This window comes from Rhineura floridana, chromosome 11, assembly GCF_030035675.1.
Source record: "Rhineura floridana isolate rRhiFlo1 chromosome 11, rRhiFlo1.hap2, whole genome shotgun sequence".
NCBI lineage: Eukaryota > Metazoa > Chordata > Lepidosauria > Squamata > Rhineuridae > Rhineura > Rhineura floridana.
In genome coordinates this window covers 21035714-21163152 of record NC_084490.1, presented here as the reverse complement: position 1 = coordinate 21163152, position 127439 = coordinate 21035714, and the positions used below count along the sequence as shown (strand labels likewise).

Sequence of the window (127439 nt, the reverse complement as noted above, 5' to 3'; positions counted from 1 at the left end):
TTGGCTGCTGTTGAGTAGCAGAGTTGTAAAATCTTGTGCAGGCAGACATTCTTAAAAAGGAGAGAAATACTCTGTGCTCAGAGACACTGACCCTCAATTTTCTACAAACTTTTCAGAATAAAATACAAGCATAGGAACAGGTTCTTGGACTTTCATGAATAAGCTTATGGATGTTTAAAGGGAAATGTTGGGCATTTCCACGCATTAAAATGTCCCACCTTGATTAATACACAACAAATCATGTTATAAAGGCAAGCATACATGTGATCACAATTGAGTTTTTTAATCCACATTTTGCAATCTGAACCACAGACAGGCTTGGGGAAATTGTGTATTTCCTTTAAAGCACGGGTGCGAACCTTTGGCCCTCCACATGTTGCTGAACTACAACTCCCATCAGCCCCAGCAAGTATGGCCAAGTGTGGCTAGGGATGATGGAAGCTTTAGTTCAGTAACACTTGGGAGGGCCAAAGGGTCCCCGCCCCTGCTTTAAAATCAGTTTACCTGAAAGGCCATCTGTAGCTACATATGAGCCTGTCAGGTCCTTAAAATTACCCACAGAGGTGTGCTCAGAGGCCCATCAGTAAGGGCAATTAAGCTGGCATGTAGAAGAGATGGGGTCTTTTTGGGGATGGCCCCGTATCCATGGAACTCCCTCCAAAGGGAAGTTCATGTGGCTCCTTCCCTCTTTGTTTTCAAGTGGGCTTTAATGGCTGGAAGGACAAATACCCACCCACGATCTCATTGTCCTTTCAACATTTGAATGCATGGCTTATAATTGTCAATCTTGTTTAGATACCTATTTGGACATATGGACTGCACTTATTAATCTATAAGTTTAATATAAGATTGATAGAATGTTCTTAAGGTCAGCTGGCAATGTTTTTTTCTTTCTCTTCTGTTATATTTACTTTTTTTAAAACTGGGCTTTAAAGACATTTCTTCATCTGCCTTTGGTGAAAAGGTGATGGGCTGGCTTATTGGATCTCTCTCTCTCTCTCTCTGTTTTAAAGTGTACTGTTTGTTTTTATTATTATTATTATTATTATACTGGTCTGATTTTTGAAATTGTTTCATGCAGCTGTTCTTTAGTTTTTAAGAATTGTAGGTATTTATTGAATTTTAAATGTTCTATATAGGACTGTAAACTGCTGTGGGAAGACTCTTTGCTTCAGAAAGATCATCTTAAATAAATAAATAAACCCTGATGGTATGTGAAGGGACGGATTTCAACAGGAGAAAAGGTTTAGAATATAACAGATAAGTGAAAGTTGTGTTTAAATGGAAGCATGCCACCGTGGTTTTTTTCTTCAAGAAAAGAAGTATACTTTGAAGTTGTTGGGGAGCAGTGACTATAAAATACAGGGGGAAATTCTTGGTAATAGATTAAGTTCTAAAGGAAGGAGAGTCTATGCTTACCTTGCAGATATTACCCAGGATAGGTCCTGTTTTGCGAAAAGCGTATTTTTTCTAAAAGGAGCAGCATATTATTCTACCACTGGATGGCAGCATTTACCACCAATACTAGACATCAATAGCTTGGTGTCCTCTGAATAAAGCTACCATGCTTCATATATAAAACATTTAAAGTTTGCCTTTATGTCATTTTGTTTTTCGCTAAGCAGGGGACTGGTGCAGTGCTGGCACCTTGTTGTTATGTGCCTTCAAGTCAATTATGACTTACGGCGACCCTATGAATCAGCAACCTCCAATAGCATCTGTGTTGGCACCTTGAATGCTCCTTAATTCTACACTGCAGTTGAAGGCAAAGTTACAGGAGCCAATACAAGAAGCTGGCAACCCCGGCTCACCTTATTAGAGTTAAACAGGATGCCCATTTTCCACTATAGCAAGCAAACTGTTTCTTCATTCTTAGCATGTGCCTGTGCACCTGAGCCATGATTTTGTACTTGGCTCTGGTTGGTAGATCTCGGAGTTCTAGTAAAAAAACCAACCATCACACGGTAGATCCCACAAGCCTGAAATCTGCCTACTCTGGATGTAAGCCATGAAATATGGGCCACAGTGTGCATTTGAGGTACCATCATACCACTTTCATGACCTCCTCCAAAGAATCCTGGGAACTGAAGGGTGCTGAGAGTTATTAGGAGATCCCTCCTATTTCCCTCACATTCTACAATTCCGTGAGTTCCTTGGGAAGGGGGATTGACTATTAAACCACTCTGAGAATTGTAGCTCTGTCAGGGGAATAGGGGTCTCCTAAGAGCTCTCAGCACTTCACAAACTACAGTTCCCAGGATTCTTTGGGGGAGAAGCCATGGTTATTTAAAGTGGTATCATGGTACTTTAAATGTAGACTGCAGATGGGGCCATGATTAGCTTAACTGTGTAGGAGCAGGCAGACTTCAGGCTTGTGGGATCTACTTTGTCTTTACTCAAGCTCCAAGATCTACTGTTGGCAACCAGGTGCAAAAGACACAGAATTAAAGAATAGGTTGCCTCTGAGCATGTTCGCAGCCTAGGAATTTATGTACTGAACTGCACTCACAGTCCTTTCAAATAAAAATCTGCTCCTTGTTACCTTTCTTTTGTTTCAGCAGCCTAATAGTAATGCTTCCCATTGCTGCAATTGTTAAACATTTGGGAGTTCCCAAGCCCTTGGCGATCTCCTGCCAATTGCCCAGACATCTACCAGGAGAGCCTGATGTGCTCCTCTGCTTAAGGCAGCCTTTCCCAAACTGGTGCCCTCAAGATGTTTTGGACTTCATCAGCACCAACAACCCAGCCAATGGTCAGGGGTAACATCTGGAGAGCACCAGGTTGGGGAAGATTGGCTTAAAGGGTTTGGTGCTACAGTTTGGTGTCCTTGCTGTTGGAGCAAGAGCCATTTGTTATAAGAAAGGGCTCGGTGTAGCCCATGCTGCAATACAAAATTGACCTGTTGTTGTGATGGGACCATTGTCCAACATAACCTTGCAATTTGCTTCTGATCGGGGAAAAACTATTTGTTTGATAGGGATCCGTCAGGAATTTGGCCGCTGTGAGCCTGATGGCGCCAGTAAACAGGTGGTGTTACCCATGTTATGACCTATAGGCTGCACTTTTAAAGTCCCAGAGAGCCCTGGGGGCTGAATAGTCGTGTGAGGGGCCCCTTTTATCTTAAACTTTTCTTCTTGTCGATACTGATGAGGCCTGGGGCATTTGCCCACATTCCCCACATTAAAAGGGTCTGCCTATAGGCCAAAAGATAATAGCTACGCATTATACAACCCAGGAAGCAAATGGCTGTGTAAGCTTAAAAGTTGGCTTGTGATGTTGTGAGGTGCACATGTGTGTATCTGCATTCACTTCAAATACCTTGTGGCACTTTAAAGACCAACTTTTTTTTTTTACAGGAACACAGGGAGCTGCCTTTTACCAAGTCACACCATTGGTCCATCTAGCTCAGCACTGTCTACACTGACCGGCAGCAGCTCTCTAGGGTTCCAGACCGAGGATATTCTCCTCTCCACTTGGAGATGCCAGGGATTGACCCTGGGACCTTCTGCGAGCAAAGCAGATTTTTTTCCACTGAGCCACAACCCTTCATCAGATGCACTGGATGCTGTGTAGACTGAAATCCATGAAAGCTTATGCGGCACAATCAGTGTGTTAGTCTTTAAGGTGCCTCCAGACTTCGTTTTTGTTACAAGGGACTAACACGGCTGCCCTGCTGGAAACTTGAGTTTACTTCATCTTTCTATTTTCCCCCCACCCCAAAGGTAGTAAGTTTTATATGTAATGTCTGATGCTTCTGTTTATGCCTGCTTGCTCCTCCGCTCCGTAAGCAGAGAACTAGTGTTGTCTTGGCACCTTGAAGGGAAGCCGACTTTTCCCTCCTCCTTTCACTTCTGATTTTCTGACACCTGTAAAGTTTCCAACTGACCAGACAGAAACCCTGCTTTGCTCCTGTGTCTCGGACAGCAATTGGGGCGTTTCACTGTGATGAGATAAACATTCGTGTTTGCACTGGGGTGAAGGTCTGTCAATCACGCTGCAGTTGGAGGCAAAGTTACAGGAGTCAATACAAGAAACTGGCAAGCAAGCCTTACTAACCTTAGTGGAGCAAAACCAGACACCCATTTCCCCCTACAACAAGCAAATTGAGATGAGCGTAAAGACTGCTTGCTCTCTTTATGCAAATATTCAGAATCCGGGCTTTTGAACACCAAGCCCCGATTCCCACTTCTAATCAAAACCAAAACTCCTTTCCTGGAGCAGCTATTGTGAAGGGTCTCTCTCCCCACCTAGATGAATCAATTCAGGGATGCCTCTTTCAGCTCTCTTGTACTCAACTGAAGGTCACCAAATCCAAACAAAAGTTGGGGGAACTCAAGTATGCGGCCCCACTGGTTCTACCCATCTTTGGTTCTAGATGTTTAGATTCCACACAATCAGAAAATGTTTACTTAAAGTTATGAATGACAGTATGCATCTGATGAAGGGGACTGTAGTCCACAAAAACTTTTCCCATAACAAATCAGGAAGGACTGTGGCTCAATGGTGGAGCATCTGCTTTGCATGTGAAGATCCTAGGTTGAATCCCTGGCATCTCCACGTGGGGCTGAGAGAGAACCCTCTCTGAAGCCCTGGAGAGCTGCTGCCAGTCACTGTAGACAGTACTGCACTAAATGGACCAGTCGTCTGACTCAGATAAGGTAGCTTCGTATGTTCCCAATTTGTTCATCCTGAAGGTGCCACAACACTCTTGCGTTGTCTTTCCTGCAAAAGACAACACAGTTGACCCTCTGGAAAAAAATGACACAAATATTTTCAGTCTTTGAATACCTTTAACGAAAAGCAGGTGGCTCTTACATCTTAGGAATAGCACAGGTTATAACAACACAATTGATTTTGATTCCTGAATTTTGACTTGGATTCCTGCATTGAGCAGGGGGTTGGACTTGATGGCCTTATAGGCCCCTTCCAACTCTACTATTCTATGATAAATGCAGCGGTCCTAGTATTGCATTTCCGTTACCTTTTTGTTTGTTTTTTTTGGCAATGAACAAAATTATTTCAGGAAATGGGTTGCAGTATCTTACAGGCAGGCACAGATTTTAAGTACTGGAAGCAATTGCTTTAAAAGATCTATATTAGTTCCCCTTTAGACAGCTTTTCCTGCAACTCATTAAAGGCTTCCCCTGCCCCCTTTCAAGAATATTTGCAGTGAAGTCCCATGCATGCTTCCTTAGGGATGAGCCCCACTGCAGTCAGTGCATGAGGCTGCAGCCTAGCTCCATCACTGTGCATAAAGGCAGCAGACCTTGCAAGAGACACATTACCATTGCTATCACCATTACTTTAATTTCAAGAAAACAGGTTTATTTCTAAAAGAACTTAGTTACCCTCTTGCGACTCTGGAAAAAGGGGAGGGAAGGCTCTGTCACCATCGGTGGCTGTTTCAGGTCTTCATGGCTGGATACCAAGCTTGCTGCAAGAGATCCCTTGCCAAAATGCAGGGCTTTTAAGCTTTCATTATAGGGGGCTGGAGTCTGGGTTTGCTTACCTTCCACCCTTGTAGCTCATTGGTTCCTTACCAAATGAGCTGTCTTCAACTGCAGTTTCCTCTGAGATCCAGAAGATGGCGCCAGTCAGAAGCGAGAATTTACAGAGATCCACGCTGAATACCGCACACTGTCTTAGTGATCCTCTACCTCAGGAACCTCTGGCCCTCCATCTCTTGCTGGACTCTTGACTCCCAGCATCCCCGAGACCATTGGCCATGCTGGCAGGGACTGATGAGAGCTGAAGTCCAAAATCATCTGGAGGGCCACAGGTTACCTATCCCTGTCCTACCTCATGGATTTACTATGGTCCTCTCATTTTGAGCAGTGATAAATTCTCAGACACAGCTCCACAGGGGCTTTACTTCCTTAAGGGTAGGGAAGAGAGTACTGGAAGTGCAAGGTGTTTGTGTAATACTACCTTTATTGCTTTGTTTAAATAGCTAGTGTGGTGTGGAGGTTAGAGTGGAGGACTAGGCCCTGGGAGACTAGGGTTCAAATCTCCAGTTGGCCATGAAGCTTGGCCCAGTCGTTGACTCTCTGCCTTTGTTGTTATGTGCCTTCAAGTCGATTATGACTTACGGTGACCTTATGAATCAGCCACCTCCAGTGGCATCTATTGTTAACCACCCTGTTCAGATCTTGCAAGTTTAGGTCTGTGGCTTCCTTTATGGAATCAATCGCATCTATTGTTTGGCCTTCCTCTTTTTCTACTCCCTTCTGTTTTTCCCAGCATGATTGTCTTTTCTAGTGAATCATGTCTTCTCATGTGTCCAAAGTAGGAAAACCTCAGTTTCATAATTGTAGCTTCTAGTGATAGTTCTGGTTTAATTTGCTCTAACACCCAATTATTTGTTTTTTCTGCGGTCCATGGTATCCGCAAAGCTCTCCTCCAACACCACATTTCAAATGAGTTGATTTTACTCTTATACGCTTTTTTCACTGTCCAACTTTCACATCCATACAGAGAGATTGGGAATACCATGGTCTGAATGATCCTGACTTTAGTGTTCAGTGATACACCTTTGCATTTGAGGCCCTTTTCTAATTCTCTCATAGCTGCCCTCCCCAGTCCTAGCCTTCTCCTGATTTCTTGACTGTTGGCTCCATTTTGGTTAATGTAGGTATTGATAATCCTTGACAAATTCAGTGTCCTTGTTGCCAGCTTTAAAGTTACATAAAATCTTCTGTTGTCATTACTTTAGTCCTCTTGATGTTCAACTGTAGTCCTGCTTTTGTGCTCTCTTTAAGTTTCATCACTATTCTTTTCAAATCAGTACTGGTTTCTGCTAGTAGTATGGTATCGTCTGCATATCTTAAATTATTGATATTTCTCCCTCCAATTTTCACACCTCCGTCATCTTGGTCCAATCCTGTTTTCCGTATGATATGTTCTGCAGATAGATTAAACAAATAGGGTGATAAAATACACCCCTATCTCACACCCTTTCCAATTGGGAATCAATTGGTTTCTCCATATTCTATCCTTATAGAAGCCTCTTGTCCAGAGTATAAGTAGTGCATCAGATGCTGTGGCACCCCCATTTCTTTTAATATATTCCATAGTTTTTCATGATCTACACAGTCAAAGGCTTTGCTGTAATCTATAAAGCACAGGGTGATTTCCTTCTGAAATTCCTTGGTCTGTTCCATTATCGAACTTATGCCTGCAATATGATCTCTGGTACCTCTTCCCTTTCTTAATCCAGCTTGGACATCTGGCACTTCTTGCAGAGCTTGGAAAAGTTACTTTTTTAAAACTACAACTCCCATCAGCCCCAGCCAGCATGGTCATTGGATTGGGCTGATGGGAGTTGTAGTTCAAAAATGTAACTTTTCCAAGCTCTGCTTGTTCCGTATATGTTAAAAGCATTTGTTGTAGAATCTTAAGCATTACTTTACTTGCATGGGATATTAAGGCAACAGTTAGATAATTACTGCATTCCCTGGGATCCCCTTTCTTTGAAATTGGGATGTATTTTGAATGCTGTCAGCCTAGCCTACCTCAAAGGGTTGTTGTGAGGATAATATGGAGAGGAGAGCCAGGTATGCCACCTTGAGCTCCTTGGAACATGAATGCAAGCATAAATAACAAATACGTGGAGGCAAGTAGCCTGCATACTCCTAGCAAGCTGCAGATCTGCTTCTTCCCATCAGAACTCTAGAAAGAGGCAGCCAGAACCCAAAGATGACTCCAGTCTTTGACTCTCCTGTCCATCTCTCATAATCCTGAGACTCTCCCTCTCTGTGACTGTATACACACATTAAAATGGGGTAAAACAAATAGTTGCATTTCTTCTTTCACATCTGCCTCCTCCTTTTGGTTAGAAGGGGAGGGACAGGTCACCTCCCCCAAACTCTGATGACTTTTTCATTCCAAAAATTCCAGAGCAATCTGTTTATGATGAAATCATCTTCTGCCAGTGAGCTGCCTTAAAGGGGCAGGCAAGTGCCATCCTGGGTCATTAAGAACCATTTAACATTCTTTTCTCAAATCCCCAGACTTTGCTCAGGCATGGCTTTAGGGCAAAACCACAGCGACAGGCCCACAGCAAACAGGCAACAAACAGAGCGCTGTTCCTGCATTGATAACTGGCCACACTGTCAGTCTTGATGCTCTGTGGAATGAATTTTGCTTGGCTTTTAGTGATACATTTATTATTGTTGTTGTTGTTATTATGAAATGTACAGGATATTTAAAGAAACCCTGGTTTGAACGTATTGGAAGCAGCTAAATTTGTCAGAGAGAAAAGCAATCGTCTGCAAAACAGCAGGGTTTTGAGTGCTATTCAAAGAACATTTAACAGACAAAAGGGAATCTTTTGGTATGTTGTTAATGAAATGGATCATTAGGTGGGGCTGCAAGAAAGAAGAGAAGAATGGCAATGAGATTGGTAGGCCTGCAATCTTATATCCACTTACCTATGATGGGGGAGAAACTTGATTCAGTTCACATTTGAAGCCAAATTATCCAATGTGTGCTTTCCCAAACAATATAAGAACAGAAACACAGCCATCCTTCCAAAATGTGCACTTCTCCAAATGTTGCAGTGCAGTTCTTCAACCAAACGACATTTACAAAAATGCATATATTGGGGAGAAATGTCCATACAAATGAATATGTGAGTGAAAATAACATACAAAAGTGCATTGTATTGGGAGACATCCCTTGCACAAATGTGTTTATTGGGAGAAATTTGCACTAAAAAGCTGAGGAATTTTCACGAGGATTAAAAAATAATAATTCACAAATAGTTGCAAAAAGGCAGGGAAGTGAATTTAAGATTGGAAAAATGAGAAACGGAGAGAACCAAAAATGGAGAGCACCTTCCATCCCTGCTTATGAAAAACTCAGGACTTACCTCTGAGTAGACTTTTAGTTATTTAAAAAGCATTTCTGAATGGCTTAAAATCTCCATAGATATCTCCATAGACATGTACAGGATTGCACTGTAAATACATTCTAGATGGATGATACACTGTCAAGGGAGGGGCAATATTTCATTATTTCACACTGAGGTCTATATTGCCTTTATGTTCCATTACTCAACTATTCCTCCCCGGCCTCTCAAAAAAAATGAAGAATCCCCACATTTTCTTTCTACCCAGTCTTGGTTTCCAAAACTGAAAGCCCTCTTCTTTCCAGAAAAGTGCAAGTCTTTTGTCACTTGATGACTTTCCTTTCCCTTAAACAACACTGACTAATGTGCACCAATTTCTCCAGGGCAAGGGTGGCTAGCCTTTGGCCCTCTGGATGTCGCTGGACTCCAGGTGCCATCATCCTTGACCATTGGCCATGCTAGCTAGGGCTGATGGGAGTTGCAGTCTAACAACAACCAGAGGGCCTCAGGTTTCCTGTCTGTGCCTTATGGCCCTGGCATCCAACACGGTCACCACCTGTGGCAATTTTGTGTTTTTCTTCTGCCACCTATTTTTTAAAAATAAAATTGTAAATAAAATATTTCATTCATGTATCAGTTCAAAAAAACATCCACCTTCCGCCCTTAACAAACACAGATTCGTTCTTGGGTTCTATATGCTGCAAAATGAATTTTGCTGACGGTGGTGTCCACCCTTGGCCATTGTTCCTGAACGTTGCATTATAGTCCAGCTATTTTTATGCTTGATTTTCTTGTACCACTTCATGAAAAGATATGTCAGATTTCTCACAAATTCTAGCAGTAAATAATTCAAAACGTTGTGTATTTTCCTACTCTCAAAAACACAGTTAATTTTTCTTTGTCATGTGTTAAAAATGTGCATACATTTGCCACAATTTTGGCAAGTATGAAAATAACTGGTGGACATAGGGTTGCCAGGCTCAGGGCCTGAGAATGATTCTGTATCTTTAAGAGAAGAGAAAATTCAGCCAAGTGCAGGTGTTCTTGCAACACTATCATGGGAAAACCACAAGGTGAAATTCTCCCTACCCTCTGCACAACTTTTAAAGATACAGAACCAAGAGGTCTTCCGCATGCAAAGGTGACGCTCTGCCACTGAGCTATGGCCCTTCGTGTGACGTCCCAGTGAGATATAGCTATTTTAGCAGGATGTAGTTAATTCCAGGACTGTTAATATAGTAGCACCTGATGTCACAGTACTCTTACATTCTGCAACCTTGTATCTGGTTACTGTAGGTCTTGTAAAGCTGTTTTGCATACAAGGAAGTTTTTGTATTTGGAAGTAAGCCCAGTTGCCTTCCATGTTTTAAGGCCACTCACCTGTACACATTTATTTAAAATATTTTTAGGCTATGTGTTGGGTCCAAGGCTTTAGAAGGAGGCTTCTATCAATCTAGATTTGCAATAGTTTAAAAACTTGCAATAAAGGTACAGCAGTATTGGACTACACTGAAGGGTGTACCTCTGTACCACTGTTGGCCTCAGTCCGGTCTGCAATATTAACATTGTACTACACTACTGGGCTGTTGTAAGCTATTCTGTCAGCCAGGTTGCTCAACATATAATATGGGGATAATATACTCATTTGGTATTGGAATCTGCATAAGCAGGGCTGCATGGCAAATGGTAAGCCATGTCTGAAAGTTTCCTAATTTACACTCCTGTACTTTCCAGTCATAGATTTCATTTTACTTAGTTTCTAACTCCATCTGCCACTTTTAGTCAACTGTTTTCTTTATGTAAGAATCAGACACATGTTTTTTTAAGGGGAATTTTTAAGACTAGGGTAAGGAAAAATTATTTTTTACTAACCAGGTATTTATTCAGACACAGAATATAAAATGAAGTTAGTACATAATCACATAGCATTATATTGATTGTATTTTAATAGCAAGGCTTATCATAATTATGATTTATAGAAATAATTATCATATATAAAATGATAATGGCTTACCAGATCCACTATCACAAAAGCTGAGGGCTTTCTATTAATAAAACATATCATATAAATGCAATAAATAATATCAGCAATTTGCCCCTTTTAAGCAGTTCTATTACATGTTCTAGCCTGATTACAATTAATGCAATAATTTTGATTAAGCTTGTACTCTCTTTAAAGCAAACTGTAATATTGGTAACTAATAATGAGGAGAGATCAAACAATTTTAAAAAAGCATAACTGGTTCAGAATCACAGTTATGTTATCAAAACCCGGTCTGTTAATTAATATATACTTGCTGGTGTGTATCTTTGAAATAAAATGAGGTGTTACATTTATCTTTGCTTTAACAAACCTTGAGTTAAATAAGCTCACTTATCTAAAAGCTCAAGCTTTGCATGTCGCTTTAACAATTTCTCTTTCCCAAGATCAGGAGAAGAAAGAGCTTGAAACTTATTCTTTTATATATATATATAAACTTAATTTTCTTACAGGTATCAATTCTCCAAGTAACTGCAAGATTTCTTATACATGTCCTGAAACTTATTGTTCGTGCAGAAATGAAAACTGTATCTGGTGTGGGTGGGGGATTCAGATATCTGAATTGATCCCACACCTGCTTTGAGACATTCCTTGTGCCAATTGCGAGAAAAAACCACCTGTCAATTAATTTTGTTGACTTTTGTTTAAAATTGCTTGATGCGTTTATATTTCTGTATACCGCCATTGGGATGCCCCACGAAAGGTAGCAATGTGCCTTTGTAGCCCAATCGCAAAGCGGTTTCATAAAATGAAAATTGTTTAGAAACTAAAGAAATCTAAGACCTGAGTTAGAAAGAGCAGGACTCCAATCACGTGTGTTAAAGTCCTGGATTTCCACATTAATTTTCACAGGTAGCTTCCACTTCTACTTCGAAGAATAAAAAACCTTATCGAAATCAGAAGCTGCTTCTATATACTTCACCTCATCTTTAGAGCGTTTCACTTTATGGGTAGGCGGGACTTTATAGACCAGAGCAAATCATCCTGGGAGGGAGATGGCTGATTGACAGCTAAATGAACCAGTAATATTTGCCTCTTCAGGGGAGGAAATGGTAAATTAGGTGGACCAATCGAAAGTGGCAGCATTTTGGCGGGAATTTTCAAATGTTTGGATAATTACAACATAATGACCCAATAATAAATGTCAATAGCAGCCCCCATTCCAGCGGCTATTAAATCGGAATAAAACATTGACTGACGGTATACCTTGCCAATGGGTAGCAAGAGATTGGCGGAGATCCAATTGGAACGGCTGAACGCATTGAATAGTCCAATAGATACTGGAGATGTGCTTTAAGCATTGATAAGCAACTTATTTGGCCAATGAGGTGGGTCTTTTTTAGAAATGACGGCCACTGTTGTTTGACATCCTATTATCCAATGGGAAAAGCGGAATGTTTTTGAGATTCGAATGGGCGTTGAGTTGGGAGGGGCGGAGATTCTCCCAAAAGGGCGCGACTGAAGGAGAAACATACGAAAATTTGACAGGCACCAAATTCTCCTAATAGGAGACCGAGAAGCCAGGCTGCGTCCTCATTCGACTTTTGAAGGCGGGAGTAATGTTAACAGACATCAGCTTTACCGAATAGGCTGAGGCCATTCTTCTACTCCTGCGAGGGGGGGAAAGATGATTAACAATAAGCGGTAGTCCATCCAATAGCAGACCGGAGGAAATTTTGAGAGGCATTTCCCTCTGAGCCAATCATTGAATATGCGGGTGAGAAAACGGGGAGGCAGCCTTCGCTTTGGAGGCACAATGGAGGCACAAGGGGAGAAGGGCGGGGGCTGCTTTTGATTGATGGCTGAGGCTGCCCAACGGCGCGTCGTGGGAGCGGGTCCGGGGAGTGACAGGCTTTCAAAGGGGCAAATGGCGCGTGGCGTGAGGCGGGCGCGCATGGCGTGAGGCGGGCGCAGCAGCAACAGTAACGGAGAAGAGTAAGAAACAGAACGCTCGAGTGGGTAGGAATGTTGGTGAGTGGAAGAAAGAGAGAAAGAGAGCGAACCTACGAAACGCCGGGGGGAGAGGAAAGTTCGTTGGGGAGGGAGACTTGGCGCGCGCGCGCGAATTCCGTTGGAATGGGAGGGATGCGCTTGGGGTTCAGTGAGGTGAGAGGAGGGGAGTGGGGAGTGTTTCTCTCTCTGTCCTCCCCCCCGCATTTGTTTACCTCATTGGGGAGTTTATGTGTAGGAGAAGGAGCTGTGTATGAAGGGAGAAGCGGGGTGGACGGGTGGGAAGCGAGTGCTTTAGTCTCCCTGTAGGGCGGTCTCGCCTCAGCTTCCCATTCACTTAGCTCCTTCCCAAAACTGAAGAGACCCCCCCCCTTCATCAGAAAACTCACCCGCACAAAAATCCCAGTTCCCCCTTTAAAAAGTCTTCTTCCACAAACAGCAGAAAGCCCCCTCTCCTCCTTATATCCCCAGCTCTTTCATTCCAAAGAAGATTCTTTCTCCAAATACTAGATGCCACCCTATGCCTTTTTCTCTTTCTTCAGTCTCGCTGCCCCTGAGACACCAAAAGGACCACCCTTCGCCGCCCATTCCCCTCTTTCATCCTAAATCTGGGTCCTCCCAATTAAGGAGGCCCCTGTTTTTTTCCTTTCATCCAAATCGGTTTCCTGCCATCCCTCTCTTCTTTTTTCTCTCAACCACATGGTGAAAGGACGGCTAGAAATATAAACAAAACTCATTTCCCAAATTTTGACACCAATGAGTTCACCCCCCCTTTGCACAATTTTTTCTTGCCATAAGATGCAGAAGCCCCTAAATTCAGTCACTAATGTCTCCAGCTGAAACTATTTCATCATAGGAATAGCCGCAGCCTGAGACTCTGGAGATCTGCTGTCAGTCAGCGTAAATGCTGGATTAGATTGACAAGAGTTGTATTCAACTAAGTCCTACTCAGAGTAGACCCACTGACCTGGATGAACCTACGTTAGTCATGCCCATTAACTTCAATGGGCCTGCTCTGAGTGGGACTAGCATGGAGTACCACCACAATCTGGCTTGGTATAAAGGCGCTTCCTGTTATCAGCCCTTTGGTCTAGAAGGCCAGAACACATGATGCCAGCACAGATGGAACGTTTGCCCGCGTAAGCGTTCCACACAATGTGCCACTGTGTATAAAGTTACCACATGTTGCAACCCACAGGATTTTGGAGTTAGCATGCCTGCAGTGAGTGGCCTGAGCAGGTGAGGTGCTGCTGTGCAAACTCCACAGATGAATGGGCCAATTGGTGCAGTAAATACATTTGTATGGTTAGCCACATAGAGAATACTTACATGAGCAAGTGGCTGCTGTCATGTTTGTTTTGGTCTTGTTGCTCCTGAAAGATTAAGGAAAGTTAGGAAAAATGTGGGCAAAGGGGAGGGAGCCCTCTTTGGTGTATGGGGCAAGGATTTTGTTATTAATTATTATATTTATTAGTCACTTGTTCTCGAAAAGAGCCAGTGTGGTGTAGTGGTTAAGGTGTTGGACTACGACCTGGGAGACCAGGGTTCAAATCCTGACGTAGCCATGAAGCTCACTGGGTGATGACCTTGGGCCAGTCGCTGCCTCTCAGCCTCAAAGGGAGGCAATGGTAAACCACCTCTGAATACCTCTTCCCATGAAAACCCTATTTGTAGGGTCACCATAAGTCGGAATTGACTTGAAGGCAGTCCATTTCCATTTTTGTTATCTAAAAGGTTTCCAACCGACTTACGTGACTTTATCATGGCCAAGTCGAACACAACCCTTAACAAAGCAAGGTTACCTCATGTATTAAAGCCTTCTTTTATTATTATTTATCAGCATTATTTCTGGAGCCCTTTGACATGCACACGGTGCTTATTATGCTTGTCTCTCACCCTTCCTCCAAGGAGTACAGGGTGGTGCATGTGGAATCATACAATTTTTCTGTTTCAACATCCTATGAGGCAGGCTAAGCGTGACAACCTGCCTCATCTCACCCAGTGAACTTGATGATAAGGCAGGGATTTGAACCCAAGTCTTCAAGACTTTAGTTTGACAGTGTTCCTTGCTTGTTTCATAAACAACATAGTTGATTGGAACTTACGGGTAGACATCTCAAGAGTGTTTATCAGTACCCATTTGCAATAGACCAACAAAACTGTCTGTTGGGAGGGAGCAAGCAAAGGAGAGGGATCAGTGATTTTTTTATTGTTGCTTACATTTGGAAGCCTTGGCAAAATACAAGAGAAAAGTTGCCTATAAGCTGAAAGCAGTGGTTATTGATTCAGGAGCGGTACACAGAATCCTAAGTGTCAATATTAACCTGAATTATCTGAACTCATTTGGCAGTCAGTTCTATGAGAGTATAGACTGCTCGCAAGATTAGAAACTAGAGCTATATCTGAAGCTCATCTTTGCTCAAATTCTATAATTGGAACCCATACATCTGAAACAAGGTATTCTCTTGCATGGGGCAGGGCATGAGTTTTCCTTGATCCTTTCTATTTATAGACTGCATTTGGATGTCAGAACATGAACAAATGTAGCTCCCTCCTGTACTCACGTGCCTCCTTCTTCCCACTCTCTTTGCCAATGCAAGGAGGTTTCTGTAAAATTTTGCTTCCACTTTTGATTAACCACAGTTTACTGTGTTCTCTGGAACCAGAACTGTTGTTAATCTTAACTATAATTAGTTTAAACAAGCCAGTTCTAGAACACACAAAGTTGATTTGTTTGGAATTATGCATAGATAATATTGATCAAAGATTTTTAGTCTTGATGACACAACAAACTGTGGTTAATCAGAAGCAAAAGCTTTTGAACTCCAAGACACATGGGAAGAGGAAGAGGGAGTATGTGAGCGTGGGAGTGCTTGAAGACAATAGAATCTCAGGATCCTCAGAATGTGTCAGACTAGGGGTCTGTCTAGCTTAGCCTTGTGCATTCTGCACATTTTGTGTTGAGGTTACTGAGCTGGAAAATATCTCCAGGTTCATTTTCCAGCTTAGATTGTTTCTTAGTTAAATCTCTCTGCAATCCAAGCTGGGCATTGTACTTCTTTTCTAGGGCTGCCAGATTAACCTTCCACAAACAAAGGATGCTGTGGAGCTTTGGGGTCTCCACATATTATGTATGTTCTGTTGAAGCACCAGCATAGGAGCAAGATGCTCTGGAATAAGGTTACCCTTTGAAATTAGGGACATCCAGTACTTGCATCCTTTCCTGCTTCAGAATGATGGAATCAGTTTGAATAACAAGTCTTTGAAAATGCCAGTCTGAAGCATTTTGCTATGGTAGTGTTAGGAATTGGGACAGAAGAAAGTGGGAAACAGACTGAGGACCAGTGTAAACAGCTTTGCTGATCTGGGTACCTGGTGCAGCACCAGCCCCGACTTACCAGGAAACCTTACTCACCAGGACACCTCTCTGTTTAGGGGCTGCCCTTGAGGGGCTGTACTCAGTGTTGGGCCAGAGAGGCAGACTGGGGTTCTACTGGTTTGCCAGCCATCTTGTTGACATCCAGTCTGATAGAGCTGGCAGAGACATTCTCTGGCATGATTGGAGAACCCTAGGACTGTTAGGAGATTTCAGCATCCATGCTGAGGCTGATGTCACTGATCTGGGTCAAGACTTCATGGCAACCATGGGGCTGTCTCAAATGGTCATTGGCCTGACAGATAGTGCGGGACATAACCTTGATTTGTTTTTTGCCCCTGGTGGTGAGATAAGTAGATAAGTGAGATAAGTAGATAAGTGAGATAAGTAGTCTGGAAAGGTACCGCCAGGGCCAAGAAGATGCCAGCATGGTTAACAAGCAAAGTCAAGGAAGCTCTTAGAGGCAAAAAGTCTTCCTTCAGAAAATGGAAGTCTTGTCCGAATGAAGAAAATAAAAAAGAACACAAACTCTGGCAAAAGAAATGCAAGAAGACAATAAGGGATGCTAAAAAAGAATTTGAGAAGCACATTGCTAAGAACATAAAAACCAACAACAAAAAATTCTATAAATACATTCAAAGCAGGAGACCATCTAGGGAGACAATTGGACCCTTGGATGAGAAGGGAGTCAAAGGTGTACTAAAGAACGATAAGGAGATTGCAGAGAAGCTAAATGAATTCTTTGCATCTGTCTTCACAGTGGAAGATATAGGGCAGATCCCTGAACCTGAACTAACATTTGCAGGAAGGGATTCTGAGGAACTAAGACAAATAGTGGTAACGAGAGAGGAAGTTCTAAGCTTAATGGACAATATAAAAACTGACAAATCACCGGGCCCAGATGGCATCCACCCGAGAGTTCTGAAAGAACTCAAATGTGAAATTGCTGATCTGCTAACTAAAATATGTAACTTGTCCCTCGGGTCCTCCTCCGTGCCTGAGGACTGGAAAGTGGCAAATGTAACACCAATCTTCAAAAAAGGATCCAGAGGGTATCCCGGAAATTACAGGCCAGTTAGCTTAACTTCTGTCCCTGGAAAACTGGTAGAAAGTATTATTAAAGCTAGATTAACCAAGCACATAGAAGAACAAGCCTTGCTGAAGCAGAGCCAGCATGGCTTCTGCAAGGGAAAGTCCTGTCTCAGTAACCTATTAGAATTCTTTGAGAGTGTCAACAAGCATATAGATAGAGGTGATCCAGTGGACATAGTGTACTTAGACTTTCAAAAAGCGTTTGACAAGGTACCTCACCAAAGGCTTCTGAGGAAGCTTAGCAGTCATGGAATAAGAGGAGAGGTCCTCTTGTGGATAAGGAATTGGTTAAGAAGCAGAAAGCAGAGAGTAGGAATAAACGGACAGTTCTCCCAATGGAGGGCTGTAGAAAGTGGAGTCCCTCAAGGATCGGTATTGGGACCTGTACTTTTCAACTTGTTCATTAATGACCTAGAATTAGGAGTCAGCAGTGAAGTGGCCAAGTTTGCTGACGACACTAAATTGTTCAGGGTTGTTAAAACAAAAAGGGATTGCGAAGAGCTCCAAAAAGACCTCTCCAAACTGAGTGAATAGGTGGAAAAATGGCAAATGCAATTCAATATAAACAAGTGTAAAATTATGCATATTGGAGCAAAAAATCTTAATTTCACATATACGCTCATGGGGTCTGAACTGGCGGTGACCGACCAGGAGAGAGACCTCGGGGTTGTAGTGGACAGCACGATGAAAATGTCGACCCAGTGTGCGGCAGCTGTGAAAAAGGCAAATTCCATGCTAGCGATAATTAGGAAAGGTATTGAAAATAAAACAGCCGATATAATGCCGTTGTATAAATCTATGGTGTGGCCGCATTTGGAATACTGTGTACAGTTCTGGTCGCCTCATCTCAAAAAGGATATTATAGAGTTGGAAAAGGTTCAGAAGAGGGCAACCAGAATGATCAAGGGGATGGAGCGACTCCCTTACGAGGAAAGGTTGCAGCATTTGGGGCTTTTTAGTTTAGAGAAAAGGCGGGTCAGAGGAGACACGATAGAAGTGTATAAAATTATGCATGGCATTGAGAAAGTGGATAGAGAAAAGTTCTTCTCCCTCTCTCATAATACTAGAACTCGTGGACATTCAAAGAAGCTGAATGTTGGAAGATTCAGGACAGACAAAAGGAAGTACTTCTTTACTCAGCGCATAGTTAAACTATGGAATTTGCTCCCACAAGATGCAGTAATGGCCACCAGCTTGGATGGCTTTAAAAGAAGATTAGACAAATTCATGGAGGACAGGGCTATCAATGGCTACTAGCCATGATGGCTGTGCTCTGCCACCCTAGTCAGAGGCAGCATGCTTCTGAAAACCAGTTGTTGGAAGCCTCAGGAGGGGAGAGTGTTCTTGCACTCGGGTCCTGCTTGCAGGCTTCCCCCAGGCACCTGGTTGGCCACTGTGAGAACAGGATGCTGGACTAGATGGGCCACTGGCCTGATCCAGCAGGCTCTTCTTATGTTCTTATGTTCTTAAATGGGGGGGGGCAGGTCTGCAACCCCTTTGTCATGGTCACTAAACTTCACCAGGAAGCTGTGTTAACTGTACCAATTCCCCCTTGCTCATTAGGATGGTCCATTCCCAGAGACTCATGGACAGCATGAAAATCCCTGAATGCTCTGGAGGATTTTCCTATGGATAGAGCTGGCGATCCTGCTAAGGCCCTCATGTGGAACAGTGTGAAGCTGAGGGCCATTAGCTACAATCGATCCTAAGTGCCCTGTCTGGTGCTGCGGAGCACATTTGACTCCCTAGTATACTGGAGAGCTACATGCAATGAAACGGGCCAGAATATGGCTAGAGCCTAAGTGGTAAAAGTTCCACTGTGAAGATGACTGAATACATGTTAGAGCACATAACCGTGCTTACTGCATGGTGGTGAAAGCAAAGAGGGCCTGCTTCATTGCTTCCATTGTGTCCTTGAGTAATTGCCCAGTGGAGCTCTTCAGGGTCCATAGGTTGTTGTCACTTATATTGGTGAACGGAGTCTGGGACATCTCAGAGACCTTCTGTGGGTTGCTTGCTGAGCTCTTTGAGGACAAAGTTGTTTGTTTCTGTAGTGAGGTAGATGCCACAATTGTTGCAGCTCCCAGTGAGGTTTCCGTTGCTCCATCAAGCCATGTTTTGTGGAATCAGTTTGAGTTTTTTCAGCTTCATGACATTGACAGGATGCTTGTGCATATGTGCCCAGCAACATGTCCTCTCAACCCTTGCCCTTCATGGCTGATTAAAGGTAGTTGGAGGGCATGACTGTGTGGGTTCAGATTGTGGTGAACTTGTCTATGTGTGAGGATGTAGGTGTATGTTGTATTAAAGAAGGCAGTAGTGTGGCCACTCCTGAAAAAAGCCGCCCTGGACCCGATGGTATTTAACAACTATATCCTGGTCGTACATACCCCCTTTTTGAGCAAGGTACTTGAGAGGCTTGTGGTGGTGCAGCTTCAGGCATTCCTGGAGGAAACTGATTATCTAGATTCATTCCAGTCTGAGTTCAAACCCAGGTTTGGGACTCAAGCTGCCTTGATACAATCAGGATGGGAGAGTGTGACCCTGTACTCTCCTAGATCTCTCATTGGCTTTTGATACCATCAACCATGATAGCTTTGATCATATACAGCAGATGGGTATTGGAGGTACTGTTCTGCAATGGTTCTGTTCTTATTTCAGGGATGGTTCCAGAAGATGGCTCTTGAGTTATAGGGTGCTTCAGAGCATGATATTGTCTCCTGTACTATTTAACATCTGCATGAAGCCATTGGAAGCAGTCATTAGAAGATTTGGTATGCTGATGATACCCAACCGTATTTCTCTGTAGCATCTAAATTGGAAATACCTGAGAAAGGCCTGGACCAATGTCTGGATGCAGTGGTGGGCTGGATGAATCCTGGCAAGGTGGATTATGTGGGTGACTGGCATACCCAGTAAGTTGCCTGCTCTAGATGGGGTCGCACTCTCCCTGAAGGAGCAGGGGCATCAGGTGTCCTCAGTGGCTAGAAGTATCTTTTATCAGCTTTTTTGGTAAGAGAACTATGGCTGTTCTTAGGGATAGGTTGACCACAGTTGTCTATGCATTGGTAACCTCACGGCTGGATGACTGCAATGTGCTCTGTGTGGCTGCCTTTGAGGTTGATCAGGAGGTTGCAGTTAGTACAGAACGGTGCACCCAGGTTGCTTGTTGGGCAGACTATCACCAACATATAACACCTTGCTTGTGGAATATGCATTGGCTCCCAATCTGCTACCCTGACAAGTACAAGATTTTGGTACTAACATGATTCTCCCATAATCATTTTGAGATTAGGTTACTTGAGAGACTGGGTAATCCCTTATATAACCATTAGGTCTCTGTGTATACCTATTAGGTCTCTGTGGGGTGCAGGAGAGCTTCCCCTTCAAGTTCCAAAGGTATCAGAAGCCTGCTCTACAGTAACTCAGAGCAGAGTAGCTGCCCTTTTTCTGTGGAGTAGCATTTTGCTTGAGATATGACAGGCATCCATTATCTGTATTTTCCAGAAACAGCTGAAGTGATTTCTTCCAGAGTGGATTAATTAAAATCATTGAATTAAATCATGAAGAGAAACCCTTGATTGTTACTTATAGTTCTTCACATGTTTCTTAAACAATGATTACTAGAACATATGAATTTACAGGTCAGTATATCATTTCACAAGGAGGGTACACTTTGTGTAATTGTTTAGTTAACTTGATTTTTATTAATTTAGGAAATAGTGCATAATATTACCTGTGTCAAGCTGCTGATGCTTGTATTTTTTTTTTAATTTTTTTTGAGGAACAGCTATAGAATGGAGTTCCCCAGGGAAACTGAGTTATGCTGAAGTAAAAGAGGGAACAGACTTATGGAATTACCATTATGGTCTGTCATGATGTTCTACAATAAGGGGCATGTTACAGTTAAGAGTTGCCACTGGGTGTCATCTTCTTGTTTTGTATCTTCTTGTACCGTAAACTTGGGTTATAGATTCTAAACCTAGTTAACTGATTAAACAAGCCATAAGAAGCTAAACTTTTTTCCTATTAACATCCAACACAGCAAACAGCTTGTTGAATGATGCAAATTCTGAAAGGCATAAAGCGTCTTGATGAATGATGCATTCCCATAATGCATTACAAAGTGAATTAATATACTAACCAATTGATCCACATTGTTCTTTAGACATATCCACATTGTCATCCACATCATTTTCTCCCAATAAGCAGGTTTCATTATGATGTTTCATCATTCTTTCAGCTGGGCCCTGCATCTCCTTCTTGCATTGTTTACACTTTGCATGTTTTCCTCTTTTTTTGCCCAGGAAAGGATTTTTTTCAGAATATTATCAGATAGGGTCTTGTTTATGCCCGAAGCCATGACAGTTCTCCTGTGGCAAAAGTGTGGGGGAATATAAGACCTGGAAGTTGTGTCTGTACTAATGTCTTCCCTTTTTCCTTTCCAGTCCTTTCCACTGTTTGTTTCTACTTTGTCTCCAACTGTCCTTTTCTATATTGTCTCTGGCCTAATTCTTTTGCCTTGTGTGGTCCCACACCACCTAAGCTCAGAACAACTACAGTCTCATTCCCATCCAGCCTGTGTCATTGTACATGTAACGTTAGTCAGAGAAACAGAAGCTGAAAGTCCAGAACTTCCAAGATGCAAGAGTTTGTAGTTAGGCTGGGCAGAGCCATTTTCATGAGATGAAAAACAAATTAATGCCCATGTTTGATAGGTAGGTAACTCAATGTGTATGATGAAGCCATTAATTCATTTTAATGAGACTGTAAGTATAGGTTTAGCATGTTTGTAATAAGGTAGAATTGAATGAGAAAGAGATTTATTGTTTTAATGATTTTTTTTTAAAAACCCACTTATTTTATCCACCCTGATTTCGTCTAATCAGTGTAAGGTGGAGGGGGAGAATTTACCTTCCTGTTGTTATGAGTGGTTGAGCAGACCAGTAACTGCTTGATTTCAAAAGAATTACTTGAAAATAAGCCCTCTCACCTCTGATTTCATGGAGCAAGCTTTTTTGGGAGTTGTTGCAGAGAGTTGGCATGCGTGAGGTTAAATTTAGCAATTTTAGATAATATGTGAACCTATATCTGACCTTTTGTTGTACCCAGTTCCCCAGTCTCTCTTTCTAGCTTACCACCTCAGGGAGCTGAGCTGGCTAATTCACAACCAAATTACTAGGTTTCATATTTTTAGGATCTTGCCTGAAAGACTGATTCACTGGTGTGATCTGCTTCAGGATATTGGGCACGGTACAAAGTACATCAATCAAGATGTGTTTTTGTTCCTCAAGAAGTGAGCCAGAGGATAGATTGGGTGGTCTAGGTGCAACAAAAGCTCAAATGGTCTCACAAATTATCTAAAATTGCTAAATTTAACCCCATGCATCTCCATTCTCTGTAACGCTGCCCTCTGCCTCCAAATGCTGCCTGAAATGGGAAGCAGGGGACTTACTTGCAAGGAGATTTTCTCAAGGTCTCTTATTTTTATTTATGTATAATAGTTCTTATATCCCACCCCATAAAATATGAGGGTGATGTACAGAAATATAAAAACATTAAAAATTAAAAGCAGTACAGAATAATAATTAAAATGACTGATGATTTAAGAAAATGTTAAATTCCTGCATAGGCTTATTAAGCATAAAGTCTTGAAGAGATGCCTGAAAGTCAAAATGAGTGTGTCTGCTGAATCTCTGCTAGAAGAGTGTTCCACAGAATGGGACTAATGACACTAAATGCCAGACTTTGGTTGAACCCAGTTGGGTCTCTAAAATACAGGGGACAACGGATGGTGCTCCTCTGGATTATCTCAGTGATAGGGCTGCGATATAAAGGTTCAGGCAGTCCTTAAGGTATCCTGGACCCAAATTGATTAGGGCTGTCTGTATTAAGACAACAGCCTTGAACTTGGCCTGGCAGCATATGGGCAGCCAGTGTACATATTTAAAGAGGTGACAAATGCTGTTGGCCATCTGCCCTTATCAGCAGTATAGCCACTGCATTCTGCATTAGCTGGAAGTTCTGGGCCAGGTCCAAGGGCAGCTCCGCATAGCACACATTACAGTATCCAGTCTCAATATTACCAATACATGGGCCACAGTTGCCAAGTTATCCTGACCCAGATAAGGCTGTAGTTGGCTTACCAAGCGAAGATGGTGAAAGGCACTCCTGGCCATCGAGGTGACTTGGCCTCTAATGACAAAGATGTATCCAGGAGTACCCTCATGCTGTGTACCTGCTCCTTTGGAGGGAGTGCAGCCCCATTCCGAACAAGTAACTAGCGTGTCTTAAGAAACTGAGAAGATCCTGCTAGATGATGCTGATGGACTATCTAATTCAACATCCTGGTTTTACAGTGGCCAACCAGATGCCTATGGGAAGCCTGCAAGCGGGACCTGAGTGCAAGAGCACTCTCCCCTCCTGTGGTTTCAGAAGCACACTGCCTCTGACCATTGACGCAGAACACAGCTGTCATACTTAGTAGCCATTCCTAGCTTTATCCTTCATGTATTTGTGTAATTATTTTTTAAAGCCATCCAAGTTGGTGACCATCATTGCCTCCTGTGAGAGTGAATTCCATAGTTCAACTATGTGCTATGTGAACATGTTTTTTGTTTATCCTAAATCCTCCAATATTCAGTTTCATTGGATGTCCATGAATTCTAGTGTTATATGAGGAGAAAAACTTTATCCACTCTCTCCATGCCATGCATAATTTTATGCACTTCTATCATTTTGCCTCTTATTCAACTTTTCTCTAAATGAAAAAGCTGCAAATGCTGCAAATTTTCCTCACAGGGGAGTTGCTTCATTCCCTCGATCATTTTGGTTGCCTTTTTCTTCCAGATAGTTATAGGCAGATACTTATCTCTTAATTTGTATCCTCGTCTGAAGCACTAAGAGACAATACCTGAGCTGAGATTCAAGAGTCTGTTTCTTAAATTCTAGCAGTTTTGGGTGTGGAACAGAATGTTCTAGCTGTTCCTGGAATATAACAATCATTGTATGTGCACTTAAAAATGAGGAGAGTGAATAATCTGGTAGACCTAGAGTTAGGACCAAGAGAGCCCCAGTTTCCTTGCCTTGAAATCAGTGATGTGGGGTGGAAAAATTTCCAGTGTTTTATTTTTCAGCAGAAAATGTTCCATTAGTATGGTTCATTAGTAATAATGAATGGGCGCCAATTGCAAACACAATATTAGGTAAGCTTGTCAGTTTCAAAGTTTTTAGCTTTGTTTAGTAAATACTAGTAAAATAAACAGGGAAGGACGTATTGGTGGCGGAGTCGCTCTATACGTGACAGAAGGCATTGAATCCAGCAAGCTCGAAACCCCAAAAGAGGCAGACTCCTCCACAGAATCGTTGTGGGTGGTGATACCATGCCCCAGGAGGGACTTAATATTGGGAACGATCTATCGTCCCCCTGATCAAAATGCTCAGGGAGACCTTGAGATGAGATATGAAATTGAGGAAGCATCCAAACTAGGAAATGTGGTAGTAATGGGTGACTTCAACTACCCGGACATAGACTGGCCGCATATGTGTTCCAGTCATGACAAAGAAGCAAAGTTTCTAGATATTCTAAATGACTATTCCCTAGACCAGTTGGTCATGGAACCGACCAGAGGGATGGCAACCCTGGACTTAATCCTCAGTGGGGACCCGGACCTGGTGCGAGATGTAAGTGTTGTTGAACCGATTGGGAGCAGTGACCACAGTGCTATTAAATTAAACATACATGTAACTGGCCAATTGCCAAGAAAATCCAACACGGTCACATTTGACTTCAAAAGAGGAAACTTCACAAAAATGAGGGGATTGGTAAAAAGAAAGCTGAAAAACAAAGTCCAGAGGGTCACATCACTCGAAAATGCTTGGAAGTTGTTTAAAAACACTATATTAGAAGCTCAACTGGAGTGCATACTGCAGATCAGAAAAGGTACCGCCAGGGCCAAGAAGATGCCAGCATGGTTAACGAGCAAAGTCAAGGAAGCTCTTAGAGGCAAAAAGTCTTCCTTCAGAAAATGGAAGTCTTGTCCGAATGAAGAAAATAAAAAAGAACACAAACTCTGGCAAAAGAAATGCAAGAAGACAATAAGGGATGCTAAAAAAGAATTTGAGAAGCACATTGCTAAGAACATAAAAACCAACAACAAAAAATTCTATAAATACATTCAAAGCAGGAGACCATCTAGGGAGGCGATTGGACCCTTGGATGATAAGGGAGTCAAAGGTGTACTAAAGAACGATAAGGAGATTGCAGAGAAGCTAAATGAATTCACAGTGGAAGATATAGGGCAGATCCCTGAACCTGAACTAACATTTGCAGGAAGGGATTCTGAGGAACTGAGACAAATAGTGGTAATGAGAGCGGAAGTTCTAGGCTTAATGGACAATATAAAAACTGACAAATCACCGGGCCCGGATGGCATCCACCCGAGGGTTCTGAAAGAACTCAAATGTGAAATTGCTGATCTGCTAACTAAAATATGTAACTTGTCCCTCGGGTCCTCCTCCGTGCCTGAGGACTGGAAAGTGGCAAATGTAATGCCAATCTTCAAAAAGGGATCCAGAGGGGATCCCGGAAATTACAGGGCAGTTAGCTTAACTTCTGTCCCTGGAAAACTGGTAGAATGTATTGATTAACTAAGCACATAGAAGAACAAGCCTTGCTGAAGCAGAGCCAGCATGGCTTCTGCAAGGGAAAGTCCTGTCTTAGTAACCTATTAGAATTCTTTGAGAGTGTCAACAAGCATATAGATAGAGGTGATCCAGTGGACATAGTGTACTTAGACTTTCAAAAAGCATTTGACAAGGTACCTCACCAAAGACTTCTGAGGAAGCTTAGCAGTCATGGAATAAGAGGAGAGGTCCTCTTGTGGATAAGGAATTGGTTAAGAAGCAGAAAGCAGAGAGTAGGAATAAACGGACAGTTCTCCCAATGGAGGGCTGTAGAAAGTGGAGTCCCTCAAGGATCGGTATTGGGACCTGTACTTTTCAACTTGTTCATTAATGACCTAGAATTAGGAGTGAGCAGTGAAGTGGCCAAGTTTGCTGATGATACTAAATTGTTCAGGGTTGTTAAAACAAAAAGGGATTGCGAAGAGCTCCAAAAAGACCTCTCCAAACTGAGTGAATAGGTGGAAAAATGGCAAATGCAATTCAATATCAACAAGTGTAAAATTATGCATATTGGAGCAAAAAATCTTAATTTCACATATACGCTCATGGGGTCTGAACTGGCGGTGACTGACCAGGAGAGAGACCTCGGGGTTGTAGTGGACAGCACGATGAAAACGTCGACCCAGTGTGCGGCAGCTGTGAAAAAGGCAAATTCCATGCTAGGGATAATTAGGAAAGGTATTGAAAATAAAACAGCCGATATAATGCCATTGTATAAATCTATGGTGCGGCCGCATTTGGAATACTGTGTACAGTTCTGGTCACCTCATGTCAAAAAGGATCTTATAGAGTTGGAAAAGGTTCAGAAGAGGGCAACCAGAATGATCAAGGGGATGGAGCGACTCCCTTACGAGGAAAGGTTGCAGCATCTGGGGCTTTTTAGTTTAGAGAAAAGGCGGGTCAGAGGAGACACGATAGAAGTGTATAAAATTATGCATGGCATTGAGAAAGTGGATAGAGAAAAGTTCTTCTCCCTCTCTCATAATACTTGAACTCGTGGACATTCAAAGAAGCTGAATGTTGGAAGATTCAGGACAGACAAAAGGAAGTACTTCTTTACTCAGCGCATAGTTAAACTATGGAATTTGCTCCCACAAGATGCAGTAATGGCCACCAGCTTGGATGGCTTTAAAAGAAGATTAGACAAATTCATGGAGGACAGGACTATCAATGGGTACTAGCCGTGATGGCTGTGCTCTGCCACCCTAGTCAGAGGCAGCATGCTTCTGAAAACCAGTTGCCGGAAGCCTCAGGAGGGGAGAGTGTTCTTGCACTCGGGTCCTGCTTGCGGGCTTCCCCCAGGCACCTGGTTGGCCACTGTGAGAACAGGATGCTGGACTAGATGGGCCACTGGCCTGATCCAGCAGGCTCTTCTTATGTTTAAACATGCTCAATTAGATCACTCTAGCGCGCCAGAAGATTTTCTGATGCAAAGTAACTTAATTCAAAATTTTCTCCACAACCCCACATTCTGGAATTGGTGGCTATCCTGGTGTAAAAGAGCTGCTTTTTCAAAGGAAGAGCGTTGTATCCCTAAGCAAAGCAATGAAGTGATTATGGCCTATTTCTAAATGTAGGTCATGATTGCTGTCTGAAGCAACATTGACTGGATCTCAGGTCTCTTTCTGAGCTACAGTGTATATACAACTGGGAAGCTAGTGAGTGACTTAAACTCATATGTTACTTTTTCTTGACAACATTGTTTCTGAAGAAGGAAGATAGGTCTCCCACAGACACCTCAGTGGACTTTTTCATGGTGAAAAAGTCCTAGATGGAAAAGTAAATATTTAATATTGACATCTTGGGATTTAAACCAACTTGTTCTATGCAGAGTTATTACCATTATTATTTATTAAATTTATATCCTGCCCTTCCTCCCAGTAGGAGCCCAGGGACTCGTCTTTAAAAACATTGGTTCCAAGCTAGCAGTCATTTTCCAACCCTGTTTCTTGGTCTCTTTTTCCTTTATCAGTGTCTCTGGCCCTGTGGTGAGAGATTCCCAACAGCTTGCATCCTTTCCTCTAAACAATCCCATGTGCTTTGGTTTCAAGAATGTAAGAAATAGCAGTATTCTGTAACAATTTCCTCATTTCTCTGTGCTGTAGCACAAATGAGGAAAATTCCTCCTCTTCTTTGAACTTTTTGCATGTGCTAGAGGACTTGGTAGGAATGGAAGTTGGTAGCAGGCGCAAAATGAGAATAGCTAGTAAGCCAAGCTAGTATTTGTGGGTCCCTGGTAAAGAATGCTTCATGCTATGGAGATCCGCTGGGTGTTCTGTCTTCTTGTGAGGTTGGAGTGATGTTAGCTAAGGAACAGCCTCTGCTGTGTGGAATACCTTCCCAGGGAAAGTCCTGAACACCTGATGATCTAGAAATGACTAAAATACCCCTTTTGTGTGCCTCTTGAGGATGTTAGCTTTAGTGATTTCAGCTTTTTTTGGTAATTATTTTTGTGGTATGATTTTACAGCTTTTTAAAAAAAGTTAAATATTCAGTGTTATTTACGAAGAGGGACCATGTAGGATTATAATCAGTGGGATGTAGGAATACTTAAGTAGGAGCTTTGAAAGCTGATTTTTGGGGTGAGGAGGTGAGATGGTATAGGATCTAATGGATTGGAACCAGAATCCATGGCAAGTATGATCAAGTCTGTATGAGGTCTCACCTTAAAAAGCCTAGCACACACATTTTATTAGAAAAGCTTACTATATATGCAATAAGACAATCAATTTAAAAGGGATATTTTCTATCAATAGATTTTTTAGATAACAATTAGCTCACCATAATCTAATTTTGTGATTTATTACAAATGTAAATAAGGTGTTGCGAAGCTTGTACTGCAATTATGTTTATAGTGGAAAAGTGGTGACTGAGATGTTATTGTCTTTAGTGGAAAAAGTCTAGTAATGTGTTTTTAAACAAACTCTTGTCTATATGTGTGTACCAGGGCTGTGGAGTTGGAGTCAGGAGCAATTTTGGGTGGAGTCGGAGTCAGTAGAAATGTACCGATTCTGACTCCGATTCCGACTCTGACTCCTTCATAAATGGCAAATGTATATTAACTAGTAATAACAAATTTACTGTAGTAAAATGGTAGCAGAAGGCATTTCATCACCACCACGTGAATCCAGAGCTTGGAAAAGTTACTTTTTAAAACTACAACTCCCATCAGGAGTTCCACGTTCTGGATTCACGTGGTGGTGGTGAAATGCCTTCTGCTACCATTTTACTACAGTAAATTTGTTATTACTAGTTAATATACATTTGCCATTTATGAAGGAGTCGGAGTCGGACAGTAGAAAAATAGAGGAGTCGGAGTCAAAGATTTGGCGTACCGACTCCAGAGCCCTGGTGTGTACACATGCATATGGGAACCAAGAGAATCTAAACTCAGAGAACCAGTTGTGGTTTGTGTGGGTGAAAATGTTTCTACATAATTCATAACATTCTCTAATCTGCATTTTGGTAACTGAAGGTGGGGCTTAGGCACCAGCTCCATCTTCCCTGTGTGAGTAGCTTTGACTGTGTTACCTTCTTCTGCCCTGCAGGTAGCAGGGCTGAGTACAGCATGATTCTGGAAAGAAGATGGGCTCTACTCGTGTGACTGCAAAGGAGCTATGTGAGAATGATGATCTAGCCACAACACTAGTTCTTGATTCCTGCCTCGGCTTTAAGACCCATAAGATGAACGTAAGGTGAGGGCCTGGGGTCCCAAAGATTCGGAAGATTTAATTTGCAACACAGGACAGAATATAAATTGAGGGGGTAGTAGTAATGGGGGTTGGGGGGAGTAAGAGCAATGTGTTTCAAAGGAGATCTCACTCTTCTCTGTTTCTCATCCCTTCAGCCCACTCCCAGCCATCAGAAGAAAGCACCATTTGCGGGAAGCAGTGGAGGCTTTCCGGAAGCGCAAGGACCTAGAAGTGGCATACCAGGCCTTGATGCAGGGCGGGTGGGCCTGCCAGTACTTTGCGAACCGGAGCCATCAGCAGGAGGCTGCCTTCAAAACTCATGTACAACTCTTTCTCTTTGCTATTTCAGGGGAGGATGGGTGAGGAAGATGTGGAAATCTGGAAGAGAGGCATGGGTAGCAATTTTTTATTCAGACACATGAAAGAGAGACAGTTGTTATCAGTGGATTTGCAAACAACAGTTGAGGAATTAAACCATAAAGAGAATAATAATAATAATAATAATAATAATAATAATAATAATAATAATAATAATAAACTTTAATTTATAAGCCGCCTATCTGGCCAATGGCCACTCTAGGCGGCGAACAATAAAACACGATAAAATACAATAATAAATATAGTCAGTACAGTACAATACAAAGTTTACAGTATGATAGATTTATCAACATTTTAGTTCAAGGCTGATTCACCTTAGAGGTCTCAAAGGTTGCAAAGGCCTGATTAAACAGCCAAGTCTTCAGGCCCCGGCAAAATATATCCAGGGAAGGGGCATGACGAAGATCTATTGGGAGGGAGTTCCAGAGCGAGGGGGCCGCCACAGAGAAAGCTCTCTCTCAAGTCCTCACCAACCTAGCCACTTTAGTTGGTGGAACTGAGAGAAGGCCCTGCGTGGCAGATCTTGTTTTGTTTACCTATCCCAGTAACATTAAAAAGTCACAGTACAGGAATACCCCGCTATACGGACCTTCATTTAAAGTACACTCGCTTTTACGGACATACTCCATACTCTACCATGCCCCTGTTTACGTACGTTTGCTTCACACTTACGGACACTTAACGGTGCATGGGGGTGGAAATAGACGTGATCGCGCCACCGCAAATCAGTTGAGAGGCGCGGCAGCGCAGCAGCAGAGGCTTTAGTGCGGGGCTTTGAGGCTCTGCATGAAGGAGAGGTAAAAAAAGTTTTAAAAGGTAGTGCTTCACTTTAAGGACATTTTCGGTTTACGTACTCGCTCTGGTCCCATTGAGTACATTAATGCGAGGTATTCCTTTTTTTTTTTTACAATAATTTTTATTCAAATTTCCATAAAACAAACAAAACAAAATCATAAAACATTCAAAGACAAAAAACAAAACAAAAATGATTAAACAAAAAAATAAAATGTTGACTTCCCATTTGTCGCAGATCAGTTATAGGTCTACAATATATAACAATCCTGTCTCTTAAATTATATTATAAAATCACTTTCCTCCAGTAGTTATCTTAATTAATCATCAAATCTCATAGCCATTACTTTATTCTTTCCACAAAAAGTCAAAGAGAGGTTTCAATTCTTTAAGAAATATATCTGTCAATTTTTCTCCAAATAAACATGTCGATTAATCCATCTCGTTAATAATAATAATAATCTTATTGTCATAACCATAGTCCAAATAAACATATCGATTAATCCATCTCATCAAATCTGTTAAGTCCAATAATTTCAATAGCCATTATTCCATTATCCATATTAATTCCATCTTCCATCTTCAATAGTCCTGTTAAGTCCAGTAATTTCAGTGTCCAATCTTCCATTATCAGTATTCCATAATAATCTTGCTGTCATAGCCATAGTCATATAATAAGAGTCTGATGGGAATTTCCTCTATCCCAAATATTTTCTTGCCATCAATTCTGAATAAGTTGCTGAAATATTGTTGTAAAGTCATATCTCTGTTCTTCTTTTTTACAAAATGCACTGGCTCATCTCTTGAGAGTTTTTCCATTGTCACATGGCTGCAGTTAATTCCATAGATTTTCTCTATATCAAGCTCCATCACGTCATTCCAGTCCAGAAGATTATCCAAGCCATTGATAACTTTATCTCTAATATCTTCATTAATTTCTTCAGAGATAACGTTAAATTCCAAACAGTAGATTTTATTTCTAATATCCATAAACTCCAGATCTTTTTCCAATTCCACATTTGTTCCAATCTCCAGGGCTTGTATCTTCCCTTTATTTTTTCTTTTCTCATCTCTGATCTCATTCTCCTCTCTCACAGGATCCCCTATTTCTTTAAGCTCCTGCGTCATTTTGCTCAGTTCAATTTTCAGCTCCTTACTGCCCTGTCGCAGGGTTTGTTTCGTTATCTCAATCTCATCCATTATTTTCTGAAACATAATTACTTCCAGATTCTCAGCCACTTTCTTGATTGCCATTTTTAAAACCACGAAAACAAAACAAAACAAAAATAAAGAAGAACCACCTCTTATTTCAGCAACAATTGGGTTAATATTCCAGGCTTGATGACATCACAGTATAAACAGAGCAGCCTGCCTTATCTCTCTATGTTCAAGAATACAAAACAAATTTAGTTCCCAGCATCAAAACAGTTAGTGGCGTCGTGAAGAAGCAGATTCGTCAAAATAAAATAGACCAAAAAGAGAATAGTCCCAGACAATATAATGTTCCTCGGAATAGAAATCCCTCTTCTGTTTATATCTTTAGAATGCACTTCCAGGACAGCTTTTTGCAATAGAAACAGAGATAAGCTGTTAATTTCGTGAATAACAGAGAAGAGTTATAGCTCACCCAGAAGTTCTTTAAAGCTGATTCATTTGACAAATCTCTTTTTGCTGCAACAATTTAAACCAAGTAAAAAAAAAGAAAGAAGGGTGCTTGCCTGTTAGTCCGTTTTCTCTTTGAAGAAAAGATAAACGTATCGCATTAATCAGATAGAGCTTGTTCGGAAGTCCATCCGGCATTGCTGGCTGGACCTTTTCTCATAAATTAATGAAATCCAGTCCTCCCAACAAAAACAGGCTTTTGAGGTTGATCTCTACGTTTCTCCCTTCCCGGGAGAAATTTCATCAGTCAAAAAAAAAAATATTCTGACTGATTTATATCTGAATAAGCTTCTTGTGAGGCAGGAGCCCGTCTCAAAAGCAGGCACAAGCGAAGTCACCCTTCCCGGAAGTCCTAATGCGAGGTATTCCTGTACATCCTGTGTCTAGAGCCACCTAAGAAATCTCTATTTCTGTGTCCTCCTTTTTGCTGGGTTGGGCTAGATATGTGAGGCAACTATGCATGTTAACACATGTTTGCCTTGTTCCCATACAAAGTTGGGTGGCTCTAGTCTTTACACAAAAAAGGAGTTCTGCTGCTTTAAAAGTTTTTTTCCTAACCCTAGCCTGGAAGTGAGCTGTGCAGAGAGAGCACAGTGAAGTATGGAGGGCAAGTGAGGTGGGATTTGTTATCTCCTGTGTGCACTTCTTTTCGTGTAAAGTGTATCTCCTCCCTCCTCCTCTTTCATATTTCACATCTAGTTTGGCCATCTCTCACCCTGTTCTACTTGACTTTCATAACTACCTTGCAGAACTGCTGTCCATCATATGCAGGTCCTTACCAAGATGTAAAAATCTGACCCATTTTTCCTTACCAACTGCCTTTGAGTACTCCTGTCCATCACATACAGTTCTGCACGAATATTCTAAAAGCAAGTTCTGGTAATTATGCATGGAGGAGTCCCTGGAAGATAACTTCTAAGGTTTTTTTTTTTTTTTTTTGGAGAGGGTTGAGAGCCGCAGAAACCAGGAGTACTGGACTAGGATGTTGATTTAGGACTGGTATCTTCCAACTGGTGCTGAGCTTTTGTCTGTTAAAAACTACAGTTCCATGCATGCTTGCTTGTGTGTAAGGCTCACCAAGTAAACATTTGCTAGATCAGGCTGTGTGACCAGCTACTATTACATAGAAGAAATATCAGATGTTTTGTTATTTATTTACAGAATGTATGCCCCACTCATTAACCAAAAAGGCTCTTGGAACTTATTTTCAATTTTTTAAACTGAATTTAATTTACATGTACAAAAAGTAAGAAAAAAGGAAAATCTGATTTTCCCCAAACCCTCCTCCTCCCTCCGTAAGTGGCCTTCCTGTCACAACAAAACATCTCATAAATCGCATAAAATATAATATAAATCCAAGAATTATGGAAAAATAAATATCAATATTTAACCAGGTACATGTTTCTTCATAGAAAACAAAATATTGTAGGCACTCCTCTTATTATGCTCATTTGTATATTTAATACAGCAATGCCAATCTGGAGAATGTATCCTTTCGTTTCTTTCCTGCTGCCAACCTTAAATTATTAGTTATTTTTTAAGTAAGTGCAATTTGTCAGATTTTATTATACCATGATTCGAAAGTTGCTACCTCTAAATTCTTCCAAAAATGGGGTGTTACTGTGCTCCAACAAATAACTACTCAATGGCTTGAACACCACATTCTCATTTTTCTCCTGGAAAAGATTGAGAAGATTTAGGGGTTTTACTGGAATTCTGGCCTGTTATATCCCTTATTGCCAAACCTATCTCATCTCAGAATTATTCAGTGCTGTCACACAGCCACCACATATGTTGCTATGATCCAACTGCCCGGCAATCACTCCAGCCTCAGGAGGAGAGTTCTGGATTAATACAAGACATCCAGAGTGGGGTCAAATACCACTTCTGGAAGAACTTTAATATAACTTCCCTCATGGAGGATGAAACTGAGGAAAAAGGAAATTTAGTCCGTAGCTTAATACAAATAGGTCTGTTAGTGGTTACATTCTAATCCATTTCCCACATTGTTGTCATTACATCTTTGTTGTTGTTATGTGCCTCCAAGTCGATTACGACTTATGGCGACCCTATGAATCAGTGACCTCCAAGAGCATCTGTCATAAACCACCCTGTTCAGATCTGTGGCTTCCTTTATGGAATCAAGCCATCTCTTGTTTGGCCTTCCTCTTTTTCTACTCCATTCTGTTTTCCCCAGCATTATTATCTTTTCTAATGAATCATCTCATTATGTGTCCAAAGTATGATAACCTCAGTTTCATCATTTTAGCTTCTAGTGATAGTTCTGGTTTAATTTGTTCCAACGCCAAATTATTTGTCTTTTTCACAGTTCATGGTATGCGCAAAGCTCTCCTCCAACACCACATTTCAAATGAGTTGATTTTTCTCCCAATTTGATTGGGATGGATAATTTTGCTAATTTGTATTCAAAGCCTATTGGCCAAAACTGAAGCAAATAACTTATGATGATTATTAAGCAATGAGATGGGCCGACATGAATCCAGTTTCATAGGATCTTATTAGGTTTCAATAATACTGCCATCCTGGAATGCATTCAAGTCTCTGGAGTTGGTCGCCCACCTAAATTCCACTGAATACAGATTGTAAATAAGGGAGCAACATATCACAATATGCTTTATAATTTCTCCTGTGAACCCACCGAGTCCTGGAGCCTTATAGATTTCAATTTTGTAATAGTTATATTAATTTCCTCAAGTGAAATTTAGCTCATTAAATCATTTTTTACATCTTCTGAGATCTGAGAAACTCCAACAGCTCATTGATAAGCTTCAGTGCTAGCTTTTGAAACAGAAATCTCTTTATAAAGATTTCCAAAATAATTAGCCGATTGTTCTACTGGGTCTACTGAATTTAGCCACTATGTTCCATCCTCACTTACTATAGCTGTCATAGAACTTCAATATGCTGATGATAATGTAATCTCCGCACATTCAGAGGAAGATCTTCAAACTATCCTAAATGTCTTTGCAGAAGCATATGAAAAGCTTGGCCTCTTGCTTAACATCAAAAAAAACAAAGTGCTTAATCAGCAAGTGCAAACCAATCCCTCTGTAACATCATCACTCCAGCTTAATGGTGCAACGCTGGAGAATGTCGATCACTTTTCTTATCTTGGCAGCCATCTCTCCGTAAAAGCTGACATTGATGCTGAAATTCAGCATCGTCTGAGCTCTGTGAGTGCCGCATTCTCTGGAATGAAGCGTAGAGTGTTCGAGGACCAGGATATTTGCAGGGAGACCAAAATGCTTATTTACAAAGCCATTGTACTACCGACCTTACTGTACGCCTGTGAAACATGGACGATCTATAAATGCCACTCCCAACTTCTTGAAAGATTCCACCAATGCTGCCTCCAGAAAATTCTGTAAATTACTTGAGAAGATAGGCAGACTAATGTTAGCGTGTTGGAAGAAGCAAAGACCACCAGTGTTGAAACAATGATCCTCCAACATCAACTTCGCTGGACTGGCCATATTGTTCGAATGCTTGATCACCGTCTTCCAAAGCAGCTACTTTACTCCCAACTTAAGGATGGAAAACGGAATATCGGTGGACAGCAAAAGAGGTTTAAAGATGTTCTCAAAGCTAATCTAAAAAAATGTAACATAAGCATTGAGAACTGGGAAGCCTTGGCCCACGAGCGTCCCAATTGGAGGTGGGCCATTATCAAAGGTGCTATGGACTTTGAAGAAGCACGAGTGCAGGGCAAAAAGGACAAACAAGCTAAGCAGAAGGAAGCAAATCCTCCTAGGGACCATCTTCCATCTGGAAACCTGTGTCCTCACTGTGGGAGGCTGTGTGGATCCAGAATCGGCCTCCACAGTCACTTGCGGACCCACTGTTAAAGACTTTACCCTGGAAGACAATCTTACTCGGCCACAAGTGATTACCAATGAATGACTATAACTTTAACCTGAGTTTTCACCCTATATTTTTTTAAGCCTATTCGCAAGTAATTTTGATCCCTTCCCACTGAATTCATAAAATCTCTGCTTAGTATAGAGCATTTCTACCATTGTTTTATTAAGTTCAGATAAATTCAGTTCTGCTCTTTTGACACCTTACAACCTTCTAAGTCTAGGAGAGCCCCTCTCTCTGTATTTCTGTGTAAGATCCTGTGTTTCTAATTTCAAACAGATCTGGGCTCTATCATGTCTTTTCATATTATTCAGCTCCTTAATACACAAGCCACGAATTACAGCTTTCATTGTCTCCCAGCGTAAAACAGGAATAATAGTTTCTGCTGAATTATCTATAAAATAATGCTCTAATCCTTCTTGTAGCATACTCTTACTTCTGTCAGAAGTGAAGAGTTAAATCTCCACACTGGTGTAGAATTAACAGGAGGAACCATAGCCAAACATATTGAGGGTGGGATGTGGTCCGTAACTTTTATCAAGCCTGTATCTGCCCTAGAGATCTTATGTAACAATCTATCTGACACTACAATGGAATCTAACCTTGAATAAACATCATGGAGTCATGAATAAATAGTACAACTGTTGTCTGAGGGATGCATTTCTGCCTGTCCCTCCCTCATACCATAGGCGTGTAGAATTTTTAATAGTTTGTGGGAGTGAGCTTGGTTTCTTGAACTCAGCCCTCCTCATTCCCATTTTTACTTAAAGAGCCATACAAATCATCTGGGTTCACTCCTTGTATGTTCCAATTTAAATCTCCTCCCGGTATAGTCACAAGAGGTGAAATGCTTTAGCTTTTTTAACACTTAGGCGAGATCCTAAGTTGTCCCACGTTTGGAGCATACAGATGCCAAAGCTATTTTATGCATCTGATCTAATCTTCCACACATTTATGTCTGCCCTTAACATCCCTTTGCATTTTCTTCAAAGAAAAATCCACATCAGCATGCAATAGAATAGCAACACCCCTTACTTTGTTGGAACCTGAGGCTACAAACCTCCAATTCCACGGTCACTTGTTGGTAACAAAAGTATCCCATGATGTAACTTTATGTATCTCTTGCAACATTACAACTGAGAGACAGCTCTCAGATCAATTTATAGTCTGTTTCTTTGTACTGGGTTATGAACTCTTTTAACATTTAAAGTAACTACTTTTAGGTGGTTTGACGTACAGGAAAAATATTTCTGATTAGAATCTCAGATTTAACAAAAAATCCTTTATTCGATTTAGGCCATATCTACCTTCCTCCCCATCCCTCCCAACTAGTATCAAACACAGCACCTCCCAACATTTTGCTGTGGAAACTCCTGTGGTAATCATAACCCTATAAGCCTCTCAACTGCAAGGCTTCCCCCTAAGCAAACAACTACCAAGAGGATTGCAATTAAAATCCCTGCTGGTCTATTTCATGAGGGAAAAGACAGACTTTATGACTGATCAAACTGGACTTTCTTAAACCATGATCACCCCTAGTCCATAAAATACATACTAATTTATTCTTAACATTCTAATCCTTAAATTTATCTTTAAACTCTTCAGTTACCATAGGAGTTTGCTTTCACCAATCAAGTCATACAGACCCTTAAATAATTACAGTACTCTACATCCAGTCACTTCTTTTTATTTGAGTGAAGCATTTTGCTGGTAAGGGAGGTCCCTCTTTCCCTGCAGAGTGAAGACACTTCCCAGTTGATTTCTTCCCTTGGAACGGTTTCCCATTCATCTTGCTTAGTACTGCCACCTTCCTCCTCCTCCGAGTTCCTTAGTGCACAACCCACAGGTGGTTCCAGTATTTACCAGAGCGCCATAAATCCTTCAGCCATTTAAGTGTAGTTGCTGTTAAACTCTCCATTATGCATAACCATCAGGCAAAAGGGAAATTCCCATCTATATCAAATTCCAGCCTCTTGTAGTTAAAAGTGAAAGAGTGGAACTTCTGTCCTTTTCAAGGGGTTTCAGGAACCAAATCCTCTAAAACCATTACTGAGGCATTATTATATTTCAGTTCTGTATCATTTAAGGGGAATTAAAGAAGATCTTCCTTTTTTGCATATTGTACAAAACACAAGATTATATCTCACGGTTTAGCCATCTCCTTAGATCTAGGTTGGAGAACTTAGTGTGCATGCTCCAAATCATCCAGGGTAATTGGGAATTCTAGTAATAACAAGGATAATCACTGTGCCACAAATGATGTCATATCCCCTTTCTCAGCATGTTCTGAAATATCGTGTAAGCAAATTGTCGACCATCTATTTCTGGTTTCTATCTCCTCCAGTTTTAATTTAATGCGCTCATTCTCCTTTAAGCTGTTTAATGTCAGTTCCATGAGAAGTCGCCCTATGAAATGCTTCTGAAGCACTAGTTTCCACTCCGTCCAAATGGGAACCTAAGTCAGCTAGTTTTTTATCCAAAATACTTTCCCACCTGTTCATAAATTCCTCTTTAAGCATTAGGAATTGTTGAGCAATTTCTTCCTTGAGAAATCTTCCTCCATTTGTGCCTCCTTTGAGGTTTTCTGAACCATCAATGCCATTTTAGGTGTGTCCAAAATGGAGGAAGCACCCTGAGCTTCTTTTCTCTGCAGCTGGAAAAAGTCTGTAAGTGTAATTTCTTTATCACAAGAGGGAACTGCAGACATGCCCTACCAAGGACTGTCAATAATTTAAATATTCAAGAAAGCAATCCTCCATTTTAGGTCAGGAGGTTTATCTGGTCTGAGGTGCTCTCGCCGTTAGTATCCTACATCCACCACTTCCACTGGAAGTCCCTGCACTAACCCTTGGAACTTTATTTTTATAAGCCTCTCCAAGGCATTCTCTGCCCTGAGGCTCACAATCTGGAAAAAAATGACACACAAGGCAGGAAAGGAAAATCAAGCTCAAACAAGTTCTTAAAGTTACAGATATCAGTGGTAATTCTGACTGGCTTGCCCTTGATAAAGAGCAGATCCGGAACAAAACTGGTGATTGGGCGACTCCTGCTACACAGTTGTTTCCTCAGATGGGAAGAGGTGTTCCATTTTTGCTGAGGCTGTATTGGTCATAATGCCCCCTTTTACTTCATGGGCATCAGCCCTACATGGTATTAAGTATCTACATTTTTAATAAAGCTCCCCTGAATGAGGTAGGAAATCTAAAGAACCTCTAGCTGTAAGGGCTTCATAGACACAATAACCAAGGGCCAAGATTCAGGGTATTTTGGATGGGTTTTTGGGGATTTGATCCAGCTGGTGGGTAGGAGGACTATGATAGCTCCTTAGTTCTTAGGAGAAGAACTCGCTAGACTTCTGATGTGGAGTAGGCTGGGAGCCAGAATTACAGTGTTCTCTCTAACTGGGATGACAGACTGGGAACCTTGACTGATGGAGTCCTTTGTTTATCTGTTTCCTATAGATATTTCGCTACCTTCGCATTTTCCTTCCTGAGAGTGGTTTTGCCATCAAGCGCTGTAGCCGATATTCCCTGGAAATCAATGGTGCCCGTGTGGTCTCTACAAAATCTTGGTAGGTTAATGGTGTGGTGATGCTGTCTGCATGCATATATTAGGAGAACTCATTTGCTTAAAAAAATAACCCAATGTATTTTATTTTAAACAACATTTATATGTTGCTTATAACCGAGTTCTCTGGGCAGCTTACAGTAATGATAAAAACATTAAAATACAATTTATAAATAATAAGAACAAGAACATACAATGTAACAGAAACTCTCAAGCAACACTAAGTATCGTAAACCTATTCTTTTTTTTTTCAATTAATTTTTATTCTAATTTTCAAAACCAAAATAATACAAAAAGAAAACACAATAACTAATACAATACAAAAAAAATACATATATATAAAAATATTGACTTCCGATTTGTCATAGTTCAGCTATAAATCTATAATATATAACAAACCTATCTCTTAATAGATTATAAAATCACCTTCCTCCAGCGGTTATCTTAGTTGGTTTCAAATCTCATTAACATCATATCATTTTAATATTCCACAAAAAGTCAAAGAGAAGTTTCCAATCCTTGAGATATATATCAATCAATTTTTTTTCTAAATAAACATGCCAATTAATCCAGCTCATCAAATCTACTAAATCCAGTAATTTCAAAACACTATAATTCAACTATAAATCTATAATATATAACAGACCTATCTCTTAATAGATTATAAAATCACCTTCCTCCAGCAGTTATCTTAGTTGGTTTCAAATCTCATTAACATCATATCATTTTAATCTTCCACAAAAAGTCAAAGAGAAGTTTCCAATCCTTGAGATATATGTCAATCAATTTTTTTTTCTAAATAAACATGTCAATTAATCCAACTCATCAAATCTACTGAGTCCAGTAGTTTCAAATCGCTCTTCTGTCATTATCCATATTGGGTCCATCTTCCATCTTTACGCACCCAAAAATCTTGCTGTCATAGTCATATAATAAAAGTCTGATAGGAATTTCCTCCATCACAGATATTTTCTTACCATCAAATCCAAACGTAACACTGAAGTATTGTTTCAAAGCCGCATCTCTGCTTCTCTTTTCCACATGATACACTAGTACATTTCTTGAAGGTTTTTCCATTGACACAAAACAGGGATTAATTCTATTAACTTTCTCCATTTCAAGTTCCATCAAATCCTTCCAGTCCAGGAATTTTTTTGAACCGATAATATCTTTATCTCCAATCTCTTCAATTCCTTCAGAGACAGCGCTGTATTCCAAACTGTAATATTTATCTCCAGGATCCGTCACAACCAGGAAATCCAAATCTTTTTTCATGTCCATATTTAAGCCAATCTCCATAGATTGAACCTTGCCTTTAATTTCTCTTTCATCCTTTTTTTGTTTTCCAGATCTATCTTTATTCTCCTTTCTCATAGAATCCTGAGTTTCTTTCAGCTCCTGTCTCATTTCATGAAATTCAGTTCTCCACGCTTGTCTATTATTTCTCAGTTCTTGTTTTATTGAGTTAATCCCATCCATTATTTTCTGAAGCATGTCTAGAAATAAAGTCCCTTCTTGTACATCCATGATCTTCTTAATTGCCATTCTTAAAACCAAAAGAACAAAACTCCTTCAATTTTCAATGTCCCAAGCAAAGAGCAGTTTATTTCTTTATCCAGTTACAAAGGAGTTAATCTTTCCAACCAACTAACGTCACACGCTAGACAGTCCTTATCTCTTAAATGTCCAGAAGTGCAAAAACAGCTTTTAGTTCACAGCGTTCAAATAACTAGTAGCAGAGAGAATGAGCAGATTCGTCAACAACAACAAAAAAAAAGTAAATCAGAAAAAATAGTCCCTTATATATATTACACAAAAGTCTTGTAAATCAAAAAGATTTCTTATCTCTCCCAATCAGAAAGCTCTCATCCGTTGTAATCTTTAAAACGCAATTTTCCATGTCAGCTTTTTGCAATAAAAAAAAAAGAAAAGATAAGCTATTTATATTTTCTTCCCCCTTAGTTCCGTAAATAAAGAAGGAAAGTCTTACCTCATCTAGGTTATCTTAATTGCTGTTACTTTGACAAATCTCTTTAGCTATATAGATAAGAAAATGATAAATGTAGACAGGAGGTTTGCCTGCTAGTCCGTTAAAAAAAAACGGGTCACTTATCCAGCTGAGCTAGCATAAAATCCTCGCTCTGTCTGAACTGCTGGAAGACAGACAATTCTGACGAATTCCAGGCTCCAACAATCAAAACAAAACTATGTGGCAGATCTCACGCTTCTTCCTTATCCGGAAGAAATCATCCCTAGCCAGAAAAAACCCTTCTGACTGAATTTAAAACTGGATAAGTTTCATCCAAGACGGGAGCCTGTCTCAGAGGCAGCATAGGCAGAGGGATCCTCCTGGGAAGTCCAAGTATCGTAAACCTATTCTAAAGGTTTGAATTAAAACAGTTTTTTAAAGGCCTGGAAAAATTAAAAGATCCTTACCTGGCACCGGGAAGATCACAAGGAAGGTGCCACGTGAGCCTCTATGGGAAGAGTGCTCCACTGCTGGGGTGTTGCCATGACCAAAAAGGCCCTGTTCCCAGATTCTGCATCAGGCAACTGATACTCAGTAAAAGAAATCTAAACTTGTCCATTGCCCTCACCTGATGTACCTCTCTGGGGATTGGGACAGCTGATCTATGATTATCATGACTTCTCCCCTCACCTATAAGGAAAAAGAATGACAAGCTGGAGCTCCTGGAGGGCTACATCGCAGAGCTGACAGAGCCAGATGAGAGCCTCCTGCGGACTGGTGAAAATGACTTCAGCATCATGTACTCCACAAGGAAACAGTGTGCCCAGCTATGGCTGGGGCCTGCAGCCTTCATTAATCATGGTAAGTGAAAGTGTCCAGCTGGTCTTGGCTCTGCCTTGTTCTATTGATCTTCTCATGACTTTACCATCTCCCACAGATCTGCTAATCTCCAGCCCATGGCTCCTTTTCCGCATCAAGAAAACACATAAGTATGGAATATATTGCACCAGATTGTTTTTCAATACTTTTATTGAGGAAAAACAATTAAACTAATGTCTTTACATAATAATGTAACTTTATAATGCAAATTCCATTACTAAATATAAAGGTGTCTACTGAACTCCCTGAATCAGATAGAACAGATATTCTATACCTTCAGTGAAATTTGTCAAAATTCTTTCTCGGCAGTCTATAGGAACAGGATCGCTTAAGACAGGTTCTTGTATGCATTTTTAATTAGCTTTCAAGTTGTGGAGATTTTTGTTGGAATTAATTGTAAAGTAGAGGAATTAATTTATTAATTTATTAAATTTATATCCCATCCTTCTTCACAGAAGGAGCCCAGGACAGCAAGAAGGAGCATGTAATTTAGCATTACAATGAAACCTAGAGAACAATCAGTTGGTACATTCCATAGGAAACTGGCTTATATCATTCGAACTACTTGACCATCTGGCCTGGTATTGTCCACTCTGATAGCAGCTCTCCAGAGCCTTTGGCAGATGACTTTCACATTATCTGCTACTTGGTTCTTCCAGCTGGAGGTACCAGAAACTTGGGACTTTGTGCATTCAGAATATATGTCCTTGTCAGTGAGCTGTGTTGGATCCCTCCAAAATAAAGACTAGACTACATTAAAAATGTAGTAAGGATAAGTTTTTTAGTTTTCCTATTTTAATGCCCCATTTATGTTCTGATAATCTTTCATGGAAGTTTTTCCTTCCCCCAAGAGCTACTAATAGCTGAAAAAGCTAGCTTGGTAAGGGCTTCCCCAAGATCATGTGATCACTGAAAACTGATGTAGCTTACTGAATCCAAATGGAGAAGGCAAGAAATGCCCTACACAGTGTACTTGGAAGCTTCCTGCCTTCCTCCTTGAAACCCACTGTCTTGCTCAACTCTCTACTCCCCATAGTCTGGGATTTCAGCAGGAGCATCAAGCTTTTCCTGGGGTCTGAGGCCATAACATGGATAGTTAGCGCCACCTAGTATAAAAAAGCAGGAAATGAATGAATTGAGGAATACCATGCCACTTCTGGTCCTCACTTCAGTCCATTTTCTGCCTTTGTCTGAGGCAGTTCTCTTAAGCTCTTGTTCCCGCTTTAGCCTTATTTTTCCTTACTGTGAGTCTCTCTCCTATTTCTCTGCTCTGGTTTCCCTCCACTTTGTTATGTTTTCGGTCTTGTTTTTTAAAAAAACAACTTTTAAAGTCATTTGAGTTTCTTTGTTTTCTCTGCTCCCCTTTCAGTTTCTCAGTTCTTGTGAGTTAGTTGTTTGCTGCCTTTCGGTGTAGCTTCCTTTACTGCCTTTACCTCAGATTATTGCCTATTACTGTTTGGCGAGGCAGCTTTGAAGGACATTTTAGTTGATCCTCGTGAGAAATGCAAGCCGTTTCTGAAGGGATTAGGTAGTCCTTCTAGTGTTTTACTCCTTATAAGCCAATCCAGTTCTTTAGCTCCTTTTAGTTGGGATGTTCTTTTGGAAGTGGCAGAGATCATAGATCAAGCCATCCATCCTGGCACAAGCCTAGTTTCCAAGGGTCACTCCAGCACCAAGATAGCTGGATCCTCATCTGCTTGGGGAGGCTGGTCAATTCAACAATACTGACATCATTCCTGTGAATGGTTATTTGCTACCGCTTGCTGAAGCATGGACAAACCTTGTGACAGACGCCTGTGTTCTGCAATCAATTCACATGGTTATGCAATAGAATTTCAGACTCTGTCTCCTTCCTTCTCCAGTTTCTTGGTCCTCTCTCAAGTATTGCATAGTTCAAGAAGCAATCCAACACCTGCTTTACATCAGTGCGACAGAGCAGGTACTCTCGAAGAACATTGCAACTTCTATTCCATCTTCTTTGTGATTCTGAAATGGAACTAGTCCTAGAGGGCTATATTGGACCTGAAGCTTTTGTTTGTGAGGTACCGAAAATTCAAAATGGATTTCCTGCAGTCAATTCACAAGGCCCTTCAGAGAGGCAATTATTTGGCGTCTATTGATCTGAAAGAGGTGTATCTTCATTTCCCCATTCTTCCTTGTCATTGGAGGTTTCTGAGATTCGCATATGCTAACCGTCATTTGCAGTTCAGAGCTCAGTGGGTGTTTACAAAGATAGTGGTTTTTCTCCGCCTCCAGGGCATCCATGTCTATCCGTACCTGGATGATCTTCTGGTAAGGGCAGACTCAGCTGCATGTACAAATCACCTTTGATACGTTGATCAGGAAACCTTGTCATCTAATCAAGAAATGTCACTTGGTTCCAACACAGAGGCTCCCAACACCTGGGGTCAATGTGGGACACCATTTGAGGGATTGTTGCTCTCTCTCCACAGCACGTCAATACAGTGTTTCATGGCGGAGTGTCTTTATGTTCTTCAGTTGGTGGACACAATGCTGCTGGCCAGGGCCCTATAACTTTTTGTGTCTATAATACAGATTGTATCCTGGTCAAGACACCAATCCAACCTCTTCTATGGGCTCTTTTGCCATTTCAGGCAAACATTGCAAGGGTCAGTCATCATCCTGTCCGGATTTTGGAAGCTCCCAACTTCTCTCATCTGGTGAACCCATCAAAAAAATCTGCTAAAGAGTACACCCTTTCAAAATCCTCCATGATCTCTGGTTACCACCGACTCCAGTCCGTCTGGCTGTGCGGCTCATTGCTGTGGTCACCTTGTGCAGGGGTGTTGGTCTCTGGATGAAGCGATACACAATATAAACTGGTTGGAGTTTTGCACAGCGCAACTGGCTCTTCTTTATTTCTACAATCTTTGTCTATTGGTAAAGTCCTTCTAAAGATGGACAAAAGATGAAGATGAACCATCAGCCTGCAAGTGGAAACGACATTGCTGTTTGGCTGGGCAGAGGACAATCTGCTGTTCTTGCAGAACATCTGAGTGGAGAGTTGAATGTTCAAGCAGGCTGGTCGAATCGATGGTGTGGATCCTTGGGATTGGAATGGAAACTGCATCCTGAAGTTTTCCTGCAGTTGCAGCGCGGATACAGCTCAGCTCAGATAGATTTGTTTGATGAAGAGGATGGATGTTCTGGTGCTGCCTTGGCCTCAAGGTCTTCCTTATGCCTTTCCACCAGTGCCACTGATCTCCAAGGTTCTCTGCAAGCCACTCTCGGAACGTGTTCAACTACTACTTTTAAAAAAATGTTTTTAAAGATGTTTTGTGTTAATATATTTTAAAGTCTGTTTTATGATGTTTTAAAGTGTTTTTAGTGCTTTTTTTGCCACCCTGGACTCCTGCTGGGAGGAAGAGTGGGATATAAATCTAATAAATAAATAATAATAATAAATAATCTACATTGCACGGACTAAGGACCTTAGGTTGACAGACTCTCTGTTTCCTTTCATCTGTGCTTGCTAGGGAAGAAGGTTGCTGCGCCTACCTCATCCCGCTGGTTTTGGGCTTGCAAAGCTACTGCTTATGATGCTTTTAACTTGCCTGTCCCAAAGAGCATTTCCACACATTCGACTAGGTCTGCTTCAGTTATGGCAGCTTTCGTTACTAATGCATCATTGCTGGGTATTTGTCGGCTTGCGTCCTGGTCCGCTCTTAATTATTTCATTTAGCATTATAAAATTAATGTATATGCTTCTGGTGCATCATTTGGGCGATGTGTTCTGCTTCATCTTAGGCGGCAGTCTGGGCCCTCCCTTCTAGTGGGACTAGGACATGATGGGCTCAGATCCTGGGAAAATAGACTATTGGGTTTACCTGAAAGGTGGTTTTCTGGGGTCTGAGACCATCATGACCCACCCTGTTTCTGGTATGGGTGCCTGTGTCTGTTCTGGATCTATGTTCCTGGTTCTGGATCTCAGTTTTTTTTAGGGGGTGGTTGGTTCTATGTATGTTGGAACTCAGCACCCCTTTTGTGTCAGAACTGTTTGATTTTTCCTGTTTGCTGTTAAATTACTATCTATTTGAATCCATATTTGTGGTGTTACTCTTTCTTCCTTCTTTCATTCTTTTCATATTGTTTTGGTCCCTCTTCGGTCTTGTCATGAAATGGACTGGAGTGAGGACTGGAAGGGGTATGGTATTCCTCAGTGCATTCATTTCCTGCCTTCAGATGGTAGGTGGCACTGACTACATAACTGATGGTCTCAGAGCCCAGAAACCATCTTTCAGGTAAGCCCAATAGTCTGTTGTGTTCATAACCTTAGAAATGCAGAAGGCCTAGAAACGTGCCTTCAGAAAAAGAGAGGCGGAGCTTATTGGGGAGCTTACATTTAGACCCCACACCTGCCAGGGGATGATCTGAAGGCACACAATGCAGCACTCTCCTGAAGTGAAGAAGGTTTCATTGTAGTTGGTACCTGGATCAGGGTCTACCTGGGAATCTCATGTATGCTGCCTTGTATTCCATGATGGAAGGAAGTCAGGATATCAGTGAAATGACAATTTACCCCAGATTGTAACTGCTTTGAGAGAAAGCAGGATGCATTATTGAAAAGCAGCAGCATATTTTTCTCTACCCCCAGACTGCTACTAAAATGTAAAGAGAGTCTGAACAAGTGAATTAGCTTTATAACTTGTGTCTACCTCTTTTTTATCTTGCTTAATTCTACTGCCTACTTGCTGCCCCATACCATTTGCCCCTCACTGTGGAACATCTCAGACTGCAGGCCAAACTGTAAGGTAAGTCATTTTGGCTTATTGCTGAGGGAGGTAGCACTCCTTGCTAAAAATGTCCAGGCTATTCATTTGCAATAAGCCATGCAGACTTATTCCAAGAACTCATTTCTGGCTGTGGTATCTGAGTTTTGGGTGCAGGATATTTTGGAAGAGGTTGAAATATTAAGAGGTCACAAGTAATAGTAAGGAAGTAATACAGTAGGGCCCCTCTTTTCGGTGTTCCGCTTCTTGGCATTCTGCTAATACGGTGGTAACATGGCATCATGGTTCTTCCTAACTGGCTTTAGGCAGTCCTACTCGTCTTCAGCCGGAGACACTTTCCCGCTCTCCTTTTCCCAACCAGGGAAGGGTAGAAGAGCTGCATCCTCCCTCTACAGGGCTTTTTACTTTTGGTGTGAACTGGCACCATTTTTTCTCTTGTTATTTTAGGGGTTGTTTTTTCCCCGTTTACCTTTGTCTATTTTTGGCACAGACAGGTGCCATTTTTTCTCCCTTCGTTCTTTTAGGGGTTGTTTCCTCCATCTAGCTGCGGAGGGCTGCGCGGCATGCACCCCCACCTCATGGCTACAACCACCAGCCATTTCTGGGCTCCCGTGGAGCCGGTCAGCCTGGCTTCGGGGATCTTTCCCCCCACAGCCGCGTTGCGTTCTGTGGCGGGTGGCTGCTCCTCCCTTACGGCTTCTGCCGCTACCTTCCCCACCAGACACTTCCTGAGTCAGGGCCAGTTGATCTAAGCTGTGCCACGATCAGCTGTTCAGTGCAATCAGCTGTTTGGCGGCTGGGCGGCTCCCCCCCCCCCCCCATTGCCATATTCGGCGCTCTTGGGGCTGGAAAGAGGTTTTTGCCTCTTGCGGGCTTTTACCGCTCTGATTTTTCCTTTTTAAGAAAAGGGGAGGGGGGAAGGCTGACATTTACCTGCTGGGTGAGCAGCAGGTCCTGTTTGAGGTTTTGCTGTTGGCAGCAGCAGTGAGTTTGAAGCTCGCAATGGCTGCTTCAACTCATGTCCCGCTTGACCGGGGCGGCGGTGCCTTTTCCCTTCGACTGCTATTGCGGCTGCTAGGATCTCGCAGCAGCGGCTCCCTGCAATTGCTCCTGCGGCAAATTTGGTGCTTGCGGCGGTGGCTGTTTCCCTCTCGTCCTTTCTGTGCCCCCCCAGGAGGCTGTCTCCTCCACCATGACAGCTGCTGTTGCGCTCCTTTGAATTATTTTCTCTTCACCTCCGTGACAGCCGCCATTTTGTTTTTGAATTTTCCCGCCTTTTTCACCGCCATTTTGACGCTATGTTCCACTTTTTGGTGATTTTTGCTTTTCACGGGGGGAGGTCTGGAACCTATCCCACTGTATGAGTGGGGCCCTACTGTAACTGGAAATTTTTGGGAGGGACAGCAAGTTTTATAATATACAGAAGATCCTCCTTCAGAGTCCTTAGAAGCCTCTCCTATTTCTTCCCAGGGTACTGAGTTCCAACATTGCTTCACCATCATAAAGGTGGAAACATGACCTCATTTCCCTTAGTTCAGGACCAGAAGAAACCAAATTTCTCTGCCTCCTTTTGTACCTTGGGTGCTATTTCTGGGAAGTACTTAGAAACCAGGTGTAAAAAAGTCTGTATCTGTAAATAGGGTCTTGTGAAAATAAAGAGTTGTTGCTAAGAGCTGGTCACTTGGGTTTTGAAGGGGGAGGGAAGAGGAGGAATCTTCTGACTTTTTTTCTAGAAGAGAGAGTCTCTTGAACCTTGACATTCCTAGCTTTTTTTCTTCTGTTTCCTGCTGCTCCTTCCCTGTCTACATTGTTTGTCTGTGTACTGCAGTTTGTCCCAATGGATGGGAACACTGCCTGTGTCAAGGTGCTGCGGGACATTGAGCCAGATGATGAGATCACATGCTTCTACGGCGACGGCTTCTTCGGAGAGAACAATGAATTATGCGAGTGCTACACTTGTGAAAGGTGAAGGCTGAGGGTAGTGAGGTCTTAAGGACTTGGGAAGGGGTGGCATTTCTAGTTTTTGCAGGCCGTGTGTGTGAGTGGGGGACACACACATTCTCTTCCCACCTCCCAGGGCATTCCTCATTCACAATTGCTGTCAGGAAGAGCTACAGACTGTCCAGCTGCCCAGGTGCAGAGAAGCTCTACTCTCGAGGGGTGGGAGTGCTGGGTCTGGTTGCTAGGTAGCACAGTTTGGATAGTGGGCTGTTTCCTCCTGTGACCTTCACAGAATCTTTTAAAGAACAATAGTACCATCTATGGATTGGGAGGAAGATGTTATACATATTCTTCCACAATGGATTATTGAAAAATCCCCGCTTGTCATCAGGTTTTTTAAAGCCTATTATGGTTGCTGTGTCTTGATTTTCTCTTATTGTTGGCTGTGTTGGATATGTACTGTCTGGCAGAAAGGTGGCATGTACTGAAAAAAGCCAGAGTGAACTGTTTGGTTAATGCACAGCTTGATTTTTGTACTGCCCCCCTCTTATTATCAACTGCTGCCTCTTTCAGGAAGGGGGAAGGAGCCTTCCGCCTCCTGAATCAGACGCCTTCACAATCTACCTCAATCAATGAGAAATACTTACTCAGAGAGACAGATGGCCGTCTGCAGCGGTGGAAACATCAGTCGTGCAAGCTGGCCCAACGCAGTGTGAAAGTGGGACGCAAGACCCGACGCAGGAGGGCACGATTACGTGGTGAGATGTGTAAAGGTGACTTGCTGAAAACTGGACTTTGTGGGTTGTAATTCATTAAGGTACAGTGTGGCTTAGGTGAGATGAGCCTGTTGTCTTGAGCCTATCTTCTCCCTTCCTTTGCACTATCAACTTCAGTGCTTGCTCCAGAGCCCAAGAGAGTGCTGTGGAGCTATTGTAGTGGGCAGCCCTAAAAAATGGAACTGGGGCATATTGAAACTCCTGGGTTAGGCAGGAAACAGTGGGAGAAGCGGTCATTCAGAAGCCCTGAAAAAGGACTTCTGAGCAGCTGGGACTAGGATCTCTGCTTTGATAAGCAGGGATCCAGAAAAGCAGGAACTTTTGAACAGCTGCAGCAAGCAGGGATTTAGGGAAGCAGGAGAAAGGCATTGAAGGAAAAGCAGAGGGAGATAACTGGCCTCATGTTCTGTGCTGACAGAGAGTGGAACTGAGCAAATGGAACCAAGAAGTGGCTGAGAAGTGTGGAGTTTAAATATCCTCAAAAACAAAAGCTTCAAAGCAAATTCCAAGACTGATTGGATATACTTACAACTAGTGTGATTCTGCACTTCATGGTGTGGTGGGTCCTCGCCCTGATAAGATTTTATTTTGCAAAAATGAAAGTGGTAATACTCACTCTTTAGTCTTGATTAGATTTTAGTCTCTTAATTAGTGGTCACATCTCTTGAGGGGCACCCTATTGTGATGATGGCTGATTGGATGTCCTGTGCATATGACTTGCGACATCGCCTTAGCTGAGATAACAGTTACTTTTTCCATCAGGCAGGCCTGCAGCAGCATCTTCTGATTTTAAAATCATTTAGGCAAATACTAGAGTAGGCTCTAGTAGCTAGTAGCCTGCCAACAGAAGGCTCTGTGGAACTATCCTGACTACCATCTTTGGCTTCATAGAGCCAGGAGAGGCAACCTGGGCAGTTCCACACTGCTGTTTTTTTGCTCAAAAGAGTACTATGGGGCTGTGTCTCAGTGTCAGAGTGTTGAGACATGCAGATGTGGCAGATTTGCACCGCCTTTTTGAAGCTTTCTAAATGATCACTCTAGTGACAAGGAGACACAGCTGTTGCCTCCTGCATGATGAAGGCCAAATGTCCAATGGCAACACTTATTAAATAGGGCGCAAGTAGGGACTGAAGGTGTGCCAGGCAACATTGTTCTAAGAGCTGACCTCTTTTCTCCTCCCCCAGGTTCTCTACGCAGATCTGCCCTTCGTTGGTACATTAGGATGCTAAGGCCTCTATACATCCCATTGCACAACTGCTTGGCCTGCAGAGCACGTCAATGCAAGCTCCGTAAGCAGCCGTTAGTGTATCTGCCTCGCTGTCCTCCTCCTGTGTTTCCTGTATCACATCTCCGGCGCTCTTTGCGCAAAAAGGGTAGCCCCTTTGGGACCCAACGGAGCTGCTTCTTCTCAAGGACGTACAATAGACCTGTGAGCCCGCACTGGGTAGACCAGAGCAATTTGGTTGTGAATCTTGGCAAGAGAATTCCCCTGTATTGGGTAGGGTTGCGCAGAGGAGCAGTGCATGGGATTGGTGGGAGAGAACTAAATAATAGTGGCAAGGCAGAGTTTAGTCAGGGCGCTGTGGAACATCACACAGGAAATGGGGAGAGCCCAGCTGAGATCACAGGGGCCCATGGATCAGGATCTGGGGCACCATACTCGAGGGAGCAAGGGCCCCTTGGCTCTTCAGACCCTTCTTCCTCCAGCCAGCTCCTGTGCAGAACAAGGAGCATGACCCGGCGGCAAGCTCAGGTTTTGCCCAAACCCCAAGTCTCACTACCAGATGTAGATCCCAAGCTTTCTCAGTATGCTCATGTCCGCCTGGAGAGCCCCCTCTTTGGAGGCAGGCAGCGCTGGCAGCAGCCCCCTCCAGACAAGATGGAGAAGGAGCAGGCAGAGGAGCAACAGCCTCCAAAGCGAATGGTTTCCTTCCCCCCTTTTGTGCCACCCAAGCGGCTTCGACTGGTCGTGAGCCATGGCTCCATCAACCTTGAAGTGGCTTCCAGTTCCTGTGAGGAGTTGTCTTGATGTGACTGGTGTCCATGTGCTGAGAAGAGACCCTCCAGCTGCTTACTGCATTTTGATCTTTGATAAACCAGGGCAAAACCCACCTACCAGAATTGGCCTGAAAGCATCTGTTGACTTCTTGGGTTTAATCCCGTTTACCTTGTATGGGGTGAGAAGCCATCTCTCTTGTTTTGTTGTGATGCTCACAAAAGGGCTCAAGGCTAAGTCTGTGCTAAGAACACCATCCTGTGTTCCATTTCTTCTCTTTCTAATGTAGATTTTCTTTCTGTTGTCTCCTTCCAGGGTGCTCTCTCCCATCACCCTTGTACGTCTCCTTTCCTTTTTAGAAGCACTCCACTACCAGGCCAAAACTTGCTTCATGACTCCTGAAACTTAAAGCCATATAGCAGGCTGTGTGGATGCTTGGGATTATCTGTTACCTTCTCTCTGAACTCTGCTTCCTTTCCCCCAGACTCCTTTCACCTTTTGATTCTAGGTGTTCGCAGGCTCTAGTTTGGACTAGAGACACACATGGTGCTTTTGCTGTTTGTTGCTCCTACAGAGGCTGTGAGGCTGGTGGGAGTGAAGTGACCTGTGGGTAAGGGAAACCTACATCTAATCAGGGAAGCCTGTAACCCACTGTAAGAAAACCAGCAACCGGAAGTGCACATACGCATGCAACCCATGCTATTCAACCCATTTAGCTTGATGACTATTGTTTGCTTAAACAGGCTTATCTAGGGAATTACTCTTTCTCCCTCTCCCTTTAGGTGCCTACTGTTACAAGACATCTAATTTTCTAGTTTTGAAAGCCACTTTTGTATTAGCCAGGTCTGTCTTGTCTTTTCTCCTTGTTGGGCTTTTAAACTAATGTGAACTGGGGTTTTTTACACTGTTAATAACTGTAAGGTATTTGTGTCTTTATACTCTGATGCAGTTGAGGGTTTCATGGGTGTTTCAGAATACCAGTGAGTTAGATAGTTTTACGCAAATATTTCACACTGTAGTCAAATGGTAGAAAATGAAATAGTTGAACTTTCCTAGCTTGGATCAGAGGACTCCTTGGCTCAGGGGCATTGTGATAAAGGGCCTTCCTTCTGTGAGGTGCTGTCTTGAGAAGGATAAATGGTTCTACTCATCTAGTAGTGGCAGGGTTCAATTCAAAACGCCTTGTAGTAAATGGCTCTTCTGTATGTTTGCCCACATGTCCAGTCCTGCCAGTTCTTGGGATTTCTAGCCTCTTCCCGGGGTTCACTGGGATACTTAGAAATCTAACTGAAGGTTACCTGGAGATCAGAAGCCAGCAACCTTTTTCTGAGAGTGCTTGCTTTGTTTTGCAAGCATTTTTTTTTAAATGGTGAGCTTTGTGTTGCTGACTTTGAAAAGTTCAAAGCCAGGAATCAGCAGGGCCTGCTTTTAGTTTCTGTTTTATCCTTTTCTTGTCTGTCTGGTTTCCAACTTGGTCATTTCAGTCTTGGCGCCTTCTCCATATAACATCTGAAAAGGCAGGCATGGATCTTTGAGTCACTGTGTTATTTAAGGCTGCATTTCTATGCACACTTGGGAGTAAGTCTTGTTGAACGTGGTGGGACTTCCTGAGTAACTGTGGGTAGGATCCTGTGGATGGGTCTGAAACAGAGAAATCTGTCCTGGATAATCTTTGTAGCTGCTTCTAGAGTTTTGCCTGCTATCCATTTTAGTTCTGAGCTGAATATGTATTATAATCCAGACCTCGTTTTATACAGTTCTGTAAGCACCAGTGCTGATTCCTGGAAAACCACATTTTTAAAAATAAGTGGTTTTTAGACGTTAGTTCGCGAAAAGTTCAGAAGCACAACTTGCAGCTAAGTGGAGCTAAAGCTGCTGATTCTGTCCCAAGAAAGAAATTGTATTTATAGTGCAGGGAAAATCTTTGTTGTGGGAGTTTGAGGACTTAGCTGTGGAAAAGGGTGTTCTTCACAGGAAAGAGGCTGAAAATCCACAGACCTCCAGTTATGAACATAGTCCTTCTAAAGACCTTAGTAGACCATGTTCATTAATACATCTTGATCTCTGCTGTGGTGGACCTTGGAGGGAGTCCATTATTTATGTTGTGGAGAATGTTTGTAGATACTGGCAATTGCATATTCATGTGAAGGCATAAGAGAAATGTGCACAACTAGACAATATAAACAGCATTTACAAGCATGTTTATGCCCTGTTTATGCTGGCAATTTGGCAGTTTTCAGAAATCTTCAAATAAATCTGCCCAGTTGCCTCTGTGCACATTCTCCATTCCACTCTTATAAATTCCATATTTGTATATACAAAGAACAACTGGAAAGTATCCATCAATGCACTGGGTAATGTGTTGCTCACTAAAACAGTTGATACACAGCTGAAATTGCGCATCTCCAATTCACTTTATTCATATATATATGTGTTAATATATATTTCAAACATTCTTTTTTCCCTTTCCCCAAAACTATTTGTTTAATACCAGTTTTGTTTGTCATGGACAAATAGTCCCAGTCACTATGTGCCAGTTGTACATCCTTGTTTGCTTACATGCAGTGACTTGTGGTACAAGTAACTTGATATACAGCACTCATTTAGTGAATGTGTGACTCTGTGCCAACAGAGTCTTGACCCACATTTCCATATTGCTCTGAGGTAGTGGTTCACTGGTTTGGGGAGGGGGTTTGCATCACTGAAACAAACTACTAAACATTTATGGTAATAATATTGAGGAATATCAGGAAGTGTGCATTTTCACCTGTATGCCAGTATTTGGACAATACAAACAGCTGTGCTAAAAGGTGTCATCTCCCCCCTCCCCCCCCAAAAAAAATTGGCTTTGGGCGCCCTGCTGCTAGGAGTGCCCAGACTTGCTCCCTGTCTGCTACTGTGTCTGTTCGTGCTGTTCCATGTTTGTTAATGGTAGCGGAATAGTGGACAACCTTTAGGTAATACTGTTGGAGAGGGGTGGGGTGGGATGGGATGGGGAAAGGTAAACGAAGAGGGTGAGATGATCAAGGGCTTTGTGTGTGGGATGGTTGGGGTGGGGAGGGTGGATGTTGCTAGCTAGGACACGAAATGCTTCCTGTTGGAGGATGGGCTGGGGCTCAGTTTTCACCTTTCGGTGCCTCTGTTTAACCATCTTTTAAGGTGGATTTATTCTTCAAGCTACCTCGCTTTGGGAGGGGGAGCATTAAGACATCCCTCTAGGCTCTGTCTTTGATCTGCTCTGCTTTCGGTCCTGTGTCTGTTTAGTCTTGTCCTTCCTTCTGCATAGCTTTCATGTCATGCATGTGTTCACGGGTGGAGGGTTAATGGCCTGTAAACCTCGAAGTGGTAAACCCAATTCTATTCTGCTGTTGCATCCCATCTAAATTTCTCCTTACCATCAAAAACCTGTCATTGCCAGTCCTTGTCATTCTGCCTCTCTGTAATCCACTCCCTCCCAGATACATCCTTGTCTGTTACATTGCTTCTTCCATCCTCTGTAAGATTCATGAAGCTTGCTTTTGGCCTGGAGCCAATCTGTCATCTTTTCAAAAGAAGAAACAAACTCCACCTCCTGTAAAGGTTGTGCTCAGGAAGGTGTCAAAGACACCTTGACCCTTACAGAGGGGGGTGGGGAATAAACAAACTAGACACTGGGAAAGGGTCTCTGGATGGCTGGGTTCCTCAGGGAGCAATGGGGTGGAGGGCTTAAAAATATCACCTTCTGCCCTAGTGTTTGCAGTTTTGAACTGCAGTGCATTCAAATCTTACTTCTTGCCTCTTGAGGCAAGTTACTTGCAAACACCAGCTCAAAATCTGTAAGGCAACATGTTGCTCAGGCCCTTATATGCAAGATCTAGGGCAAGGAGGGTTAGGTCACTGCTTTCTGCTGTCCCCGCCCCTTGTAATTTTTCCCAATGTTTTTTAGGGCTCTTCCAGCATTTGTTTGTTGACCCTAGGAAATATTTTTAAAAATAACTTGGACAAGTCTGGTGGTTGTTTTTTTTTTTTTTTTTTTGCACAAGGCAGTGCTATAGAGGAGTATATTTGACAGGGCTGTGTGTACTCTGCAATAAAAAAAAAATCTAGACCAACACAAACCAAACTCCAAACTTGTATAAATTATGAAAATCCAATTTTCCTGCTATTATATTTTGTTTCTATTGTTGGACTGGACTGTGTATGGCCCCTGGAATTTTTTATCAGCTCCCTCCCATCTTCCCCATCTTTCTAGCTTTTGAGATTTCATTAGGCCCAAATACTGTCAAACCTGTCATCACAGTCTTAAGGGCTAGAAACTTTCATGGAAGAGTTCATCTTGGTCTGTATCCAGTCTCAAATTTGGCATGTGCAGTATGGTGGTGGATTGCACACAGTCCTGGCTTGGGTTGGGAATCAGGAGTTGGTGGGAGAGGAAGGGGTTTTCTTAATGGTGCTATATTGGAGAGGGTGGTTGGGGTCCTCTAGAATCCAGGAGTGGGAGTTTGAGGCCTCAGGGTAGTTCTTGTCCCCGTGATCAGGCCGGTATCCTGTAGGGGGGTGAAGGCAGAAACTTGTGTTTTTGTATTTTTAATGGTGTGTTTTTATGTCTTAGGGGAGTGTAAAACTTTTTAAAATACTTGATTGGAATAAAGTCTTTTAAAGCTGTTCCTGTGTCTTGGTCATGTGGCACTTAGTGCTTGAGATGGTCAATTGCAAGATGGGACTCCAGTTGTATATGCTGCTAATGGTTGTTTGCAGAGTATTGGATAATTTCAAAAGACAGGAACTCATTTGGCTCAAACCTGGCATTGCCCAAGTGCAATAAATGTTTTTTTTTTTATGGACTGGTAGATCAATGAAATATCAATAAATGCTTTACCAAAGAAACAAAAATGGGTCCAGTAAACTGAGTTTGGTTAGCAGGAACCAGCAGGCTTGAAGTGTTACTTCCCTGCTCTTGAGAAACCCTATAACTCTTAAGCATCTTCCATTTTCTGAGCAAGGAGTCAGTGGTTACAATGAATAGTTACAAGCCCAACAATTCCAGACTTTTCTGCATTCAAATAAAAGAAGGGGAAAACAAAACAAAAATGAAAATAAGGAAAAGCAAGGCCATTCCTGAAAATAAAATACCAGTAATCTCAACATAAGAAGCATGGCCAAGTGCATAGACTCTTTTTTTTTTTTTTAGTTTATGGGTGGTATGTAGTGCTAGTCTTATTCAGAGTTGACCAATTGAAGTTAATGGACACCCTCACTTAGGCTAATTAATCTCAGTGGTTCTACTCTGAGTAGGCGTTGGTTGAATGCAACCCTCTATATCTGATTTCCTTATGTGCAGCCAGAGAAGTATCTCCACCTGCCTAGCTGTGAGCAACAGTTTTTTGACAACTAAGACTGCTTTATGAAGCACTTCTTGATGAAGACTTTAGCTCCAAGTCAAAGAAATGTTCAGTTCAAGTTGGGGATAGCAGAGGGCAAATGTAGTTGCCTGCTGCAGCTGAATTGTCCCTTCTACTGGGTCATCTACCACATATTGTCCTGAATTGAGGAGCAGAAGAGGAGAGAGGTAGGTGAAGATAACAACGTCAAGGCCTGCTCCTACACCAGTTGGGCTAGTTCTGTTTTAAATGTATGGTTTGAATCTTTTGTATTTTATAGATGCTATAAGCTGCTTTGAGGGCTGCAGTTGATAAGCGGAACATAAATCATTGACACAAGTAAATAGAAAACAAGCCCACTCCCAAGGTCTTGAATGTTACCTTGAGGTTAATACTACTGCTCAACAGCCTTCAATTACTGTACCAGACACATATGGCAGAGTGGAAGGTAGCTTGCCCTTTGCAACATCTCTAGCACTTACTCTGGGGCAATGGTCCCTTCTTTACACAGTTGTATAGTGAAAAGTAATTCCTAAACATATTTGTTTGATAGATTGTAAGGTTAAGCTCTGCAGAGACTTTGGGAATGGTTTTTTGTTTCATTATTTAAATAATTTATATACCACTTATAAATTGTTTATTTATATGGTTTACAACAGGCACAGCATATACCATAAAATCAGTTAATATTAACCATAAAATCAGAAAGCACACTTAAAATACCTGTTGATACAAAGTCTTCACCTAGTCCATTACGTAAGGTAGATTAATCCCAGAGTTCTCATTAAGTCTGAATTTGAAATATTCACTCTTTCAGCCTGTGCTAAATGAGGGAAATGCATGTCTAGATACTCCTTGAGTATTTTTAATACAAATATTTCTGATGCCCCACAGACTTCAGGTTTTTTTAAAAAGATCAGGCATGTGTAATACAAAGAGCCTTGTTAAATCAGCATAGTCCAGCAGAGGGTGCCATTGAACTGTTTCAATTTCTTAAACAACGTTCTCTTTGTTTTGTGAACAAAGATAACAGCTACCAGAGAAGAGGTGTTTCTTTTGCACCTAGGCATCTTGAAATTTTTAACAAAGATTGAAATTTGTAAGCTATCCAGTATGTGATTGGAAAAATACCAAAAGGAATCTACAGCTTTGTTATTTTTAATGCTGTCTACAGTGCATTAACACACACACCCTTATCCAAATCAGTCTGGATAAGGGGTGTTCCAGGTGCACACATTTTTTTTAGTTTGGCTATGAAACAGGTGTCTTTGTGTTTTCACTTTAAATGGAATTTGTGGGAAACAGGAGTGGAATCCTGTCCTGTCCTACTGTACCTCCCTATGAGTTGCTGCTTGAAGCTATTTCTCCCGATAAAGCTTCCAGATGTGGAACTTCCTTTTTTGAAATAACACAGATGCATGTTATTCAATCCTGTTATTCCCTAGTAGTACAGTAGGGGGTGCCATGGAAATGTTTTACATGGAGTAGGCAACCTGGTGACCACAGCTCCTGTCATCATGGCCAGTTGTTGCAGATTATGGGTTCTGTAGTCCACAATATTTGGAAAGCACTTTGTCTATCTGCTCTCAATGGATCATCACCTTGTAGTGGTGAGTGGGCTTGTGTGTTCCAGTGAACCCTGTGAGCGATGCCGTCAGGAGTCATGTACTCCCAGCAGGGTCACCCATGGCGGTAAGTTCAAGGGAGAGGAACCAGACAAAGAACGATCCAAGAATGTCCTCAATGGCAGAACAGGAGGATAACAATGTGTATGTTACTACGGCTGTGAAGGCGGATGAAGGCTGCAGCAGATAAAAGACTTTCAAACGTTGCACCCATGCCATTTGATCAAAGCCTTTTTCTGTCAAGATTGTGTGTTGATCATTGTGCTCCTGTCTCCCCACATAAAACAAATTCATGCACAGGCGTCTTCCAACCGAATTATCTTGGAAGACAATCTTACTCGACCACGAGTGATCGCCAACCTATCTGTTGTCCTAAAAGCTGAATTATAGTTTCTTATCTGTGCAGGGAGGACGGCAGCTTTTGCTCCATTCATGGCATAGTCATTTATTTTAGTGTTAAGTGAACCCCTCCTTCCCACTTTATATCTGAAACAAGTGTGTGTTGTGTGTTTTGCTTGGTCCCAAGGTCTCTGTAGCCCCTGTTATTGGAGGACTTTAACAGCCACTACTGCATTTGTGACTACCAGCTATCTCCCTGTGGCATCTGACATGATTCTTATTTGTGATTGTGTAGATAAAAAAAGCAGGGCCTGTATGCATGAAATAGGCTTAAGATGTGTGTCCCTAGAAATTGGGGGTATTCCAAGGTCTCAAAAATACCAGCATCCCTGAGATGTCTGTGACTATTGGCTCTCCCTGGTTTTATTGTGGGTCACTGTTGCATACACACAAGTTTCTGGGATTTTGTCAGGAGCAGCTGCCCGCTTGGTCTTCATTGAGTAGTGGTTCAGTACAGCATAGGAGACTCCATCAGGGTCTACTTCTCCATAGAGTTCTGGGGCCTACAGCCAGAAGAAAAAAGAGAGTAAGACCACAATTCGGGGGTAGCTAAGCTGTTCCCCTCCAGATGATGCTGGACTACAACTCCCAGCATCCCTGACCATTGGCCATGCTGGATAGGGCTGATAGGAGGTGGAGCTCAGCAACATCTACAGGTTCTAGATACAGTTACTAGGGACTAAGTTTATAGTGAAGCAAGCTTGCTTTATTTCCTCTCAGAGCTCAAGGTATAATTCATGGTTCCTTCATATTTTATCCTCCCAGCAGCCCTGTAAGCAAGATTAGGTTGAGAGATGGTGACTGGATCTAAGTCGTCACCGAGTGAACTTCATGGCTGAGTGGGAATTTGAATACTCATCTTGGATCTTAGTTCAACACTCTGATAACTACACCGATGTGGCTCTCATGCTTTGCTTCTCAGTAAACCTGCATTGGGTTGCATTATAAGAGCAAATCCTACCGCCACTTCTTCCTCAGCACCTCCTAGACATGAAGATGTTGGGGTATAATAAAATAATTCTGACTAGCTGCTTCAGAATGTTGAAGTGCCAGTAAGTGCCCTGAAGGATGGCACTCTAACAAGAAGTGGCCGAGCAGGATCTTTGCTATGCCATAACTGCCATCCCTAAAGGGGTACAGTCCCAGTGCACCCCCATTGGCATTTGAGGTATTACATTGAATTTGCTTTCCCTCCAATGGCCAAGGCTAGCAAGATAGAGCTTCTCTCCTAGAGATGCATGGATATGGAGACTACCCTATATTGATGTATAAAGAAATATAGCCAATGGCGGCTTTGACATTTAATACAAGAAGATCAGGCTCTGTGTGACTCTAGTCCAGCCTTCTGCAACCTGTGGTTCTCTAGATGTTTTGAACTACAACACCCCTCGCCCTTGGCCATGATGGCCAGGGCTGATGGAGGTTTTAATTCAAAGCATCTGGAGGGCTACAGATTCTTGAAGGCCAATATGGTCTTTTCCCGTGTCTATTTTATCCCCAGTAAGGGGTGGGTTGTGGCTGATACATTAAGAATATGAAGAGAGACGTGCTGGATCAGACCAAGGGTCCATCTGGTTCAGCATCCTGTTCTCGGTGCCCAGCCCAATGCCCATGGAAAGCCCATAAGTGGAATGAGTGCAATAGCCCTCTCCCACATATGATCCCCAGCAACTGGCATTCAGAGGCATAGTGCTAATATTCTTATTGTACCCTGGAATTGCTTGTTGATGAAGGGTGGGTTATTAAAATATTTCCAAATAAATAAAAATTGGGAGACATTAAGCTTTTTTGGTTGAAAGGATCAGGGATTTGACAGGAAGTTCACAATCACAATAAAGACATTCATAGAAAAATTTCTTACTGTGTTCATTGGTTGAGGTTTTTCATTGGTAGTGGAGCCTGTAGACCAGAGAGACCCAATGAGATTCTTTACCTAGTCAGTGTCTAATTAGAATTGACAATGCTATTTACCCCCGTGCACTCATGGATACAATACAAATACATTTTTGCAATTAGATAAAATACCAGTCAAATTTAAAATCAAAGTTGTAATTCAACTTACTTCAGGTCACTATACCTAGGAAGCATCATAAGGCCCACAAGTCTACAGGCCTGCTAAATCTGACTTGAATCTCAATAATGTAAGGGAAGTCTATGCAATTGAGTTATCTTGTCTTAAAATATTTCCAAATAGTCCAATAAAATAACTTCCAAATGCGGAAGGGTTATAGCTCAGGAGAAAATCACTTGCTTGGCATGCAAAAGGTCCCAGATTCAAGCATATTCAATATTCTCACATTACCGTTTAGCTTCCATGCACCCACACTTTCTCTTTTTCCAGCCCCAGACATCTGTAGCCTTGGAGGAACACTAAAGCTCAGGGCACTAGGGGGCAGTAGCCACCTGACTCTGTTTTCTTTAGACACTTTCATTTGGATTAGTGAGAATGATGTTATAGATGGGCATTTGGGGTAGTATCTGTCTCCATGAGGTGAAAGCACACAAGTTGGCAAGAAAAAGGAGGTGTTAAGTCCTATATCTATGAGTAAGTATGCATAAGATTAATCTTTGCAACAGGTTGGCTTTATTTGTCTGCATCAGCACTGGAATTGTTTTAAAGACGTTTTTACTGTTTTATTACTTGCCGCCCTGGGCTGCTTTGGGTGGAAGGGTGGCATATAAATGTCATCAATAATAATAATACTTCAAATGAATCTAAACCTTTAGAATTTACAAGACTTATATTCTATTAATGATTGAATAGTTATGTATGGTATGGACTGCCTTCAAGTCGTTTCCGACTTATGGCGACCCTATGAATAGGGTTTTCATGGTAAGCGGTATTCAGAGGGGGTTTACCATTGCCTTCCTCTAAGGCTGAGAGGCAGTGACTGGCCCAAGGTCACCCAGTGAGCTTCATGGCTGTGGGAATTCGAACCCTGGTCTCCCAGGTTGTAGTACAACACTCTAACCACTACACCATGCTCTGTTTTGTTTTATTTCTGTTTAAACATGCCCAAGATTGCATTTTGCAGTTTAAGATTAGTGTTGCACAAGGTTTAGAATTTAAATTTTAGATTTAAGCTGTATTTGCAAGTATAATTACTTGTTCTTTTTAAGAGGGATCTTCCTTCTCTGACACGGAATCAAATTACAGAACTTTTAAAAACACGCACTGGATGTGAAACTCAAGTTGGTAAAATCTCCACTCTATCTGGAGGTCTACTCACCTTCTCTTTTTCTTCTTCCACACAATACAAACAGCAGCAGGAGGAGAAGCAGGAGGACAAGGCCTGCAGCAATGCTTGTCCATATGATTATCCACGCTGTTGTTGGGCCAGACATACCTGCAAAATCATGTCTTTTGTGAGTTAGAACTCATGAGTCAGAACACTGTAGATGTTTTAACTTGCCAGCTGCAGGCAGTGCCAATAGGAAACATACAGTACCTGCCATCAAATGGGGGTTGCCAATTGATAAATTGGAGAAACTGTTATGATGATCACACAAATACATCCTGCAACCAAGTACACACTGCAATCTATTCTACTGGTTGCAGCAGAGTGCTTCTTCCAAGCCTAATTTCAGGAGTGGGTAGATGGGAGGGGACCTTGGAGGTTCCATGTTGCTGATCTCTGATCTTCTGCCACCAGCCTTCCCCCAATTGGTGACCTCCAAATGTTTAACTCCTGTCATCCTGGCTATTGGCCATACTGGTCAACAGTACTGATCCAAAAGGACCAATAGTCTGACTCAGACTCAGTATTGCCAACTGTGTGGCCATCTCTCTCCAAATTCTCAGGCAGAGAATTGTCCTACTACTTGAGATTCTTTTTCCTGGTGATCCAAGGACACTGGGTACAAAGCATGAGCTCTACCGCTGAACTGCTACTCTCTGTAATTCCCTGCTTCTTTGCCAAAAATACTAATTTTAATGTACTTTAATTGTGTATTTTAATTATGGGTGTTTATATGTTAATGCTTGTACAAGTGGTTATTATATGTGTAAACTGCTTAGAAGCCTCTTTGGGCATTACATGGTATATAAAGTAAGAAATAATTATAATAATTAATGCAGTGCAAAAGATTCAGATTTAGGAATGTCATTGTGCAAGGTTAGCTGTGCTCCCTATCTTTTGTTTTCAGTTATGTGCATATTCTTCCAGGTAGCGGAGGCTGGTGGCTTCCTGTCAGTGGGACGGTGGAATCCATTCTGGGTTTTTTTCCACACACTGTCCAAGGTGCTGAAACCTATCCCCCAAGTAGGTCTCAGTGCCTTGGACAGCTCCTGGGAAAAACCCAGGGTGGATTCCACTGCCATGGAGTCCACCAGCCTCCACTGCTTATAGGGCAGCTGTGATTGCATTGCAGGAGCACCAAAGCAGATATCAGATCAAGCCAATTTGTTATTGTGGTTCTCCCATCTCTCCTTTTTACAAAAATATACATGTTAGATGTTCTTGCTACTAAGTGTGGAGTGGAGGGGGGAGGGAATACAGAGAGTATTTCCATTGCTGGGCTTGATTGCCATATATAAGAAGGTTGGGGGATGTGTGGCCCATGGGCATTATTAGGCCCACCAGGCCTCCCATTTGGCCTTTGAGGCTATTTTGACTGGGCCACACCCACCTGCCAGACTCTTGGCATCATATATGACATTAGAGTGGGCATGTGGGTGGGCTGAAAGGGTGTGCTGGCACTGCCAATTTGGTGATCGGTGGCACTTGCGAAGTCCTGTGGAAAAAGCCCTGAGCATGGGGCTATTCAAACGACAACAACCAGTGGATCATTAGGGTTGGCATCGCCCAGTGCATGACATTTATATATTGCATAAGAATAACAAAATGGAATTAGATAAATGTCCCAAGCATGGCCATGTAAAGTACACGTTTAGGCTTACCGAAATCCACAGAGCTGCTTACTTTGGATACAACTCCTGTTTTGAACGGTTGCAACAGTGGTATAAGAACCTGGAGTGTGGCTCTCAAGCCCCATGGAGGATTTTGGTTTGGGCCACCATGATCCCCAAAGTTCTTATCTTATACAGAGCAGAAAACAAGACTGGGAAGACAGGGGAAAGAAAAATACCAAACCAGACTTCTCACCTCTTACAAGCAGCTTGACAGGGTCACTTGGCTGTGACCATGCAAAGGAATTTCCTCTGCGGTGATACTGACAAGTATAATTTCCTTCATCGTCCAACCCCACTTTGAGCAAATGGAACTCAGTTGTGTTTCTCTGTGGTTCTGTCATCTGTGATGCTATCAGGTCATTGGATTTGTAAAGGGAGAAATTCAGGCTATTTTCTGATCCCTGGCACTCGATGGTGATGTTTAGGTCAGGAGAATTATGTGCCCTGGGTCTCACTTTGATGGAGGGTTTGGATAGGCTAGGATCTGGGTGTAAAAAAAAAATCAGGAGAATATGAGGTTAGGTTAAACTTATTTCCATGTGCTCTGTTGATTCTGATTAGATCAGTAATATATTCTACCCAGTAGTCCCCGCTTCTGCTGTACTAGGGGCAGATGCCCTGCTTGGCAACCTCTTGTCACCCCCTCGTGGTCACCCCCTAGAGCAGATGTGGGAAACCTTTGGCTTGCAATATGTTGCTGAACTCCTATAATCCCTGACCTTTGATAATGCTTGCTGAGGCTGATGGGAGTTCAGTTCCACATAATATGGAGGGCCAAAGGCTCTGCCCACCTGTTCAGAGCTTCTCCTTCCCACCCCATGGAATTACTAAGCACCCTTTTCACTTTCCCAGCCCAGTTTCTAAAGCCACTTCTCTCTTCTGCTTTGCACCCATTTTCACCTTCACTCCCATTCACAGGTCTTCTCCCCCCTCTTTTGTAAATGCCACTTTGCACCTCCATTTTAACCTTTACCCCCCTTTTCACAGCTCCTCCTCTCTCTTTTCCTCAACTCCCCTTTGCACACAGACCACCCCCATTTCCATGCCTCCTCACTTCTATTCTGTATCTCTCCAGTTTTCACCGTCACCCCTATTTATACCAAATCCTCTCTAAGGCACTTATAGGGATGGGACACTCTTCCACTTCTCTCGTCTAGTGCGTTCTGACATTGTGTGATGGGGAGAAAAGGCCCATTAGCATCTGCTTGGATGGAGACTCCCAACGTGTCTGTGTTGGACCAGGAGAGACTGCACCAATGGATGATTTAGGCAAGCCATGCAGTCAGGACAGTCCATGGCAACCACCATGTTGCATCTCCTCTGTCTGCCAGCTAACTCTGCCCCTCCCCCTGGGATCTGGATTCCCCAGGTGGAGGCCTCTGAAGTGAGGAGGTGGTGGTGCCTGCTGAGGAAGAAGCAATGCCACTGCTGATGCAGTCTCCTCATCCTCCTAGTTGTCATGCTATAGTTTGCAGGGCTAGTGGCATGGGTGGGCAGTTACATTAACTACAGTGTGATGACACACCAGTACAAATACTAGAGAGAGAGAGAGCAAACTGGCAAATTGATAGCGAGGGATAACATTTTCTGAAAATCTTGATGTTGAACTTATCCACATGGACTTTTTAAAATTCCCATCTTGCTCCTTGATCTTGACAAGAACAGAATTATTTTATCATTGGTTCTGCCAATGGGGAGGGGCAGAGTTAGCTGGCAGACAGAGGAGATGCAACATGGTGGTTGTCATAAAAATATGGGCAGTTCTTGCATATTATATGCAATATTATGCAAATTACTATGTGCAAATACACAGTCCAAGTTTTCTAAAGTAACCATCACATAAACAGATACTTGCAACAATGTATATAACTGAATGAAGTATTTGGTAATACTTATGAAATTATGCAATTATGCTGCAGAAATATAGTATTGCACAGGGCTTTACTTTCTATATATATTCTACATATAATATGCAAACATATCTGAATAATTTTGCCTATAATTTTGCCTATAATTAGTTTGACGCAATTCAAGAGATGGTCCAATGTGGGCAAAAACTGATTTGGTTGTAACTGCCAAATTCCAGGTATAAAATGTTTAAAATGCATTCCTTCTCCATCCCTAGTGCCAGTAATGTTCAAGCACAGTTCTTGATACAAGGCACAATATTCCATATCCTGAGATTCTTAGGTTTCATTTTTTTAAAAAAGGTAGGTTTCATGCATCTGAAACTCCAGGATAGGCTTGAATGAAGGTATGTGCAATGCTGTGACATCTCACAAGTCAGAGCCAAAGTAGATGATATATTAGTTCCTTACCTCTATCCGTAGGTGTGGAGATTTTAAAAAACAAATTCTCCCCCCCCCAATCCAACTGATTTGGATTGGGACTCTACTGTGATGGGTAGGGGGGCTTTAAACCTTTTACTTGCATCAGCTAGTGACCTCAGCATGACGGTGTTGTGGTACGGGAGAAGGCATTGATGTATGTTCCTGGATCAGAAGACACTGAGAGCTTTTTCTTACTAAATACCAGCTCCTTGAACTGGGACTGGAAGCAAATTGCTAGCCAATGATGCTGGAGAGATTATCCCAACATTCTGACCGCTGCATTCTATACCACTGTCAAATGCAGACCCATGTAGAAAGCATTTCAGTTGAAGAAACTCTGCTACAGGCCTGCATTGTTCTGCCAGGGAACTATATATAACCTTGTTAATAAACCCCTTGAAGTTCAAACTAGGTAGGACTTCAAGCATGCATTTTAAAAACATACTTAGACTATCTGTCTCCATTTTTTAAAACAAACAGCCACAGGGGCCTCCGCTGTTTGGCCCTTCTTTACCATCTGAATATGCTTACAGGCCTCCCACAAATCAGGAGCTCTGCTTAAGGAATATTTGCTTAGGGGAACGTGGAACTGGGCTGTGACTTTAGTTCATCCTTGCCAAGCTGTCACTTTTCAGATCAGTCCCAGCGAGCATGGCTAATAGACAGGACTGATGGGAGTTGTAGCCCATAACATCTGGAAGGCACCAGGTTGGCAAAGAATGATCTAGCTACTTCTATCACCTGTGATAGTCAGGTTCCTCGATTTATGAAGAGGGAAGGCCAGTCACACAACATGCTCTGATTCCTGGCACTTAATAGTAGCATTTGAGCATGAGCATTTTGTTTCCTGGCCAAGATTTAGGGGTAGGGAATTTGCATTGACATCCATGGATGGTATCGTCTAGGGTGCTATTCACCTTAAGTATCCTGCTGAATCCAAAAACCCCAAGGGGACTTATTGTACTTCTGTACGGGTATGCATAGTAATGCACAGGAGTGTGCTGCTGGACTTGAAAGATCACACATGAATGTTGTCACACATTGTTGGCGAGAGCTTCTTTTAAAACAGGGATATGCAGGTTCTCAGTTGGATCTGCAGACACTAAAAATGCAGATGGTCCCATTTTAGAGCCTTTTGTGAAAACAGTACAGGAGGACAAATCTTGACCCTTACCTCTTTTGTTGATGCGTTTGCTGTCACTGAAATCTGAGCACAGTTCAGAGTAGTCTGATATGGTGCAATATCTACATTTGTAGATACCCCCTTGATATTCTTTGGCAAAGGCAAATACAGCCTCATTCTTCGCTTTCTTCATTATCAGGTGTCTATTTGAATCCACGTCATTAAATAGAAAAAAACACACTTGTAAGTTGCTGTCTGTCTTGCAGGTGATATTCCCCTCCTCAGCAACCATCTCAGTTGTGCTCGCTGTGATGGAGGGCTTGGGATATGGCTGTCCTAGATATGAAAGAGAACAAGAGTAAGGTTTGGGAGGCATAGCACAGACTTCCCCAACCAAATGCCTTCCAGATGTTTTTAGATGACAACTTCCATCAGTTCAGTCAGCTCTGGCTGGGATTGATGGGGGTTATAGTTTAAAACATCTGGAGGGCACCAGGTTGGAGAAGCTGGCACAGCATCTCAAAGAGTCTGGGTCTGTCATATGGGAGACATTTGCATGCTGTGGAAGAATGCAAGACCCCAAAGAGTGGATCAGAGGGCAAATGTAAAGGTTTTTTAAGACATTTGCCTAGTGATAGGTAGCCCAGTGCCCTACAGTTGTTCTGGACTACAACAGCCATTATATTGGCTGGGGCTGATGGGAGATGGATTTCCAAGGAGAGTGGAGGTGTGCTAAGATTTTATATCTATACCTATATATGATTACAGTATATATGAATGCTGTAGAAAGAATTAGGACTATAGGTCTTATTTGCACTTACAGTTCAGATCATGTGCGCTGAACTATATAATATCAAAATTTTCATTTAAGAGATTTTATTGAATTTAAGATGCTCTTTATAAAATCAGGACAAACAAACCAAAAACATGATTTCAACAGTATCTAGGACAAATAAGGGCTTGCAACTGAATGTTTCCATGTATCCTCAACTTGTACCATGAGTTGTCTTGTTAGGGGTCCAGCCAGCCTGGAAAAGGAGCCTTGGAGAAAGCGGGAGCAGTTTTCAGGGATAAAATAGCGGTTCTTAAACTTTTTTTCCATTTGAATTCAAGCTGTGCCTGCCAAGGAATGCAGGGGTTGAATTCACTAGGGAGCACCCAAGTGGAGTCAATCCCTGCAGGGCTTGCATTTGATGCCAAATGTTGAAGGTACCTGATGCAAGCCCCGCTTGCAGAGGACCAATTGGGAATGCACTTTCAGGCTCTGAATTCTTCTTTTGCAACCATGGCTTTACTTACCACATCAGACTTCATGTGGCATCAGGTGCAAGGTAGGTGTGTGTTGCTCGGGAGAAATGGCCTCATAAATCAGGTTAGAATCCTTGTTGGGCCTAATTCAACCCAAAGGCCAGAGGTTTCCCACATGTAATGTAATTGTTCATGATGTCATAATAAATCAGATTAGAAGTACTGCATGTAATTTGAATGAATGAATTGACTATCTGAAAGCCAGAAGTGAGAGAATGAAAAAGGTGGCCTCCTTGACATTCACAGTTGCAGAAGTGCATGAGTTTTGGCACTGCATTGTGGCCTACATCTATGGTGTTATCTTCCTTGCCTATTTTCGCTATAGTTAAACCTACAGCTTGAAATAAGAATGTTATCCCATGGCATTCACTCACATCTAGAGTACATTGTCCCCTTCATGGAGACTTTGGTGAGATGGCAATGGGAAAAGACTGTAGCTCAGTGGTAGAGCATCTGCTTTGCATGGCAAGGTTTCCAGTTAAGTTCCCAGCATCTCCAGTTAGGGCTGGAAAGTTTCCCTGCCTGAAACTCTGGAGACCCACAGCCAGTCAGGGCAGACCATGCTGAGCTCGACCGACCAACGGTCTGACTTGGTGTAAGGCAGCTTCCTCTGTTTCTAAGCTGTGATGCACTCAGCACCAGGGACAAGTCCTCCCACGGAGGTGGGGAGGATGAATCCGTAAGCAAGTATTTCTTTTATTTGCAGGTACAACTGGGATAGTAGCTTCATCACCATAGCCCCCATTTTTCTCCTTCCGCATTTTGCTGCTTGGGCCTCAATCCACTCTCTTTTCCCCATTCCCTGCCACAAAGAAGTTTCCTCACCAGACTTTCCGCTAGCCTCTCTTGCTATTTCAGGGTTTATAACCCAAAACATCTGGAGGGCACCAGGTTGCCGAAGGCTACTTTAGTAGATGCAATTTCCTGTTTCATTTACAGATATGAGAGATGCAAAACCTCATTTTACATGCCATTTGTGGAAACAGCATAGAAGGCTCTTACCTCTTATCTTGACAACTATGACGTCACTGAAATCTGAGCACCGTAATTCATAATGAGTTTCCATGCAATATATACACCGGTAGACTCCACCATCTCTTTCTCTGGCATTGGCAATAGTAAAGACAACTATTCCCCTCTCCACCTTCTTAGTTGCTGAAGTATGAAATCTTGGATCTCCTACTTTGTGCAGATAGTGTGACGCATCCGAAGGGTATTCACTTTTACACCCTAAGAGGATATTTTCCCCAAGGCTGACCGTGTTGCTGGGGCTCACTAAGATGGAAGGTTTTCGGTAAGTTGTTCCTGGACCAAAAAGAGAACATTGGTGAGATTTGGAGGTGAAGCACATAGAAAGGTTTAACTGTGTAAAATGGGAGACTCTTGTATGGTGAGGGGTTGGTGGGAATTCAGAATACCCAAGCTTGGATCAGAGGGAGAAGATCCACAGAATGCCAGCCTTTGTTTACCTCCTGTGCAGTTTAGCTCAGCCTTTGCCAATCTGGTGCCCTCCAGATGTTTTGGACTACAACTCCCATCAGCCTGCTGCCTGGGGCTGATGGAGGAGTTGTCCAAAATGTCTGGAGGGCATGAGGTTAGCAAAGGGTGGTTTAGTCAATGCAGTCCCCTCCCCCCATTTGATTTACAGATATGGGAGATGCTGTATTAGCCCCAGCTGTGGGCTGCTTCAAACTGTAAGGATCAGTACCATGGAATCAAGGAGGAAGATTCAAAGGTTTACTCTCAAGGAGACGTTTATTGAGTAATTTAGCGAGCACACCCAATAAATGGAAAGGCTGCAAGGTTCCCACATGGGCACCTGCAGTCTGTATGCTGAGCTGGGCCACAACAGGCTTGCCTACCCAGTGGAACAGACTCAAGGTCTCTCACATAGAGGCGTTAAGGTCTGCACCCTGAGCTCACGGCACAGGCATCTTTTATAGAGAAAATCTTGGCAAGGCATACACAATGATGGAATGCATCATTAGCTATATCTAACATCAAATCGGCACATCTTGACAGGGTACATCATTAATCAGACTAGGCATCAAAGCTGCCCTATGCCTAATAGACAATGGCTACTATCTCACTATCTTTGAAGTATCCCCGTCCCTTGATCTGGGGTGTCAAGGCACCTGATGGATCACCCTATTTACGTGAAAGGACACTGGTCTGGTGCCAAAGCACATCTTGACCTCTCTATGCTACTCTTTCCATGGCACGTGCCCTACTGTTAATCAGCACGTGCAGCCCATCCTTGGCACATGTAGCTCATTAGAGCTAACTGGATCAGTGCCAAGGCTACTGTACATCAAACGGTCCTTTCCCTCCCTACCAGCCTCCTATCGCATGTGCTACCGGTTCTCAGCACATGCAGCTCGTTAGTGGCTATCTAGATGAGCTTCAAAGAGGTGTCCTTGAGGCTACATCTAGCCTCCTCATAGATAAGGCCCAGCTGAGGGACATTGATTATTCCGCAACCTCATCTTCTAACAAACTAGTTCTCTGGCAGGTGTCCAAGCTACAGAAGACAACATTATGAGCTTAACTATTAAATCTTACCCTCCTAAAGGCACTTATACATATAAAAGCAATAAGGCAGCCTTGCATAATGGTTATAGCAATCACATACATGCCCCAGGGTATACAAATATAATAGTGTTACAAGCACAGCATAGCAAAGGGAGCACAAACCCTTTTCCCGTGGCACCTAAGAAATAGCAGAGTGGACACCATACCAACTTAATTGGGTCTTCTCCAGGGGTGCTGTCAGGGGAGTGCAGGGGGTTCATATATACTGGGCCTTGAGCCAATAAGAGGCCCAGACTTAGCTTTAATTTTAAAAAAATGTAAGTCAATTAGACATCTACAAAGAAAATTAGAAAGCAAAATGTGGAGGCAACTGTCTCTAAGGCTTTGACAGGCGGCAAAGTTACTAACAATGCTTAATTGCTTAATTACTGCTGCTAAGCAATCAGAGAAAGAAATGCTGACTGCCCCCTTCTAGGACTCAGTAGGGGATCTCCCAGAGCAGCAGGAAAATACCAGAAGCTTGCTGTTGCTGCTAGCCTGATGCTTGGCAGAGAAGAACAGTCTGCCTGGAATATGTTTAAGCACTTTCCTCCATGTCCATATTATTTCATTCACTCTCCAGGTTTTATACTTTATAGTATAACACAATTGGCTGGCTATGGTATATTTTACTCTAAAGTAACTCTCCTGAAATAAATAAGGCTTCCTTCCTACTGAGAAAATATGGTGATATTGCAATGGCATTGTCTCCCTGCATATTCTGTGCCCCCCACACGGACCCTACTAGTCTGCTTGTCATCACTGGGCTATTATTTATTAATGCACAGTAACCATAAGACAAAAATAGAAAATAGAAAATGAATCAGCAAATACAACCATAAAATCATCAAACACCTTACATCTGCAGCAAGTTAAAATTCCTATAGACTATACTTTAACACAAGGATACTTTTCTTGTTTGTCAAGGTTTGTGTGTTTTGTGTATGTGAAACCACACATGCTTACAGTATTTGTTGATTGTTGTATGAATCTTGTTTTTCCTCTCATTGTGTACATTTTCTTCCCCTCCCCCTTTTTATCTTCACAACAGCCCTGTAAAGCAGGCTGGGCAGAGTTGGTAGTTTCAGAACCAAAGATGTGAAACCGCACATACTTGGAGTATTTTATTTTATTGCTTGTTGTTACTTATCAGGGTTGGCAAACATTTGTTTTTTGGGGGGTTGGGATTTAGCAGTAAATATCTGGGCTATGAAATGTTGCAGTTACGGCAAGGAGAGTCTGATTTTCTGCCTTTGTGCATGTTTGTTTTTCTTTACATGAGCTATGAATGACATTACATACTTGTATCTTGCTGTTCCTCCCAGGAGCTATAGGTTGTGTACATTACTCTCCCCTCCCCCCTTTTACCTTTGCAAAAGCCCGGTGATATAAGCTAGGGTAAGTTAATTATATAGCCACAACAAGAGTGGCTGTATACTGTAGCCAGCATGGATTTTTCACATCCCGCAATGTTAAATTGAAAATACCCCCCTGCCATTCTGCTGCTTCCCATAAGCTCATTTCAAAACAAAACCTTACAAAACATATAGTTCTGAACTCAGAAATGCTTGCTTAACAATCCTCTAAGTTTTCATGGCGATACACAAAACAGTCAGAGAGAATCAAGAGTTCAAAGTATAAAACAAGAGAAAAAAATTCAGACCCCTGTTAGACTTTTTTGTATCAGTGGTCTCATAATTTGTTGAAATTAATTGAAAATCAGCCATGTTCACAGAGTACAGTAGGGCCCCCATTCTTGGCACCCCACTTTTTGGCATTCCGCTAATACGGTGCCAGCAGGGTGATCAGCTGGAGGGGGGCTGGAGCTCCCCACACTCCAGCTGATCGCACCAGAGGAGGGGAAGATCAGCTGTAGCGCGCTACAGCTGATTTTCTCCTCTTCTGGCGTGATCAGACTCCCGTTTGAGCTGATCGCACCCGAGGAGGGGGAAATATGATCTTTTCCTCCTCTGGTGCGATTAGCGGGTTAGGTTCCAGACCCCCGTGCTACAGCTGATCCGCTATTCGGCGGTTTTTGCTTTTCGGCAGGGGTCTGGAACCCAACCTGCCGTATGAGTGGGGCCCTACTGTACCTGTAATCCTATTCCTGACCTTGCCCCATAATCTGGCCATCATCTTCTGCAGATTAAAAGTTAAAAAAAATGCATGGCTGATTTTTAATTAAAAAAATTTAACACTGAAGTCTATAATAACATTGGACATGCTCAATAAGAACCGTATGTGTTCTAAAAGCCAGACTCACAGCTGTTTGGCTTGGCTAATCAGGTGGCCACACCCAGGCCAGACCTTTATTTCACTAGTTTAGACAGTCATGGCTTCCCCCAAAGACTTCTGGGAAATGTAGTTTGTGAAGAGTGCTGAGAGTTGTTAGGAAACTCCTATTCCTCTGACAGAGCTCCAGTAGCCAGAGTAGTTTAACAATCAGCCCGTTCTGAGAATTGTAGCTCTGTGAGGGGAATAGGGTGTCTCCTAGCAACTCTCAGCACCCTTCACAAACTACACTTCTCACGATCCTTTGGGTGAAGCCATGACTGTCTACAATGAAATAAGTTCTGCCCTGGGTGTGGCCAGGGACAGCTTTGGTTTAAATTTGGGTGGGAGACTACATGTGCCTGCTGTAGAATGAAAAGGTGGGGGAAACCCCATAAAGCAATGATAGTGTTCACAGTGTTTTCCTTTTGGAAAGGAAAGGAAAGGAAAGGAAAGGGACTTTCCCTCTGCCCAGTGCCCTCCCCTGCCCTGGCCCCTCCACCTTCCTCCCTACCCCTACCCTTCTTCCCCTTCTCTCCCCCTTCCCCCTCCTTCTCCCTCTCTGCCCTCCCTCAGGTCAGTTTGACCTTTCCTAAGCATAATTGTACAGGAGTAAATCCCACTGAACTCAAAAAGCATGCAAATGATCAAACCTGCCCTCCCCTCCCTCTCCCTCCCCTTCCAATCCCATCCCCCCTTCCTCCTTCTCTTTCTCCTCCCTTCCTTCTTCCCTTTCCTGCCCCCTTCCCCTCCTCCTCCTCCATGGTCAGTTTTACGTATTCTAAGCTTGAATGCATGGGAGTAAATCCCATTGAACTCAATAAGCATGCAAATGATCAGACCTGCCTTTCTTCTCCCTCTCCCACTCTCTTCTCTCCTTCCCCTCCTTCCCCTTTCCTCTCCCTTCCTCCTTCCTTCTTCCCCCCTCCTCTTTCTTTTTCTCCTCCCCTGCCCACTCCAGCACTCCCTCCCTCTTCTCCTCCTCCCCCATTGTCAGTTTCATCTATCCTAAGCATGATTGCGCAGGAATAAATCCCACTGACCTCAATAAGCATGCAAATCATGAAACCTGCCCCCTCCTCCTCTCCCCCTGTCCTTCCCCCCCTCCGTTTCCCCCAGTCAGTTTCACCTATCCTAAGCATGATTACAGGGGAATAAATCCTATTGAACTCAATATGCATGTAAATGATCAATCCATTCTCAGCAAACTTGGATCCCAATTCTTACCTCTCGGATTAAAAAGTAGAGAAATGCACTAATAAGCAAAAGAATTCTTACCGTTTAAGAACATACCTATAGCCAACAAATATTTCTATCAAACTTTCCAAAGCAAGGAAATTGGGCAGCTATAGTGAATGCACCAGGGGAGCATGAGACCTGACCTCCTGTCTGAGATATTGTTCTGCCCTACAAATTTGTCAAATTGCAAACACAATTTGGGTTGGTCTTTCACAGTCCAATCCACTTCCTGTGTAGCTTGGAAGAATTTGGTAACAGGTGCCTCTGAGCATATAGTGAGTGGTAACAACACCTGCCATCTCCAAAGATCGAGAATTACATTTTTGTATGTTTGTTGGTGTTCTAACTTTGCTTCTTTCCTGTGTTAACTACTGTTTCTACAGAGAATCTAACCTAATAAATTATATTTCTCTCAGTATAATTTATACAGAAATGCAGTAATTTCACACCAGACTGGGGAAGGCTGTGCCCAGGTGACCTGTGTACCTACTCAGTCTGGTGTCCAGGTGGGCACCTTCAAGGCACCTGCTCTCCCTTCTGATGGTTCTTAAACTGGACTTGGACTGGGCATATCTTCAAGTAGAGGAAGACTTGAAATAGAGGAAGGTCCTCTGTTGGCATACTAGATTGTGTCATTAAAAAGCACTCTGTGCCACTGAGGCCACCTGGGCCTTATCATGCATGACCCAGCCCCAGATGAAGACCCCAGTGACACAAAGTCTGAAGACCTTATGGGGGGCCCTGACTCCAGCACTACCTCCAGCATCTCTGGGAAAGTGAGTCTAGGCCATCTGCAGCAGAGGAATTGGAGGGACCCGTGTGTCAGGTCTCAGTCGGGGGAGCCCTCATTAGAGGATGACCAGGAGGGTTCAGTCTTGCACACAGCCCTGGGTCAGGCTCCATCTGGGGGCAAAGAAGGGCCACCTGCACCCAGGGCAATTTGGCCTCTGGCATTGAATGGGTCCCAAGCCCAAGGAGAGAGGCATATTCTGCCCGGAGACCTGGCCCACCTAGAGGAGTGCCCAGCAGCAGACCAGGACTCCTCAGGAGTAATGGACTCCTCGGGAGTAAAGGACTAGCTGAAGGGGAAGTTAACTCAGGTTTGGGGTGTGGTTCCAGCAGCTCCAGCTCAAAAACCCCAGTGCTAGGCTGGAAGAGCTGCTGGAACAATGTCTCTGTACCAGTGCTGTGCTCTGCCTGTTAACTGACCTCCTGTTGACCCCTGATCTGACCATGGACTACTTCGGACTTTGTCCTTTACCCACAGACTGATTGGACCCTGACCTGAGACTGCTCTGACTTTGCTTCTTGTCTGACCCTTTGCTGTGGATTCTGCTTCTTTGGACCCTGACCTTGGACCAGCCCTGGATACTGCTTTCTTTGTTGCCAGCGTTGCTGTTGTTGGCAAGTCACTTGTTTACTCAGGAGCCCAGTGAGAACCGGACACCATGGATGAGGTTCCTGGGTTGCCTGTGGCAGCTCCCTCACCTGCAGAAGATGATAAAATATTACCCAATGTTGTATCTTAACTGTCCTGAACGCAAATAATTTAAATTAAAAACAACAACAACACAGAAGGGGCTGGAGATTCTGGCCCAGTACAAAAGACTTGGGGCTTAGGCCGCCTATACCATCCTCTAACAACACCCCTGCAATCCTGCAAAACCAGCAACTGCAGTGCCAAACATCCCATACTAATTAGTACCTATTTTGGCACTATAGGGATCCTTTTTATTGCACATTCATGATGATTTATGTTCATAATGCTATTGAGATGGTTACAACAACCCCTCTTTCAAAACTGATTGCACCTGAAAACGTTTTGGGGTGGTCATGCTGCTTCATTTCCAATTAGTGCATATCCCATAATTTCCTGCTGAAAGCCCATAACTTTTTATACCACAAATGTTCTGGTTGACTTTTATCCTACTTCTCTTGCACTATAGCCGCTCCGGACAGCAGTAATGTGGTAACGTTTGCAAAGTGTTGCAGAACAACTAATAAAGCAGAATGAATCCACCACTCATGCACTATTATTGGGTCAAGAACATGTTGCAGAATGCAGCTACAATAAAATACCAGTCTGGAGGGCCCCCACAACCTCCCTATTTGAAAGTACGATACCCATCGCTAGGAGCAGCAACGTGTTGGGAGAGACTTCAGAGACTACAGGTGAGAACATAAGAAGAGCCCAGCTGGAACAGATGGAAAACCCATTTAGTTCAGCATCCTTTCTCACAGTAGTCGCCAGATGCCTATGGGAAGCCCACAAGCAGGAACAACACATTCTTCCTGCTTGTCAATCTCAGCAATTGGTATTCAGAAGTATACTGCCTCTGACGGAGCGAGAACAATCATCATGGTTAGTAGCTTGATTCAAGGTTACGCTAGGACAGGTGTGGGAACCCTTTGCTTTTCAAATGTTGCTGATCTACAGTTCCCATCATCCCTAGCCATTGGCCATGCTTGCTGGGGCTGATGAGAGTTGTAGTTCAGAAACACTTGGAGGGCCAGAGGATCCTCGCAACTGCACCAGGGGAACTCAGCTTCATAGATAAGGTTAGCAGGGGCAAAGAAATGGCAGTGGGGTGTTCCTGTACCTGTAATGCTTGCATAGAACAGGGAAAACTTGGTAAGCCTCAGGTGTTATCATGCAGAGGTAAGAAAAGCAGATTTGCTTGGGGAAGACCACTGCATTTAGCTCCCATGGTGCTCCCATCCATCACCTTCCCACCTCATATTAATATTTATCTTCTGAGACTCACCTGTAGAGGTCTGCCACTGCCCAGTCAGCAAGAGTCCTGGAAAGGAGATGATTCCATTAGTGGCACAATATCTGAGCTGCAGGAACCACAGCTGGGTCTCTGTTCCTGCTGCCCTGCTGCTGCGCACCCATTGGTCCCTGTACCCTTTCATCTGGGATACCAACCAATAAAGAGGACGCTGAAAGAGAAGCTCATGCTGGAAGACCTTCTAGCCCTGCAGCCTCCTGTTTGCTTCTAGATATGTGCTGTCCCCAGAATGAAGATCTCAGGGAGAGGCTGCAGATTCTGAAATACAGCACAGCTCTGCGACACAATTCTTCCCCTTGATGTACACATTCTCCTTAATGCTCAGTTTGACACCCAAAGTTCCTAGCAAACCACTTCCTTTTTTTTCAGGCTGCAGCCATATTATGCAAGGTTAGCATGGGCTGGATCATGTGTTTTCTTGATACTCCACAGAAGGAAGGATTCCTTACTAGCTCTAGTAACTCTAGGTAGGCACCCCAGTTACTCTGTTTTAGATGCCTGCTAAAGAATTCTTTTCAGCCAGCTTATCCAGACATATACTTTAGTTATGTATACTTGTTTTTAAATTCTGTTGATTTTTATCTATATATCATTGATAATTATTTTGTGTTCTTTAATGTACAGTGCTGAGGGTTTTTTTATTAAGTGGTTAATAAATTATTCAAAATAAATAAATGAAATAAATATTTATTTATTTATTTTATTCGATTTATATACCGCCCACAGCCCGAAGGCTCTCAGGGCGGTGCACAACATAGTGGTGCCAAGGCAACTTGTGATCATGAAAAGCAACCCTGCCCAACCTGATCTCCTTCAGATATCTTGGACTATAACTCCCACCATTCCTAACTATTGGCCATATTGTTTGGGACTCATAGGTGCTGTAGTCCAAATGAGGATGTTATTATATTGTGGATAGATGGGTTGAATATGTCCAAATAATATCCCAGTTCTACAAAATGTGTAGCCGAACGAACTAGAAAATTGGGCTCTACTGTTAGGGTACAGCCCTGCCCAAACCTTGAACCTGAGGCATCCTCAGATGAGAATCAAGGAGATATGGATCCTCCAGCAGATCTCCACACTACCAATGATCCTGAGGAGCCATCAGATCTGCACATCCTTGTCTCAAGATTGGAGGTTCCTGTACCAGTTCCCTGGATTCCTGGCTAGCTTTCATGCACCACCACCACGCCCAATCTCCCCCAGGGTCACAGGAGACAATGAACCAGTGAGGAACTTCAGAGCCAATGCCAAAGTGTCTGGCTTGTTGCACATGAGACTACTTGGGAGGAGAGGGAACCATATGTAAACACCTACTCAGATGAGGACCTGACTGAAATTCAAGGAGGGGGGAAGCCCCCAGCTCTTATATGAGCTCTTCGTCTGATCCGTTTCATTGCTGATGTGAGAGTGCTGTTCCAAGCACTAGCCTTTCTGATGGGAAATGGATGAACATCAAAATGGTGGTTCTGAAGAGACATGAAGAAGCAGCTACCCAAAAATGAAAGGCCTATTACGAACCTGACAAAGCTCTCCAGACGTATGAGCCTGGTGTTGTGCTAAGAAGCAATGCCTATAGAAGGGGGATAATGTTAACATTTCAGGAAATATAACCGTGTGTGTGTAGATTGAGAATAAATAGGTTATATGTTGTTCTTTATGAATAAGGAGGAAAGGGGGGCTAGACTTGCATAGGCCACCATATCTTGATAAAGACTTTTTTGAAACTTGCACTATAGAGAATGGATATGTAAGAACAGGAGGAAAAAAACTTAGCCAGGCATCCCTGTTTGCTGCATGGAAGCCAGGAGGCCCTTGTCCTGTCCTCCAAGAGAAGTCAGGATGAAGTAGTGGAACTTATAGGCAGGGCAGGGTCATCTCCAGAAGCAGAGTCAAGTTTAGGCAGGCCAGGCCAGGCTGCAACCGACAAGGCAAAGCCAAGCTTGTCAGGATCCTGAATGGGTCAAGGTGGCAAACAACCTATCCTGGACCCCTCAGCTAAAAGCAGTGTCCTTGGCGGGAACACGCGCCCTAGGCTTAGCAAAAAGGTTTTTCTTCATCAAGGGGGTCAACTTGTTCCGCCAATGATAAAAATTCTAACAATCAAACTGCTCCCCAAAATTTTATATGGTGCAGAATTATGGGGTCAGTCTGTTGGAACTAAATTAGAGTCAATACAGAATGCTTATATGATACTAGTACTAGGTCTTCCCCCGGGGACCCCATCAGCTCATCTTAGAGCCGAGTTGGGATTACCCTCAGTCATGGCACGAATCGATTTAATATACTTACGATACTGGACCTGAATCTTGACCATCGAAGATTCAACTTTGGTTAAGAAATGTTGGCATGATCAAATGCTACGGGGAGGTTGGGCCAAGGAATACCAGTTATTACTCTCCAAATACGATCTTTCCCTAGCTAAATTATTGGAATTAAGTAAAGCTGCACTTACCAACTGGGTGTATGAATATGATGCAGCGCAGGACCGTGCGTCCATAGTGATGGCCCCGTTTTCAATCTGGTACCCATGTATTAAATTGAATCATGTGGCTGCAAAGTATCTAGAAGTACTTGATAGACCACCAATGAGAAAAGCTTTTACTGCGTTACGTTTCCAAGCAATGCCCACAGCTTATCTGGAAGGACGTTATCGCGGCATACCAGTGACTCAACGTCTCTGTATTAATGGTTGTAATGCAATTGAAGAGATTGTCCATTATTTACTATATTGTCCACTCTATGATGACCCCAGGAGGAAATTTTTATCACTGTTTTTAGATATTTTAGTTCATTGTTCAGACAGTGAGAAGGTAATTGATCTTTTAATGGACAATTTTGAACAAGTGACTTGTGCAGTCACTACTTTTGCAATGGCTGCACAAAAACTGAGAGATGCCCTTGTGAAAGCGATCATATTATGAAAAGAACTCCTACGGTTTTATGTATATATGTATGTATATGTTTGTATACTTGCACATGGCCTATGGCTAAGCTTGCAAACCAAATAAAATGAAAAAATGAAGGTGGCAAGTGCTGGTTGGACCTCTGCAGCCACCCATGTAGCCTTCTGAGGCCTAATAAAGTCTAGCTGGTCTGCTAGGCTGTGCATCTTGTCCCCTCTAAAAGGGCCATTGACCTCTTCTGTAACCACAGGCTCCAACAGCATGGGAATGGTGATGACTGCATGGGGGGGGAGGAAGGGTAAAGCCACATCCTTGACCGGGATGATCCAGGAATAGGGATTATGGCTCCTCAAGCAATACTTCTCCTCTTCCTCTGAGCTGGGGGAGGGGGCAATTAAGGCCAGAGGAGATGACACGTGTCATATTTTAAAAGTGCTGCCTTCATGCTGTCTTGACATATATCTCATCTCCTGGATAACCTACACATGTACTTGAGGTCAGCTGTATTTCTTGATATGATACTGGGACAAAGACTATCAGGTTAACAGAGGTTTGAAAACGGCAACAGTTTGGGGTGTTTTTATCCTAAAAAACAATATTGACAGTTCTTATGGGTCCCCTACTGTAATGTCATGATACCAAAAGGTTTCTGTGCCCCCAGGGCCCCCTGATTTTGTCCTTTTTAAAAACAGAATTTAATAATGAATAATGAATGAAAATGATTTTACAACAGCATGGCTGATGAGTGCTTTTTGCAAGGAAGCCTGCAGAACCGCAGTCTTCAACTATCCCAATTTCAATGTTTTGTTCATACCCACCTTTTACACTTTAATCATGCCCCCTTTGACATGTGACCCCCCCCCCAGGCCAGTCAGTGCAGCCCTCTGCCTGAAAAAGACTAGCCATGCCTGTTGTACAGCAAATGCAGAGGTCTCAGTTGTTTTCCTGTTGATAGCTGCTCTCTGTGGTGGAAGTGGTTAACTAAATCAGTTTTGGCTTTGCTGCACGGGTGTACGGCAGGGAGAAGAGTTAAGAGAGGGAGAGAGCCAGGGCTCTCAAGTCAAAGGGTGCCTCAAGTAAGTTAACCCAGATCACGAGTGGCTGGCACAGTGGCGTGTGGGGCTGCCCTCTTGATAGTGGTGTCACACTGCCACTGGTCATAAGAGCCTTTGTTGTTGTTTTCTGCAAGAGACTAACATGCCTTCCCCCTGGAAAATCTAATTTGAATAAGCCAGGCCCTGGAGTTCAAAAAAGGCACGGGGCATTATGTGGCTTTTGCCTGCCACAGCCTCTGCTTCCTAATCTGACAGAAAGAGGAACTCTTCACAGGGCTGGCATTTGTGTTCCCCCTCACTTCCTCTCCTTCTTTTCGGGGACACTTGCTCAATATTTGACTTTCCCTAAAGTGACATAGCATTGCAGATGTGCCTTTGGATATTATTGGCTTACACAGCAGTCAAGAGTTAGGACACGTGTGTGTCTTCGGTTTAATGCTCCATCACCCCCATAACATTTCTCATGCAGTGCTTAATTCCTTAAATAAAAGGCGGTGATGCTCAAGACCAACTATATGGACTACAATTCCTTTCTTGATCTTGAAGCTTCAAGGCTAATTGTGGTTATTCTGCAGCAGGGAAACTGGCTCTTTGGCCTGAGGTAGGGTTGCTCAGGCTAAAGATACAGGATCAGTCTCCGGCCCTGAACCTGGCAACCCTAGCCTGAGGCTCCCATCCCTGCTCTCTGCAAACCCACAGCTCCTCAATGCACCATTTCAAAGAAAAGAAGCTTTATTGGCTGCCCAGGTTTTGATCTTCCAAGTTGTGATGCCTCCCTCCCACACAGCTAGGGTGACTTCTATAATTGTAATAGGTCTGCAGGAAAGGGAACTTTGGTAGGTGTAAATTGTCATGCAGGGGTCAAAAAATGTTGCAAACTACTGACATTTCCTTGTCTAAACAGCTACTAACATGACCTTATGCCTAGCCCTGAACTGGCACCAGACATGGAGTCCTCAGAGGATGAACCAGACGCCTCACAGAGCAAAGACCTTGAGAAGCAGGCGGAGCCTCCTGAATTCAGTGATGAGGATTCCTTCGAGGGGCCCTCCAGGTAGATACCTGATGAAGAGCCCCTGGAACTGTCACAGGAAGAGGTGGAGCAGACCCTCAGCCCTTGAGAGCGCTGGCAACAAAAGCATGGGGTCCAGGCTGAAGAACAATGGCACAGTATGCACCTATGGACTGAGAGTCATTGGTCTACTTGAGAGTAAGGGGTCTACTGTGAGTAAGCAATCCCTGATACTACTACACTGCTAGATTAGGGTGTGGTTTAGGAGGCTAGACTGCAGAGCTTGGAAAAGTTACATTTTTGAACTACAACTCCCATCAGCCCAATCCAGTGGCCATGCTGGCTGGGGCTGATGGGACTTGTAGTTCAAAAAAGTAACTTTTCCACGCTCTGGGCTAGAGTATATTAGGCCTCCCTCTTGAGTCTTCTGCATGCTGAAAACAGTATAGATCTGGGGGTCCTTGTTTCCTAGATTTCCTGGTCTTGTACCTTGCCGGAAGTTCCTGTGATATTGACCTTGGACTGTCACCTAATTTGTCTCTTTAGACATAGAGTGATTCTCTGTGCTTGACCTTGGTTTGTTTGGCTTGTGCTGCATCTTTAGTGAGCACTTTGATGAAGGCTTAGTTCTTTAGTAATTGGGGCGCTAGCCCCTTAGGGCATCCTCCAGAGTGGGATACACAGTCATCATGTCTAACATGCCTAGAGCCCTGGTTTTCCTCCTCTGCATGAGGTCTGACTATTTTTTGTAGACAATTTGACTTTAAACACAACTATGGCTGAAACGTCAGAGTCTACAGACTTGGCTGAAGTCAGCATCTCCCAAGGTTTTTTTATTATTATTAAAAACCCACATTGTTGTCATTTCCTCTTGTGCGTCATCTCTGTTCTGTTTCCCAATGGGGCTAAAGATAAATGAAACTAGGCAGAATGAAACAAAGTATTCCCCAACCAAAAAATTTTTTTATAGCTGAACTAATTTGCCAACAGCCATACTACCCTGAACATGCCTGATCTCTTCTGATCTCGGAAGCTAAGCAGGGTCAGGCTTGGATGGGAGACCGCCTGGGAATACCAGGTGCTGTAGGCTCAGAGGAAGGCAATGATAAACCACCTCTTACCATGAAAACACTATGAATACATCCAAAAAGGTTCATAGGGTCTCCATAAGTTGTGATCAACTTGAAGGCATATAACAACAAAACTAATTTGCCAATTGGAAGCCAAGGCCTTTGCAAATGGGCTGCTGTACTGTGCATCAGGATGCCTTGAAGCATGTTGGAAATTTGATGGGATCTTTTTAATCTCTGCTGTAATTCTCAACAGATTCAAGTCTTCATGGGTGCAGAGAAACATTCCATCTTCTAGATGCTGAGGAGGATTCTCAGGGTCTGAGAATCAGTTCATAAGCATGATTTTGTGATTTGTTCCACCCTTTCTCCTGTATTGCCAGTAGACATATAGGCGCTACTTTGAGACCTTGTTTATGGCCCCAGCCTGGTTAGATAAATGTTGTTTGGTGGGAGAGTGCGCAAGGAAAGTTGTTAGCTTCCATGTGAGAAGGATGAGAGAGTCCATGATAATGGTGGGCATTAAGGCCCTTCTGGGTAAGCTGGGAGGTGGTGTGGTGTCCTTGGATGCTGGAGTCTTGAAACCAAACCACTGGATATAACTGCTTTGACATAATTTCTCTTCTGTTTAGTTTCAGTTATTATGTTGGCTAATCTGTAACGTTTTATCTAATGTTTAGATTAAGCTGTCAAATTAAGATAGCTTCTTTATATTGTTTTACACAATGTTTATATGGGTTTGGTTTGTGGGTTTTTTGTACTAATTGATTTGGGGTTGTATCCAGTGCTAATCCCACTCAAAGTGGACCCTTTAAAATTGATAGATACGACAAACTTAGGGCCATGAATTTCAGTGATCTACTCTGAGCAAAACTTAGGGCCCATCTGCACCATACATTTAAAGCAGTATTATACCACTCTAACAGTCATGGCTTCCTCCAAAGAATGCTGGGAATTGTAGTTTGTTAAGGATACTGAGAGTTGTTAGAAGAGCCCTGTTCCCCTCATAGAACTACAATTGCTAGAGTCCCTTGGGAAGATTTATTGTTAAACTGCTCCGAGAATTGTAGCTCTGTGAGGGGAACAGGGGTTTCCTAACAAGTTGTTAAAAATTGTTATTACATAAAAGAAACAAAGACAGTGTATCCCATAACACAAAGTAAGCAACAGCAAAATCAAGACCCCCCTTCCACCAGAATTAGTGGTTAGAAACTATCGGTTGAGAAGACAAGAATACAACAATATCCAAGCCATCCAGGGTTTTCCATCTTTGCACCACTGGCTGCCTGGCTGCTAGCAATAAAAAAGAAACCAGTTCTGCATAGTCTTTTGCGTAGTTCCACCTGTTATGTTAACGTGTTCCCTATGAACCGCTGTCCAGAACACCTGAATGAGTGGACAGTTCCACCACAAGTGAAAAAAGGTGGGTCTCCTAACAGTTCTCAGCTCCCTTAAACTACAGCTCCCAGGATTCTTTGGGGGAAGCCATTGATAAGGGAAGGTGTGTGTGAGATGATCATAACAGACGGCCCTATAAAAACATTGAATGAAGCATATGAGGGATATTGTAAAGAGTACAAGCCTTCAAAATCAAAAGTACTGCAGCTGCTTGGGGACACATGGAAAATGTGGCAGAAACCACGGCAAATGGGCCAACCCATAATAAAATTATTTTTAATTGTTTTTATTAAAATAATTAATTATAATTTAATTATTTTTATTAAAAATAATTTTATTAAGGGCGGGCCCATTTGCCGTGGCTTCTACCACATTTTTCATTATAATGGATACAAGTACTTGTGACTCCTTACATTGCTGCACCATGACCCTCTCAATCACCTTCTTTAAAAAGGGGATATTGCAACTGGGGAGTAGTTGTCACAAACTAATGGGTCCAGGGTGGGATTTTTCAGGAGCGGTTGGATCACCACCTCTTTCAGGGTGGCTGGGACCACTCCTTCCCACAAAGATGTGTTGACCACACCCTGGATCCACTCGGTCATACCCCCTCGGCTTTAATAAGCAAAGAAGGACAAGGATCGAGAGGACACGTTGCTGGTCGCATCATCACAAGCACTTTGTCCACATCATCAGGCTGCATCAACTGAAACTGATCCCAAGATGTTGCAGCAGACGTTGCACTGGACACCTCACTGGGAACTACAGTAGATGTGGATGGGGCATCATGATTACTATGGAGAAGAGCAACTTTACCCTCAAAGTGCCTTGCAAACAATTCAAAGTGTGCCTCCGAAGAGTCTAAAACTCCATTTCCTGGAGTTGATGGCAACAGACCCCTGATAATACAAAAACGTTTCACTGGATGGCTACTTTGGGGATGCGACTGAGGCAGAGAAGTGGGCCTTCTTTGCTGCCCTCGCTGCCAAACAGTAGGCACAGTTATGAAGTTTTATTCATGCCTGATGAGCCTTACAGCATGTCTTTGGGGGAGGTCAGTCCAGCTGCAGTAATGGGTAGTGATAGAATTAAACATTGTCTCCATTTTTTAGGGGCTGGAGCTAAGCCTCTACCCTTTCGCTTGTTCTTATGGTTACTGTCACTTTCCTATGCAGCTGTGTGTGAACCTGCTCATCAATAAACAGCCTCTTGTTCTGGGGCCTACAAAAGTGGGTAACCCTGCCTTATATTAAATAAGAAATTAACACCAGGCCTATATGGCAGCTGGAAATGGAGTGACCAGTTTATATGGAATGACCAGAAGGTAGTGGTGGACCTGAAAGGGATATCCTATACCATAATATCCTTAAAACCATGTGGTTTTCTCTCTGTTACTAAAAACGGAGAGTTCCCAGAAGATAATATGGGAAGTGATCTGCCCACAGTTATTTTGATGATTTCCAGGAAAACACATCTTTTTTAATCAGAAGAAAGAGAAACATCCTTGTGATGGAATCTGCAAAGTGTGGAGTTCACACCACACATTTCCAGTTTCATTTGTAAAATTGGGACATGGGAAGAGATTGCTGAAAGGACATTTTCAATGGCCTGGGAAGATATTGTAAAAATGGCACTTCAGTAATGAAGTTACTGAGACTACAAATGAAGACCAGGAAAGGGTGTGACTGAGAAATTGTCTCCAAGCCCCCAGAGACAAAGGAGCCTGATCAAGAAAATTTCAGGACTATGCACACAACAATCCCTTACAAAGCACAATGATCAGGGACAAAAAGGAGTCCCTGTCAACCCTGATAGACCAGCATCGTTTAGGGTTTAATGTTGCACTAACATCATAAAAGCGTTCATAGATTCTTCCTTTTGTTTATTTATTAATATTTTAGACCACCCTTAATTCTCATGGATACGAGGGGCAGTACACAATAGGCTTGAATAAAACAAAACATGTCAAAAATAGAATGCAACAATACAATCTAGGGCGCAATCATAATGAAATACTCAGAGGCAACTTAACAGCATTATGATGTGACTATTGGGACAATCGTACTCATATGGAGAGACTATAACCAGTGTTACTGTATCTTTAAGGTAGTTGGCTATTAATTCATTTTCTTTTCTTTTTAAAAAAGATACTTTGGCTTCCAACCAGGATGTCACAGAGCATGTGCAGATGGGGTTAGGGAATCTTGTTTCAGTCTGAGGGCCGGGCTGCATTCCTTTGTGGGCAATCTGCCAGGGGCCGCATGCCAGTGGTGGGGAGGACCAGAGGCAAAAGTAAATGGAGCAATGGAGGTGACTCCTTTGCATTGTAGGCTACATTCCAGCCAGAGGTCCTTCTCCCCCACCCCAACCTCTCTAGCCTCCATGCAGGAAAGCAAGAGGCATTATCACCAGTCAGAGACACATCTCAGCCAGACAAAGCACTGGAGGACAGCACAGAGCAGGACATAAGAACGTAACAACCTATGAAGAGCCCTGCTGGATCAAGCCGGTGGCCCATCTAGTCCAGCATTCTGTTCTCATAGTGGCCAACCAGATGCCTGCGCGAAAGCCACTAGCAGTACTGTAACTAGCTTTTCATGTGCCCTGTGCAAGGTTTTATTTTTGGGCCCCTTAATTTTTTTGGGGGAAAAATAATAATAAAACAAATACAATATAACAATTGTTTATAAATAAATAATTTTTGTGTACACAAGAAATTTCCATTTCAGGGCCCCCCTTCGTCCTGTGCCCTGTGCCTGTGCACCTGTTGCACCTGCCTAGTTACGGCACTGGCCACAAGCAGAACCTGAGGACAAGAGCACTCTCCCCGCTGCGGCTTCCAGCAACTGTGGAGGCAGAGCATAGCCATCAGTGCTAGTAGCCTTTGATACTCTTATCCTCCCTGCTTTTGTCTACTCCGCTTTTAAAGCCATCCATGCTGGTGGCCGTCACTGCCTCTTGTGGGTGCAAATTCCATAGTTTAACTATGTGCTGTGTGGAGAGGCACTTTCTTTTGTCTGTCCTGGATCTTCTGACATTCAGCTTCATTAGATGTTCAAGAGTTCTAGTGTCATGAGACACAGAGAGAGAAATGTGTCTCTATCCACTCCCTCCATGCCATGCATAATTTCATACGCTTATGTCATCTCTTACTCTCCTTTTCTCTGAACTGAAAAGCCCCAAATGCTACAATCTTTCCTCATACCTTTCCAGGACTGCAATGACCCTCTGGGCCAGATGAAGAGGTCTGGAGGGCCACAGTAGGCCTCCAAAATGAAGGTTCCCTACCCCTGGTTTAACCTGTTTCCACATTATCAAATGCAGGGAGCAAAAGGAAGACCTTGCAGAAAGGAGGTGGTCTTCTTGCTTACAGAGCCACATCAGTGGCTGGACTGCCCAGCTCTTAGTTGAGAACAACAGCTTCTTTCGGCCAACAAGGCTGCCCTATGAAGCTCTTTTCCCATGTTGTGGGACCCGGCCATAAGATTATTATTCTTACTTATGGAATTGATATCCCACCCTTCCTCCTGAAACAGCTCAGGGCAGCACACATAAATAAAGCAACTTAACGAAAAGAAGAGAAAGCATTCTAAAAACAGTTAAAAACATTCCAAAACACAATTACAAAAACATGTTTCTAAAACACAAGGGCTGGTTTTGTGACAAACCATGGGAGCCATTTTGTGCTGCCACCCACGGCACTTTTATCAATATATGAGTACTGGCACCTCATTTTTTACAACCCACCACCACCACATTGTGTCCATGCAACTCAGGGATAAGGCAAGGTCCCAGAAGTCTCTACATCATAGAGGTCCTGCTTATTGGTCCTCCCTGGCTCTGTCTTTGGGCAATTCTGCATAAATACAGGGCTTGGAGATTCTGTCAGCATCGGGTGCCTGTTTGGTTTTCAGTGAACTGTGGTTCAGTACAGCATAGGAAACTCCATCGGGGTCTTCTCCAGTATCCAGTTCCAGGGGCTACAGTGGGGAAAAAAGTCAACAGATGTAGAGTGCAATCCTGCCCCTACCTTTTCTAGAGTTATGCTCTTGAGCAGGGATGGAGAATCTGTGGCCCTCCAGATGTTGTTGGACTACAGCCCCATAATCTCTGACCATTGGCCATGGTGGCTGGGGCTGATGGAAGGTGGAGTCTGAACATCTGGAGGGCCCCAGGTTCCCCAGCCCTGCTCCACAGAATGTAAAGGACTTTGGAAGAGCAGCATCAAGATAGGGGCAAATGACATCTGGGGCTGCCAACTGGCCATCTGGAGGCTGGTACTTGGGTCTCTATCCCCCAATTTTCCTGCATCTAGAAGAGTTACCAAGCAGTATCATAACTTTTTTTTAATATAACTATTCTGACCCTAACAAGATACAACTCCTAAACAGTCTTTATTTGAATTTCTGGTATAAAATTAAAATGCTTTTTACTCTGAGAATCTAGGCACATAGGACTTTCACCCTAGAGATGTATGGATGGCGCTGCATTCCTATCACCATTCATACAGCATAATGCCCAATGGTGACTGTGAATTTAATCCCTGAAGTTCAGGGTGGGTCTTCTATTTGTGTGGCCAAACATCCCCAGTAAATTGGATAGGCAGAGGCTGCTGCACTGATATTATGGATCCCACCTCCACCCCCAGGTTGGAGGGTCAGGGGCTGTAGAGTTGTTGGCACAATGTTCACAGTAATAAAGAGTTTTGTTCATGAGGTTTCTTACTATGCTCACTGGTTGGATTCTTTCATTGGCTGGGGAACCTGTGGAACCTGTAGACCAGAGAGACACTGTGAGATTCTTCTCCCAATCAGTTTCAGAGCATCACTAGAGATTGTTATCAGCAAGACTATTTTATTCATGTTTTAAGCCATTATCTGGGCTGTCCCATAACAGGATGCTACTTCCATATACTCGCTGCTCCCTCCAGCATGTGCATTACAACTCCTAAGATCTTTATCTTAATAGAGGAGACCACTCAGTAGCTGTGAGGCTCTTTCTTATGTTGCACTGTAAACTATCTCCACCTAGGCAACCTGAATACTCATTTTCTGCAGTGGTATGTCTGGCAGTGTGAAGACAGTTCTAAACATTGGAAAATGTCCTATGGATTTATTTTCACCCGCCTAAGTCTGACCCTTAAAGTTGAGGTAGGGAAGGAAAGTGGGGCGAAAGGGTGCTAAAGTGATTCTGCATGCGGCTGGTTCACATGGAAATCAATAGATCAACAGCAAAAGGACACCACATTAAGTCAAAAAGCCATAATAAAACAAGCCTGAAAAATGGTTGAATAAAGGGGCAAAAGTAGTGGAATAACTAAAGGTTGGTGCCTGCGTTGTGTGACTCACGAACAAGCAGGAAGCAGTAACACTGCAAAATCATGCCAACATGGAATGGACTGTTGCTGAAAAGGATTTTCACTGGCTATCTGTGAAACAGTGATAATCACCATATACATTTGTAACTATTCTGTAAGACCACTATATTAACTTGTGAGTGCTTTAAACAGTCAATATTTACATATCTGTCACTTAATGTATTTTACATCAGTTTGCACTGGCACATGGTGTGTGTGCTGCTAATTTTGTGTCACGTCTTCCATGTTACTTATGCACAGTAGTTAATAAAATGTTCCATAAATAAATATATAATCAAAAAAGATATATCACTCTGCTCATGCCCACCCATCAGCTTTTGAGATTTCACTAGGCATTACCCATAACCTTCAAGCCTATCTCTTCAACCATTGGGGCTAGAAGCCTACCTTATTTTTAAAAGAAGAGAATTCTTGCTCTGACTTAGTGACCTTTTGACATGGAGGGCTAATGCATCTTTCCATGAGAAACGTGCACTGGTGCAGTTCCCCCCATGTGAGGATTTACCACCTCAGTTATGCTTTAGCAGCCATTATAAAGCAAGTCATCCAGAGGCCCACTTACCCCTCCTCCTTCTCCTGCACAATATGAAGGCAAGTACCAGTAGGAAGAGAACCAGAAGAAGACCGGCAGCAATGCTTACCCACATGATTGTAGATCTGTGTGTAAAACCTAGAACAGGACATCTAGAGTCAGAATGCTGCTACTGTTTACCAAAGCACACACACAGGCTATTTGGAATGATTCTTCTGTCAGTCCATGGATCTATTCATTCACCCTCCATGTCACCATCTCCCAGTTCCTCCACAGCCATTTCCATATCTCTTTGCCAAAGCTCTTCCATTTATTCTGTCCACGGACCATGCATCTCTTCTCTTACACAACTTTCCCTCTACTGTGACTTCATTCAGCCGGTGGCGGATGGTGTGGTGATGGGGCGCTACCACTCAGCCTCCCAGTATTTGAGTCGCTGCTGCTTACCAGGAAGGAGAGGCGAAAGGGATGTTGGTGCAGCGCAAACACACCAGAGCAGAAGTGCCAGATTGGCTCCACTGGTGCTGTCGCATGCTGCCTCCAACCCCTATCCCTCTCCTTCCCAGTAAGCAGCAGCAGCTCAGCCTTTGAGAGGTCAGGTAAAGCACTGCTGCCCCACCATGCTGTTCACCACTGCATTCAGCTGGGAATATAAGTGAATGAAGAAGCAATCATCCTACCGTGAGCAAGGTGCAAAGTTTGTGTGACTGGCACCCTGCCAGAAGAGAGATCAACCATCAAGTGTGAACAATGGATGTGATTGGTTGTGCCCACATGGTTGGTTTATTCATGCGTATTCCTCAACAATATGCACGGCCAGCCAAGATATTTTGCTCTCTGAGCTGAATGCAAAGATGGTGCCCTCCCATTCTACATACAGAAGGCGACTGGCCTAGCAGTTAACTCTTACTTCAGGACTGACAACAGAGCAGACCATGGGGCACGCACAGCTCCTCTTAATGCCTCCTCACTGCGGTTCCTCAGTCCTAGCATCCACTGTCTGCTGGGGCCATCATACTCTACTGTGAGGCTCTTTCACACTGCCATATATGTATGAAAAATTCCCTTTACATTTATCTACCTGTCCTTTCAACTTCTTCCATATATCCTACAAATTACTTCTCCATCATTCTGTCTTGTTCAAGATATTCACTGTTCCACATCTTATCCTTCAACCATCCTTCTCTCCAATGGGTTATCTCCCTTCATTCCCTATCCGTTGCCGTAAAGATGAGTGTAGTGCAACATAATCTCAGACATACAGATACAGGGATCCCATTGCTGTATATCAAGAGTGGGGAACCCCCAGATGTTGCTGAACTACAACTCCCATCATTCCTGGCCATCAATGATGGCATGGCACAAGTGCAGGAACTCATAGCGGATTCAGAATTCAACATCATGACAATCTCAGTTCTTAAAAAAACAAAACTCGTTTCTAATCCTGAAGAATCTCAGAAGCCAAAGGCCATACACTTCCTATGGACAGGGATGGGGCTTTAGAGCCATGGAGGAAGGGCCAAAGACTAGCAGAAGCAGAATAAATTGTGTATAGTAAACAAATATATGCAAATTTTAAAAGAAAGTGTACATATAGCTCCTTATCTTGGTGCAGGTTTGTCTGTATGTAGAGAACGACAGAGGCAGGAAGGACTGGGAAAATGAGAAAAAGCCAGAGAAGTAGCAAGAAAAATTGAGCTGCCTTGAAAAGAATGGAGAGGCAAGGGGACTATGCCCCCTCCAAATGATTTGGTGGTGAAATTATCTCCCCTATGGTTGCGTACTGAGACTTCGTCTCCACAAAGGATAAGTAAGGGACTGAACCCATTTCCCCAGCCACAATTATAATTGTGATCAAAAGGATTTGCCCTCTGAGACAAAATGGTAATTGTCCCAGTAAAATATATTGAAAGCTCTGTGTATATTTATTGTTATGGTATGCTGGGAGTTAATGGAAGCTCTTCACAAAACGACTGCTCAAAAACTGCACATTTCTTGCCTGTAATAATGTATTAACATATTCTTGGCAACACTCTCTGGAATAAGGTCTATGGCATAAGCTTAATACATTAATCTATCTGACTTCTTCATTTGTCTGGAAGCCTTTTGCCTCTTGACCTATTTAGATCAACCTGTAAAGCCTTGCTATCCGTTGGGCCTGAATGAGGCCTTGTCTGAGTCTGGGAGATGTTATCTCCTGAAGAGCCGGTGGTGTTGCTGATATGCGATATGAAACCTTCTTGCAGGATTAGTTCTTCAGGGTAGGTGAGACAAAATTAATATCGGCAAATAGAGGAAATCAGCAGGCTGTGTGTACTGTCCAAAGGATTACTTGTGTTTTGTAGTAGTTTTAGTACACCAAAATCTGGAGCAGCTCCAACACCAGTTTCTTTACATATTTATTATGTTTACAGTGTATCCCACCTTTCTGACAGATTCCCCCATTTTATCCTCACAACCAGGGCTGGTTCTAAAGGGCGGCCAGGTGGGGCAGTGGCCCGAGGGCCCTGAAGCTATAGGAGCCCGTGAGGGGCCCTCCGCTCCCCTTCCACAATCTGCGGCACCATCCGTGGATCGCAGGGCAGGAGTTTGCGCCTGCCCGCCATTCCCTTGCCCCACCTACCTGTCTCTAGCCTTTTAGCATTGCCCTTAGTGAAGATGGCGGCCATGGCTTCCCTAAGGTACTGAAGCCGCTGCCACCATCTTAGTTGATGGTTTAAAAGAAATGGGGGAGCCACAGGATCTGATTGTCCTGATGCGCAACCTATACTCTGGACAAGAGGCTACTGTAAGGACAGAATATGGAGAAACCGATTGGTTCCCTTCAGAAAGGGTGTGAAACAGGTGTATTTTATCACCCTATTTGTTTAATCTGTACACAGAACATATCATACGGAAAGCAGGATTGGACCAAGATGATGGAGGTGTGAAAATTGGAGGGAGAAACGTCAATAATTTAAGATATGCAGATGATACCATACTACTAGCAGAAACCAGTAATGATTTGAAACGAATGCTGATGAAAGTTAAGCAGGAAAGCAGGACTACAGCTGAACGTCAAGAAGACTAAAGTAATGACAACAGAAGATTTATGTAACTTTACAGCTGACAATGAAGACACTGAACTTGTCAAGGATTATCAATACCTCGGCACAGTCATTAACCAAAGTGGAGACAATAGTAAAGAAATCAGAACAAGGCTAGGACTGGGGAGGGCAGCTATGAGAGAACTAGAAAAGGTCCTCAAATGCAAAGATGTATCACTGAACACCAAAGTCAGAATCATTCAGACCATGGTATTCCAGATCTCTATGTATGGATGTGAAAGTTGGACAGTGAAAAAGGCGGATAAGAGAAAAATCAACTCATTTGAAATGTGGTGTTGGAGGAGAGCTTTGCATATACCATGGACCGAGAAAAAGACAAATAATTGGGTGTTAGAACAAATTAAACCAGAACTATCACTAGCAGCTTAAATTATGACACTGAGGTTATCATATTTTGGACACATAATGAGAAGACATGATTCACTAGAAAAGACAATAATGCTGGGGAAAACAGAAGGGAGTAGAAAAAGAGGAAGACCAAACAAGAGATGGACTGATTCCATACAGGAAGCCACAGCCCTGAACTTACAAGATCTGAACAGGGTGGTTTATAACAGATGCTATTGGAAGTCGCTGGTTCATAGGGTCGCCATAAGTCATAATCGCCTTGAAGGCACATAACAACAACAACATTATTTATTAGATTTATATCCTGCCCTTCCTCCCAGTAGGAGCTCAGGGCAGTATATCCCTCCAATCCTCCCAAAAGAGTCCAGGCTGCAGAATTACGAGAGTGTTGACTATCTTGAGAGTTCAACAGATGCACAAGTGATGCGGGAGAGCAGCTAGAGGTAAAGCTCTTAGAATCCGAGGCGCTCTGGGTTTTATTTGTGGCAAAGGAATGTTGAAAACATACTACAGTGGCTACCATATAAATATTTAGGAGGCCTACTTGTTGGAAAGGACTATTGATTTAACCTACAAAAAGCATTTTTAGATTGAAACTATAGCAATTTTCTTTTTCAAGCACAAAAGTTGTCTGCTAATAAATAGACTTTTATTTCTCTTTTCATTTTATACTAATCATACATTGAAATCACCTCCCGTTGGAACAAATAAGGACCATTCTGTTTCATAGTAACATTCAGCACATTGTTCCCTGGGCCTCCACCTTCATGGAGGGTTTGAGGAGGCTGGGATCTAGGGGGCAATATGACAAATGCAGTACAGGGCAGGGGTTAATAAAGCATGCTATTCAACCCACATTATGTATCCAGTCACTGGGAATGTCTTTTAATTAACCAACATGCTCTGCCTAATTGAGTGAGACATAATATTGTTTCCTCTGTCTGGAATGCATCATTTGCAAATGTTGCAGTGATACTGAAATGTGACATAAAGGGGGAGAAAGAACCACCTTTAAATCCAAGGCATGCTTTAATCTTTAAATCTAAGTCAACACAGTTTTTCCATTTCATTTACAAATGCAGTAAATGCAAAACCCATTTTAGTGTTATTTGTGAAAGTTGCATACAAGGGCTAAGGCAGGATATTACCTGTAATGTTGATATATACTCTGTCACTGTAGTGCGAGCATGGTTGGTAGAAGCCAGACGTGAAACAATAGGTACAGCGGTAGGTCCCCCCATCTGATGGTTTGGCATTGACAATGGAGAACAGAATCTCACCCAATTCTGTCTTCTTGATTTCAGAAGTATTCAAAGATGTTTCTTTTTGTAGAATGAATTCTGCTTTTCGGTGCCCTTCACTCTTACAGTAGATGGTGGCGTTTTCCCCTGGGGCCACCAGCTCACTCGGGCTCACTGAGATGGAAGGCTTGGGATAAACTTGTCCTGAGTGTGAAAGAAAAAAAGAGGGAAGTTTAATTGTTTGGTCTTGTCTGACTGTCTTTGCATTTGGCATGCAAAGTGGCCTCTGCTGCCCTCCCTGGCTACTTTGCTGCTTTTGCAATGTTTTAACTTTTTTGCACCCCAGGGGAAAATGTTTGCTTGGGTGGGTGTGCCTTAGTTGGTTCCAGGGCAGGATCCAGGTTGTGGTTGATTGTCAGAGATGACACTTGCTGGCTGAGTGTGTGTGTGTGGGGGGGGTTGCACTTAGGGTTGCCAGGCTCAGGGCCCGAGACTGAAAGATACATCTTTAAAAGTTGTGCAGGGGGAAGGAAGAATTCCACCTTGTGGTTTTTCCCATTACAGTGTTGCAAGAACACCTGCACTTGGCTGACTTTCTCTTCTCCTAAAGATACAGGATCAGTCTCGGGCCCTGAGCCTGGCAACCCTAGTTGCACTTGGTTTGATGCGCAAATATCTGACTGGTGGCCTCTGCCTCCCTCCCCCACTCCCTTACCAGTGGAGAGACTGTTGCAGCGCGTGTTGATACAGTACAGTGCAGAGGTACTGGAGCAGGTCCAAACCGGAATAATACAGGCCAGGCAAAGTACTTTGTAAGAGTCTTTTACTGACACTAAAGTTAACAAACGCAGTCCTCCTTCCATACAAACTTTCCCCCACACCAGAGCTGCCTTGAGTTCCCTTCTTATCTCATCAGTTGCCCTTGCCTACCAGTTGCTGACCTTGGCAGACCTGGCACACTCTCTTGCTCTGCTTAACTCTTCTGCTTCAGGTTTCCAGAGCCTCTTTCTGTGAGACACACAGAGCACATTACAGGCCAACAGCCCCCACCTGTGACTCACAGAAAGCAATATACATTCATCTTGTTTCATTTTCATAATACAAATTTCCATCCCTATTCATTTCACTACACATATGTACATTTTGTTTTTCTCATACAGTATCTCTTTACATTTCATTTCTTGTTTTGTTTCTTTATTCATACAGTTCATTCGATTTTATCTTTATTCAAATACATTTACATTTCATCACTCAGTACAATACTTCCACATTAGATCCATTGTTTCAGTGTCTATTGGCCCTTCTTTTACCCATTCTGTAGGATATTCATCTGTCTCATCCACCTTGTGTTGTGTTATATTGAATGTGAATCTATGTGGCGGTTTTCCTTTGGTTGTTCTTTCAGAACGTCTGACACTTTCAATTTCCATTTCTTCTTCACTTTCATCCTTTATTGTACCTGCACCTGCACTTGAGCCTGCACTAGTCCCTGGCACTGCTGTATCCTGCATCGCTATGTCTTCACTTCTGAGTCTTTTAACATTACGTTTGCCACCCTTAATCATATCAGTTAACGCAGTTCTTAAGGGTATTTGATGACCAAAAGGAATATCTACTGCACTTTGTCTGCTTGCGTCATCAAGCACAATTGTTTGACTGTCTTTCCAAGGCTGGTCTACTACTTTAATGCTTCTGCTTAACACTACTTGTTGTTTCTCAGGTAACCAAATTCTATAAAACGCATTTTGAAATCCCAAAACACGACCTGCCTGAGCTCTTGGGACCATTTTTCCATGTCTTTTCTGCTTAGAAACGTGCACCCAGCATTTTGCTCCGAAACGCTCAATGTGTTTAAGCCCGGGTTTTCTCCCTGTCAACTTTTCATAGGGAGACATTCCAATCATTCTGTGTACAAGACGGTTTTGTATGTATACAGTATACAAAATACATTCACCCCAATATGTTTTATTCAAGTCTGCATCCTCTAGCATAGCTCTCATTGAATCCTGCAGAGACCTGTTCCGTCTCTCTGCAGTTCCGTTGGAAAATGGGCTGAAGGGAGCAGTGAGACTTTGGATTATTCCCTTCTTTTCAAGATATGCTTTTAATGTATTACTAGTAAATTCGCCCCCTTGGTCTGATTTTATATTTTTAATAACAACCCCATATTGTGTTTCTGTTCTCTGTATAAATGCATGTAATTTGTCCTCCGCTTCACTTTTCTTTTTCAATAAATATACATGTGTAAATCTAGAAAAATCATCAACAATCACTAAGTAGAATCTTGCCCCTCCTTTTGAACTCTGGAAAGGTCCTGCCAAATCAACATGTATAAGCTGATAAGGTTCTGTGGTAGTACTTTCAACGCTCTGATTAATTGGTGCTACTGTCATTTTTGTTTTATTGCATGCATCACACTCATCCACATGCTCACAATGTGTTAGCTTTAAGTCTTTACTATGCTTTGGGGTGTTTTTAATTTTCTCAAAGTTTGCGTGCCCTAATCTTCTGTGCCATTCATGTATGCAATTTTCGTGTATGTTTTTATTCACTCCTAACCAGGCACATGTAGGTTCAGCATGCTCACTCTGTACTATAAACATTGAGTCTTGTAATTTCCCCTGCATACATGTTACGTTGCCTTTCTGCACAATGCATCTATTCCCTTCAAAAGTTATTTTACAACCAATCTGAGTTAATTTTCTCATTGAAAGAATGTTACATTTTAAATCAGTAACTAATAATACATCTGTCAATATCGTTCTCAAATTACTTAACCGTATCGTGCCTCTTGCAATTGCGTCCCGAGTTGATCCGTCAGCCAGATATATCTTCTCTTGCACAGGCTTTGAAGTATAAAACAAACTTGCGTCTGTGATCAGGCAATTAGACGCCCCGCTGTCCAGAAGCCATTTAGTGCTAAGTGTTTTAGTGTCCTTCTCAGCAATAAAGTTTACGCTTGGTTTCTGCCATCCATTGTCTCTGTTTCTCCTCTTCTTACTTAAACAATGTCTCTGTATATGTCCCCGGGACCCACAAAAATAACAAGTTTTATTCTCTTGCCTGTTTCTTGAATAATTCTTTTTTTTTCCCAATAATTTTTATTCAAATTTTCATAAAACATAGAAAACAAAATCATAAAACATTCAAAGACAAAAAACAAAACAAAACAAAAATGATTAAACAAAAAAAATAAAATGTTGACTTCCCATTTGTCACATATCAAATCAGTTATAGGTCTACAATATATAACAATCCTGTCTCTTAAATCATATTATAAAATCACTTTCCTCCAGTAGTTATCTTAATTAATCATCAAATCTCATAAACATTACTTTATTCTTTCCACAAAAAGTCAAAGAGAGGTTTCAATTCTTTAAGAAATATATCTATCAATTTTTCTCCAAATAAACATGTCAATTAATCCATCTCGTTAATAATTATAATAATCTTATTGTCATAACCATAGTCCAAATAAACATTTCGATTAATCCATCTCATCAGAATCTGTTAGGTCCAATAATTTCAATAGCCATTATTCCATTATCCCTATTAGTTCCATCTTCCATCTTCAATAGTCCTGTTAAGTCCAGTAATTTCAGTGTCCAATCTTCCATTATCAGTATTCCATAATAATCTTGCTGTTGTAACCATAGTCATATAATAAGAGTCTGATGGGAATTTCCTCTATCCCAAATATTTTCTTGCCATCCATTCTGAATAAGTTGCTGAAATACTGTTGTAAAGTCATATCTGTGTTCTTCTTTTTTACAAAATGCACTGGCTCATCTCTTAAGAGTTTTTCCATTGTCACATGGCTGCAGTTAATTCCATAGATTTTCTCTATATCAAGCTCCATCACATCATTCCAGTCCAGAAGATTATCCAAGCCATTGATAACTTTATCTCTAATATCTTCATTAATTTCTTCAGAGATAACGTTAAATTCCAAACAGTAGATTTTATTTCTAAAATCCATAAACTCCAGATCTTTTTCCAATTCCACATTTGTTCCAATCTCCAGGGCTTGTATCTTCCCTTTATTTTTTCTTTTCTCATCTCTGATCTCATTCTCCTCTCTCACAGGATCCCCTATTTCTTTAAGCTCCTGTGTCATTTTGCTCAGTTCAATTTTCAGCTCCTTACTACCCTGTCGCAGGGTTTGTTTCGTTATCTCAATCTCATCCATTATTTTCTGAAACATAATTACTTCCAGATTCTCAGCCACTTTCTTGATTGCCATTTTTAAAACCACGAAAACAAAGCAAAACAAAAATAAAGAAGAACCACTTCTTATTTCAGCAACAATTGGGTTAATATTCCAGGCTTGATGACATCACAGTATAAACAGAGCAACCTGCCTTATCTCTCTATGTTCAAGAATGCAAAACAAATTTAGTTCCCAGCATCAAAACAGTTAGTGGCGTCGTGAAGAAGCAGATTCGTCAAAATAAAATAGACCAAAAAGAGAATAGTCCCAGACAATATAATATTCCTCGGAATAGAAATCAGGAATAGAAATCCCTCTTCTGTTTATTATCTTTAGAATGCACTTCCAGGACAGCTTTTTGCGACAGAAACAAAGATAAGCTGTTAATTTCGTGAATAACAGAAAAGAGTTATATCTCACCCAGAAGTTGTCCAAAGCCGATCAATCTGACAAATCTCCTTTTGCTGTAACAATTTAAACCAAGTAAAAAAAAATAATAGAAAGAAGGGTGCTTGCCTGTTAGTCCGTTCTCTCTTTAAAGAAAAGATAAACGTATCGCTTAAGCAGATAGAGCTTGTTAGAAAGTCCGTCCGGCATTGTTGGCTGGACCTTATCTCATAAATTAATGAAATCCAGTCCTCCCAACAAAAACAGGCTTTTGAGGTTGATCTCTACGTTTCTCCCTGCCCGGGAGAAATTTCATCAGTCAAAAAAAAAAAATGTTCTGACTGATTTATATCTGAATAAGCTTCTTTTGAGGCGGGAGCCCGTCCCAAAAGCAGGCACAAGCGAAGTCACCCTTCCCGGAAGTCCTGTTTCTTGAATAATTCTGATGTGCAGCTTCAGCCTCTTTAGACTCAGTCCTTTTACTCTCTTGTCTTCTGTTCCATTCCTGTTGCAGCTTTTGTTCTACAAAGTCCAAAGTTAAAGTCCCATCAGGTAAAGTCTCCATACTTGTCACCAAATTGTCCCATTTTTGATCCAATGAAGATAAAATGATATAAATCATTTGAATGTCACTGTGATTTACTCCTCTATCTTGCAGCTCAGCAAACAATCTACGAAATTCAGCAAGATGCTCACACATAGTCACTTCATCTGTAAAACGCATCTGATAAAGTTTCCTTGCTAAACACAGCCGGCTCCCTGCTGTTTGTTGCACATGGGCAGCCTTTAGCGTCTCCCACATTTGGTATGCTGTCGGCTCATTCCTTACGTGTAGCAGTTGAGTATCAGACAGCCCTAGAATAATAAATGCTTTCGCTTTCTCATCTTTCTTCGTCCACGCTGCTGATGGAGCGGCCGGAGGGGGGTTTTCTATCACGTCATATAAATCTTCTTTGACCAGAACTGCTTTCATTCTCCACTTCCAACTGGCATAATTAACAGCACTCAATCTTTCCATCGCCATCCCGGTCATCAGGTTTATTGCCATGTTGCTCACTCTTTTACTTGCCTCTATTTTCCTGCTTTCTCTCTCTTCAGCACCGGATCAGAACAGCACCAGAACCACTTGCTTTGTTCTGTATGCTGGGCCCATAACCCGTGTTGCAGCGCATGTTGATACAGTACAGTGCAGAGGTACTGGAGCAGGTCCGAACCGGAATAATACAGGCCAGGCAAAGTACTTTGTAAGAGTCTTTTACTGACACTAAAGTTAACAAACGCAGTCCTCCTTCCATACAAACTTTCCCCCACACCAGAGCTGCCTTGAGTTCCCTTCTTATCTCATCGGTTGCCCTTGCCTACCAGCTGCTGACCTTGGCAGACCTGGCACACTCTCTTGCTCTGCTTAACTCTTTTGCTTCAGGTTTCCAGAGCCTCTTTCTGTGAGACACACAGAGCACATTACAGGCCAACAGAGACTGTCACTGCTATCTTGTGGATAAAAAGAATTATTCTACCAGCTCTCTCTGTGTTTATTTTTCATGTTGTTTTAGGCTACTTAGGTGTGCAGCAGACAAGCCCAGCACCTTGTAGTCCCTCTAGGTTTTATTTTAAAGTACCTTAACTGTAATTGTAGTGATTACTTTTGAGTAATGGTAAAGTATCAATACTTTTCAGAACAATTGTAATTGTAATGGTAATCTATTCCTTTTTGGGGCCGTGTAACAGTCATTGTAATTTATTCCTTTTTAAAAGTAATCTTCCATGCCCTGTGGAATGGTAACTATACAGGTCCCTGGTGGTGGGTGGTGGGAGGAGGACAAAAGTGGGCAGCCTCCCTGACACATGCTAAGAGAGGAGACAATCTATTGTGAAGATAAAATCCCATGTGTGTATCATTACAAGAGAGAAGATGGTGGCAGAGGAAGCCGAGTTTGCCTTGCAGCAATGCTCCCTCGTTAGTTTAATCTGCAAAAATGAGCATCTCTAGCTGTTAATGAAAGAAAAGCAATGGAAACGGGAAAGCATTTTTGGATGAAAATGGTGGCATTTCTCTCTCTCAGTGCACAAAGCTGCCTGCTAATATGATAGACTTTCATTTCCCTTTTCATTTTATACTCATCATAGGTTATAATAACCTCCAGTTTGAACAAACAGGGATAATTCTACTGCATAGAAACGTTCAGCACATTGTCCCTTGTGCCTTCACCTTCATGGAGGGTTTGAGGAGGCTGGGATCTAGGGGGCGGGTACAACAAATTCAGTACAGTGCAAGGGGTCATATAGCATGGTATCCAACCTGCATTTCATTAATCCAGTCACAGAAAATGTCTTTTGGTCTGGAACAAAATTCTAATTATATGTTATCAAAGGGGAGAATGAACCCAAAATCAATTGTACAGTTGAATCAGTGCTGTTTTCTCACCTGATTGGTGGATGGAATAAATCCAACACCCACTTTAGTGTTATTTGTGAAACTGCCACATGTAGACTGAGCGAAGCCTCACCTTTTATGTTGATGTAAACTCGGTTGCTCCCCTCTGAGCAAACTGCACGAAAGCAATACCTACATTGGTAAATTCCTCCATCTTTTTCTTTGGCATCATAAATGTAAAATTCAGTCGTCTTTGAAGCTTTCTTAGATTGCACATGAAATGGAGGCTCACTCTTGAAGAGCTCAAAAGTTGCTTCATAGTAATGTTCATTCTCACAATAGATGAGGAAATCCTGTCCCAGGGTGATGTTAGGGCTGGGAATCACTGTGATGGAAGGCTGGCTATAAGACTGTCCTAATCCAGAAAGAGAAGGTAAGTGAGATTTGGAGACTTGCAACAGCCTCGCCCTGTCAAACAGGAGGCATTCGCATGCTCTTGGGGAGTTTAACAGAATTTATACAAAAAGTCATAGACTGGTGAGAGATTAATAATTTTTGACCTTATACAATGGATCATATATAAATCAGTTTATGTACATTTCTGATTTTTATTTTTAAAGCAGGGGCCATATTTTGACCTGAGGAAGAGCTGAAGGGCCATCAACATAGACTTTCCTCACTGACTCTTCCTGCAGGAGCTGAGAAAGCAGCAAAAAAAACAAATCCCTGAACAGCAAAGGAGGATGGGGTGGCCATGCAGGAGGAGGGTCCCTCACTACTGTCCTTTATGCAGCTCAGGCGCTCCCTTTCTTGCATGAGCCAGAACACAGGAGACGTGCATGATAATATCTGTAGCTATGCATGCAGTTGGGAGGCAATGAACGAGCTGGTGCACAACATGCGGAGGACTGTCCCTTAGCCTCTGCTGCTATTTATTATGGGAAGGAAGTGACTCAGGAGCTCTAAGCTTTGTCTTAGTTTAGACTTTAAGCAGCCCTTTTACAAAGTGTGAAAGTGAAATAACTGGAGTGATTGTTTCTTATGTAGTGGACCATATGGAAAGCTTGCACAGGTAAGATTGCATCCCTGGAGGATAAAGCTATCAATGGTTACTAGCCATGAAGCCTATTTAGTCCCTCTAGGACTAGGGGCATACTAGCTGATGGGGACTAACGGCAGGAGAGGGCTATTGCGCCCATGTCCAATTTGTGGGCTTCCGATTCTGGGTGCATCTGGCATAGCAGCAGGAGCAAAGCCGTTGGGTTGCCAACTGACCAGAAAATAATAGCCTGCGTTGCAGCATGCCTTTAACTATCTCTTAATAAGCAGAGGTGAACAGGCTAATTCCTCAATATCATGGAGCTAAGAATTGCTACACATTCAATGATCAGGTTGCAGTTAAAGGGCAATCTATAGAGATGAGCTGGAAAATTGGAAATGCTGTAAAATCAGCAACCACAGCAGTGATCCCCCCATGGTAAGTACCCAGCCTGGCACTTTTCATTAGGAGAAATCAGAGGCTAGCAATCAGCTTCCTTGAAATGTTACTCTGGATTTACATGGGGACAGCTGAGCTGGACACAGGTTGTCTAAAGACAAAGGAGGATGGGGGCCGCTCTACCTGCAGTTCTTGTACAGAATAGGAAAAGTGTGGTAGGTACCACAGCAGTGAGGAAAGCACATTTGATTGTGGAAGGCCATGGCATTTAGTTCCATCCTGCACTGTGCCTCTCCCCTAGTCTTAATATACTTTTGCCGACGGACACTCACCTCTAGACATTTGCCACTGCCTGGTCAGCCAACACCCTGGAAAGCAGAGAATCCCATTACAGGCAAGATATTTGAGCAGCAGGAACTGAAGCTGGGCCTCGGATTTCCCCACCCTGCCTTTGCCTACAGTCTGGTCCCTCCACCCTTCCAGGAATGATACCAACCAAGAAAAAGGATGTTGAAAGAAAATCTCATGGTGGAAGTTCTGCAGCCAGCAGCGTGTCCCGTTTGCTCCTAGTTCTGTGTCTCCTGAATGCAGAACTTAGCTGGAGACTGTTGCTGCTGAAACCCAAATGTTCCAGGACACGGCTCTTCCCCAGATCATACCATTTCTTTCAGATCTGACAACCCGGTTGGTCATAGTCCCCTCCCTTAAACCGCTTGACCAATCACATCACTGATTAGGTTGCACTCATAGACTGCAAAACTAGAGGAAGTGGAGTGTTTGTAAAATTTGCATTTGTGGTGATAAGAAGGTTTATCACAGACTTTAAAATGTCTCCAGTCCTCAGAAAGAGGGCTTCTCCACAGCAATGTTGTTGGGGCCGAAAGACTTCTATGCTACCAATCATAAATCATGGCAATCTCAAGCCCTCAGCAGGCTATTAGAACCTGAGGACTGTCAGGACTACAGTTTGCCTCTACTTAGCTTTTTTGACAGTCCAAGTCCCACCTCCCTATGGAACATGCACCTGTGCTCCAAGTCCCTGCTTGTTGGAACTTTGTAAAATAGATGTTCAATGACTGGGAGAGATGTGGAACAAGGAATTAGAATGCACTATACAACCCAAACAATGGGAGATAGCATACAATTTGTGGGCAAATTGATTCAGCAAAAATGCATGTTTGTGGTATATTGGGCTCCACAACATCTTTACAGGAAGGCCATGTCTAATACAGATAGATGCTGGAGGTGCAATGCTGAAAATACTTAGCTGAGGCATGTGATGTGGGCTTGCTCAGTGATATATTCTTTTTGGTCTGAATTTGTTGTTTGTATAAATTTTGTACTGGCAAAATCTTTGATATTGTTGATGTGCTTTTAAATTATATTCCTGTTGTATGCGGATTAACGGCAGAACATTAAAAGTGAATTTTGTGAACTGTTATGGTCGCTTATGCTTCAAGCCTGGAAGTGCAAATACCCAGTGTGCATTACACAATGGTCTGAGGACCTCACTGCCCTTGCTACATTTGAACATTTTTTCTACAAATGCCAATCATGTATGGATACCTATTTGGATAGCTGGAGGACTTATACTGACTTATAGGTTTCATTTCAAGTAGACGTACTGATGGTTGACAGCGCTTTTTGTTTTGTCTTTTTGTCTCTGTTTCCCTTTTTTTCTTCATTATTAAATTTGATATTTAAAAAATTTGAAGAGTTCTGAGAATGTTCAGTTCAGCATTTGTAACTTGCGTAAATCACAATGCCATCATGATTTATGAGGTTAAAAATTGTGCTTTCTGATCCTGCCCTGATGCCAAACACATTTATTTAGGAATAAGCACCATTTGTTCTACAGAAGGATATTATATTCCAACACAAACCTTATTGTGTTGGAGGAACCCTCCTATATTAAAAGGCTACATCAAGTAAGCACGTATGCATTTGTCAAAATTCAGCTTCTTCAGGCCATGAGGACAGTTTCCTGCAGGGCCTTGATGTGGAATCCTCTGATCACTAGAAATTCAGCTCATTCTCCCCAAATATTCATTTCTTTGCAACTGTAAGGACTACAGGTTTGCTTCTTCCTTGCACCCCATTTTTCTCTCTCTCTGTTTAGAAAGTCTTCTCTCTCTGACAAAGGGAGAACGCACTGGTAACCTCTAGGCTGGATTACTGTATTGTGCTCTATGTGGGGCTGCCCTTGAGGTTGGACCGGAAGCTGCAGCTGGTGCAAAATGCAGCAGCGAGACTGCTCACTGGAGCAGGGTATCGCCAACATGTCACCCCGCTGCTGAAAGAATTGCACTGGTGCCCATTTGCTCCCGGGCCAAGTTCAAGGTTCTAGTTTTGGCGTACAAAGCCCCATGGGACCAGGATACCTGAAAGACCGTCTTACCCCTTATATGCCCAGTCAATCACTGCGCTCTGCAGGTGAGGACGTCCTGCAGATACCATCTTATCAGGAGGTTCGTTCTGCACAATATAGGAAACGGACCTTTAGTGTGGCGGCACCTACCCTGTGGAATTCCCTCCCTTTGAATATTAGGCAGGTGCCATCTCTGCTATCTTTTCTGCGCCTTCTGAAGACTTTCCTCTTTCAACAAGCCTTTTAAGTTGAGACCTATCCTAATCTGCATCTGTGTCAGAATAGTTTAATATGTTTTTAATAATGTTTTTAACCCTTTTTTAAGGCTTTTTTAAAATGTTTTTGATGCTGTTTTGTGTTAATGTATTTTAAGATCTGTTTTTATGATGTTTTAAAGTGTTTTAGTGTTTTGTTTGCCACCCTGGGCTCCTGCTGGGAGGAAGGGCGGGATACAAATTGAATAAATAAATAAATAAAAGGTCAACTTCCATGCAAGAGTTCATTTTTCACAAACACCTCCCACATTAAACTTGAGCCCTCATGTGAAGATGAACCATCTCAATTTTATGCATACTTTAATCTAAGCCATTATAAAGCAACACATCCAGCTGACCACTTGCCCTTTGTCTTTTTCTTATACAACGAGAGAGGAAAAGCAAGAGGACCAGAAGATTTGCAGCACCACTTGTTCCCACACCATTGTTATGTACCCTGTTTGCTTAGATGTATCTGTAAAACCATGTACAGAGCCTTGCTTTAAAGCTCCATGTGGTTGCAAGGCTTTTGAAAAACTGTTTGAAAAACATGAGAAAAAAGCTTGGCCAACTCATTGTAACATAAGCCAAATTCTTTGACGATTTCTGAGAGATTATTTTTGCCTGCAGTCATTTGGAGTGGGCATGGGGGGTAGGCTGGCCCCAAGGGGGGAGTTCTCTTTTATTTCCCCCCAGCTTCCTTATGAACTTTTGGACTTTCTGCAACTCAGCTTTTAATTCACAATTACAGCAGAAGCCAAGACACAGAAAGGCACACACCATAACATCTCTTCATTTGCTGAGAAGAGTATGAAATATCCTTTTGGCTGTGGAAGGCTTGCAGCTCGGGATAGAGCCTCTGCTTTGGATGCAGAAAGTCCCAGGTTCAATCTCTGGTAGTGATGGGGAAAAAATTAGATTCGGTTATCATTTAAAGCTGAATTTATCAAATTTGCACTTTCCAAAAGAATGTGAGAGCCAAAACACGAGCATCTTTCAAAATTCACATCCAAAATTTGCGATGAAGTTCTCCAACCAACCAATGTTCACAAAAATGCATATATTAGGGGGAAATGTGCATACAAATGAATATATTCATAAGAATAGCATACAAAATATATTTTATTAGGAGAAATTCTTGCACAAATAAGTACATTAGACAAAACTGCATACAAAAATGTGCTCAGTAGGAGAAATTTGGACTAACATGTTGAAGTCCGCCAATTGCGTCAAAAATGCAGAGACCTGAATTTCAGATTGGAAAAATGAGAAACTGATAGAAGGGTAATTGACACATCATTCCATCTCTAATCTCCAGATACGGATGGAAACATCCCCTGTCCGAAACCTGGCGAGGCATTCTCAATCAGTGAAGACAAATCTGATGTAGATGGACTGTATAAGGCAGAATCCAGTGCTGGGACAAGTAGTGAGAAGCTGTTCAAGACCTTGTTGCTCCTCTTCATATCATAAAGATTATGATATGAGCAATCATAAGAGCAAGGGTGCTTGAGGAAGCTACTCCTCAAACGTAGAGGAAGCTCCTCAGGCAATCCAGATGGCCCTCAGCTGTGCTCTGGTGGGGTTCTGAAGGCTCCTGGCTAAAAGCCTCCAGTTCCTGTTGAGAGTGCTAGAATAGTCTCCTTGCACCTGCTCCCTGGCCTGCTGTGTAACCTAGTGGGTGACTAGCTTTCCCCTGCATATTGACCTTGGACTTATTCCGGGCCTTGCCTCTTGTGTTGCCCGAGTCATGACTGTGGATTGTAACCAGGTCTTGTATTTTGGATTGCTTCTGTGAGTGGAGGTGGGACTGCTCAGTTTGGATTTGTCTGAATCAAGGTAGTAACAAACTTTTGCATGGTGGTCCTGAGACTGAAGAAGACATTTTTGCATGCCATTTTCAGTTATGAAGGTGGACTGAGCCTTTAAAAACTGCACTGATTTTTGTTTGTTAGAATTTCCTGAGCAATGCCCGGTACTGTCTGCTAGTTATTTATATATTTGCTAGCCCCTGTTGTTTTTTAAGCAAAATTCATAGATGCTTCTCTTTTTCAAAATATAGCAAATATTTAAAAAAACAACTGTTTCCTTTCTTAAACCGAGATCTTCAGAAATGTCATTCACTAACTAATTAATTAGTTTCTTGAGACATTAAGGAAAGCATAATGGTTCCCTCCCCTATTTTATCCTCACAGCAAGCCAGTGGGGTAGGCTAGGCTGAGAAAAAGCATCATCCAGTGTCACCCAATGAGCTTCATAACTAAATGGGGATTTGAGCCAAGTTCTAGCCGGAGGCGTAAACTCCTTTATCATACCAACAACAGACTCTCTGGTGGACATTTGAATACATTTCTTAATGTTTCCTCCTGAAAGGTCAGTCAGGACTATTTAAAGGTGCCCTTAAACTGTACACAGGCTCAGCCACAATCAGCACCAGAGCAAGTAACACAAGGCCGGTTAATCCCAGGCAGATGTTGGCCTCCACAGATGAGGTATCTGTAAAAATGAAGGAAGGAAAAGTCATTCAGCCAGTGGATGGCATCCAAAGAAAAGAAATCTGAGTTTCTTACTAGGCTCTCAATTATTCCATGTTGCTACATACACATCTACAAACACCCACAAACTATATTCCTCTCTCTATCCGGAAGACTTCATTCATACTCTTTACTAAGCTATCCAGTACTTTGCAGTGTACCCCACTTGTTAGTTGGTATTAGGTTTGTGTAATAAAAATGTTAAAGAGAGTGTCTCAGTTCCAAATTTCCCAGCACATCTCTAAGAACTTTTTTTTAATGGTTGCAGAACAAGTTCATTTAATTTCTGGTGTTCAGAAGATACCCCCCCTCTCAGAGTGCCATACTTTAGGTGAACATTACATATGCCAGGCAAAAAATTCATTTGACCTTGCATTTTTTTATTTTTTAAAAAACCCAAAATATGTGCAGTGGGAGCAAGTTGGGATGAGGGCTGTGGCATAGGGAGAGATGAGCTTTTAACCCTTCCCCCACCCCAGTTTCTATGAGAGGAAAGCTTCTATCAGTGTTAGTGCATCCAGCAAGTATGCAGGAAGATGTCACTAGTCTTCAAAGCACCATCAGTTGCTCAGGCACCAAGGACGTGTCCTCAATGCTGGCCTTGCAAGGTTTGTGTTTGTCACCAGCTGTAAAACTCAGATTCCTGACTCCTTTGCTGGATACTGTACATTGCCACTCTCAGATTGTCTACCCCCCTCTAAAACTTGTTGGGTGCATCTAAGGATGGATAAACCAATCACCTTCCATTCTCTGTCTTTCATTTTTTCAGTCTTCAGTTCTCTGCATATCCACATTAGTCTGTGATTTTTCTTGTGTTAAAAATCCCCATGAAGATTTGTCAGTGTTTTAGTGTGAATTTCCCCTAATAAACACATTTTGTCTGCAGTTCTGACAAATATACACATTTTTACAAACATTCTGCACGTTCTTTACATTAACTTTGCTCTGCAGCAGTGACTGTCACTTGTGCAGGGCATTGATATGTAAATATGCTTGGCCACTTTAATGCAAAAAGTAAAAAATACCTAATCTTATTTCTCCAGTATTTTTATTTATTTATTTAAACATATTTGTATATCACTACTTCATTTCAAATAACATCACAGTGATTTACAATGAATAAAAACCATACAGTAAAAAATCACATTAAAAATATAGGAAAAGTAAAGCTCAACTACTGCAAAAATATGTCTTCTTAATTGCCTGCATAAGCCTGGTGGAACAGAAAGGTTTTCAGCAGGCCCTTAAAGGTTAAAAGAGAAGGCGCCTGCTGAATCTCTATTGGCAGAGCATTCCAGAGAACTAGGCCAATGACACTGTAGGCTCGATTCGTGCTGATGTTAAATGAGCCTTGCCAGCTCAGGGGATGACCAATGCCGCTCCTGCAGATGATCTCAGTGACTGAGCTTGTATATTAAGAGTTCAGGCGCTCCCTAAGATATGGGTGTGGTCATCTAAATGTGCACTCTTCCAGCCATCCTCAGTGGCACCTGCATGTTTATCCTGAGATGGATGCAGCCCTTTTGCTTCTGTCTATCCCTTCTTCGTAAGCCCTTGCATATGGAGTCTAGGCATCTGGACTCCCCCTCCCCAAGATACATTATATATAGCCCCACATCAAGATGTTGGCATTGGACACAGCATCATATATCAAATCTCCTCTATGACATGCAGGATGTATGAGTAGCTAATTGAATAATCTGTGCATGCGTGTGCTTGGGCAGGCTCTTCTCCTCACCTGACACAACCACCTCCACAGGATCACTTGGCTCTGACCACACAAAGGGATTTCTTCTGTGGTGATACTGACACGTATAGCTCCCTGCATCCCCCAACCTCTCCACAGAGAACTCAGCCATGTTTCCATCTGGCTCTTTCCATTGGGGTGCTCTGGGATATTTTGATTTGTGCAAAGCGAAGATCAGACCATTGCTCAGCCCATGGCATTCGATGGTGACAGTAAACGTCAGGTCAAAATGCTGTACGATTCTCACTTTGATGGAGGGTTTAGAGAAACGGGGATCTGGATATAGAAAAGACAGTCAAGACGAGGAATTATGCCTTCCCATCATTCCCAGGGTTACCACCATCTCCCTCTGACCTCTAATGTAATCATTTTATTTTTGCCTGTGTGCTGTGATGAAATCTGTCACCCCATTTCTCAAAGTTTTCTTACCCCGCGGAGAAAAAAAAGACTATCGTTTTCTGCCTCATTCACAGGGCACTTCAGAGTGCAAACTGGGAGGAAGGTGGCAGAAAGAACTAGGCCAAGCAGATCTCCTCCTCACCTATCACAACCAGCTTCATGGGGTCACTTGGCTCTGACCACACATAGGGATTTATTCTGTAGTATTGGCAGGTGTAGTTCCCTCCATCCTGCAAGCTCACTTGGGAGAAAAAGAACTCAGTTGTGTTGCTGCTTCGTTGTGTCATCTGTGATGCTATCAGACTGCTTGATTTGTGCAAGGAAAAGGTCAGACGATTCTTTTCGCCCTGACACTCAATGCTGATATTTGACCCCAGAGAAATCTGCTCTGTTGGTCTCACTTTGATATAGAGTCTAGAGAGCCCAGGATCTAGTAAAAGAAAAAGAAGAAAACAGTGAGGAAAGCAGGTAAGGGTGTATGCTCATGGCAGACTAGCACCTGACTCACTTGAAGTCAGAGATTGGCAGCCATAAAGGCATCCAAGATTACTCTCCCCCCACTCCCCTTCATGACCCATTGCATCTTTCTCTGGAAAACATCTTGGCTGTGAATGGTAACCACCAACAAATTAATAATTTTGGCAGCTCCCCAGGGAACGTCTATTACTAAATTGAGTTTTATCTCATTTTCTTGGCAGATTTCCCTTGCGCCTAGCAGAAAAATCCCATTGTTTTAGACAGTGTAAAAAAAACACACCCTATTTTTTCTGAGAGTGTCACCTATCCACAGATCACCACCTAAAACCCTGCCTTTTCACATGTTCATTTTGTGAGGAAGAAAATGTATTTAAAGTAGGGACATTTGAGATGCAATGTGGCGATCTGAGGTTCAATGTGTATCTATACTCCCAAGGACACAGCACAGGACTTTGGGCCACAGGTCTCATACGGGAGTCTGTGTCTCGATGCAAACTCTGAGGCAAAGAGATTCCTTCCAGCTTTTGGTCAAGAGCCCCTTCGCATCACACAGTAGGGTTGCCAGGTTCAAGGCCTGAGACTGATCCTGTATCTTTAGGAGAAGAGAAAGTCAGCCAAGTGCAGGTGTTCTTGCAACTCTGTAATGGGAAAAACCACAAGGTGGAATTCTCCCTTCCTCCTGCACAACTTTTAAAGATACAGAAGACCTCTGCAACCACTGCTGTTCCTTTGATGGATGTAAGGGAGTGAGATTAAAGGTAAATGAAATGCAAACAAAAAATGAAAAATAAAATACAGTGATGCTTTCCTAAATGCAATACCATACCAAACACAACAAGATTCCTATGAGTAAGGCAGACAACTTAGCATCCCACAACCAGTCAGGATTCATAACCGAAAACCAAAACTAAAAAAAATCCTTGCAGCCAGTCAGTTAATGCAGAATGCTGCAGCATGATTGCTGACATGAGTGAGATCCTATCAGCACATAATACCTCTGCTCTGAAATCTGCATTGGTTGCTGATTTGCTACCAGGTCAAGTTCAAGCTGTGTTTTCCATGTTATGGGTGCCACATAGTACTTGTTCTGCTCTTGTAAGAAATCAGTCCTGTAAAGTGGCAGCGTTTTGGATACTCTGTTCACAGGGTTTTCGTGGTAAGAGGTATTCAGAGGTGGTTTACCATTGCGTTCCTTTGACTTTGGACACATACCATACTTTGGACACATAATGAGAAGACATGATTCACTAGAAAAGACAATACAGAAAAACAGAAGGGAGTAGAAAAAGAGGAAGACCAAACAAGAGATGGATTGATTCCATAAAGGAAGCCACAGACCTGAACTTACAAGATCTGAGCAGGGTGGTTCATGACAGATGCTATTGGAGGTCACTGATTCATAGGGTCGCCATAAGTCAAAATTGACTTGAAGGCACATAACAATGAAGTGGCAGTACCTACGCTTTGGAACTCCTTGCCTATTGACATTAGGCAGACGCCTCTTTTCAGCATGTGCTAAAATCATTTTTGTTTAGGCAAGCCTATCCACGCATGTAAAAGCTATTGTGTTTTTAAATCTGTTTTTAATTCATTGTTGGTTTTATTAATTTGAATGTTTTTCAATACATGTCTTTAACTGTTTTTGCCAATAATTTTATTGTTTTAATTCTTTCTGTAAACCGCTTTGAGATTTTTCACAATAAAGCAGTATATAACTGTTGTAAATAAAATACATAAATAAATTTTGGAGTCACAGCTTTTAAAAATGTTTTTAAAGATGTTTTGTTTTAATATATTTTAAAGTCTGTTTTTATTATTTTTAAAGTGTTTTTAGTGCTTTTGCTTGCCGCCCTGGGCTCCTACTGAGAGGAAGGGCAGGATATAAATCAAATAATAAATAAAAATAAATAAATAAACTTCATTCACCCAACCCAAAATTCAGAATCATGCCACTTTAACCTGTTTTGCAACTGTTTATACTTGTTTTATGGTTATTGGTTTTTAAAGGGATTTCTTTCTTATTGTGAGCTGCCTTGGTTTCCAATCACCAACCCTACCTCACAGGGTTGTTGGAAAGACTCCATACAACCCCCCATATAATAGTTTACTGTCAAACCAGTTGATCATTGCAGAACATTTTTAAAAAAAATCAGTATTAGTTTCATACATAATAAAAAACGTGATGCCTAGGTAAACCCTGCCTAATTGCTTTAAAATAGGACTGGAGAAAGAGGGAAAGATTTACAACACAAACACAATTCTTTGTTATGTTTACTCAAAAGTCCCATTAATTTACAACACAATCCTAACCATGTCTACTCAAAAGTCAGTCCTAATGAATTCAATGGGGTTTACTGCCCTCTCCAACAGCCCAGGGTCTGACTCTTGCACATAAGAGAAAAAAAACTTTAAGCCATATTCTTACTTACCAAAGCCACCATTTCCTGACATTGCAATTAAGTGTAGGCACTGCCTCGGTCAACAAATCACAACCCTAGCTTCACTTATTGGCTACAATCCTGAAAGGGTGGGGTTAGAGCCAGAGCTTGGGAAAGTTATTTCTTTGAACTACAACTCCCATCAGCCCAATCCAGTGGCCATCCTGGCTGGGACTGATGGGAGTTGTAGTTTAAAAAAATTACTTTTCCAAGCTCTGCTAGGAGCTGCTATAACAGATCCGTTAAACAGATTTAACCGTTGCGGGGGGCGGCTGATGTTTTGGTGTATATCTCGGGAACCAGACTACCTAGAAACTTAATGTTGTTTTTAAATTGAAGCTGAGCGTCTGGAGATTAAGGTGGGTCAGCCGGAGAGCCAGAGGGGACCCCCAGAAACCAGAGTCTCAGGCTGAAAAACAGAGATCTGGCAACCCTCCCTTGTCTGATCTACATTTCTTGGGATATGCACAGTTCAGGACAGCCTGCTATTTATCTCTAGCAAAAGATTCCCTTCCTCTCTAGGAGGCATGTTTAAAGATATATGTGGGTGGCAGGTTGAAACACAAGGGTACCCCACAGAGACATGTGCAACAAGCAAGGAATCATGTTCTTATGTGATCTGCCTTTTACGCATCCTGGTGGCAATTCTGAGCAGATCAACAGACCCGTTTGCTATGCAGAAAATCCCCTTCTAGTCCCTGAAATGGATGTATTCTGCAGTTGCAATGTGCAAACATAATCACGAGCACTGAATGCAGAATTTAATCTCTTGATTATCTCTTCTTTTGCTTTTAGAAACTAATTTCTAGCCCTTAACGGTGCAAAAACAGGTTTGATTGTGTGCCCAATGTTAACATCTCTGAAGCTACAAGAGAGTGGGAAGGGTGGCTGAAACCACCAGTGGCCTAAATATTTATTTTCCCCTCCCTATTACTAGCAGATGAAGAACAGACTATGCGGGGTAAATAAATGTCTACAGATTTGCATAATTAGGCACACAGGAAGCTTTCTAGTACTGACTCAGACCATGGGTCCATCTAGCTCAGTATACACTGACTGGCAGGGGCTCTCCAGAGTGTCAGGCAGGGGTCTCTCCCAGCTGCCCAGGGAGATTGACCCAGGTACCTTCCCATGTTCCTGTAAGGGCAGTTGTGGTAAGGGGAGAGCCTCATGCATCCGTGGAGGCTCCCAGCACAGTTCAGAAGCATTCTGTATCCATGGAGGTTCCGAACCTGTTTTAGAAGCCTTCTAAAATGTATGGAGAGAGCCAGTGTGGTGTAGTGGTTAAGGTGTTGGACTATGACCTTGGAGACCACAGTTCGAATCCCCACATAGCCATGAAGCTCACTGGGTGACCTTGGGCCAGTCACTGCCTCTCAGCCTCATGAAAACCCTATTCATAGGGTCGCCATAAGTCTGAATCCACCTGAAGGCACTACAAAATGTATGGGGAGCCACAGCATGACCCCCCCTCACCTGATGACTTGTCCTGGCAACAGGAGGTCTGAATAGTGCTTTCCTATTGGGATTGGGATTGGGCTGTGACTCCAGCTGATTCTTCTATCAATGTTTCGTTAATGTGAGCTGACAGGGTTCCCCCCCTTTTTTCTTTCTTTTTAAAAAACAAGTATAAAAATCTGTGATGCTGCCTTACACCAGATGTCTGAATTCAAGTAGCGTGAAGAGCTGACCATGCCCTGGTCTCTGGCACTTGCTGGTGACATGAAGGCCTCTTAGATCTCATGAGAGTTTGGGGAGATTTAGCAGTAGGGGGAAAATGCAATTACGCTGAAGACATAATGCAGCTTGTTAATGAGCAATTATACCCTGCTGTCTGGCAAAAAGTAAGACTATTTACTCTGGAATGCACCCTGTGTGAATTTGTGATGATGTTGAATTGTGACATATAAGGGGAAAGAACTTCCTTTGAATCTAAGGTATGCTTTAGCTAACACAGTTTTCCCATTTTATTTACAGATGTGGAAATGCAAAACTCCTTTTATGTCATTTGTGAAAGCTGCACATAAGGACTAAGACAGGATCTCACCTGTCATGTTGATGGACACTCTGTCACTGAAGGCTGAGCATAGTTGATGGAAGTCCGAGTCTGATTTGAAGCAATAGATACAACGGTAGCTGCCTGCATCTGATAGTTTAGCATTGATAATAGGAAATAAAATACCGCCTGATTCTGTCTTCTGGATACCAAAAGACCCTTCTTTGCGTACAGTGAATTGTGCTTTTCGGTATTCATCACTATTACAGTGGATGGTGGCATTTCCCCCCAGGGTGACCACCTCACCTGGGCTCATTGAGATGGAAGGCTTGGGATAAATTTGTTCTGAATGAGAAAGAGAAGAAAAGGGAAGTTTAAACACGTTCTGCATGGGGAACATAGAAGATTGAATATGTATCAGAGTGCAAAAATTCACAGGACTGCAATCTGCCTGAGCCTTTAAGACATTAGTCAACAGGGAATATATTAATTAGATTGCTTGTAATTTCTTTAAGGAAGCGATAGAGATAGAAAAAAATGGAGTAAAGAAGACTGCATGGGCTGCCAGGAAATCAAAACCAAGGAGATGCTGAGAGGGAAATGAGGCGGAGCGTTCAAATTAACAAGAGAGATGTCCTACCTGGGCCAGAGGAGGCTGATAACCCAATGTAAGCTATGCGAGTGAGTCTGTTGGGGGGGGGAACCTTTTATTTATTGATGTTTCCTTTCAAAATATTGATATTACCAATATTTTTGAGAGGGGAAAAACATTGGTAAAAGCAGCAGCTAATGGACAAGGAATGAACTTGAGTTGATCCTGGCCTGTTAAGCCAAAGGAATGCTTTCAAACCAGTGCCAGCCAGTGGATCCCATCCCTGGTTTGAGGTAAGGATGGCAGAGTCATTAGATTCAGTTCACAGGTGAACTTACCTAATTCACAAACCAAAACACAGCCATCCTTTGAAATTCACACTTCTCTGAATTTGCAATGCAAATAATGTATTCAAAAATCTATATAGAAGGGCAGTGTGCAAACAGACGCATATATTAGTTACATGCATTATAATAGGCAAAACCACATAAAATATGTATATTATGAGAAATTCACAGTAAAATTCCGATGCATATTCTTGGGAACTTTTTTTTAAAAAAACCTGCCAACTGAGGTACAGAACCAAACTTTGGAAAAATGAGAAAGTGAAAGGATCTTTGATGACCCTTTCCCACCAGCCGGACTGGCACGATGCTGATAGGGTACCACTTTTGTCATTCATAAAGTAAGTTGGAGCAGGGCTGTGCACAGCTGTGATTACCTGGCCCTTGTGTCAACCTGCTTGAAGCACAGAGAGAAATGGGACAATCCATTTCAAACCTGAAGTCACGTGTGTGCACCAGTATAGGAGAGAAGGTGGTGGTGGTGGTAAGCAGAGCTCACCCTGCAGCAATCCCCCTGCAACTGCTCCAGGTATGCTCAAGTATGTCTGTAATTATGCAGCCCAAATCTCTGGTCAGCAAATGCTTTTTAATAGGACTGAATTTTGAACTGAGCAACAGCTGATGGAATAACAACATTTACTCCACTGGCTGCCTCACTTGCACTTGTGGAATTCTTCCCAAACCAGGTGTGTCAATCAGGCACCATCCCTATATAGTTTCTGGCCTCTGGTAGTGATGCAGCTTTTCAGCAAGGCTACCTGCTGATTATTTTTCTGCCTGATGCTTGGCTGTGTTGGAATGATCACTATACTGTTGATTCTGTTTTGTTGTTATGATTGGGTTTAACTTGGGGATTGTTTTTTAGCTGAAATACTCTTTTGGTACTGTGATTTGTTAGTTCCTCAGAAACTGAACAGGATCTACCAATGTTGTTGTTGTTGTTGATGATGATGATGATGATGATAATAATAATAATAAAAATGGCAAAGGACTTTTTAACCTCTAGTGAGAACAGCATGCCCAGCAAAGGAAAAGGGAGGTCTATCAGAGTTTTCCTTGCTTGAAGCTCAGTTGCTCACTTCCCTGCATATGCCAAAATACAGGACAATATGAGTGAAAATCTAACATTACTTAAGGACACAGTGAAATGTGCATTCATGCACTTTGAGATGTGAGGATGAAATATGGTGAAGGTTGACCTATGGTATTGTATAATCAAACATGTTTTGAAGGATATGAAAGCTATTTTTAGGTTCCTACAAAATGTCTAGTGATGAGACCTTTGACTCTCTTTTGATTTAGCAGATGTACCCTATGGTTCCAGATGGAAATCCCCTTAGAATCAGAGGCTTTTATTTCTTTACTTAGGGCAGAGTTTCTGCTTCCTCCACTTGCCAACCCCCACTCCCCCCATGTGAACTGCCTATAACTTCCCCTTCTCACCCCGTGCAACAACTAAGCTCTCTTTTCACCATCCCAAGCCTATTTCTGAAGCCACCTCTCTTCTATCCTGCAGCCCTGCTTTGCAGCCCTGTTTTCACCTACACCGCCACGTCTGTGCCCCCTTCTTTTTATGCACCCCCTTGCACACAGACCACCCCCACTGTAACCTCATCTTCCTCCACACATTGCAACTTCTAAGCACCCTTTTCACCTTCCACCCAATTATTAAGCCACCATCCACTCCTATTTTGTAGCTCCCTTTGTACTCCTATTTTCAACTTCACCCCCATTCTCGTGCCTCCTCCTCCCTCCTTTTTTGCAGCTCCTGATTTTCACCTTCATTCCTTTTCCTCCCTCTTCCTCCTCCCTTTTCTCAAGTCCCCTTGCACAGAAATCAACCCTATTTCCATACCTCCTCCTCTCTTAACAGCTTGTATAGCACAGTGGGGAGGAGAGCCTGGTTGGGAGTCCAGAGTCTGTGAGTTGAAATCCCCCTTGTGTCTCCTGCTGGGTGTCAAGGGCCAGCTAAACATCATCCCCACAGTGAGTGGCTCAGGGGTTACGTGCCCTGCCACCTGTGCAGCCATGGGCAACTGCATAGTCCCAAGGACCCAGTTGCCCCCCAGCTGGCAGTTGCGGACAAGGAAGGAGCTGGCTTGTGCAGCTGTGGCAAGCTGAGCAGGCCCTAGCCAGCTGGGGAGGACTAGCCTCAGAGGGAGGCAATGGTAAACCCCCTCTGAATACCACTTACCCTGAAAACCCTATTCATAGGGTCGCCATAAGTCGGGATCGACTTGAAGGCAGTCCATTTCCATTTTCCTCTCTCAAATTCTTTGCACCTCCCACCATTTTAAACAATGGGAGAGGGGTGACTAGAATGAGAAGGGAGCTGGGAAAGGCTCTGCTGTACCTGTGTTAGGTTCCGTGTTGAACTTCTCTCTGCTATTCTCCTTGTTAAAATTTAAAAAACAAGAAACAACCCTTGGTGTTTCTCTCTTCTTGCTCTGCTTAAACCTCTCCTGTAATTTTAAACAGCCACTTTCCCTCCTCTTTGTGTTCTTCATCCCCATTTTGCTCAAACCTCTCCCACTGTATCTTGCCACTTTTCCCTGTCAGTGTCCTCCCTTCCCTCTTCCCCCATCCTCACTGTTTCATTGGGATAGATCAGGAGAGGTTCTTAGCATTATTAGAATATTGCCCAAATCAAGAAATAGCAGAGATGAATACAATGCAGAAGCTAACACAAAAAAGCTGCTTACTCTCCTGGCAAATTGCTTTCAGGTCCCTCATTCTGAGGGCATCCTGAGGCAGCATCAGGATGACAAGCTAGAGGCAGCACCTCCTAAGGAGCAAAAGGCAGAACTACAGCACGATGTCAATCTTGTATGAATATAGCATAGAGAGAAAAGGGGAGAGAGAACTATATATTGTAGGCCATGCAGCTTTTTCTTTTGATTTGCAAATGCAATAAATCTGATATCCATTTTAGTGTCAGTTGTGAAAGACAAAGACTGAGCTAAGCTTTACCTGCTATGTTGATGGTAACTCTGTCACTGGAACTTGAGCAATTTTTATCATGGTTTAGATCGAAGCAATATGCACACTGGTAGACTCCTCCATCTGTTAGCTTGGCGTTAGAAATGAAAAATACAGCACTATACAATAAAGCAGCCTTAGAAAGCAAATTTCCTGAAGTCCCTTCCTTGGAGAGATAGAAGGTTGCTTTTTGGTAATGTTCATTACTACAGCGGATCTGGAAATTTGTCCCTAGGATGACCTGAGGACTGGGTATCACTAAGATGGAAGGCTTTGGATAAAGCTGTCCTGGAAAAACAAAAGAGAACAGGAGTGAGATTTGGAAGGTGGAACATCTGCAACAGTCTTACTCTGTAAAATAAGAAACATTTGCCTGCTTTTGGAAATTTAGGAAACCAAGTTTGTATCAGAGTACAACAATCCAGAGGCTTGCAATAGATTTGTCACTTTGTGACATTATCAAACAGAGCACATATTCATCTGTTTATGTAAATTTCTATCAGCAAAGGATCATATTTTGATCTGAGCAAGAGCTGAAAAGCCATCAACATAGACTTCAACCACTGGCTCACTTATGCAAGAGCTGAGAGAGGCAAAGGACTCTTTAACTGCCCTCACTGTGAAGAGCAAATGGGATGGGCCATCAGGAAGGATACGGGTCCATCATAGTGGTCCTTTTGGGAGCTCAGCTGCTCACTCCTGCATGAGCCACGACACAGTAGACATGTAGAACTGTGCCTGTTCATTTATTTTATTTATAAAAGAATTTATTTCTTGCCATATCATAAAATATCAAGGCAGTGTACAATGTTAAAACAAAACATCATTAAAACAATACAGATAATCATTAAAGTGAGTGGACAGTCAAAAAATCAAACAGCCACTAAGGCCTGTTGGCATCAAAAATCTTCAAGAGGACCCTGAAAGTTAAAATGAGGTCCCTGCCAAATTTCCACAGCATTGGACTGGTGCCACTAAATTCCCAACTTCTAGTTGAGGAAGGTCAGGTAATACAGAAAACTAGCAGCACTCCTCCAAATGATCTCAGAGATCAAACTGGTATATAAGGACTCAGGCAGTCCTTAAGATATCCTGGACCCAAATTGTTCAGGACTTTGTAAGAACCTTGAACCTTGCCTGGTAGCATATGGGCAGTCAGTGCAGGTGTTTTAGCCCCCATCTGCAGTGTAGATGCTGTGTTTTGCACCAGCTGGAGCTTCTGGATCAGGCCCAAGGGCAGCCCCACATTGAGTGTATTGCAGTAATCCAGTCACAAGGTTACCAATGCATGGACTGCAGTGGCCAAGTTATCCCAATCCAGATATGGCCATAGCTGGCATACCAGATGAAGCTGGTAAAAGGCCCTCCTAGTCACAAAAATCACTTGGGTCTCTAATGACAAAGATGTTTCCAAGCTGGCCTATCTTCCAGACACGGGAACCATCTACCCACAGGGCCTCCATCTTCCAAGGGTTCAAACTCAGTTTATTGGCCCTCATCCAGTCCACCACTGCATTAAAACAACAGTCCGTGGCTTGCACAGCCTCTCTTGAGCCAGATGTTATGGAGAAATAGAGCTGCACATCATCAGTGTACTGATGGCACCTAATGACCATTCCCAACAGCTTCAAATGTTTATTTATTTATTTATATTTATTTATTTATTGCATTTATATACCGCCCCATAGCCGAAGCTCTCTGGGCGGTTTACAACAATTAAAAACATTAAAAACAAATATACAAATTTTAAAAACACATTTTTAAAAAGCAATTAAAAAAAAGTTAAATAACACTAGGAACAAAATCATGCTATGAAGAACCCGATAGCACAAGTGTCAGGGGGTAAAATAGCATTCCCCCAATATTACTCTCTGAACTTGACCACAATGGTAGGAATGGAACCCCAGTAGTTCAATGCCTCTGTGGAAAAATTGTGTGCATATGTCTGTTTGGTTTGTGTTTAGAACAAAATCAAAAAATGAAAAACTGTGACCTCTGTGACTGTCATGAGGCCTTGTGTCATCACATAGTTACAAAACTACTTAGCAGTGGCTACTTGGTGACAAGTTCTTAGAAGAGAGAGACATGATAACTTTAAGATTTTATTAGATGGGGTTCCAATCAGTTGGGAATTAACTGTCAGTGAGAAAATGAGCTGGGGGTAGTCAACTAGAAGTTGCTTGGAGTTAGAAGTTGAGGAGATTGGGAGGTGGTTCATGAGGGCAGTGTGAGGAATAAGACCACAGAATAGCCAAGGGCAAATTGAAGTTTGTCAATGAATATCCAGTGTGTTGTTAATACTTGTCTGGGGAAGATCAGGATTAGGGAGCCGGTGACTAAGTTGGTCTGAGAGGCTGCCCTGTGAAAAATTCTTACCAGAGGGAAGTGACATAAGTGGGTTTCAGTGTTGGCTAAACTGTCCAAGCAGTCAGGAGGACCACCAGAGGAGATTTGGGGTATAGAGGCAGATTGGCCCCAGTAGCTGCACTACGTTGTGTGGAAATATTTGGCAGGGGAGGGAGGTTTAGGGAATTTGGCCTAAGGTAAAAGTCACTCAGAGGTTGGTGTCAGCAACAATGTCTCTTGGGCTTTTAGAAACTGTCACCAAGCATCTTAAATAACTCAATATAGGTCTCAGTGTCCCCTGATGCAAATGGTATCCCTTTAATAAAACTAGAACTTGGTTTAAGGTTTATCCTGTCTCTTAGTGTTAGTTTCCATCTCATTACCTAAAACCTTCAATACAGGCTACTAGGTAGTTTAGGAGCTTTCTGAGTAAATTGGTGGCAGCGGAAACACAAAGTGAAGCTGAGGAACCCAGGATCCCTGATAGCCTCTGATACCAATCCCACTTAGGAGGATACCATGTCAGTGATATCAAAGGCCACTGAGACATTGAGTAAGAATAACACAAGATCACACTCCCCCTGTCGCTCTCCCAATACAGATAATCTATCAGGGTGACCAAGGCTGATTCAGTCCCAAAACCAGGCCTCAACCCAGATTGACGTGGATCCAGATGATCAGTGTCATCCAGGGACACTTGAAGTTGCTCTGCCATGAATCTCTCCATCAACTTTCCCCCAAAAGGGTTGTTGGCAAATGGCCAGTAGTTATTACACACCACTGGGTCCTTTTTGGAGTGGCTGCACCACCACCTCTTTAAGAATGGCTGGCACCAGCCCATCATGCAACGATGCATTCACAACACCCTGGACCCACCTGACCAGCCAACTCGGGTTGGATTTAATCAACCAGGAAGGGCAGAGGTCCAGACAGCATGTGGCCAGATGTATCACTGTAAGTATCCTGTCCATATCATCAGGCCACATCAAATGGGAATGATCCCGTAACAGTGGGCCAGATGTCGCACCAGATATCTCGGCCACATTTTCTGTGATAGCAGCATCTAAGTTACTACAAAGTTGAGTGACTTTGTCCTTGAAGTGTCTTGCAAATGAAATCCTGAGCCAGATGAAAGGCATTCTCAGGATGGATGTTGAAGTTGCCCAGGGCAATGGTCCTGAGCTCCTGCAGCATCACACCAAAGATCACCTTGGCCAACCTGGCAAGGGAGACTGTTGGACAGCAGGACATCTAATCAATCTCTGGCTCAGCACCTGCTACAAGGAGGAGGGGTCAGCTGATGATGGAGAACCAACTGGACCACAGCAACTCCCTTCTCCTCCCCTTTGGCTTGTTACTGCATTGAATCCCTGGGTGGGCAGAGCTGAGCAAGGCCTGACCCACCCAGCTCTCAGTAAGACATGCCAGGTCAGCCTGCCATCCACACTTAGATCATGGATCAACAGGAAAGAGAACATGAAAAACAGGAGTGAGGTTTGGAAGGTGGAGCACTTGCAACGGTCTCACTTTGTAAATGGGAGAGATTTGCATGCTCATGGAAATTTAGTAGACTGAGTTGTATCAGGATAGGGATGTCAATTTCAGTCCTCCCGGTTTATCATTTTTTCAGTCTTAAATGCAGTTTTCCACATTTCTGTAGCAATTTGGGTGTTTTTTAAAAAAATCCTTGTGAAAATTCTCCAGCATTTTAGTGCAAATTTCTAATAAAACACATTTTTGTAGGCAGTTTTGACTAATGTACATATTTTTGCAAGCAATTCTCATCATATAAAGCATTTTTGTATGTTATTCATTTTTATGCACACTGTCCCCTAACATATGCACTGCTTGAATGGCGAACTGCATTGCAAAATTTGAGTAAGTGCCCATTTTTGAAGGATGGCTGTGTTTCGGTACTCATATTGTTTTGGAAAGTGCGTATTTGTTGGATTCTGCTTGAAATGTGAACTGAATTGAATTTCTCGCCCATCCCTATATCAGGGTACAAAAATTCACAGGATGGTGATATATTAATTTGTGACATTTTCCCAACTGACACATATTCATCAGCGTATGTATTTCTGGTGAGCATTTTTTTAAAATAAAAAGTAGGGATTATATTTTTATCTGAGCAAAAGCCTGAAGGGCTGTCAAGACAGACTTCGGATGACTCACGCAAGAGCTGAGAAAGAGGCAAAGGGCTCTTTAACTCCCTCATCCCTGTGAACACAGAAAGGATAAGGGTCCGTCACTATTGTCCTTTCTGCAGCGCACTTGCTCATTTTCCTGCATGAGCCAAGATGCAGGAGATGCGTGTGTGGCTGTACCTGTTGTTATTCACACACCAAGGAGCAGAGCTTGGAAGAAGTTACTTTTTTGAACTACAACTCCCATCAGTCCCAGCCAGCATGGCCACTGGATTGGGCTGATGGGAGTTGTAGTTCAAAAAAGTAACTTTTCCAAGCTCTGCCAAGGAGGCAATGAAAGAGCTGGGGAATAACATGGAGAAGATTTTCCTCATCTCTGTTGCTGTTTATAATGGGGAGAAGGGGACTAAGGAGCTTTGTATCTTAACAGCCCTTTCACACAAGAGAAAGAAGCTGTATAACGGGAGGGACTGTTTTCCATGCTGTTGACCAAACAAAAAGCTCCTGCAAGTAGGATTGGGTCTCTGGAAGATAAAGCTATCAATGGCTACTGATAATGATAGCTGTATCATAGCTCCAGGATCAGAGACCGTGTGCCCCGAATACCAGTTAAAGGGGGAGGAGAGGACCATTGTGCTCGTGTAACTGCAGATCAAGTTGCTGTTAAAGGTCTAGCTATAGAGGCCAACAGAAAAAGAAATCCTATAAAGAGAGTGCTCCTATCCAACACCAAAGCACTGATTACCCCATGCTTGTTAGTGCCCAGATTGGCACTCCCATCCCTAGGAGAAGCAGCAGCCTGTGGAAAGAGACTGAAGAGGTCAGAAGCCAGCTGGTGATTTCCCTGTAACTGCACTCTAGATACAGGTTGTCTAGAGGGGAAAAAAAGGATGAAATAGAGAGCATGAAATGGGGGTGTTTGGCAGGTGCCACTTTTGATCACACAGTGGTGAGAAGAGCAGATCTGATTGTGGGAGGCCATGGCATTTAGCTCCTGCTCTGCCATAGTGCTTCTCCCCCCAACCTTAATATTCTTTCATTGATGGACACTCACCTCTAGACGTTTGCCACTGCCTGGTCAGCCAACACCCTGGAAAAGAGAGGATTCCATGAGAGGCAAGATATCTGAGCGACAGAACTGACGTGGGGCCTCTGATCTCCCCACCCTGCTTTGGCACACACTCTGGCACACCCTTCCAACCAAGTGATACCAACCAAGAAAGAAGATGCTGGAAGAAAACTTCATGGTGGGAGTTCTGCAGCCAGCAGAGTCCTATTTGCTCCTAGCTCTGCTGTCTCCTGAACAAAGATCTGCATTGGGGGCCATTGCTGTTGAAATCAGCAATATTGTGACCCAGCTTCCCCTGCACATGTGATTTCTCTCTGATCTGCCAACATTGTTGACTATAATCCCCTTCTTTATGCTGCCTGAGAAACCACATCCCTAATTACATTGCAGTTATAAACCAGAGGAAGTGAAAAGATTGCAGAATCCACATTTGAGGTGCTAAGAAAGTGTAGCATAGACCGCATACCCTGTTTTTTTAATGTATCCAGAGGGTTTCTCATTAGTACTGTTGAGGCCAAAGGAATTCTATACTACCAATCATGGCAAAACCAAGCCCCGAATGGCCTATTAGGACTTGAGGAGTTTTGGAACAACAATTTGCCTCTACCCAGTTTTTTTTTAAAGCCTAAGTACTGTTCCCCGGGAGCTCTGGGAACTATAGCCCTTGAGGGGGACAGGGATCTCCTAACAACTCTCAGCATCCTTAACAAACTACACTTCCCAGGATTCTCTGGGGGAAGCCATAACTAGTTAAAGTTGTACAATATGGCTTTAAATGTAAAGTGACTTTCAACTTTCAACACAAGTAGAACAGAATTATTTTCCTATCCCACCCTGAAGACTAGCCCTACTGAAGGGAGCATAGTTTTGGTGCACCTGTAACAGTAAATGTCTGTCTATCTATGTACAGTATCCAGTAGTGTAGTGACAAATTCAGAAGTGCAGGGTCCTTTCATGATAGCCATGTCACTTCCCCTCACAGCCACGCCCCCTCGCTCACTTGCTTGCTCTCAGTTGTCATCTCCACACTCCTCAGTTCTTCCCACATGCAACTTCTCCCAGAACAACAGAAGTCCCTAGGAGCCAA

General features: G+C 42.6%; 3 protein-coding genes across 7 annotated transcripts; 1 reads left to right on the top strand and 2 right to left on the bottom strand.

Annotated features, from left to right (window-relative positions):
- The first annotated feature begins 12417 nt into the window (after positions 1-12417).
- On the top strand, positions 12418-52399 carry KMT5C (lysine methyltransferase 5C). Of its 5 annotated transcripts, none has more exons than XM_061589431.1 (9): positions 12418-12606; positions 29541-29687; positions 29840-30005; positions 39857-39966; positions 42629-42792; positions 47563-47582; positions 49390-49526; positions 50076-50275; positions 51463-52399. In XM_061589431.1, exons 2-9 carry the CDS (start codon positions 29578-29580, stop codon positions 52305-52307), a joined length of 1752 nt encoding a protein of 583 aa, XP_061445415.1. In that variant the 5' UTR covers positions 12418-12606; positions 29541-29577; the 3' UTR covers positions 52308-52399. The 5 variants fall into 5 exon arrangements, with proteins under 5 accessions (XP_061445415.1, XP_061445417.1, XP_061445413.1 ...); XM_061589433.1 differs by lacking the exon at positions 12418-12606 and adding an exon at positions 12639-12860 and having other exon boundaries at positions 50076-50260; XM_061589429.1 differs by lacking the exon at positions 12418-12606 and adding an exon at positions 12639-12860.
- A 7594-nt stretch (positions 52400-59993) lies between these two features.
- LOC133367519 (immunoglobulin superfamily member 1-like) lies at positions 59994-105316 on the bottom strand. Its single transcript, XM_061591612.1, has 14 exons — positions 105159-105316; positions 104995-105030; positions 103358-103639; positions 96161-96457; positions 91588-91695; positions 90374-90420; positions 89482-89628; positions 78178-78373; positions 70334-70636; positions 68075-68359; positions 64764-65054; positions 62889-63005; positions 61520-61557; positions 59994-60161 (listed from the first exon to the last, which is right to left on the bottom strand). Exons 1-14 carry the CDS (start codon positions 105187-105189, stop codon positions 60003-60005), a joined length of 2337 nt encoding a protein of 778 aa, XP_061447596.1. The 5' UTR covers positions 105190-105316; the 3' UTR covers positions 59994-60002.
- Positions 105317-108455: 3139 nt separating this feature from the next.
- On the bottom strand, positions 108456-126608 carry LOC133367076 (immunoglobulin superfamily member 1-like). The gene is made up of 7 exons (XM_061590793.1): positions 126499-126608; positions 126338-126373; positions 120782-121078; positions 116927-117220; positions 112107-112394; positions 111557-111841; positions 108456-109780 (listed from the first exon to the last, which is right to left on the bottom strand). The coding sequence occupies exons 1-7, from the start codon at positions 126527-126529 to the stop codon at positions 109659-109661; spliced, it is 1353 nt and encodes a 450-aa protein (XP_061446777.1). The 5' UTR covers positions 126530-126608; the 3' UTR covers positions 108456-109658.
- Between the last annotated feature and the right edge of the window lie 831 nt (positions 126609-127439).

Bases quoted from the DNA above. Each gene is read 5' to 3' on its own strand.
- LOC133367076 (XM_061590793.1), bottom strand. From the start codon at position 126,529: ATGAAGTTTTCTTCCAGCATCTTCTTTCTTG. The intron at 126,374-126,498 runs GTTGGTATCACT...TCTCTTTTCCAG, and splicing joins TTCCAGCATCTTCTTTCTTG to GGTGTTGGCTGACCAGGCAG. The intron at 112,395-116,926 runs GTGAGATCCTGT...TTCTTTTACTAG, and splicing joins AGTGTCCATCAACATGACAG to ATCCTGGGCTCTCTAGACTC.
- KMT5C (XM_061589431.1), top strand. From the start codon at position 29,578: ATGGGCTCTACTCGTGTGACTGCAAAGGAGCTATGTGAGAATGATGAT. The intron at 30,006-39,856 runs GTACAACTCTTT...TGTTTCCTATAG, and splicing joins AGGCTGCCTTCAAAACTCAT to ATATTTCGCTACCTTCGCAT. The intron at 47,583-49,389 runs GTAAGTCATTTT...TGTGTACTGCAG, and splicing joins ACTGCAGGCCAAACTGTAAG to TTTGTCCCAATGGATGGGAA.
- LOC133367519 (XM_061591612.1), bottom strand. From the start codon at position 105,189: ATGAGATTTTCTTTCAACATCCTTTTTCTTG. The intron at 91,696-96,160 runs GTAATATCCTGC...GTCCTGTTCTAG, and splicing joins AGTATATATCAACATTACAG to GTTTTACACACAGATCTACA. The intron at 68,360-70,333 runs GTAAGAGCCTTC...TTTCATATCTAG, and splicing joins CATAGTTGTCAAGATAAGAG to GACAGCCATATCCCAAGCCC.